The sequence below is a fragment of the Rhinoraja longicauda genome, chromosome 5 (assembly GCF_053455715.1).
Source record: "Rhinoraja longicauda isolate Sanriku21f chromosome 5, sRhiLon1.1, whole genome shotgun sequence".
Classification (NCBI taxonomy): domain Eukaryota; kingdom Metazoa; phylum Chordata; class Chondrichthyes; order Rajiformes; family Arhynchobatidae; genus Rhinoraja; species Rhinoraja longicauda.
This window is the reverse complement of record NC_135957.1, coordinates 82,136,534-82,280,712: the sequence shown is the minus strand read 5'-3', so window position 1 is coordinate 82,280,712 and position 144,179 is coordinate 82,136,534. Positions and strand designations below refer to the sequence as shown.

General features: G+C 46.6%; 1 protein-coding gene across 1 annotated transcript; it reads left to right on the top strand.

The window, feature by feature from the left end:
• Positions 1-44,034: 44,034 nt before the first annotated feature.
• LOC144593777 (prolyl endopeptidase-like) lies at positions 44,035-137,945 on the top strand. The gene is made up of 15 exons (XM_078399853.1): positions 44,035-44,191; positions 50,171-50,245; positions 54,544-54,677; positions 68,246-68,376; positions 72,532-72,741; positions 73,653-73,774; positions 81,080-81,185; positions 83,158-83,349; positions 86,711-86,908; positions 90,448-90,551; positions 100,505-100,641; positions 110,816-110,910; positions 129,232-129,363; positions 130,992-131,148; positions 135,196-137,945. Exons 1-15 carry the CDS (start codon positions 44,153-44,155, stop codon positions 135,488-135,490), a joined length of 2,127 nt encoding a protein of 708 aa, XP_078255979.1. The 5' UTR covers positions 44,035-44,152; the 3' UTR covers positions 135,491-137,945.
• The last annotated feature ends 6,234 nt before the right edge of the window (positions 137,946-144,179 follow it).

The window sequence follows — 144,179 nt, the reverse complement described above, 5'->3', positions numbered from 1 at the left end:
GCTTTTCACTGTACCTCGGCGCGCGTGACAATAAACTGAACTGAAACTTCTTCAGACTCCCTCTGCTCAGGATAACGTGATGTTCGTGTGAATGGGTGCTGAATGGTCCTGAACCCAGCACGTTGGTGTCACATAAAGCCCCCATCGGAGCCTGAACTTCCACAGAAGGTTGAGGGTATTCAGTATGTCAACGAATCCTCCCTTGAACTTCCACAGGTGTAAAGTAGAGAGCATATCGACTGGTTGCATCACGGCCTGGTTCAGCAATTCGAACGACGAGGAACAAAAGTAGATTTGCAAAAATGGTGAACACTGCCCAGCCCAACATGGGTAATGACCTCCCCACCTTTGAAAGGATCTACAGGAGTCGCTGCCTCAAACAGGCAGCCAACATCATCAGAGACCCACACACCACCCTGGCCACACACTGCTTTCACCACTGCCATCGGGAAGAAGGCCTGAAAACTGTAACGCTTCTTCCAAACAGCCATCAGGCTATTAAACACTCCAAATAAGCATCGGACTACAAAGATTTGGCGACATTTAGTTTAGAGGTACAGCGCGGAAACAGGCCCTTTCGGCCCACCGGGTCCGCGCCGACCAGCGATCCCCGCACACTAACACTAACCTACACCCACCAGGGACAGTTTTTACATTTACCAAGCCAATTAACCTACAAACCTGTACGTCTTAGGAGTGTGGGAGGAAACCAAAGATCTCGGAGAAAACGCACGCAGGTCACGGGGAGAACGTACAAACTCCGTACAGACAGTATCCATTTTTTCCCGAGATGCTGCATGACCCGCTGAGTTACTCCAGCACTCTGTGAAACTTCACCTACCCATGTTCTCCAGAGATGCTGCCTGACCCGCTGAGTTACTCCAGCACTCTGTGAAACGTCACCTATCCATGTTCTCCAGAGATGCTGCCTGACCCGCTGAGTTACTCCAGCATTTTGTGGCTATCTTTGATTTAAACCAGCATCTGCAGATCCTTTTTACTACATTTCTGTCAAATGCCCGGCCTTTTAAATCACACACCAATTTTCCATTTATTAGTGTGAGCGGATGGTAAATAGTGAAAGGCCTGGATAGAGTGAATGTTGAGAGGACATTTCCACTAGTGGGAGAGTCTAGAACCAGAGGCCACAGCCTCAGAATAAAAGGACGTACCTTTAGAATAGAGACGAGGAGGGATTTCTTTGGTCAGAGGGTAGTGAATCTGTGGAATTCATTGCCACAGATGGCTGTGGAGGCCAGGTATATGGATATTTTTCAGGCGAAGATTTACAGATTCTTCTTTAGTACAGGTATCAGGGGATATGGGGAGAAGGCAGGAGAACGGGGTTGAGAGGGAAAGATAGATCAGCCATGATTGAATGGCGGAGTAGACTTGATGGGCCGAATGGCCTAATTCTCCTCCTCGAACTTGTTGACTTATTATGAACTTACACAGACTGCTGTACTATAGTGGACTTCCACCCATTCCATTCCTCTTATTTCAGCGGAAACCTGATAGAAGTTTATAATGTTAGGAGGCATGAGAGGGTAGATAGTGTGAATGTCAAAGGCAACAGAACATGGCTATTGTAGGGGATGGGAAGGTGGGCTAACATAGAACTGGTGTAAACGAGAGATCGATCGATGGTCGGTGTGGACTTAGTGGGACAAAGGGCCTCATTCCATGCTGTTACGTGAGCAGTGTTTAATAGTTCTGAATTAATTTTGGAAGTAAATAGATTTAAGGTGAGGGGGGAAAGATTGGATAGGAACCTGAGGGGTAACTTTTTTTCCACAAAGGGTGGTGGGTGCATGGAACGAGCTGCCAGAGGAGGTAGTTGAGGCAGGGACTATCATAACATTCGGACAAGTACAAGGATAGGACAGGTTTAGAGGGATATGAACCAAACGCAGGCAGATTGGACTAGTGTTGACGGGACATGTTGGTCGGTGTGGGCAAGTTGGGCCTAAGGGCCTGGTTCCACGCTGTGTGATTCTATGACTATGACTGTAAATGTGAGGAGTTGCACTTTGCGAGTCAATTGTAAGGGGAGCATATATAATTAATGGCTCAACAGCATGGAAGTACAGAGACATCTTGAGATGTTTATAACTCCCTGAAATTAGAAAGTTAACTCTATAACTCTGTGGCGATGCGGTGGCATAACGGTCGAGCTATTGCAGCGCCAGAGGCCCGGGTTTGATCCCGACTACGGGCGCCGTCTGTACGGAGTTTGTACGTTCTCCCCGTGACCTGCGTGGGTTTTCTCCGAGATCTTCGGTTTCCTCCCACACTCCAAAAAGGTACAGATTTGTAGGTAAATTGTCCCCATTGTGTGTAGGATAGTGCTATTGTGCGGGGATCGCTGGTCGGCGCGGACTCGGTGGGCCGAAGGGCCTGTTTCCCCGCTGTATCCCTAAACTAAACTAAAAATAGACTGTACTCCAACTGAACATAAAGATAATAAGCATAAGAACAAACGAGGCCGGAGCAAGATTATTCTTGCCATTTTTGACTCCTTGAGCCTATGCCAGCATTCATTAAGATCACAACTGATTTGATCTTGCCCGCTGTACCACTCACTCTCCATACACCTGAACTATCTAACCACCCCCACCATTAAAATACTTAATGCCTCAATCTCCACAGCTGTTAAGGGTAGAGCACTCCTTTAATTCATTACCCTCTGAGAGAAGAAGTATCTCCTCGTCCCTATCGGCAAATGGCGACCCCTTATTCTGAAAAGATTTCCCCAGTTCAGTACTACTGAGGAAACATCTTACATAGAAACATAGAAACATAGAAAATAGGTCCAGGAGTAGGCCATTCGGCCCTTCGAGCCAGCACCGCCATTCAATATGATCATGGCTGATCATCCAACTCAGTATCCTGTACCTGCGATTTATTCACAAAATGCTGGAGTAACTCAGCAGGTCAGGCAGCATCTCGGGAGAGAAGGAATGGGTGACGTTTCGGGTCGAGACCCTTCTTCTCCTGTACCTGCCTTCTCTCCATACCCCCTGATCCCTTTAGCCACAAGGGCCACATCTAACTCCCTCTTAAATATAGTCAATGAACTGGCCTCAACTACCTTCTGTGGCAGAGAAATCCACAGATTCACCACTCTCTGTGTGAAAAAAAACTTTCTCATCTCGGTCCTAAAAGACTTCCCCCTTATCCTTAAACTGTGACCCCTTGTTCTGGACTTCCCCAACATCGGGAACAATCTTCCTGCATCTAGCCTGTCCAACCCCTTAAGAATTTTGTAAGTTTCTATAAGATCCCCCCCTCAATCTTCTAAATTCCAAACTTCTCAGCATCCAACTTGCCAATCTCTTTCAGAATCTGAGATGTTTCAATAGATGTGGTAGGGCTCTGGGTAGTGTTGTCGAGCAGAGGGATCTAGGAGTACAGGTACATAATTCCTTGAAAGTGGCCTCACAGGTAGATAGGATAGTCAAGAAGACTTTTGGTACATCAGCTTTCATCAGCCAGAATATTGAGTACTCTCTGACTGAACCTTTTCAGTCAGGGAGTTGTGAATCTGTGGAATTCACTGCCTCAGAAGGCAGTGGAGGCCAATTCTCTGAATGCATTCAAGAGAGAGCTAGATAGAGCTCTTAAGGATAGCGGAGTCAGGGGGTATGGGGAGAAGACAGGAACGGGGTACTGATTGAGAATGATCAGCCATGATCACATTGAATGGTGGTGCTGGCTCGAAGGGCCGAATGGCCTACTCCTGCACCGATTGTCTATGGTCTATAGAAGTTGGGAGGTTATGTTACATAGGGTATGGTTTCAATGATGTCCCCCCCCCCCCTCATCTTTGTAAACTCCAGCGAGTACAGGCCCAGTACCGACCTGCTGGACCCCGGCCTGCAGGGGGAGCCGCCGTGCCGGTCCCCCACAGCTGCACCCGACCCGTTGGACCCCGGTCTGCAGGGGGAGCCACCGAGCCGGTCCCCCATGGCCGAACCCGACCCGGCTTTTCCGGACCCAGCGATCCAGAGGACGCTCATCATTTGTTAACCCACTCATTCCTGGGATCATTCTCGTAAACCTCCTCTGAACCCTCCCCAACGCCAGCACATCCTTCCTCAGATATGGGACCCAAAACTGCTCACAAAACTTCAAATGTGATCTGACCAGCGCCTGAAAAGAGCCTCAGCATTACATCCCTGTTTTAGTAATTGTGGCCTCTCGAAATAAATGCTAGCATTGCATTTGCCTTCCTGACTACCGATTCGACTTGCAAATTAACTTTTTGGGGAATCCTGCACCAGCACTCCCAAGTCACTTTGCACTTCCCATTTCTGAATTCTCCCTCCATTAAAAACATTTTCCCTCCATCAAAACATTTGCCGTGTTTAGGGCGGCACGGTGGCGCAGCGGTAGAGTTGCTGCCTTACAGCGAATGCAGCGCCGGAGACTCAGGTTCGATCCTGACTATGGGCGCCGTCTGTACGGAGTTTGTACGTTCTCCCTGTGACCTGTGTGGATCTTCGGTTTCCTCCCACACTCCAAAGACGTGCAGGTATGTAGGTTAATTGGCTGGGCAAATGTAAAAAATTGTCCCTAGTAGGTGTAGGATAGTGTTAGTGTGCGGGGATCGCTGGGCGGCGTGAACCCGGTGGGCCGAAGGGCCTGTTTCTGCGCTGTATCTCTAAATCTAAAAAAAATCTAAAAGATTGTCCACGTGAGGAATAGATTGGGTCATGTCATGACCGTAGATATGAGAGGAATAGATCAGGTAGATGAACAGAGTCTCTTTCCCAGAGTAGGTGAATCGAGGACCAGAGGACATAGGTTCAAGGTGAAGGGGAAAAGATTTAATAGGAATCTGAGGGGTAACGTTTTCACACAAAGGGTGGTGGGTGTATGGAACGAGCTGGCAGATGAGGCAGGGACTAACCCAACGTTTAAGAAGCAGTTCACATTGGACGGTCACGTTGGCCCAGCGGTAGAGTTGCTGCCTCACAGCGAATGCAGCGCCGGAGGCCCGGGTTCGATCCCGACTACGGGCGCCGTCTGTACGGAGTTTGTACGTTCTCCCCGTGACCTGCGTGGGTCTTCTCCGAGATCTTCGGTTTCCTCCCACACACCAAAGACGTACAGGTTTGCAGGTTAATTGGCTGGGCAAATGTAAAAAATTGTCCCTAGTGCGTGTAGGATAGTGTTAGTGTGCGGGGATCACTGCTCGGCGCGGACCCGGTGGGCCGAAAGGGCCTGTTTCCGCGCTGTATCGCCAAACTAAGTTGGGCAGGTACATGGATAGGACAGGCTTGGATTGATATGGGCCAAACACAGGCAAGTGGGACTAGTGTAGCTGGGACATTGTTGGCTGGTGTGAGCAAGTTGGGCCGAGGGGGCCTGTTTCCACGCTGTGTCACTCTTTGACTCTTCGAACCAGTGAACCATTGGCAAATGACACAAGACGTTGGAGGATGTGGAAAAACATCGCTGGACTGTAACAACAGCTGGTCATTAATCTGCAGGTGCTTCCCCGGTCGATGAGAAATTATCCCTCAATTGTTGCACCAGGATGCTGACCCGTTACATTTTACGGAGGAAGATGTTTAGTTGGCAGTGTTTTACCCAACGCATGGACCCCGTCTGGCTGCTGGACTTCTTCCTGCGGCGTTTCTTTGACGTACTCGGGTTTCTGCGTTCGCTTTCAACGCAGAAAAAGCTCAAGTCACGCAGGGAGCAGGGTTAACTTCGCAGGATGAGGCCAGTCATCGCCACACACACACACACACACACACACACACACACACACACACACACACACACACACACACACACACACACACACACACACACACACACACACACACACACACAGGAAAGCTGAGAGAGGCTGTTTGGCCATGGCGGAACTTGCAGAACAACACAACACAACACAACACAACACAACACAACACAATGGGGAGCAACGACTGCTCAGAGTCCCAGTGCAGTGACTTAGTGCACCCTGTTGTCGGAAAGGGCGCACTGCGATAGTTCAGTTTAGTTTAGTTTCTTTAGTTTCAATAGACAATAGGTGCAGGTGTAGGCCATTCGGCCCTTCGAGCCAGCACCGCCATTCAATGTGATCATGGCTGATCATTCTCAATCAGTACCCCGTTCCTGCCTCCCCCCCCCCCCCCCATATCCCTTGACTCCGCTATCTTTAAGAGCTCTATCTAACTCTCTCCTAAAACTCTGTGGAATTCTCTGCTTCAGAGGGCAGTGGAGGCCAAGTCTCTGAATGCATTCAAGAGAGAACTAGATCGAGCTCTTAAGGATAGCGGAGTCAGGGGGTATGGGGAGAAGGCAGGAACGGGGTACTGATTGAGAATGATCAGCCATGATCACATTGAATGGCGGTGCTGGCTCGAAGGGCTATTGTCTATAAAAGCATCCAGAGAACTGGCCTCCACTGCCTTCTGAGGCAGAGAATTCCACAGATTCACAACTCTCCGGGTGTTACAGGGAAGATGTTGTCAAGCTGGAAAGCGGACAGGGAAGATTTACGCTGATGTTGCCAGGACCAGAGGGTGTGAGCTACAGGGAGAGGTTGAGTAGGCTGGGTCTCTATTCCCTGGAGCGCAGGAGGATGAGGGGTGATCTTATAGAGGTGTACAAAATCATGAGAGGAATAGATCGGGTAAACACACAAAGTCTCTTGCCCAGAGTCGGGGAATCGAGAACTAAAGAAAATAGATTTAATGTGGTTGGGGAAGATTTAATAGGAATCTAAGGGGTAATTTTTTCACACGCAGAGGGTGGTGGGTGAATGGAACGAGTTGTCGGAGGAGGTCATTGAGGTAGGGACTATCACAACGTTTAAGAAACATTTAGACAGGTACATGGATAGGACAGGTTTGGAAGGATATAGACCAAACGCAGTCAGGTGGGACTAGTGTAGATGGGACATGTTGGCCAATACGGGGATGTTCGGCTGAAGGGCCTGTTTCCACGCTGTATGACTCTGTGACTCTTTGTGTTCTGCGCAGAATTCCAGCTTTCCAACAAAGACTAGGCTTGTATTCACTGGAGTTTAGAAGGATGAGAGGGGATCTTATAGAGCCGTATAAAATTATAAAAGGACTGGACAAGCTAGATGCAGGAAAAATGTTCCCAATGTTGGGGGAGTCCAGAACCAGGGGCCACACAGTCCAAGAATAAAGGGGAGGCCGTTTAAAACTGAGGTGAGAAGAAACTTTTTCATCCAGAGAGTTGTGAATTTGTGGAATTCTCTGCCACAGAGGGCAGTGGAGGCCAATTCACTGGATGAATTTAAAAGAGAGTTAGATAGAGCTCTAGGGGCTAGTGGAATCAAGGGATATGGGGAGAAGGCAGACACAGGGGTGGGATATATTAGGCAGCAAGTGACCAGTCAGTTCTTGAAGTTGATGTGTTGGATGCAGGAGAAATGGGCAGGAGTAAAGACCTGAGCGACTTTGACAATGCCAAACAGCTTATTCTGCCATCGACTCTTGTTCGGTGTTGTTTGGTGGATTGGATGATTGAAGTCTGAAGAAACAAGACATATTGGCAATTTAACAATTTATTCATTTAATAAACAGGAGCCACAGTAGCGTGTGGAAGAACCATACACAGCCATAACAGCCTGGCACCTCCTCCTCATGCTGGTCACCAGCCTGGTCACACACTGTTGTGGGATGGCATCCCATTCTTGTCAGCACCTGGGGGTACCAGAAGCTCAAAACAAGAGTCAATAGCAACAGCAGAATAAGCTGTTTGGCATTGGCAGAGAAGATTTGGCAAATTTTTCATGGGCGCAACCCATATACTCAGCTCTGCTGCTCATCCCACAAATGCATGTTCCTTACAAATGTGGCACCATTTAAAAGGGAAATAAACAGGCTTTCCAACGGTATAAGATTTATTGCCAAGAAGCATTGTTACAACAAAGAAATAATCTACCAAACACAAATTTCCTTACTTTTTGTGCTATGTTTATATATATTGTTTACAGAGTACTGTGTTGTGCTGCTGCAAGTAAGAATTTCATTGTTCTGTTTGGGACATATGACAATCAAACACACTTGACTCTTGACTGGAACATTGAAGATCGAACTCGGTGGCATTGTGAGCGGGGCGGAGTAGATTTGATGGGCCGAATGGCCTAATTCTGCTCCTAGAACTTGTGAACTAGAACTAGGTACTGATTGAGAATGATCAGCCATGATCACATTGAATGGTGGTGCTGGCTCGAAGGGCCGAATGGCCTACTCCTGCACCTATTGTCTATTGTCTATTGTCTATTGAACAGTACACGGGCCCTTCACCCACAATGCTTGTGCCGAACATGATGCCAAGTTAAACGGATCTCATCTGCCTGTATATGACCCGTATCCCTCTAAGCCTCTTCAATGCCAACATTGTATCTGCCCCCACCACCATCCCTGGCAATGCGTTCCAGGACACCCCCCCACTCTCTGCGTAAAAGGGTTGTCATGTTATGCAACATAACCTAGGGCGACACGGTGGTGCAGCGGTAGATTTGCTGCCTTACAATAGACAATAGGTGCAGGAGGAGGCCATTCGGCCCTTCGAGCCAGCACCGCCATTCAATGTGATCATGATTGATCATTCTCAATCAGTACCCCGTTCCTGCCTTCTCCCCATACCCGCTGACTCCGCTATCCTTAAGAGCTCTATCTATCTCCCTCTTGAATGCATTCAGAGAATTGTCCTCCACTGCCTTCTGAGGCAGAGAATTCCACAGATTCACAACTCTCTGACTGAAAAAGTTTTTCCGCGTCTCCGTTCTAAATGGCCTACCCCTTATTCTTAAACTGTGGCCCCTTGTTCTGGACTCCCCCAACATTGGGAACCTGTTTCCTGCATCTAACGTGTCCAACCCCTTAATAATCTTATACGTTTCGATAAGATCCCCTCTCATCCTTCTAAATTCCAGTGTATACAAGCCTAGTCGCTCCAGTCTTTCAACATATGACACTCCCGCCATTCCGGGAATTAACACTTACAAGACTAGAGACCCGGGTTCGATCCCGACTACAGGTGCCGTCTGTACGGAGTTTGTAAGTTCTCCCCGTGACCTGCGTGGGTTTTCTCCGAGATCTTCGGTTTCCCCCCACACTCCAAAGATGTGCAGGTTTTGTAGGTTAATTGGCTTGTAATAAATGTAAATTGTCCCGAGTGAGCCTAGGATGGTAGTGGTGTGCGGGGATCGCTGGTCGGTGCGGAATCGGTGGGCCGAAGGGCCTGTTTCCACGCTGTATCACTAATCTAAACTAAACTAAAAATATGTTGATCGCTAAACGATTTTGAAAACAAAATGAAAGTGACATACTTGCATATTCTCCAAGAACTATTTGCAATTACCTTGCCTCTGCAGTTCCTTGTATTAAAATTCAAAGCAAATAGTTCAGAGCTTAACATTCCTTTTAAGTTTATACATACTACAAATGTCCCTAAGTAGGAAAGCTAATTATAACATAGCTTTTAGCTCGAGACCCCCCCACTTACATAAAATCCATGTCATAACCTAACACCTCAAACCTTATTAGGATAATGGAGATAGGCACTTAGTGTTGGAGTAACTCAGCGGGACAGGCAGCATCTCTGGAGAGAAAGAATGGGTGACGTTTTGGGTCGAGACCCTCCTTCAGACCCGAAACGTCGCCCATTCCTTCTCTCCAGAGATGCCGCCTGTCCCACTGAATTACTCCAGCATTTTGTGTCTATCTACGGTATAAACCAGCATCTGCAGTTCCTTCCCACACATTAGGATAACGGAGCATTTAATTGATTCATTGATTGAAAGATGGGCGGCACGGTGGCGCAGCGGTAGTGTCGCTGCCTCACAGCGCCAGAGACCCGAGTTCGATCCTGACTACGGGTGTCGTCCATATGGAGGGTTCAGGCAAGACTTAAAGCAACATTGCATCCAATTCCTTCGACTTCGTCTTGCAGGCTCGAGTCAAACCGCTTCTTTGAAAGCTCCATGGATACACATGGGACGGCACGGTGGCGCAGCGGTAGCGTTGTTGCCTTACAGCGCTTACAGCGTCAGAGACCCGGGTTCAATCCCGACTACGGGTGCCGTCTGTACAGGGTTTGTACGTTCTCCCTGTGACCACGTGGGTTTTCTCCGAGATCTTCGGTTTCCTCCCACACTCCAAAGATGTGCGGGTTTGTAGGTAAATTGGCTTGATGTAAGTGTAAATTGTCCCTGGCGCGTGTAAATGTGCGGGGATCGCTGGTCGGTGCGGACCAATTAACCTACAAACCTGTACGTCTTTGAAGTGTGGGGAGGAAACCGAAGACCTCGGAGAAAACCCACGCAGGTCATGGGGAGAACGTACAAACTCCATACGGACAGAAACCGTAGTCAGGATCGAACCCGGGTCTCTGGCGCTGTGAGGCAGCAACTCTACCGCTGCGCCACCGTGCCGGCCTTTCCGCTGACTGGTTAGCATGTATCAAAAGTTTTTCACTGTACCTCAGTACACGTGACAATAAACTAAACTGAACTAAACTACTCAACCTTGTGCCGAAAAGTGGTTAAGTGGCTAGAAACATCGACGCCACACAAGTTCCTTGCTTCCCCAGTGAAACCTTGGTGACCTCGATTGGATTTTACTGGCTTTATCTTGCACTGAACATTATTCACGTCATTCCCCTTATCATGTATCTGTATACTGTGGATGGCTCGATTGTAATCACGTATTATCTTTCCGCTGAATGATTAACGTGCAACAAAAGCTTTTCATTGTTCCTCGCTACACGTGATAATAAACAAAAACTAAACTAAACTAAAGCACTGGGCACTTGACAGCCAGTGCCTCCAATCTCTGGGTCACTGGGCCTGTACTCGATGGAGTTTAGAAGGATGAGGGGGGACCTCATTGAAACTTCCCGAACAGTGAAAAGCCTGGAAAGAGTGGTTGTGAAGAGGATGACAATAGACAGTAATAGACAATAGGCAATAGGTGCAGGAGTAGGCCATTCGGCCCTTCGCGCCAGTACTGCCATTCACCGTGATCATGGCTGATCATCCACATCAGTACCCCGTTCCTGCCTTCTCCCCATACCCCCTGACTCCGCTATCATTAAGAGCTCTACCTAACTTTCTCTTGAAAGCATCCAGAGAATTGGCCTCCACTGTCTTCTGAGGCAGAGAGTTCCACAGATTTACAACTCTCTGAGTGAAAAAGTTTTTCCTCATCTCTGTTCTAAATGGCCTACCCCTTATTCTTAAACTGTGGCTCCTGGTTCTGGTCTCCCATTGGGAACATATTTCCTGCCTCTAGCGTGTCCAACCCCTTAATAATCTTATATGTTTCAATAAGCCCCCCTCTCATCCTTCTAAATTCCAGTGTATACAAGCCCAGTCGCTCTATTCTTTCAATGCCATCCTGCGAATTAACCTCGTGAACCTACGCTGCACGCCCTCAATGATGCTTCCACTAGTGGAAGAGTCTAGGACCAGAGTTCATAGCCTCAGAATTAAAGGACGTCCCTTTCGGAAGGAGATCACTGTCCAGTTGCACGTGTCACAATTAAAGCACTATTGGTGGACCATTGAGATGAGGAGGAATCTCTTTTGTCAGAGGGCGGTGAATCTGTGGAATTCATTGCCACAGAAGGCTGTGGAGGCCAAGTCAATGGATATTTTTAAGGCAGAGACAAATTGCTTATTGATTAGTACGGGTGTTCAGGGTCACGGGGAGAAGGCAGGAGAAAGGGGTTAGGAGGGAGAGATAGATCAGCCATGATTGAATGGCGGAGAAGACTTGATGGGATGAATGGCCTAATTCTGCTCCTATCACTTATGGACTTAAACAAAAACAGAAACGGTTTTTGCTTCAAGCAACAACAAAAAACCACGCAAGCCAACATCATCACTTGCTCGCGCCCGGCCGGTAATTAATGGGCACTTCCTGTCTGCTGTCCTGATGTTTTAAGCGCCCGTTAGCACGTGAGGTACAGATAGACATGGTCCCAATCATATATTGAGATGGCCATGGGCAGACCAAAAACCCTGAATGTTGCCCCGTGTGATCACATTGTGAAGGGCCCGCCCGCCTTTGCAAACTCCTCTTGGGCCATGAATTTAGTTTTTGAAGTGGTGAACCACATCCCTCCTTCGCCTTTCAGCAGTGGAAATGTTCTCTGGTGTCCTGATTGAAAGCAGCAGCAGGGGTGGGGGGGGTGGGGGGGGGAACGTAAATAAAGGGAACCACACACAGAGCCTCCAGGCATCTGTTTGTCTGATGGCTTTGTTTGGCAAGGAGCGGTTCATGTAAATCTCTGATGCTTCTCTAAAATTAACTTGACTAAAATAAAGCTTTCACTTTCAAGTCCTGCAACCATACCCGTGCTAATGACTGGACCACAGGGCCAGATCATGTTCAAAGTGCCTCGCAAGATAAAATACTTTTTTAAAAGCCAGCAGTAAACATAACAGTTATTCTATTTCGGCCTTAAATATATAGACTCATGGAGCCAAAGGGTGTTACAGTGTGTAAACAGGTCCTTCGGCCCAACTTGCCCGCACGTCCCGTCTACACTAGTCCCGCCTGCCTGCGTTTGGCCCATATCCCTCTCAACCGGTCCTATCTATGTACCTGTCTAAATGTTTCTTAAACATTGCGATAGAACCTGAAAATTAATTTCACACTGAAGTATAGTTAGAACTAGACCGAGTGGACCCGTTGGGCCCAAACCTCTCCTGCATTGGTGCAGCACCCTCCCCCCTCCCATCTGCCCCCCTCTCCCCCTCCCCCTCCCCCTCCCCCTCCCCTCCCCATTCCCCTCCCCCTTCCCCTCCCCCCCCACTCCATCCCCCTCAACCCCCCTTATATTCCCTCCTCACACTCCCTCCCCCTCCCCACCCCCCCTTCCCCTTCCCCTCCCCCCCCCCCCACTCCAACCCTCTCAACCCCCCTTATATTCCCTCCTCCCCCCTCCCCTCCCTCCCCCCTCCCTCCCTAGGAGATAAATTTAAACTTTGAAATGTGAATAACTTTAAAAATATAAAAATGAAACGTCTTCCATTAGCACCAAAAGGACGACGGTGAGTAAGGTGGGCCTAAAATTGTCGCGCTATCGTGTACCGTTTTGGCTGTAGTTCAGGAACAAACAAACAAACAAACAGGAGTTTTCGTATATAGACGGAGTGGCACGGTGGCATAGCAGTAGAGCAACTACCTTATAGCACTAGAGATCCCGGTTCAATCCTGACTACGGGTGCTGTCAGTACGGAGTTTGTACATTCTCCCCTTGACATGCGTGGGTTTCCTCCGGGATCTTCGGTTTCCTCCCTCACTCCATAGACGTGCAGGTTTGTAGGTTGATTGGCCTGGTGTACGTGTAAATCGTCCCGGGTGTGCATAGGGTAGTGTTAGTGTGCGGGGATCGCTGGTCAGTGCGGACTCGGTGGGCCGAAGGGCCTGTTTCCACGCTGTATCTCTAAACTAAAGTAAACTAGACTAGTACTTACGATTAAGGATGAGGGATTATAACCCAAATCATCTCCAAGCTCACAAATGCAATTCTCCAAGAAGTCACTTTGCTATGAAAATGAAGCTACCTATGCAAAATCAGGAGTTGCACATTGATAATGGTGTGAGTTTGTGTATAGCATGATGCCAAATGGGATGTTTATGACAATGTGGAACTATTATGGGCTAATGGTTTGCATCATTTTAGGTTAGTTCATAAGTTCATAAGTTCTAGGAGCAGAATTAGGCCATTCGGCCCATCAAGTCTACTCTGCCATTCAATCATGGCTGATCTACCTTTCCCTCCTAACTCCATTCTCCTGCCTTCACCCCATAACCCCTCACACCCGTACTACTCAAGAATAGATCTATCTCTGCCTTAAAAATATCCATTGACTTGGCCTCCACAGCCTTCTGTGGCAATGAATTCCACAGATTCACCGCCCTCTGACTAAAGAAATTCCTCCTCATCCCCTTCCTAAAGCAAAGTTCTTTTATTCTGAGGCTGTGGCCTCTGGTCCTAGACTTCCCCATTAGTGGAAACATCCTCTCCACATCCACTTTATCCAGTATAAGAAAATAACTGCAGATGCTGGTACAAATCGATTTATTCACAAAATGCTAGAGTAACTCAGCAGGTCAGGCAGCATCTCGGGAGAGAAGGAATGGGTGACATTTCGGGTCAAGACCCTTCTTCAGACTGATCCAGGCCATGTTACAGATTGGAACATGAGAGGAATAGATCGGGTAGATGCACAGAGTCTTTTACCCAGAGTAGGGGAATCGAGGACCAGAGGACGTAGGTTCAAGTTGAAGGGGAAAAGATTTAATCGGAATCCGAGGGGTAACTTTTTCACGCAGAGGGTGGTGGGTGTATGGAACAAGCTGCCAGAGGAGGTAGTTGAGGCTGGGACTATCCCATCGTTTAAGAAACAGTTGGACAGGTACATGGATAAGACAGGTTTGGAGGGTTATGGACCAAGCGCAGGCAGGTGGGACTAGGGTAGCTGGGACATTGTTGGCCGGTGTGGGCGAGTTGTGCAGAAGGGCCTGTTTCCACACTGTGTCACTCTATGACTCGATGTGTCTGGCGTTTAATTCCTTGACTGTGTCGCGTGTTCATTCCATTCTCCTGAATTGACGAGAACTTTGTTTTTCTCGGCTCTTTTACGTTCCTGTTTTTAACCGACCGAGTGTGGAGTGGGTGGCATTACAGCCTGCCGACCCCGATCAACACACACTTCACCCACACGAGCTGTCACTACCTGCGTGGGCGCATAGTACAAAATTACTAATAAACTGCGGCATCTTATCGTCCTGTGGAAAACATAGAAACATAGAAAATAGGTGCAGGAGTAGGCCATTCGGCCCTTCGAGCCTGCACCGCCATTCAATATGATCATGGCTGATCATCCAGCTCAGTATCCCGTACCTGCCTTCTCTCCATACCCCCTGACCCCTTTAGCCACAAGGGCCATATCTAACTCCCTCTTAAATATAGCCAATGAACTGGCCTCAACTACCTTCTGTGGCAGAGAATTCCACAGATTCACCACTCTCTGTGTGAAAAAATGTTTTCTTATCTCAGTCCAAGTCCTAAACCGAGTCCGGGCATTTATTTCCACTTCCGAACTTGACTTGACTTAGTAGCGAATGGACGGGGAGTCAAGACAGAAAGCTCTTGATGTTTGGGATTAGGGTGAGGTTTATTATTGTCACGGCTGAAGTACAGTAAGAAGCGATCAGATTTAGGGGCAGCTCTGTGGTGCAGCGGTAGAGTTACAGCGCCGGGTTCGATCCTGACCACGGGTGCTGTCTGTACGGAGTTTGTACGTTCTCCCCGTGACCCGCAGCGTTCCCTCCGGGTGCTCCGGACGAAAAGACGTACAGGTTTGCCGATTTGGCTTTGGTACAAATTGTCGAAACGTATAAGATTATTAAGGGGTTGGACACGTTAGAGGCAGGAAACATGTTCCCAATGTTGGGGGAGTCCAGAACCAGGGGCCACAGTTTAAGACTAAGGGGTAGGCCATTTAGAACTGAGATGAGGAAAAAAAAATTCAGTCAGAGAGTTGTGAATCTGTGGAATTCTCTGCCTCAAAAGGCAGTGGAGGCCAATTCTCTGAATGCATTCAAGAGAGAGCTGGATAGAGCTCTTAAGGATAGCGGAGTCAGGGGGTATGGGGAGAAGGCAGGAACGGGGTACTGATTGAGAATGATCAGCCATGATCACATTGAATGGCGGTGCTGGCTCGAAGGGCCGAATGGCCTCCTCCTGCACCTATTGTCTATTGTCTATTGTCTATTGTAAATCGTCCCTCGTGTGTAGAGGATAGTGCTGGTATTGTGAGTGATAAGCGCGGACTCGGTGGGCCAAAGAGCCTATTTGCACGCTGTATGTCTAAAGTCTAAAGTCTAAAGTGAAGATAATCCATAAAGCGGGTAGTCCATGGAGCTCAGAGGACCATCGGAACACAGCTACCAGCCTTGGAGGGCATCTACAACACACGATGCCTCAGAAAAGCCACCAGCATCCACAAAGACTCTTCACACCCCTGCAACAGTCTGTTCGAACTTCTACCATCGGGCAAACGAAGCAAGGCCTTCTACGCCCGCACCTCCAGACTCAGGAACAGCTTCATCCCCAGGGCCATAGCTGCTGTGAACCGGTCCTGCTGAGCCGGATGGTCACATCGCACAGTGAACCGGCACAGATCTACTTGCACTTTATTTTGTTTAAAACTGTTCTAATTTGTTTCATTGGGTTGTTTAAATTAATACTGACTAGCTAATTAATATATTGCATCGTATGGGAGGCGCATTCCCAATCTCGTTGTACCCCTGCACAATGACAATAAAGATGTATTGTATTGCATTGTACTATGCATAGATACAGTTACTTCAAACTCAAGTACAGTAGTTAGAGCAAAGGGGAAGATACAGAGTGCAGAATATAGATCAGAGCATTGCAGGGCATCAGTTGAGCCGAAGGGCCTGTTTCAAGTTCCTTATCAGTTCAGTTTCGAGATACAGCGCGGTAAACATCCCCTTCGTCCCACCGAGTCCGCGCCGACCAGCGATCCCCGCACACTAACACTATCCTGCACACACTAAGGAACAATTTACAATAACACCAAGCCAATTAACCGACAAACTTGCACGTCTTTGGAGTGTGGGAGGAAACCGGAGCACCCGGAGAAAACCCACGCAGGTCACGGGGAGAACGTACAAACTCCGTACGGACAGCACCCGCGGTCAGGATCAAACCCGGGTCTCTGGCGCTGTGAGGCGGCAACTCTACCGCTGCGCCACCGTGCCGCCCTGATTAACTGAGTGTTAACAGCCGTCTACCATCTACCTTCATTGGAGACCTTTGGAGCCGTCTTCGGAGGCTGCGGGAGCGGCTGCGACTCGCCTTAGGCTCGGGCCGCTGCGGACCGTCCGGCGCGGCCTCCAACCACAACAACCTGGCCGCGGGAGAAGACGGCAGGAGAAGGGAAAGGCATTGTGGCCTTCCATCACAGTGAGGAGAGGACTGGAGGAGACTCACTGTGATGGATGTTTCTTTGATGGACGTTTCTTTTTTTGTGTGTTTTTGGGGTTGTGTAATTTTAATGCCTATTTAATGCTTTTATTGTTGGACTGTGGGTGACTGAATTTCGTCCAATATTGGATGACAAATAAAGCTATCTTGAATCTTTGAACTGTTTGTGCTTGAGTTCAGTTTATTGTCACCTGTGTTGACATACAGTGAAAAGCTTTTGTTGCGTGCTAACTAGTCAGCGGAAAGACAACGCATGATTACAATCGAGCCGTCCGCAGTGAAAAGATACATGATAAAGGGAACTATTTTTGATCGGACTTTATCAGACTTCAATGCTACATCTATACACTAAAACTCTCGTTTGTTTGTTTGTTTGTTCCTGAACTACAGTCAAAACGGTACACGATAGCGCGACAATTTTAGGCCCGCCTTACTCACCGTCGTCCCTATGGTGCTAATGGAAGAAGTCTCATTGAAATCGGTGTTACATTTTTAAAGTTATTCACATTTTAAAGTTTAAATCTATCTCCTAGGGAGGGAGGAGGGGTGGAGGGGGGTGGAGGGGGGCGGAGGGGGGTGGAGGGGGGTGGAGGAGGGGTGGAGGAGGGGTGGAGGAGGGGTGGAGGAGGGGTGGAGGAGGGGTGGAGGGGGGTGGAGGGAGGATAAGGGGGGTTGAGGGGGATGGAGTGGGGGAAAGGGAAGGGGGAGGGGAAGGCGGGGAAAGGGGGGAAGGGTGGGGGGAGGGGGAGGGGGGGAGGGGGAGGGGAGTGGGGGGGGGGAGTGTGGAAGGGGAGAGGAGAGGGGGGAGGGGGAGGGGGAGGAGAGGGTGCTGCACCAATGCAGGAGAGGTTTCGGTCCAACAGGCTCACTTGGTCTAGTATAATAATATAACTCTTCTCCCCTCTCCCCATCAGGCAAGGGGTACAGATGTTAAACCTGTAATCAGTGTTAAATCTTGCAATGAATGTTGTGGCCTTTGTCCTTTATCCTTGCGCTGTGGAGTGCTTGATTGTCTTCACGAATAGCCTTTTTTTCCACTGTACCTCAGTTAGGGGTTGCCAACTTCCTCACTCCCAAATAAGGGACAAGGTGATGTCACCGCCCCGCGCCTCACGTGACCTCACCCAGCCAGAGGCCACATGCTCGTACTCCACCGATGGCGGCTGCCCGGGCCGGGAGGCGGGTTGCTATGCAACCTCCAGTAGGTGGCGCCTGGGCCTCCGGGCCTACACTGTCCACACCTACACCATCCGTGCCTACAGCGCCCCCCACAGGCCTAATACAGGACAAGGGCGGTCCCGTACAGGTAAAAACCAATTTAGCCCAAAATACAGGATGTCTCGCCTAATACGGGATAGTTGGCAACCCTAACCTTGGTACACATGACACTAATAAACTAAACCAAACTAAGCTATTAACACCATGGGGGAACCCTTGACTGGAAACTGAACTGGATCGGTCGCAGGAACACTGGCCGCAGGGACACATCAGGGTCGAGCATCCTAAGTTCTCAAGCAGATACTATCGCAACGTTTAAGAAACATTTAGACAGGTAAATGTATGGGATAGGTTTAGAGGGGTATGGGCCAACACAGGCAGGTGGGACCAGTGTAGATGGGACACGTTGGTCGGTATGGGCAAGTTGGGCCTAAGGGCCTGTTTCCATACTGTATGACTCTGACTCTATAAGTGATGGGAGCAGAATTAGGCCACTCGACCCATCGAGTCTACCCCACCATTCAATCACGGCTGATCTATCTTTCCCTCTCAACCCCATTCTCCTGCTTTCTCACCGTAACCTTTGAGACCCGCAGTAATCAAGAACCTGTCAACCTCTGCTGTGAAAATACCCACTGACTTGACCTCCACAGCCTTCTCCACGGGTCCCTGGGCAAAGTCCAATGTCCACAATGGGGTAGAGGTGAATCGGGCAGGACCCTGATTTATGGAAGTGCCGTTCAGAAACCTGATAACAGAGGACATACTGCTTTTCTTTAGACTCTTGAGGCGGCACGGTGGCGCAGCGGTAGAGTTGCCGCCTTACAGCGAATGCAGCGCCGGAGTCCCGGGTTCCATCCCGACCACGGTGCGCCGTCTGTACGGAGTTTGTACATTTTTCCCGTGACCTGCGTGTGTTTTTCTCCGAGATCTTCGGTTTCCTCCCACACTGCAGGTATGTAGGTTAATTTGATTGGTAAATGTAAAAATTGTGCTTGGTGGGTATAGGATAGTGTTAATGTGCGGGGATCACTGGTCGAGGCAGGCCCGGTGGGCTGAAAGGGCCTGGTTCCGCGCTGTATCTCTAAACTAAACGAAACTAAACTAAAGTGGAGGTGTTGGCATGGCTTCTTGGCTGCCACTTCAATGTGGTTGGTCCATGACAGGTCGTTGGTGATATTGAGGCCAAAGGAAGTTGAGGCTCTCTGAAGAAGGGTTCCGACCCGAAACGTCACCTATTCCTTTCCTCCAGAGATTGTTTAGTTTAGTTTACTTTAGAGTTACAGCACAGAAACAGGCCCATTCGGCCCACCGAGTCCTCGCTGACCCCGTACACTAACACTATCCTAAACACACGATAGACAATTTTACATTTACACCAAGACAATTAACCTCCAAACCTGTACGTCTTAGGAGTGTGGCAGGAAACCGGAGCACCCGGAGAAAACCCACGCAGGTCACGGGGAGAACGTACAAAGTCCGCACAGATTCCGTTAGGATCGAACCCGAGTCTTTGGTGCTGTAAGGCAGTAGCTCTACCGCTACGCCAACATGCTGCCTTATCCATTGAGTTACTCCAGCATTTTGTGTCTACTTTCTGTCAACCGTTGATGCTGATTGGGGCATTTACTCCACCACGCTACCTGAAGATAGGTTGAGGATGCAGGTAGAAATAAAGATTCAATAGTTGAGGCATTGATATGGCACGTGATGTTCAGACAAAAGGTCGGTAGCTAAAACATCAACTGACGTTTCTCTTTCCACAGACGCTGCCTGACCTTCTGAAAAAAAAATCCCCAGCACTTTATGTTTTTGTAACGCAGGAGGAGGTTATTCATTCCATGGTACATGTAATAAATCTGAGCTACTATTATGACGTATGAGTCCTGTAATGATGCATCACCAGAGGAAATATAAAGTAAAATGTGGTCATTTAATTAAAGGGCTCCCCTAGAAAGAAAGGGAAATGATGGGAATCAGGGGCTACATAATTAGTCTACTATATTCCTCATAGCCTTTGAAATTGTTCTGTCATGTTGATGTCCAAAATCTCTTTGAAGATCATTCTTGATTTTTCTTCTACACCCTTTGACGCAGTGGAATCCAAACCATAGGAACTCACTGAAGAATAGTATAAGAAAATAACTGCAGATGCTGGTACAAATCGAAGGTATTTATTCACAAAATGCTGGAGTAACTCAGCAGGTCAGGCAGCATCTCAGGAGAGAAGGAACTCAGCAGGTCAGGAGGGCGGGACAAAGGAAGGATATAGGTGGAGACAGAAAGATAGAAGGAGAACTAGGAAGGGGGAGGGGAAGAGAGGGACAGAGGACCTATCTAAATTTGGAGAAATCAATGTTCATACCGCTGGGCTGCAAGCTGCCCAAGCGAAATATGAGGTGCGGTTCCTCCAATTTGCGGTGGGCCTCACTATGGCACTGGAGGAGGCCCATGACAGAAAGGTCAGACTGGGAGTGGGAGGGGGAGTTGAAGTGCTCAGCCACCGGGAGATCAGGTTGGTTAAGGCGAACTGAGCGAAGGTGTTGAGCAAAACGATCGCCGAGCCTGCGTTTGGTCTCGCCGATGTAAAGAAGTTGACATCTAGAGCAGCGGATGCAATAGATGAGGTTGGAGGAGGGGCAGGTGAAGCTTTGTCTCACCTGGAAAGACTGTTTGGGTCATTGGATGGAGTTGAGGGGGGGAGGTAAAGGAACAGGTGTTGCATCTCCTGCGGTTGCAGGGGAAAGTGCCAACTGTAGAATAGTGTCTCTTCTTTTCCTTACATCTTCGCCAATTACAATACAATATCCTTTATTGTCATTGTACAAGTACAACGAGATTTTGAATCAGTTCAACAACATCCCACAGTGAAAACACTTTTTGTTCATGTCCACAAGTGCTAGGAGCAGAATTGAAGCCATTCAGCTCATCGAGTCTATCCCGCCATTCAATTATGGCTGATCTATCTTTCCTTTCTCAACCCCATTCTCCTGCCTTCATAATCCCTGGCACTCTTACTAATCCAAAATCCGTCAATCTCCACCTTAAAAATATCCACTGACTTGGCCTCCACAGTCGTCTGTGGCAAAGAATTTCACAGATTCAACACCCTCTGAGCAAAGAAATTCCTCCTCATCTCCTTTCTAAAGGAACGTCCTCTTATTCTGAGGCTGTGACCTCTGGTCCTAGACTCTCCCACTAATGGAAACATCCTCTCCACACCCACTCTATCCAGGCCTTTCACTATTCGGTAAATTTCAATAAGGTCCCTCCTCACCCTTCTAAACTCCAGCGAGTACAGGCCCAGTGCCGTCAAACGCTTGTCATATGTTAACCCAATCTTTCCTGGGATCATTCTCGTATTGTCTTTTACTTTTTCACAACTTAACATGATTTTGGACACATTTATTAAATCTGAAAATCTTTTCTGCTTCGAGGAGAAGCTGTCCTCACGGTAGCGCAGCGGTAGAGTTGCTGCTTTACAGCGAATGCAGCGCCGGAGACTCAGGTTCGATCCTGACTACGGGTGCTGCACTGTAAGGAGTTTGTACGTTCTCCCCGTGACCTGCGTGGGTTTTCTCCGAGATCTTCGGTTTCCTCCCACACTCCAAAGACGTACAGGTATGTAGGTTAATTGGCTGGGTAAAATGTAAAAATTGTCCCTAGTGGGTGTAGGATAGTGTTAATGTACGGGGATCGCTGGGCGGCACGGACTTGGTGGGCCGAAAAGGCCTGTTTCCGGCTGTATATATATGATGATATGATATGTCCAGTTGCTGCAGTGTCTTTGCTCTCGAGGAGTCTCGTTTTAGTGAATCTCTTCTGCACCAAATCTAGGTTCAAAACATCCTCCCTAATGCATGGTGTGCACGTGAAGGGTCTCGACCTGAAACGTCACCCATTCCTTCTCTCCAGAGATGCTGCCTGTCCCGCTGAGTTACTCCAGCATTTTGTGTCTATCTTGTGTGGTTTTGAAAGATTTGGCACAGCTTATTTGCTTTTAGGCAGAACCAAAATGTACACAAATAACATCAGAGCATTGCAGCGCATCCCCCTGCAGGGGGAGCCACTGAGCCGGTCCCCCTTGGCCGAACCCGACCTGTTGGACTCCGGTCTGCATGGGGAGCCGCCGAGCCGGTTCCCCATGGCCGAACCCGACCCGCTGGACCCCGGCCTGCAGGGGGAGCCGCCGTGCCGGTCCCCCTTGGCCGAACCCGACCCATTGGACCCCGGTCTGCAGGGGGAGCCGCCGAGCCGGTCCCCTGCGGCCGAACCCGACCTGTTGGACCCCGGCCTGCAGGGGGAGCCGCCGAGCCGGTCCCCCACGGCCGAACGCAAGACCCGTTGGACCCCGGCCTGTAGGGGGAGCCGCCGAGCCGGTCCCCCACGGCCGAACCCGACCTGCTGGACCCCGGCCTGCAGGGGGAGCCGCCGTGCCGGTCTCAAAACTGAATATCAAAACTGAATTCTAAGTCTCGACAAATAAATGTTCAAATTAATTCACTTATGTTATCCATTAGCTAAGTGTATGGAAACATAGACAGGAGGTGCAGGAGTAGGCCATACGGCCCTTCGAGCCAGCACTGCCATTCAACATGATCATGCCTGATTAAGTAAAGTACGATTAATAAACATTGATGTCACATTAAAGGTGGTAGTGTGCCATACTGGTGTATATCTGCCATAAAGAAACACTGGCGACTAAAGCTTGCAGTTTAGTTTAGTTTTTTTTTAGAGATACAGCGCGGAAACAGGCCCTTCGGCCCACCGGGTCCGCGCCAGCCAGCGACCCTCGCACATTAACACTATCCTACACACATTAGGGACAATATTTACATTTACCAAGCCAATTAACCTACATACCTGCACGTCTTTGGAATGTGGGGGGAAACCGAAGATCTCGCAGAAAACCCACGCAGGTCACGGGGAGAACGTACAAACTCCGTACAGGCAGCACCCGTAGTCGGGATCGAACCTGAGTCTCCGGCGCTGCATTCGCCGTAAGGCAGAAACCGTACCCCTGCGCCACCGTGACCGCCTTAGTTCAGAGATGGGAACAGGCCCTTCAGCCCAATGAGACCATGCTGCCCATTGATCACCCATTCACACTACCTCTGTGTTATCCCACTTCCTTATCCACTCCTTGCATACTGGAGGCAATCTACATGGTGCATTTAACCTCCAAACGCACACGTTTTGGGGATGTGGGAGAAAACCGGATGAAACCTACGTGGTCACAGGTAGAATGTGCAAACTCCACACAGACAACTCCTGAGGTCAGGATCAAACCGTGTTTTCTGGCAATGTAAGGCAGCAACTCTTTTAGCTGCACCAACGTTAATAACCGAGAGCCAAAAACTATGCGTTGGGAAAAAAACCGCAGATGCTGGTTTAAATCGAAGGTAGACACAAAATGCTGGAGTAACTCAGCGGGTCAGGCAGCATCTCGGGAGAGAAGGAATGGGTGACTGAAGAAGGGTCTCGACCCGAAACGTCACCCATTCCTTCTCTCCCGAGATGCTGTCTGACCCTCTGAGTTACTTCAGCATTTTGTGTCGACTTTCGACAAAAACTATGCAACGTATTGGCAACTTTCCTTCTTGTATGAAACATTGCAAGAAATTCTTATCGGAGGGGAGAAAGTTTTACCTTTACGTGGTGTCTTCCACAATCCATTAAATCCATTAATTCCATTCGAGTTGTTTTGAACTTGCCTTGTAGAAACATGTAACTGCAGATGCTGGTTTACAAAATTAAAGACACAAAGTCCTGGAGTAACTCAGCGGGTCAGACAGCATCCCGAGGACAGCATTTTAAAGCACCCAGTACTCATGTTAACATTTTTGTGAAAGTAGAACATCAATCAGTTTTTTACAATTTGCTTTAGACAATAGACAATAGACAATAGACAATAGATAATAGGTGCAGGAGTAGGCCATTCAGTACCCCGTTCCTGCCTTCTCCCCATACCCCCTGACTCCGCTATCCTTAAGAGCTCTATTTAGCTCTCTCTTGAATGCATTCAGAGAATTGGCCTCCACTGGCTTCTGAGGCAGAGAATTCCACAGATTCACAACTCTCTGACTGAAAAAGTTTTTCCTCATCTCAGTTCTAAATGGCCTACCCCTTATTCTTAAACTGTGGCCCCTTGTTCTGGACTCCCCCAACATTGGGAACATGTTTCCTGCCTCTAACGTGTCCAACCCCTTAATAATCTTATACGTTTCGATAAGATCCCCTCTCATCCTTCTAAATTCCAGTGTATACAAGCCTAGTCGCTCCAGTCTTTCAACATATGACAGTCCCGCCATTCCGGGAATTAACCTAGTAAACCGACATTGCAAGCTCTCAAAAGCAAGACTTATAAAAACTTATTTTAAAGCACACAGTATGCATGATATAATTTCTGTGTAAAGTAGAACATTCATATCTTTTTTAATTTTAATTTTCCTTTAAAAGTTTATTTTAAAGCACTCAGAATGCATGATAACAGTTATATAACACTTAAAATGGCGGCGCTGCCATAGCAGCTGCGGCCGCTCACCTGCGGTCCATTTGTCTTTGTGTTTTTGTTGTTTTTTTTGGTCTTAATTGTAGTTGTGATGTGGTGTTTTTGTATTTGTGTACTATGTGTGTATGTGGGGGGGAGGGGGAAACTGTAACACTGTAAATATGTGTCCCTTCAGAACGGAGACCCGACCTTTGTTTTCTGGGCCGTGTCTCCGTTCCTGCTGCGGCCTACCATCGGCCCAACTCCTGGAGCTGTCGGCATCCAGGGCTCTGGTTCGCAGAGCCCGCGGATCGGACTTACCACCACCGGAGCCGGCCGTCTTCGGAGGCTGCGGGAGCGGCTGCGACTCGCCTTAGGCTCGGGCCGCGTGGATGCCGACATCGGGAGCTCCGGCAGCGGCAGCGCGTTCGCCCGCCCCGGATCGCGGGGCTTGGGTCGCGGACACTTCACCGTCCGGCGCGGCCTAAGATGGCCGCGGGATATTTCTCTGCTGGGCGGGGGCTTCAATGTCGGGAGCCACGACCGCCCCGACGTGCAACAACAGCGGCAGCAGCGTGCTCGCCCGCCCCGGATCGGACTTATCATCGGCGGAGCCGGCCGTCTTCGGAGGCTGCGGGAGCGGCTGCGACGCGACGCGCCTTGGGCTTGGCCCGCTGTGGACCGTCCGGTGCGGCCTGCAACCACAACAACCTGACTGCGGGCGAGGACAGCGGGAGAAGGGAAAGACATTGTGGCCTTCCATCACAGTGAGGAGAGAGAGGACTGGAGGAGGAGACTCACTGTGATGGATGTTTCTTTTTTGTGTGTTTTGTGGGGTTGGGTGGTTTGAGTGCCTGTTTGATGCTTTTATTGTTGGACTGTGTTTTTGGGGGTTTTGGGGTGTGTGATTTGAATGCCTATTTAATGCTTTTATTGTTGGACTGTGTTTTTGGGGGGTTTTTGGGGTTGGGTAATTTGGGTGCCTGTTTAGTGCTTTTATTGTTGGACTGTAGGTGATTGAATTAACATTTTGTTCAAGATGGCCGCGCCGTTGTGTCTTGCTGCCTGCCACTGTATGTTTCTTTTTTTTTTTTCCTAGTCAGATGTGCAGCACTTTGGTCAACGTGGGTTGTTTTTAAATGTGCTATACAAATAAATTGACTTGACTTGACTTGACTTATATGTAAATAGATCATTACTGCCATCTTGTGGGGTGAATTATAAACTATTCTATTATACACCGATGAGCCAAAACATTATGACCACTGACAGGCGAAGTGAATAACATTGATTATCTCGTTACAACGGCACCTGTCAAGGGGTGGGATATATTAGGCAGCAAGTGAACAGTCAGTTCTTGAAGTTGATGTGTTGGATGCAGGAGAAATGGGCAGGATTAAAGACCTGAGCGACTTTGACAAGGGCCAAATTGTTATGGCCAGACGACTGGGTCAGAGCATCTCTGAAATGGCAAGGCTTGTGGGGTGCTCCCGGTCAGCAGTGGTGAGTACCGACCGACAGTGGTCCGAGGAGGGACAAACCACAAACCGGCGACAGACAGGGTGTTGGGCGCCCAAGGCTCATCGATGCTCGAGGGCAACGAAGGCTATCCCGTCTGGTCCGAACCGACAGAAGGTCGACTGTGGCACAAGTCACAGAAAATATTAATGGTGGTCACGGGAGGAATGTGTTGTGGCTTGTTGAAAAAGCTCGAAATAAAGGCGAGGAGCCGGGTATTTCGGGAGCGATGTGTTTAATGGGTTCTCTAGACCAGTCGAGTCTGCCAGAGAGCGATCGCGCATAAGACCCCGTCCTTTATACCCGTAGCTAAGGGCCGCCCCCCTGGAACGGTCCATTCCCGTGCCGAGGGGTCGGTAGTGGTATGGCCCGACCCTTGGGAGCCGCCACAGGACCCCCCCCCCCCAGAACCGGAGGCACGAAACGCTCTGGCGGTCGCACAGCCCGACCGAACCACGAACGAAAGTCGGCCGACAGAGGGGCCGGCGGAGGCACAGTTGGAGGGACAGGTGGTGGGACCCACAAAGGAGGCGACCTCGAGGCTGAGGCTGGGCAACCGATGTCCAGGTCAAGCGGTCAATTGACACGGCCTCCGGCCAGCCCCCCATGTCCAAGACAAAGGTTGTCTGTCCGTGCTCCAGCACCCGGTACGGGCCCTCATACGGCCTCTGGAGTGTCGTCCGGTGGGCGTCACGGCGCAGGAACACAAAGGCGCAGTCCCGGAGGGCCGATGGCACGTAAGGGCAAAATGTCCTATGGCGGGACATCGGCACCGGTGTAAGCTTGCCAACTCGCTCTCGAAGGCGCTGTAGGGTGGATGAGGGCAGTTCCTCTCGCCCCGGCAATGAGGGCACAAACTCCCCGGGCACCGTGAGCGGGGACCCGCAGACGAGCTCCGCTGATGATGAAGCCAGGTCCTCCTTGGGCGCAGTCCGGAAGCCCAGCAAGACCCATGGTAGCTCGTCCATCCAGTCGGGGTCGGAGAGTCGCACCTTCAGCGGTCTTCAGCTGCCGGTGGAACCTCTCCACCAGGCCGTTTGCCTGCGGGTGATAGGCCGTGGTGTGGTGCAGCCGCATACCCAACAGGTGAGCCATGGCTGACCACAGCTCAGAGGTGAACTGTGGCCCCCGGTCCGGCGAGATGACCACCGGCACCCCAAAGCGAGCAATCCAGTGCGCGGCTAATGCACGAGCGCATGTAGCTGTGGCTGTGTCGGCCAGCGGTATGGCCTCCGGCCACCGCGTGAAGCGGTCCACCACTGTGAGGAGGTGGGTGATGCCCCGGGATGGCGGGAGAGTGCCCACAATGTCCACGTGCAGGTGGTCGAAACGCCAGCGTGGTAGACCGATCTCCTGGAGTGGCGCCCGGACGTGGCGTTGGATCTTCGCCGTCTGACACGGAATGCAGGTGCGGGCCCAGTGGCCAACCTGCTTGCGCAGACCGTGCCAATAGACAATAGACAATAGGTGCAGGAGGAGGCCATTCAGCCCTTCGAGCCAGCACCGCCATTCAATGCGATCATGGCTGATCACTCTCAATCAGTACCCCGTTCCTGCCTTCTCCCCATACCCCTCACTCCGCTATCCTTAAGAGCTCTATCCAGCTCTCTCTTGAAAGCATCCAACGAACTGGCCTCCACTGCCTTCTGAGGCAGAGAATTCCACACCTTCACAACTCTCTGACTGAAAAAGTTCTTCCTCATCTCCGTTCTAAATTGCCTACCCCTTATTCTTAAACTGTGGCCCCTTGTTCTGGACTCCCCCAACATTGGGAACATGTTTCCTGCCTCTAATGTGTCCAATCCCCTAATTATCTTATATGTTTCAATAAGATCCCCCCTCATCCTTCTAAATTCCAGTGTATACAAGCCCAATCGCTCCAGCCTTTCAACATACGAAAGTCCCGCCATTCCGGGAATTAACCTAGTGAACCTACGCTGCACGCCCTCCATAGCAAGAATATCCTTCCTCAAATTTGGAGACCAAAACTGCACACAGTACTCCAGGTGCGGTCTCACCAGGGCCCGGTACAACTGTAGAAGGACCTCTTTGCTCCTATACTCAACTCCTCTTGTTTCGAAGGCCAACATTCCATTGGCTTTCTTCACTGCCTGCTGTACGTGCATGCTTCCTTTCATTGACTGATGCACTAGGACACCCAGATCTCGTTGAACTCCCCCTCCTCCTAACTTGACACCATTCAGATAATAATCTGCCTTTCTATTCTTACTTCCAAAGTGAATAACCTCACACTTATCTACATTAAACTGCATCTGCCATGTATCCGCCCACTCACACAACCTGTCCAAGTCACCCTGCAGCCTTATTGCATCTTCCTCACAATTCACACTACCCCCCAGCTTAGTATCATCTGCAAATTTGCTAATGGTACTTTTAATCCCTTCGTCTAAGTCATTAATATATATCGTAAATAGCTGGGGTCCCAGCACCGAACCTTGCGGTACCCCACTGGTCACTGCCTGCCATTCCGAAAGGGACCCATTTATCCCCACTCTTTGCTTTCTGTCTGTCAACCAATTTTCTATCCATGTCAGTACCCTACCCCCAATACCATGTGCCCTAATTTTGCCCACTAATCTCTTATGTGGGACTTTGTCGAAGGCTTTCTGAAAGTCGAGGTACACCACATCCACTGACTCTCCCCTGTCAATTTTCCTAGTTCCATCCTCAAAAACTTCCAGTAGATTTGTCAAGCATGATTTCCCCTTCGTAAATCCATGCTGACTCGGAATGATCCCGTTACTGCTATCCAAATGCTCAGCAATTTCGTCTTTTATAATTGACTCCAGCATCTTCCCCACCACTGATGTCAGACTAACTGGTCTATAATTACCCGTTTTCTCTCTCCCTCCTTTCTTAAAAAGTGGGATAACATTTGCTATCCTCCAATCCACAGGAACTGATCCTGAATCTATAGAACATTGAAAAATGATCTCCAATGCTTCCACTATTTCTAGAGCCACCTCCTTAAGTACCCTGGGATGCAGACCATCAGGCCCTGGGGATTTATCAGCCTTCAGTCCCACATGAACCGCGCAGCTACCAGTGCGGTCGTCACCCGGATGGATGGGTGAGCCAACCCGTGGACCACGTCGAACACCCTCCGGCGCCACGCGGCAGGGACGATGGGGCGCGGCTGACCTGCCGACACATAGCACAGTATCGTCGCTCCTCCGGGGCCGAGGGGGACATCCTCAAGGCGGAGGCCAGAGATGGCAGTCCGGTAGGCGGGCATCTCCCCGTCCGTTAGCTGGGCCTCCGCCAGGGCAGAATAATCAATGCCGGGCGCCACTTCGAAAGCGGCATTGACGGTGGGGCGAGACAGCGCGTCGGCCACCCGGTTCACCTTCCCCTCGATGAAGCGAATGGAGGTGGTGTATTCGGATATATACGCCAACTGGCGCTGCTGTCGGGCGGACCACAGGTCGGAGACCTTTGCCAGGGTGAACGTGAGCGGCTTGTGGTCCATGTACACGGTGAACGGGCGACCCTCCAGGAAATAGCGGAAGTGGTGCACCGCCAGGTACAGAGCAAGGAGCTCGCGGTCGAAGGCGCTGTATTTCCTCTGGGCGTTGTTGAGGTGCCGGCTGATGAAGGCCAGGGGGCGCCTACCCCCGTCCGTGAGTTGCTCCAGTACGGCACCAACCGCCGACTCTGAGGCGTCCACCGTAAGGGCTGTGGGGGCAACCTCCCGTGGGTGAACCAGCAGCACAGCCCGAGCTAGGGCCTCCTTCGCACTGTCGAAGGCTGTTACCACCTCGTCGGTCCACACGACGTTTTTACGCTTCCCCGCCAGCAGCTCGTATAGCGGCCGCATGATGTGGGCCGCGGATGACAGGAACCTGTGATTAAAAAGCCACCATGCCGACGAATTCCTGCAGGCCACGCACCGAGGACGGATGCGGAAACCGGCGGATGGCATCGACGTTGTCCGGCAGGGGAACCGCGCCCTGCGAAGTCACTCGGTGGCCGAGAAAGTCAATCGTGGCCACGCCAAAGCGGCACTTGGCGAGGTTGATAGCCAACCCGTGCTCGCTGAGCCGCTGAAAGAGCTGCCGGAGGTGGGCACAGTGCTCCTGCTGCGAGCGGCTGGCTACCAAGATGTCGTCGAGGTAGACGAACAGGAAATCATGCCCGCGACACACGCCGGCCATCAACCGTTGGAATACCTGCGCGGCGTTCTTAAGGCCGAACGGCATCCGTACGAACTCGTACAATCCAAACGGCGTGTGTTGCGGGCTTGATTTCCTGTTCGTCTACCTCGACGACATCTTGGTAGCCAGCCGCTCGTGGCAGGGGCACTGTGCCAACCTCCGGCAGCTCTTTCAGCGGCCTGTCGAAAAAGCTCGAAATAAAGGCGAGGAGCCGGGTATTTCGGGAGCGATGTGTTTAATGGGTTCTCTAGACCAGTCGAGTCTGCCAGAGAGCGATCGCGCCTAAAACCCTGTCCTTTATACCCGTAGCTAAGGGCCGCCCCCCTGGACCGGTCCATTCCCGTGCCGAGGTGGTGGAATGGCCCGACCCTTGGGAGCCGCCACAGTGTCACAATACAGAGTGCATCGCATTCTGCTGCGTATGGGGCTGCACATGGAGGACCAACAGCATATTAGGCAGGTGGTCATAATGTTTTGGCTCATCAGCTCATAATGTTTTGGCTTATCGGTGTATATACAGTTCCATCTATACGCAGACTAAAATCAGAGAACTTTACTTTTAGACTTTAGAGATACAGTGCAGAAATAGGCCTTTGGCCCACCGAATCCACGCTGACCAACGATCCCCGCACACTAACACTATCCTACACACTCGGGACAATTTTACCAAAGCCAATTAACCTACAAACCTGTACGTCTTTGGAGTGTGGATGGGAAACTGGAGCACCCTGGAGAAATCCCACGCAGGTCACGGGAAGAACGTACAAACTCCGTACAGACAGCACCCGTAGTCAGGATCGAACCCAGGTCTCTGGCGCTGTAAGGCAGCAACTCTACCGCGGCGCCACCGTGCCGAAAAAAGGTGGAAGTAAGGTCTTGGAAGATCTGTGAAGAGATGCAATGCCTGTACTTTACCCTCTTTTCAGTAAAACTGACTTAAAAACAGAAAATCTGGAAATATTTAACTGATTAGGCTTCTCTGGAAGACAGAAAAACAGGTCACTTTGAAAATGGCACCAAAACCTGGTGTCTCTTGCATGCGGTCTCAGTGGCCAAGGCAATGGATAGTTCGAGGCGCAGATTGAGATTCCTGATTAGTAAGGCTGTCAGGGGCTATGGGGCGAAGGTAAGAGAATGGGGTTGAGAGAGATAGATAGATCAGCCATGATTGTATGGTGGAATAGACTAGATGAGCCGAATGGCCTAATTCTGCTCCTAGAACTTATGACTATTTCGATTCTCTTTGTACTAATCGGGGATTGTGCTTAGTTTTGGCGAAAATTTCACTGAACTGAAAAGAATTTAATTGCACGTGTGTACATGTTACAATAAAGAACCATTGACCATTCCATCAATGACATTGTGCCGGAACTGGGAAAAGTTCGATCAGTCGAGAAGGTTGTTGGCTGCAACCCCATTGACGAACTGTACACTGCAAGGGCCAGGAAGCGAGTGGGCAAGATCATCTCTGACCCCTCTCACCCTGGCCACAAACTCTTTGAAGCACTTCCCTCTGGAAGGCAACTCCGGACTGTCAAAGCAGCCACAGCCGGACATAAAAACTGCTTTTTTCCGCGAATAATAATAATAATAATAATAATACATTTTATTTATATAGCGCTTTTCATATACTCAACGATGCTTTACAGAGATTTTGAGAACATAGGGAAATGAATAAATAGATAAATAAGTAAATAAATAAATGAACAGAGAAAGGAGACAGAAGGTGAGGTGACCTTCAGTGGTTGAAGGCAGTACTGAACAGGTGAGACTTCAGCGATGTTTTGAATGTGGTGAGTGTGGGGGGGTCTCTAACGGTTTGGGGTAGTGAGTTCCATCGGGTGGGAGCAGCGATGGAGAAAGCCCTGTCCCCACAGGATCTGAGTTTAGTCCGGATGTGGGGGGATAGGAGATTGGCAGCGGCAGAGCGGAGGGTGCAGGTGGGAGTGTGCCTGTGGAGGAGGTCGGTCAGGTAGGATGGGGCCAGGTTATGGAGGGCTTTGTAGGTTTATAGTAGCTCTATAAATAGTAGCTCTACTCAACAACCAAAAGTCTGTAGTCTCTTTTTATTTTTATTTTTTAATCTGTTTATTAGTTTTTACAATTATTTCAACAATTAACATACAATACGCGTAAAGATACACCCCACCCTCCGCCCCATCCCAGACGCAGAGATAAATATTGACATTAGTAAAACAAATACAAAGTTTAAAAAAATATATATTAAAAAAAAATCAAAATTTTGATTACAGACAAGGGAGGAAGAGTGTAGGCAGACATATAAGCAGTCAGCACTTTAGTTTATCCCCATTCTCTAAAACAATCATTAAAGTTTTTGCATAATTTAGAAACGGTAACCACTGTAGTCTCTTTTTGTTCTGGTTTATTTCACTCACATGTTTAAACCGTAATGTTGTATTCTTAATGTTTTTAATATTTTATGCTTTATTCTTAATTGTTTAAAGTATGTTTGTGTTGTTACTTGCGAGCGGAGCACAAAAGGCACATTCCTTGTATGTGCACATACTTGGCCAATAAACTGATTCATTCATTCATCATTCAGTAGTAGGTGACATCTCAATAACTACCAACAGGTCTGAAGAAGGGTCTCGACCCAAAACGTCACCCATTCCTTCTCTCCTGAGATGCTGCCTGACCTGCTGAGTGACTCCAGCATTTTGTGAATAAATACCACCAGGTGTCAGTAACATCCATTTCGATGAAGTGCTTTGAGAGATTGGTTGCAACGCATGTCAACTCCTGCGTTTAGTAAGGTTCTGGACCCACTACAATTCATCTACCGCCATTATAGATCCACAGGGGATACGATCTTGCTGGCTCTCCACTTTGTACAGGTTCATTTGGTTAATAACATTTGGTTAAGATGGCACAGTGGCGCAGCAGTAGACAATAGACAATTGACAATAGGTGCAGGAGGAGGCCATTCGGGCCTTCGAGCCAGCACCGCCATTCAATGTGATCATGGCTGATCATTCTCAATCAGTACCCCGTTCCTGCCTTCTCCCCCATACCCCCTGACTCCGCTATCCTTAAGAGCTCTATCTAGCTCTCTCTTGAATGCATTCAGAGAATTGGCTTCCACTGCTTTCTGAGGCAGAGAATTCCACAGATTCACAACTCTCTGACTGAAAAAGTTTTTCCTCATCTCCGTTCTAAATGGCCCTACCCCTTATTCTTAAACTGCAGGGCCAGCAGGGCCCTGATGGATGCGGAGACCAGATATGCACAGATAGAAAAAGAATTGCTGGCAGTTATGCTTGGTCTAGAGAGGTTCCATGTGTACACATATGGAAGGCCAGTGAATGTGCAGTCAGACCACAAGCCACTGGAGATAATCACCACAAAACCACTTCATCGTGTTCCAAAGAGATTGCAGAGGATGCTGGTGAGGATGCAGACCTACGACGTGACAATAAGATACAGACCAGGGAAGGAGATGCAGCTTGCAGACACGCTGAGCAGAGCATATATTCAGACTGGTAAGACCATGAGAGAACTAGAGACTGTAAACCTGGCAAGGCACATCCCAATAGCATAATGCTAAATGGCATAAGGGATGCAACAGAAACAGATGAGACTATGCAGAAACTGCGAGGTGATCGAACGAGGCTGGCCAGAGAACAAGAAGGAGGTTGACCCAGAACTTATCTCCTATTTCCAAGTGAGGGACGAGCTGAGTGTTGGAGATGGTCTCATATTTAGGAGAGAGAGAGTAATCATCCCTAAAGCCAGGAGACGCGACATGCTCACAAGAGTACATGATTCCCACATTGGGGTGAATGGCTGTCTAAGGGCAAGAGAATGTCTGCACTGGCCCGGAATGAGTGCAGAAATCAAGGACTTCGTACAGAAATGTGAGACATGTCAAGCTCAAGGGAAAGAGCAACCAAAAGAAACACTGCATTCCCATGAAATTCCAGAGACCAAGGGCGAAGGTGGGTGCAGATTTGTTCCACTTGGATGGAAGGAACTATTTGGTCACTGTGGACTATTTCTCAGGATATTGGGAAACAGACTATCTAGAGAACACACTGGCAGTGAATGTCATCCATAAAATCAAAGGCCAGTTGGCAAGATATGGAATACCAGATCAGCTCATCACAGATAATGGGCCACAGTTCACAGCTGAGGAGTTCAAGAGATTTATCAAGAAGTGGCAGTTTGAACATACGAGCACATCACCCTATTATCCACAGAGTAATGGAAAGGCGGAGAGCAGTGTGAAAGTTGCGAAGTCATTGCTGAGGAAGGCTAAGGCTGCCGGAGCTGACCCTTACCTGAGCCTACTAGCTTTTCGCAACACACCAACACCTGGCATGAGTAGCAGTCCAGTTCAAAGATTGATGAACAGACGTGCCAGGACCATTCTACCGACTACTCAGAGGCTGCTCAAACCTGAAATTCAGAAAAAAAGTAGGAGATGAGTTGAGAGCAGCTAGAGACAGACAAGGCAGACTACTACAACAGAGGATCTCAAGATCTGATTCCCCTGAAAGCTGGCGATCCAGTTCGAGTGAAGCCGACCGATAATCGACATCAGTCCTGGAGGAAGGCTGTGGTTGTAGGCCGTGTTGCGCAACCCAGATCTTATGAAGTCAGAACCGAGGACGGCGTCATCTATCGTCGGAATCGGCGCCATCTGAGGAAGCCCAACGAGCCATTTCATCGCGTTGATGTTGACCTAGATGACCTGATGACGTTGCCTGAACCGGAGCGAGAAAATCGACCTATGAGCCGACCACCGGTCCCCAGGGAGCATCAAACCCTGACAACAAGATCTGGTAGATGCGTTCGAAAACCACGCTATCTGCAGGATTATATGCCCACATAAGGATAGGGCCTGTACATGTAGTTAAATATAGATGTAAAGGCTATTAGGTTATGTTTAAAAAGTTAATGTTATATTTTCGGTTATAGTTTAATATGCATTGTTTTATGTAGAAATAGTGGTGATGGCCATTTTAAAACTAAATAAATAAACAAACAAACAAATTAATAAATAAAAAAGGGGAAAGGGAATGAGGAACCCAGACATGTGTTGTTCAATGTTTAGATAATTCCGAGCACTGAATAAGGGCTAGGCCATTTAGAACGGAGATGAGGAAGAACTTTTTCAGTCAGAGAGTGGTGAAGGTGTGGAATTCTCTGCCTCAGAAGGCAGTGGAGGCCAGTTCGTTGGATGCTTTCAAGAGAGAGCTGGATAGAGCTCTTAAGGATAGCGGAGTGAGGGGGTATGGGGAGAAGGCAGGAACGGGGTACTGATTGAGAGTGATCAGCCATGATCGCATTGAATGGCGGTGCTGGCTCGAAGGGCTGAATGGCCTACTCCTGCACCTATTGTCTATTGTCTATTGTCTATTGAACTGTCACAGATCCAAGGGAGGAGGATTTGGAAGCTGCCACGGAAATGGATTGTCAAAGGCATGTTGGAAAATGGACTGTTGGAGACATGTTGGACTCAGTGAAATAAGATGCCATGGAAGAATTTAATTTATGGCTATACACGTAAAGTTCCTGTACATATCTGTTTTGTAAATAATGGGGGATGTCATGGGAATAGCGCACCCGGTGGTGCAGTACCGGGGATATATTACCCGTTTCGATGTATACACTATATACACTGGAATTTAGAAGGATGAGAGGAGATCTTATCGAAACGTATAAGATTATTAAGGGGTTGGACACGTTAGAGGCAGGAAACATATTCCCAATGTTGGGGGAGTCCAGAACAAGGGGCCACAGTTTAAGAATAAGGGGTAGGCCATTTAGAACTGAGATGAAGAAAAACTTCAGCAGGGACGACCGTTGGCTGAGAGCAAAGTAAGTGGTAATTGCAGTGTGAAAAGGCAGTTTAAAAAGAGCGCCAAGAGGCCGTTAGTCGTCAGTCAGAAAAGTGCATAACTCCAAGCTCGTCAGGAAGGCAGGATAGAAGTGAGTACCTGGATTGGTTGATCAATTAATGTAGAAGTTTGGTAAATTGGCCAATTAAGTAATTTAGTGACTGATATAAGCAAGACTTGCACAAGGGGTGTAGCCCAGTCGAGGGGTGTGCCCTGTGTGTAAAGTGGGAGTCTTTGCTGCGAAGTGCCCTGTGAGTAAAGTGCGAGTCTTTGGCTGCCAGTCTTCGGCGAGGAGCCTGAGGTCAGGAGGTCACGCTAGTTTTTGAGCCTGAATTGTTTTTGACTTCACTACAGTAAAGGCGGACAAGTTGGTGCAGTGTGTTTCCTGCAGGATGTGGGAAGGTAGGGACACCGCTGGAGCTTCTGGGAGCTACACCTGCAAGAACTGTGTCCAGGTGCGGCTCCTGACTGGACGTGTGGTGGAGTTGTGAAAGCAACTGGAAGACATCAGGGCCATCCGGGAATACGAGAGTTTCCTGGACAGGACCTACTGTGAGGCTGTCACGCCAAGGGTCCAGGTCGAGCGAAGGTGGGAGACCGTTTCAAAGGGGAGTGCACGTGGACTACAGGAGTAGTCTTTATACACTTTATACTTTATACACTTCACCTCCAATTTCCATCCTGCCCTTAAATATACCTGGACTATCACTGACATCTCCCTCCCGTTTCTGGACCTCACCATCTCCATCACAGGAGAAAAACTAGTGACGGACATTTATTACAAGCCCACCGACTCGCACAGCTATCTGGACTACACTTCTTCCCACCCGGTCCCCTGCAAAAAGTCTATCCCCTACTCCCAATTCCTCCGTCTACGCCACATCTGCGCCCGGGGTGAGGTGTTTCAGACTAGGGCTTCCGATATGTCCTCGTTTTTCAGAAAACGGGGCTTCCCCTCCTCCATTATAGATGAGGCTCTCACTAGGGTCTCTTCTACATCCCGCAGCTCCGCTCTTGCTCCCCATCCCCCCACTCGCAACAAGGACAGGATCCCCCTCGTTCTCACCTTCCACCCCACCAGCCAGCGGATCCAACATATCATCCACCAACATTTCCGTCACCTACAACAGGACCCCACCACTGGCCATATTTTCCCATCCCCTCCCCTCTCTGCATTCTGCAGAGACCGTTCCCTCCGCAACTCCCTGGTCCACTCGTCCCTTCCTACCCAAACCACCCTAACCCCGGGCACTTTCCCCTGCAACCGCACGAGATGCAACACCTGTCCCTTTACCTCCCCCCTCAACTCCATCAAAGGACCCAAACATTCTTTCCAGGTGAGACAGAGGTTCACCTGCACCACCTCCAACCTCATCTATTGCATCCGCTGCTCTAGATGTCAACTTATCTATATCGGCGAAACCAAGCGCAGGCTCGGCGATTGCTTCGCTGAACACCTGCGCTCGGTCCGCATTAACGCAACTGATCTCCCGGTGGCCCAGCACTTTAACTCCCCCTCCCATTCCCAGTCTGACCTCTCTGTCATGGGCCTCCTCCAGTGCCATAGTGAGGCCCGCCGGAAATTGGAGGAGCAGCACCTCATATTTCGCCTGGGCAGTTTGCGGCCCGGTGGTATGAACGTCGACTTCTCCAACTTCAGATAGCTCCTCTGTCCCTCCCTTCCCCTCCTCCTTCCCAGATCTCCCTCTATCTTCCTGTCTCCACCTATATCCTTCCTTTGTCCCACCCCCGACATCAGTCTGAAGAAGGGTCTCGACCCGAAACGTCACCCATTCCTTCTCTCCCGAGATGCTGCCTGACCTGCTGAGTTACTCCAGCATTTTGTGAATAAATCAATTTGTACCAGCATCTGCAGTTATTTTCTTATACATATGGACTACAGGAGACCCCGGTGGCTGTGCCTATTGCAAACAGGTACACTCTCTTGGGAACTGTCGGGGCAGAAGACGCTTCCAGTCCGAGCGGCGGACAAGTTGGCGACTCTAATCCAGGCAAGGAAACTCGACCGGGGAGACCGAAGTCAGGAAGAGCCATAGTAGTGGGTGACTCCATTGTCCGAGGTACGGACAGTAGATTCTGTGGCGACTGGCGGGACTCGAGGATGGTCTGTTGCCTCCCTGGTGCCAGGGTTCAGGACATCACGGACCGGCTTCAGAACATCCTAGCGAGGGAAGGCGATCAACCGGAAGTAGTTGTGCACGTGGGCACGAACGACGTCGGGAGGAAGAGGAAGGAGATACTGCGACGTGAGTTTAGAGAGTTAGGAAGAAGACTGAGAAGTAGGACGTCGAAGGCGGTTGTCTCTGGACTGCTGCCTGTACCTCGTGCTGGTGAGGGCAGGAACAGAGAGATTGGGGATATGAATGTATGGCTGAGGGGCTGGTGCAGGGAGCAGGGATTTAGATTTCTAGACAACTGGGATCTCTTCTGGGGTAGGGGTGACCTGTACAAAAGGGATGGGTTACACCTTAACAGCAGGGGGACCAACATTCTGGCAGGCAGGTTTGCTAGTGCTACAAGTGTGGCTTTAAACTAAGTAGTGGGGGGGGGGAGGGGTTGACAAACTGGGAATATGAAGATGGAGTTAAACGGGAAGCGAATACAGGAGAAAGGACTCTCGAATGAATGGGGAGGGAAGTTCTAGAAGGGATAAGAGAGTAAGGTCAGGGACAATTGTGACCGGTGTGAGAGGGGAGGTGAATACCGAAATTAAAGTGTTGTATTTAAATGCGTGAAGTATATGAAATAAAGTGGATGAGCTTGAGGCTCAGTTAGACATTGGCAAGTATGATGTTGTGGGAATCACTGAGAAATGGCTACAAGAGGACCAGGGCTGGGAACTGAATATTCAGGGGTACACAACATCTAGAAAAGACAGACAGGTGGGCAGAGGGGGTGGAGTCACTCTGTTGGTGAGGAATGATATTCACTCCCTTGCAAGGGATGACATAGAATCAGGAGATGTAAATGTAAAATGTAAAAAACCTTTATTGTCACTACACAAAGTACAGCGAAATTAAAGCAGTCCAGATGATGCAATCGCACACAGCAGACAGTACAAAGGATAAATCTTTATCCATAACAAGCTAAACCTAATCTATTGAATTAAACAAACTGACCTCTAATACAATATAGACAAAGCAATCACACTATGGTCAAGGCAGTGTACAGTGCAATCAAGACAGCAAGTTATTGCACAGCTATGAGAGCTAACATATTGCAAATGTATCAGTAGTGCTGGTTTTTTTTGAATAAAAGAAATAATATAATTAAATATAGGGTGCGGTCAGGTGTAACATGTAATAAGTAGTATATTCAGAGAAGTGGCAGATGGTCTGTTGGACCATGTAACATGTAATAAGTTTAGCAAATGTTAAGCAATGTATGTGCAGTAGGATGTAAAGATGTATTAAATTGAGGCTTATGTTTTCTGACAAGTAACTGACAGTGTTCCGATCAGTTCCGTTCCTTCCATTCAGTTTTATGTGAGTGTCTGGCAGTGTTCAGCTCACGTATGACGCTGGGGTAGAAGCTGTTCTTGAGTCTATTAGTCCGTGATGTAATGGACCTGAACCGTCTACCAGAGGGCAGCAGTTGGAGCAGCTGATGACCAGGGTGGGAAGGATCCCTCAGGATGTTGGCTGCTCTGCTGTGGCAGCGGACGAAGTAAAGTTCCTCTAGAGAGGGCAGTGGGCAACCAATGATTTTCTTTGCAGAGTTGATGACCCTCTGAAGGGCTTTCTTGTCTGTCTCTGAGCTGCTGGTGTACCACATAGAAATACAGTACGTCAGCACACTCTCGATGGTGCAACGGTAGAAAGTCACCAGCAGCTGCTCTTGCAGGTTGTTCTTCCTGAGGATCCTCAGAAAGTAGAGCCGCTGCTGTGCCTTTTTGACTGCCGCTATGGTGTTTGTGGTCCAGGAGAGATCCTCACCAATATGCGTGCCCAGGAACTTGAAGGCAGGGACCCTTTCCACACAAACCCCGCTGATATGCAGTGGTGTGTAGCCCATATTGTGTCTTCGGAAGTCTATTATGAGTTCTTTTGTCTTGGTAGGATTCAGAGCCAGATTGTTTTCCGCACACCATCCTATCAGTTTTTGGACTTCATCTCTGTAGGCTGTCTCGTCATCTCCTGAGACGAGTCCAACCACAGTCGTGTCATCCGCAAACTTGATGATGGTGTTGGTAGGATGAATGGGGGTGCAGTCATGGGCGTAGAGAAGGGGGCTCAACACGCATCCTTGTGGGCAGCCGGTGCTGATTGTGATAGTGGAGGATGTGTGAGAGCCTAATCTGACCATCTGGGGCCGATTGGTCAGGAAGTCCTTAATCCAGTTACAGATAGATTGGGAGAGTCCTAAATCAGTTAGTTTAGAAACCAGTCTGTCCGTGATGACCGTGTTAAATGCTGAACTATAATCTATGAAGAGCATCCTCACGTAACTGCCCTGCCGCTCAAGATGGGTCAGTGCGGTGTGTAGAATCAGTATGGATGAAATGAGGAATTGTAAGGGTAAAAAGACCCTAATGGGAGTTATCTACAGGCCCACAAACAGTAGCCTCGACATAGGGTGCAAGTTGAATCAGGAGCTAAAATTGGCATGTCGCAAATGTAATGCTACGGTGGTTATGGGAGATTTCAACATGCAGGTAGACTGGGAAAATCAGGTTGGTAATGGACCCCAGGAAAGAGAGTTTGTGGAGTGTCACCGAGATGGATTCTTAGAACAGCTTGTACTGGAGCCTACTAGGGAGAAGGCAATTCTGGATTTAGTGTTGTTTAATGAACCTGATCTGATAAGGCGACTCGAGGTAAAAGAGCCATTAGGATGCAGTGATCACAATATGATAAGTTTTACTCTACAAATTGAGAGGGAGAAGAGAAAATCGGAAGTGTCAGTATTACAGTATAGCAAATGGGGATTACAGAGGCATGAGGCAGGAGCTGGCCAGAATTGACTGGAAGGAGGCCCTAGCAGGGAACTATTATGGGGAACAAGGAAATGGCAGACGAGTTGAACCGGTACTTTGGATCTGTCTTCACTAAGGAAGCTACAAGCAATCTCCCAGATGTTCTAGTGGCCAGAGATCCTAGGGTGACGGAGGATCTGAAGGAAATCCACATTAGGCAGGAAATGGTGTTGGGTAGACTGATGGGACTGAAGGCTGATAAATCCCCAGGGCCTGATGGTCTGCATCCCAGATTACTTAAGGAGGTGGCGCTAGAAATTGTGGATGCATTGGTGATCATTTTCCAATTTTCTATAGATTCAGGATCAGTTCCTGTGGATTGGAGGGTAGCTAATGTTGTCCCACTTTTTAAGAAAGGAGGGAGAGAGAAAATGGGAAATTATAGACCAGTCAGTCTGACATCAGTGGTGGGGAAGATGCTGGAGTCAATTATAAAAGACAAAATTGCGGAACATTTGGATAGTAGTAACAGAATCGTTCTGAGTCAGCATGGATTTACGAAGGGGAAATCATGCTTGACTAATCTTCTGGAATTCTTTGAGGATGTAACTAGGAAAATTGACAGGGGAGAGCCGGTGGATGTGGTGTACCTTGACTTTCAGAAAGCCTTTGATAAGGTTCCACATTGGAGATTAGTGGGCAAACGTAGAGCACATGGTATTGGAGGTAGGGTACTGACATGGATAGAAAATTGGTTGACAGACAGAAAGCAAAGAGTGGGGATAAATGGATCCCTTTCAGAATGGCAGGCATTAACTAGTGGGGTACCGCAAGGCTCGGTGCTGGGACCACAGCTATTTACAATATACATTAATGACTTGGATAAAGGGATTAAAAGTACCATTAGCAAATTTGCAGATGATACAAAGCTGGGTGGTAGTGTGAACGGTGAAAAAGATGCTATGAGGTTGCAGAGTGACTTGGACAGGTTGTGTGAGTGGGCGGATGCATGGCAGATGCAGTTTAATGTGGATAAGTGTGAGGTTATCCACTTTGTTGGTAAGAATAGGAAGGCTGAGTATTATCTGAATGGTGTCAAGTTAGGAAAAGGGGAAGTACAACGAGATCTGGGCGTCCTAGTGCATCAGTCGCTGAAAGGAAGCATGCAGGTACAGCAGGCAGTGAAGAAAGCCAATGGAATGTTGGCCTTCATAACGAGAGGAGCTGAGTATAGGAGCAAAGAGGTCCTTCTGCAGTTGTACAGGGCCCTAGTGAGACCGCACCTGGAGTACTGTGTGCAGTTTTGGTCTCCAAATTTGAGCAAGGATATTCTTGCTATTGAGGGCGTGCAGCGTGGGTTTACTAGGTTAATTCCCGGAATGGCGGGACTGTCGTATGTTGAAAGACTGGAGCGCATAGGCTTGTATACACTGGAATTTAGAAGGATAAGAGATCTTATCGAAACGTATAAGATTATTAAGGGGTTGGACACGTTAGAGGCAGGAAACATGCTCCCAATGTTGGGGGAGTCCAGAACAAGGGGCCACAGTTTAAGAATGAGGGGTAGGCCATTTAGAACGGAGATGAGGAAAAACGTTTTCAGTCAGAGAGTTGTGAATCTGTGGAATTTTCTGCCTCAGAAGGCAGTGGAGGCCAATTCTCTGAATGCATTCAAGAGAGAGCTAGATAGAGCTCTTAATGATAGCAGAGTCAGGGGTTATGGGGAGAAGGCAGGAACGGGGTACTGATTGAGAATGATCAGCCATGATCACATTGAATGGCGGTGCTGGCTCGAAGGGCCGAATGGCCTCCTCCTGCACCTATTGTCTATTGTCTATTAACATATATAACATATAACAACTACAGCATGGAAACAGGCCTGTCCGGCCCTACCAGTCCACGCCGACCATTCTCCCTGACCTAGTCTCATCTACCTGCACTCAGACCATAACCCTCTAATCCCCTCCTATCCATATACCTATCCAATTTACTCTTAAATAATAAAATCGAGCCACCCTCCGCCACTTCCACCGGAAGCCCATTCCATACAGCCACAACCCTCTGAGTAAAGAAGTTCCCCCTCATGTTACCCCTAAACCTTTGTCCCTCAATTCTGAAGCTATGTCCCCTTGTTGGAATCTTCCCCACTCTCAAAGGGAAAAGCCTACCCACGTCAACTCTGTCCGTCCCTCTCAAAATTTTAAAAACCTCTATCAAGTCCCCCCTCAACCTTCTACGCTCCAAAGAATAAAGACCCAACCTGTTCAACCTCTCTCTGTAGCCTAAGTGCTGAAACCCAGGCAACATTCTAGTAAATCTCCTCTGTACCCTCTCCATTTTGTCGACATCCTTCCTATAATTTGGCGACCAGAACTGCACACCATACTCCAGATTCGGCCTCACCAATGCCCTGTACAATTTCAACATTACATCCCAACTTCTATACTCGATGCTCTGATTTATAAAGGCAAGCATACCAAACGCCTTCTTCACCACCCTATCCACATGAGATTCCACCTTCAGGGAACATTGTCTATTGTCTATTGTCTATTGTCTATTGGACATCTAGTCCTAGACTCTCCCACCAGTGCAAACATCCTCCCCAACATCACTCTATCCAAGAATTCAAGGATGTTCACGCCTGGCGTGCGCGCTCACCTCCACTGACGCAAATACGTGCGCGCCCACGCCCGTCGACGCTGCCCGGGCCGTGCGCGGCCACTACGGGTGACGCGAGTCCGTGCGCGCGGCCACGCCGGGTGACGTGCGCGGTCAGGCCGGGTGACGCGAGCCGTGCGCGGTTACGCCGGGTGACGTGCGCGGCCACGCCGGGTGACGCGGGTCCGTGCGCGCTCACTCCTGGCGGAGCGGCGGTTGGGTTCAGTTAGCAGACGGCGTGTTGGCAGACGACGACGACGACGACGACGAGATGGCGATCCCCTATCCAGAGGCCCAGCGGCACGACAGCGTGAGTGGGACCCCGGGACCGGGGGGAGAGACGGAGGGGTCGGGGGGTGGGGGTCGGGTGTGGGGGTCGGGTGTGGGGGCGGGGGTCTCCCTCCACCCGCCCGCCCGCGGCTTTGTTCCAGCAACGCCGGTGCTTTTTCTTTCTTTCTTTTCCTTTTCTTGCAAATGGCATCGCCCCAACTCCCCCCCCCCCCCACTGCACCCCCCTCCCAAACTGCACCACCCCCCCTCCCCCACTGCACCCCCCTCCCAAACTGCACCACCCCCCCCTCCCCCACTGCACCCCCCTCCCCCACTGCACCCCCCTCCCCCACTGCACCCCCCTCCCCCACTGCACCCCCCCTCCCCCACTGCACCCCCCCTCCCCCACTGCACCCCCCTCCCCCACTGCACCCCCCCCCCGCTGCACACCCCCCCCCCGCTGCACACCCCCCCCCCGCTGCACACCCCCCCCCCCCGCTGCACATCCCCCCCCCCCGCTGCACGCACACCCCCCGCTGCACCCCCCTCCCCCGCTGCACGCACACCCCCCACTGCACCCCCCTCCCCCGCTGCACCCCCCCTCCCCCGCTGCACCCCCCCCCGCTGCACGCACACCCCCCACTGCACACCCCCCTCCGCTGCACGCACACCCCCCCGCTGCATCCCCCTCCCCCGCTGCACGCACACCCCCCGCTGCACCCCCCTCCCCCGCTGCACGCACACCCCCCCACTGCACCCCCCTCCCCCGCTGCAACCCCCCCTCCCCCGCTGCACCCCCCCCCCCCGCTGCACGCACACCCCCCACTGCACACCCCCCCCCGCTGCACGCACCCCCCCCGCTGCACCCCCCTCCCCCGCTGCACGCACACCCCCCACTGCACACCCCCCCCCCGCTGCACGCACACCCCCCGCTGCACCCCCCTCCCCCGCTGCACGCACACCCCCCCACTGCACACCCCCCCCCCCCCCCCCCCCCCCCCCCCGCTGCACGCACACCCCCCGCTGCACCCCCCCTCCCCCGCTGCACGCACACCCCCCACTGCACACCCCGAATGGCCTCCTGCACCTATTGTCTATTGCCCCCCTCACCCAGATCACCCTTGTCCCGACCCCTTTACTCTTGCCCCATCCCCACATTTCCCTGACTTGTGTTCCCCGGGGTTGATGCGGGGAGTGTGGTGGGGTGGCACTGGACAAGTAACAGTTTGGGGGCTGTGGAACCTTTGTGGGGGAAGAATCTTGTATTTAGACGGGTGGGGGTGTTTTCTCCAGAGCGTTGAAATCTTTGTGAGGGAGAGGTGAGAACCATGAGGGGAGGTAGGATTGCATGCTGACAGGGAGAGGACTCAGAAACCTGACCCTGGAGGTACTGGGATGTTAATAAGGTTACGGGGACCTTGGTGCAATGTCCCATGGTGTTAGACAATAGACAATAGACAATAGACAATAGGTGCAGGAGTAGGCCATTCAGCCCTTCGAGCCAGCACCGCCATTCAATGCGATCATGGCTGATCACTATCAATCAGTACCCCGTTCCTGCCTTCTCCCCATACCCCCTCACTCCGCTATCCTTAAGAGCTCTATCCAGCTCTCTCTTGAAAGCATCCAACGAACTGGCCTCCACTGCCTTCTGAGGCAGAGAATTCCACACCTTCACCACCCTCTGACTGAAAAAGTTCTTCCTCATCTCCGTTCTAAATGGCCTACCCCTTATTCTCAAACTGTGGCCCCTTGTTCTGGACTCCCCCAACATTGGGAACATGTTATCTGCCTCTAATGTGTCCAATCCCCTAATTATCTTATATGTTTCAATAAGATCCCCCCTCATCCTTCTAAATTCCAGTGTATACAAGCCCAATCGCTCCAGCCTTTCAACATACGACAGTCCCGCCATTCCGGGAATTAATCTAGTGAACCTACGCTGCACGCCCTCCATAGCAAGAATATCCTTCCTCAAATTTGGAGACCAAAACTGCACACAGTACTCCAGGTGCGGTCTCACCAGGGCCCGGTACAACTGTAGAAGGACCTCTTTGCTCCTATACTCAACTCCTCTTGTTACGAAGGCCAACATTCCATTGGCTTTCTTCACTGCCTGCTGAACCTGCATGCTTCCTTTCATTGACTGATGCACTAGGACACCCAGATCTCGTTGAACTCCCCCTCCTCCTAACTTGTGGGAGGGTAAGATGATTTCTGATGTTTGGGATGTTTTACTTTTAATTACAGTAAGAAATAAGATTCTCAATGTCATAAACTGGGAATCAGGAAGAACCAGAGAGACACAAAGTGAAAATAAATCAGCAGAAGCTAGTGCACAGGTGCAAGTAACAATCAGAACAGCTAATTTGGTAGCAGACTTTATCTCAAGGGGCTTGGAATTCAAGGGGGAAAATATTGCAGAGACAAGGAACTGCAGAAGCTGGTTGTGTAGGAAAATAACTGCAGATGCTGGTACAAATCGAAGATATCACAAAATGCTGGAGTAACTCAGCAGGTCAGGCAGCATCTTCGAGTGAAGGAATGGGTGACGTTTCAGATCGAGACCCTCCTTCGGCCTGAAGAAGGGTCTCGACCTGAAACGTCACCCATTCCTTCCCTCCAAGATGCTGCCTGACCTGCTGAGTTACTCCAGCATTTTGTGATACCTGCAGAAGCTGGTTAACACACAAAAGGACACAAAGTGTTGGAGTAACTCAGCAGGGCAGGCAGCATCTCTGGAGAACATGGATAGGTGATGTTTCATTCAGAGAATATTGTATTTCACTTCTGCCCCTATTTGAAGTACTGTACTGCATTCAGTTCCTTCTCCCTTCAGGCAAGAGGTACAGAAGTGTGAAAACACACACCTCCAGATTCTGGGACAGTTTCAGGCAATTGAGACATCCTCTCACCGGCTAGTGAGTGGGCCTGACCTTCACTCTACCTAGGGTAGACACACAATGCTAGAGTAACTCAGCGGGTTAGGCAGCATCCCGGGAGAGTAGGAATGGGTGACGTTTTGGGTTGAGACCCTTCTTGAGACATCTCGACCCCGAAACGTCACCCATTCCTTCTCTCCCGAGATGCTGCCTGACCCGCCGAGTTACTTGAGCATTTTGTGTCTACCTTCGATTTAAACCAGCATCTGCAGGTTTTTTTTCCCTACACATCCCTCCCATCTACCTCATTGGAGACCTTCAAACTATCTTTGATCGGACTGGACTTTATCTTGCATTAAACATGGCACCCTTTATCCTGTGTCTACACTGTGGATAGCTTCATTGTAATTCTGTCGGTCTTTTCGCTGACTGGATAGCTCATAACAAAAAGCTTTTCACTGTACCTTGGTACACACGACAATAATAAACTAAACTAAAATAGTTCTGGGTACTTCATGGGCTCTTTCGAATGACAAAAGGATTTGATAAAGAACGGGAAAATGTAATTTAATCAGTAGATCCAGGCCAAATTAGAGCTTGATCATTCTGGAGTGAAATCTGGGAGCATCTCTTTCTTTTGTTGGACTAAGGAAGCTGGTGACTAGAAATGGATAAGACATGGTTGATTTTTGTTTTAGTTTCGTTTATTGTCACGTGTACCGGGGTACAGTGAAAAGCTTTTGTTGCGTGCTAACCAGTCAACAGAAAGACAATACATGATTACAATTGAGCCATCCATCGTGTACAGATGCAGGATAAAGGGAATAACGTGAATAGGGTTTCGTGCAAGATAAAGTCCGGTAAAGTACAATAAAAGATAGTCCGAGGGTCTCCAATGAGGTAGGTTGCTCAGGTAGGTAGCGCCAATGAGGTAAGTAGCTCAGGACTGCTCTCTAATTGTTGGCAGGATGTTGTAAACTGAAAGTAACCATAATACATGGAAAACAACATTTCTTTAATTTGCAAACTCATATATGCTAACTAATATTTGCAATCAATAGGTACTATCACAACATTTAAGAGACATTTAGACAGCTACATGGATAGAGATGGGAGGAACTGCAGAGTCTGAAGAAGGGTCTCGACCCAAAATGCCACCTATTCCTTTTCTGCAGAAATGCTGTTTGACCTGCTGAGTTACTCCAGCTTTTTGTGTCTATCTTAGCTACATGGATAGGATAGGTTTGGAGGGACATGGGCAGGAGGCAGGCGGGGACATCGCCAAAGAAGTCCAGGTTTGTAGGATAATTAATTTATTTACAAAATGCTGGAGTAACTCAGCAAGTCAGGCAGCATCTCGGGAGAGAAGGAATGGGCGACGTTTCGGGTCGAGACCCTTCAGACTGATCAAGGATAATTGTAGGATAATTGGCTTGATGTAGATGTAAATTGTCCCTAGAATGTGTAGAATAGTGTTAGTGTGTGGAGATCGCTGGTCGGTGCGGACTCGGGCCGAAGGGCCTGATTCCGTGCTGTATCTAAACTAATTTTATTTGTATAGCACATTTAAAAACAACCCACGTTGACCAAAGTGCTGTATAAAATTATAAAAGGACTGGACAAGCTAGATGCAGGAAAAATATTCCCAATGTTGAGGAAGTCCAGAACCAGGGGCCAATAGTCTAAGAATAAAGGGGAGGCCATTTAAAACTGAGGTGAGAAAAAACCTTTTCACCCAGAGAGTTGTGAATTTGTGGAATTCTCTGCCACAGAGGGCAGTGGAGGCCAATTCACTGGATGAATTTAAAAGAGAGTTAGATAGAGCTCTAGGGGCTAGTGGAATCAAGGGATATGGGGAGAAGGTAGGCACGGGTTACTGATTGTGGATGATCAGCCGTGATCACAATGAATGGCGATGCTGGCTTGAAGGGCCAAATGGCCTCCTCCTGCACCTATTTTCCATGTTTCTCTAAACTAGTGTAGTTGGGGCATGTTTGTCGGTGTGAGCAAGCTGGCCTGTTTCAATGCTGTATAACACTGACTAATTTACGGTTCATATTTAAATTATATCTAATCCATTAAATTTCTGGACCATGTCTCCAAGATGGAGAAATGGCATCTCTTGACGTGGATTGGTCCCTGACAAGGAGGGGGTAGTGGTGGCGGAAGTAGAGAGGAGAAAAGAAAGGGGTGAATAAATGGAGCAAACTTTACTCTGACCACAGGCATTGGTGTGAAATCCAGGAGGTCTTTTATGTAAATTGCTAGGTTGATGCTTACTATATTTAATGTCGTCCACACTGAAAATACTTTTACAATAATGTGAATTTAGATAAGTGTACCTGAATATTACAGATTGAGTAAACGCTTTAATTGCAAAATTAAGTGTTTGTGTAGAAAGATTAGATCAGAAAAAATCATGTTAAAGATACAAAATCGTGAGAGGAATAGATCATGGGCTAGACTCCAGCCCAGAGTAGGGGAATCGAGAACCAGAGGACATAGGTTTATGGTGAGGTGGGGGGGAGAGATTTAATTGGAACCTGAGGGGTTGCTTCCAAGATGGCACTCAACCCAGGCGACTATTTGCCAACCACAGATGTAGATCTACAATCATATTACAATTGCCCCACACTTTTAAATCTCTACTCCTACAGCAACATTTCTCACGTAAAGTGATTAGCTTATCATGCATCTACACTGCGAATGGCTCAATTGTAATCATGTATTGTCTTTCTGCTGGCTGGTTAGCACGCAACAAAAGCTTTTCACTGTACCTCGGTACACGTAAACAATAAACAAAACTGAAACTGAACTTAATTTTTTTACACAAAGGGTGGTTGGTATATGGAACGAGCTGCTGGAGGAGGAAGTTAAGGCAGGTAGTATTGCAACATTTAAGATACATTTATACAGGTACATGGATAGGACAGGTTTGGAGGGATATGGGCCAAATGCAGGCATGTGTATCTAGTGTAGATGGGACATGTTGGTCGGAGTGGGCTAGTTGGGCCGAAAGGCATGGTTCTAAGTTGTACAAATGCATGGTTCCACGCTGCATGACTCTATAAGTATGCCAAATTAAAGTGCCATAATGAGGATTTATTTCATTCATTATTGTTATTATCTGTTGACAGATTGATGACTACCATGGCTGTAAAATTTCTGACCCCTATAGATGGCTGGAAAATCCTGACAGTGAAGAGACTAAGGTAAATTGAATAATCATTTTTAATACATTTCCGAAAGGATTTATAAATAATGAAACCCAGGCCTGTACAAGACCTGCGTAGAGACGGACATTGGTTTGCAGGACCATCAAAATGGAGGCGATGGCTGCAACAGGCATTTGGCCAGCTGCAGCTGGGACTGTAAAATGGCCCCTCTTGCATCTGGAGCTGTTATGTCCATCTGTATGAACCGGGGGATTTTGCTTATGCATAGGGATAGTCGTGCTGAGCTGTATGGTACACGTGACAATGTAGACACCATTAAAGCATTTAAACACAATTATTGAATACAATAATTTGTAAGTTTGCATTTTAGATTTATGTTTTTTGTTGAGGAAAGAAAAAAAACAAAATTCAGATTCATATTGAAAATTAAGGTTTACAGTTCCTGGAAAAGTGTTCAAAGCCGTTTTAGAGATGCTTAAAATAGAATTGAATGATATTTGAAGGTTTATCAAAACAGGATTCCAGGTGAAGATTGTTGAGGGACTAAAACTAATTGGATAATTCTACCAATGTACCAGCACAAACACGTTGGGTTAAATGAATTGTTTTTGTGTAGTTTAGAGATACAGCACGGAAACAGGCCCTTCAGCCCACCGAGTCCACACCGACCGGCGATCCCCACACACTAACACTATCCTACACACACGAGGGACAATTTACATCTATTCCAAGACAATTAGCCTACAAACCTGTTTATCATTGGAGTGTGGGGCGAAGCTTCCCAGAGAAAACCCACGTGGGTCATGGGGAGAACATACGAACTTCATAACTTCATACAGACAGCATCCGTACAGGAAACGTGGAGTAAGGATTAACGGGTCCCTTTCAGAATGGCAGGCAGTGACTAGTGGGGTACAGCAAGGCTCGGTGCTGAAACCTCAGCTATTTACAATATACATTAATGAGTTAGATGAAAGGATTAACAGTACATTTACAAGCTCCACTGGCTCCCCATCCCCCAGAGAATCCAGTACAAACTCCTCCTCATGACCTACAAAGCCCTCCATAACCTGGCCCCATCCTACCTGACTGACCTCCTCCACAGACACACTCCCACCCACACCCTCCGCTCTGCTGCTGCTAACCTCCTGCCCCCCCCCATCCGGACCAAACTCAGATCCTGGGGGGACAGGGCTTTCTCCATCGCTGCTCCCACCCTCTGGAACTCACTACCCCAAACCGTCAGAGACTCCTCACTCACCACATTCAAAACATCACTGAAGTCTCACCTGTTCAGCAATGCCTTCGACCACTGACCGTCACCTCACCTTCTTTTTCCTTTTCTGTTCGTTTACTTATTTATTTATTTTCTTCTCTATGTTTTAGTAAACCCCGTAAAGTGTCTTTGAGTGTTTAGAAAAGCGCTATATAAATGTAATGCATTATTATTACATTCTTGCTAATGAGGGAGTGCAGTGTAGGTTCACGAGGTTAATTCCCGGGGTGGCGGGATTGTTGTATGTTGAAAGAATGGAGCGACTGAGCTTGTACACATTGGAATTTAAGGTATCACAAAATGCTGGAGTGACTCAGCAGGTCAGGCAGCATCTAGGAGAGAGGGAATAGGTGACGTTTCGGGTTGAGACCCTTCAGACTGATGTCAGGGGGGCGGGACAAAGAAAGGATATGTGGAGACAGGAAGACAGTGGGAGAACTGGGAAGGGGGAGGGGAAGAGAGGGACAGAGGAACTATCTAAAGTTGGAGGTCAATGTTCATACCGCTGGACTGTAGGCTGCCCAAGCGAAATTCTCGACCCGAAACGCAACCCGTTCCCTCTCTCCTAGATGCTGCCTGACCTGTAGCATCCGGAGAGAGGGAATTTTGTCATACTCCAGCACTTTGTGATACCTTCGAATTTTCCCAGCATCTGCAGTTATTTTCCTACACAACTTGGAATTTAGAAGGATAAGAGGGGATCTTATTGAAACATATAAGATTATTAATGGATTGAACCTGGTAGAGGCAGGAGACAATAGACAATAGGTGCAGGAGGAGGCCATTCGGCCCTTCGAGCCAGCACTGCCATTCAATGTGATCATGGCTGATCATTCTCAATCAGTACCCCGTTCCTGCCCTCTCCCCATACCCCCTGACTCCGCTATCCTTAAGAGCTCTATCTAGCTCTCTCTTGAATGCATTCAGAGAATTGGCCTCCACTGCCTTCTGAGGCAGAGAATTCCACAGATTCACAACTCTGACTGAAAAAGTTTTTCCTCATCTCAGTTCTAAATTGCCTACCCCTTAGTCTTAAACTGTGGCCCCTTGTTCTGGACTCTCCCAACATTGGGAACATGTTTCCTGCCTCTAACGTGTCCAACCCCTTAATAATCTTATATGTTTCGATAAGATCCCCTCTCATCCTTCTAAATTCCAGTGTATACAAGCCTAGTCGCTCCAGTCTTTGAACATATGACAGTCCCGCCATTCCGGGAATTAACCTAGTAAAACTACGCTGCACGCCCTCAATAGCAAGAATATCCTTCCTCAAATTTCCTCAAAACGTTCCTGATGTTGTGGGAGTCCAGAACCAAGGGCCATAGTTTAAGAAAAAGGGGTAGGCCATTTAGAATGGAGACGAGGAAAAACTTTTACACTCAGTTGTGAATCTGTGGAATTCTCTGCCTCAGAAGGCAGTGGAGGCCAATTCTGCATGCTTTCAAGAGTTAGATAGAGCTCTTAAAGATAGCGGAGTCAAGGGATATGGGGAGAAGGCAGGAACCGGGTACTAATTGTGGATGATCAGCCATGATCACAGTGAATGGCAGTGGTGGCTCAAAGTGCCAAATGGCCTACACTTGCACCTATTGTTTATTGCCTGTTTATTATAGTCAGGATCAACCCCAGGTCTCTGGCGCTGTAAGGCAGCAATTCTACCGCTGCGCCAATATTTTTTGTTCTATCATTTCACATTCTGTGTATATTGGACTCCATCCATTTCACTTTATGGATCACGCATCAGCTATAATAACCCACACACTGCTATCTTGTCAGTTAGACATATTGAACTGATGTAATAGCAAGTTTGCTTTTCACTTTGTAATTATATATCTGGGGTTTATATAAGGTCATACATATTGCAGAACAAATTACAAGCTGTTTCAATCAAATGGATCAAAGCATTCTCCAAAGTAGGAGCAAAGCATTTCAGACGAACATTTTAAGAATTAATATGTGTAGAAGGGAACTGCAGATGCTGGTTTACACCAAAGTTAGATACAAAATGCTGGAGTAACTGAGTGGGACCGGCAGCATCTCTGGAGAAAAGGAATGGGTGACATTTTGGGTCGAGACCTTTCTTCAGACCACCCTCTTAAGAATTCATATGCTAATTTCCTCTGCTGGCACTTTTTGTACTTTAAAAAAAAATCGCAGTTAAGATCAGAGACGCGATATTTTGGGGGTGAGCCAAGAAGGAATGAGTGACGTTTCGGGTCGAGACCTTTCTTCAGATTCTTCAGGGGAAAGCGAAACGGGAGATAAAGGCAGTGATGTAGAAAGATATAGAGCAAATGAATGAAAGATATGCAAAAAAGTAACGATGATAAAGGAAACAGGCTATTGTTGGCTGTTTGCTAGGGGAGAACGGGAAGCTGGTGCAACTTGGGTGGGGGAGCGATGGAGAGAGAGGGAGTGCAGAGGTAACTTGAAGTTAGAGAAAACCATATTGATTTCTCTAAGTGCACTCCTCTCCATCCCTCCTGGGTGTATGGAACAAGCTGCCAGAGGAGGTAGTTGAGGCAGGGACTATCACAACATTTAAGAAACAAGTTAGACAGGCACATGGATAGGACAGATTTGGAGGGATATAGACCAGGTGCAGGCATGTGGGACATGTTGGCCGGTGTGGGCAAGTTGGGCTGAAGGGCCTGTTTCCGCACTGTATCACTCAATGTCTCTATCTATGACTATGAAATATAGATCATGTTTGTGTGGAGCCTGTGCATTTGTCATGTTTACTAGTCATGGACTAAATACAACTCTAATAAGGATTTGTTTTGCTGAAATGTTAAATATTTTATGCTGAATATTGAGCATGCATTGTTATCATTATTGCAATAACATGACGTTCTTTTGAATGTTGAATTGACTACAGCATAATTTATAATTCTATTTAAAATGTTTAACGTACATTAATTAGGCCATTTGATTGTTCAATAGCTATGATTGTTTGTAGAGAATTAAATTGAAATGTGGTCAATAATGCAAGTTGTACTTTGCTCACTCCTTTGACTAACACATCTTATTTCACTTTCTCTTGATCTTTTTGTTCTAGTGTTATGTGGAAGCTCAGAATAAACTGACAAAGCCATTTTTGGAGAAGTGCCCAGTTAGAGAGAAGTTTAAAGCAAGAATGACAGAACTCTATGATTATCCAAAGTACAGCTGCCATTTTCGTAAAGGAACAAGGTACAGTTGGAAAATGCTAAAGTGCTTGTGTTTTCTGTGCTGGATTTTATAATTACGTTGCAGAGCAAGTTGAGGTGATATTGCTAATTCATATTTTCAAAGCAACTTCTATTTCTCGGCAATAGGAAAAAATGGAACAAAGTATGGCCAAGTATCAGGCCAGTTCACTTTCTGCAACAAATAAAACAAGACATCGAAACATAGAAAATAGGTGCAGGAGGAGGCCATTTGGCCCTTCGAGCTAGCACTGCCATTCATTGTGATCACGGCTGATCATCCACAATCAGTAACCTGTGCCTGCCTTCTCCCCTATCCCTTGATTCCACTAGCCCCCAGAGCTCTATCTAACTCTCTTTTAAATTCATTTAAGAATTACTCTTTAAAAACAAATGGTTGGAGATCAATGGTTGGAGACTCAGCAGATCAACAGCATCAGTCCAGACAGAGGGATAGTTGACTTTAAACTTTCGGGTTACAGAGGGGGAAACAGGCCCTTTGGCCCACTAATTCCGTGCTGTCCAGTCATCACTGTACACTTAATACTATCCCACACATTATGGGGCAATTTCACCAAAGTCAATTAACCTACAATTAACCTCTCGAGTGTGGCTGGGAACCGGAGCACCCAGAGAAAATCCATGCAGTCTCGGGGAGAACACACAAATCTGTACAGACAGCACCCATAGTCAGGAAGTCTGAAGAAGGGTCTCGACCCGAAAAGTCACCCATTCCTTCTCTCCAGAGATGCTGCGTGTCCCGCTGAGTTACTCCAGCACTTTGTGTGTATCTTCGGTTTCAACCAGCATCTGCAGTTCCTTCCTACCCGTAGTCAGGATCGAATCCGGGTCTCTGGCTCTGTGAGGCAGCAACTCTGCGCCATTGTGCCTCCCTCAATTTCGGGTGAAGATTTTGCATTAGTCTTGATGCAGGGTCTCCCCAAAATGTTCACTATCTTTTTGCCTCCTCTGAAGCTTAGCCCGCTGAATTCCTCCAGCAGTCTGTTTTCTATTGCCCCAGATTCCACGATCAGTCTCTTGTGTCTCCAATCAAATTGGCCCAGAGGAGGTTTACGAGAATGATCCCAGGAATGAGTGTGTTAACATATGACGGCGTTTGTCTTCGCTGGGCCTCTACTCGCTGGAATTTTGAAGGTTGAGAGGGGGGGGCCTCATTGAAACTTACGGAATAGTGAAAGGCTTGGATAGAGTGGATGTGTAGAGGTTCTTTCCACTAGTGCGAGAGTGTAGAACCAGAGGTCACAGCTTCAGAATAAAAGGATGTTCCTTTTAAGAAGGAGATCGGGTGGAATTTCTGTAGTTAAAGGGTGGTGAATCTGTGGGATTCATTGTCACAGACGGCTGTGGTGGCCAAGTCAGTGGATATTTTTAAGGCAGAGATTGACAAATTCTTGATTAGTACGGGTGTCGGGTTTTATGGGGAGAAGGCAGGGGATTGGGGTTGGGAGGGAAAGATAGATCATCCATGTTTGAATTGCGGAGTAGACTTGATGGGCCGAATGGCTTAATCCTGCTCGTAGAACTTATGAACTTAAGGATACTATGCATTTATCTGCACATTAAACTCCATTAGCCCACTTGCCCTGCTGATCAAGAGCTTGATGCACTTGGACTTGACAAAGGTTTTTATAGTGGGCTGCATAACAGGCTTATTGGCAAAATTGAAGCACATGGCGTAAAAGTAAGGCTTCAGCAAACCTGTGTAGCAGGCTGTTTTTTGTCTGGAAGAAGTTTGAGAGTTCATGGTATTGAGGCCATCTTCGATATACTAAAACTCATTTGTTTGTTCCTGAACTACAGCCAAAACAGTACAGGATAGCGCGACAATTTTAGGCCCACCTTATTCACTGTAGTCCCTTTGATGCTAATGGAAGACGTTTAATTGAAATCGGAGTTACATTTTTTAAGTTATTCACATTTTAAAGTTTAAATCTATCTCCTAGGGAGGGAGGGGGGAGGGAGGATAAGGGGGGGGTGGGGGAGAGGGGAGGGGGTGGGGGAGGGAGGCTGGAGGGGGGAGGGGAAGGAGAGGGTGCTACACCAATGCAGGAGAGGTTTGGGCCCAACGGGTCCACTTGGTATAGTTTATTCTATTAGTGTCATCGTCAGGCCATGGAAACAGGTCCTTCGGCCCAATTTGCCCACACCGGCCAACATGTCCCAGGTACCCTAGTCCCACCACCTGTTCTTTATTAATTCCTGATGATGATGATGATGATACTTGTCACTTGTACCTCTCTAGGTACAGTGATATTGTTTGTTTTTGCATACAAAATTTACTAAAGAGTCGCCACCAAGGCGCCAATAATGTTACAAAAAGTACTCGTTCCCTTTAAAACAGAGAAGTCGTGCTGAGCTTTTAAAATGTGTAGGAATGAACTGCAGATGCTAGTTTACACCAAAGATAGACACAAAATAGACATAAATTGTCAAGACACAGAATCGGAAGGGTCTCAACTCGAAACGTCACCCATTCCTTCGCTCCAGAGATGCCGCCTGTCCCGCTGAGTTATTCCATCATTTAGTTTCTACAGAGTTTTTATAGTTTTCAGCTTGAGTATTGTGTTTAATTCTGGTCACAACATGTTTGGAAGTCTGCAAAGGTATTTGAGAAGGTCCAGAAAAGGTTTACAAGAAAAGATCATAAGGCAAAAGATTATACTTGGAAGGATAGATTAGAGAAGCTGGGATTGTCGTCGTCAGAGAAGAGAAGGCAGAGGTGAGATTTATTGGACTATAACTTGGTTGAGAGGTCTGGACAGGGTGGGTAATTGGAGGATGTTCCCCTCGGTTGAAGATTCAAGTTCACAAGTATAAAGTCAAATGGGAGGAGAATTACGAGTGACTGAAGGAGCATCTCCATAACACGGTGTTTCATTGGAATCTTGAATGTATTGTTTGCAGATACGAGGGAGATTAGTGTGGGTCAATAGTCAATAGTCGTTTATTTGTCACATACACATAAATGTGTAGTGAAATGAAACATTACCCGCAGTTCAACAATAAGACCAATAAGAATAATCAATAAAAATGCAATGACACATACAATCACAAACTAACACCAAACAAAAGAAACATCCATCACAGTGAGTCTCCTCCAGTCCCTCCTCACTGTGATGGAAGGCCAGAATGTCTTTTTCTCTTCCCTGCCGTCTTCTCCCGCGGTCAGGCTGTTGAAGTAGCCACATCGGGGCGGTCGGGGCTCCCAACATTGAAGTACCGCGCCGGACGGTGAAAGGTCCGTGTCGGGGGTTATGGAGAGAAGGCAGGAGAATGGGGTTGAGAGGGAAAGATAGAGTCTGAAGAAGGGTCCCAACCCGAAACGTCGCCCACTCCTTCTCTCCAGAGATGCTGCCTGTCCCGCTGAGTTACTCCAGCATTTTGTATCTACTTTTGATTTAAACCAGCAGCTGCCGTTTTCTCTCCCACACGATAGATCAACCATGATTAAATGAGCAGGATGGCCTAATTCTGCTCCTATATAACTTATAAACATGAGATAGATTCTATTGTGGCATCATTTCCCCATGTATACATGTATATAGAGAAGAATTTGCAAGGCAACAAAGAAAGCACTGGTGAGTGGATTGGAGGGATCATGTGAAAGCAGCAGAATTAGGCCATTCAGTCCATCAAGTCTACTCCGCCATTGAATCATGGCTCATCTATCTCTCCCTTCAAACCCCATTCTCCTGCCTTCTCCCCATAACCCTTGACGCCCATACTAGTGAAGAATCTATCTCCGCCTTAAAAATATCCATTGATGGCCTCCACAGCCTTCTGTGGCAATGAATTCTACAGATTCACCACCCTCTGACTAAATAAATTCCTCCTAATCTCCTTCCTAAAGGAACGTCCTTTAATTCTGAGGCTATGACCTCTACTCCTAGACTCTCCCACAAGTGGAAACATCCTCTCTACCTCCACTCCATCCAAGCCTTTCACTATCCAGTAAGTTTCAATGAGATCCCCCCCCTTATCCTTCTAAACTCCAGTGAATACAAGCCCAGTGCTGTCAAACACTCGTGTTGTTCTGATAAAGGCTGTCGTGGTGTGCTGGCTGCCCTTCTGTTGCTCTGGTACTAGCCTTGCATGATAGATCGAATGGCCTTTTGTGCTATAACCAATCTCTGATTCTCTGATATGATTTTTGTTTGCTCTGTCTTCTCGTCTTAAAAATTATTATTCTTGAGCAAACTTTGAACACTCCTAGTTGAGAGGCCTGAAACTAACGTTCTCGGACATAAGGACCCTTGGTACGCTTCCCTTGGTTGTATGCTTCTGAAAGAGTTCCAGTGTATTGTGCCATTGCCTCCTCTGCATATCATCTGGTCGTCTTTACATAAATGTCATGGAGTAAATACAGATTGACCACAATCCCATATAGATCTTGAGTGCTCTTCCCCTAATAGCGGGAGTAACAATAGCAAAAGGAACATTATTTTACATTGTTAAGCATTATATAGTTTGAGATTTCAGACTGGATGTCAAAGTCCTATCGAGACCTTCGGCTTCAATCCATCGGCTAAACACATCAACAATAACTGAGCAATACTTAAAACTATGTACACGTGGCAATTCAATAAAATCAATTTGCAAATCCCAATTTATTTTGAGGTGATGCCATGTAGCATTTATTACATCCAACATTCCCCTCTTACCAGCATGGGTAAGAGAGTGCACATAATGCAACAAAACAGGTAAAAGGGCGTTAGGGACACAAACTTTGCCAGAGGCAGTCACCCAAAGCGAGTCACATTCGCGAGGGGAACACCCATCCTGGCTCCACTGGTGTCTCTCAGCCTCGGGGGCGTCCCCCTGAAGCTGGCAGAGTTCCGAAACACTGGGCATAGCGGTAGTTGCAGAAAACTGCTGTTGTTCACCTGAAGAAACTAAAATGGTAGGGGTCAGGGCCTCTGTGCGTGCCAATGTGTCAGCCAATGCATTCCCGAAAGAAATGGGATCCTTGGCAGATGTATGCGAATTACATTTAATGTCAGCCAAAGTTTTCGGGAGAGTCAAAGCCGCCAGTAGATTTCGGACAAACAGGGCATTTTTAATAGGAGTGCCTGCTGCAGTCAAAAAGCCCCTGTGCTGCCACAGGTTACCAAAATCATGTGCAACCCCAAAGGCATATCCTGAGTCGGTGTAAATATGAGCACGTTGTCCAGCACAAAGATGGCAGGCCCAAGTGAGGGCAAATAATTCGGCCTGCTGGGCAATGATGACCAGGTCGGACGATTTCCACGGGGTTTAAACAGGAATTCCGTCGGGTTGGTTATCCTGTCCAGCCCGTGGGTTGGGGACTATTCGAATAGGGTGGGCAGTATCCACAATCTCTAGCGCCGATCGTGCGGATTCTTGTTCGTGGCGTAACTTAACCCTCTCACCAACAGTTGTCTGGTACCTATCCATGTTCCCTGTTGCTGCCTCATAATCGGGGGGTAGTCCCGTATCCTGGCGGGGAGGGTAAGACAGGGACTGGCACCACCGCAGCCGGTGGCTCTACCTGTGGGGCTGTGGGGATCGGACACATCCAGGGTTCCTCGTCACCCTCGGACTCCCGATTACCTAATAAAACCGCTATGGATTCTAGTGGTTCGGACTCTGACTTTTGTTTTTACGGGTAATCGTGTTAGGCGGGGTATATCCCTTTGGCACCGGTTTTAAATTCTCTTCGAGCTCGGGTAGCACGATCAAGTCTTAGATCATACACCTTACATTCCGCTTGCAAAATATCCCATGTTTTTGGTATTCCCAACCTATCACACACTGATATCCCTCTACTACTTGCATTTTCCCTCCAACTTCGCTCCCTCAACTCCTGATGGCACTTCTGCGCCCCCTCTTTCCATTCTTTAATCCTCTTTTTCCATTTCTTCACCGCTTCTCGCTCCCACATTAATTGTTCCACCGCCTTATATCCATAGCCTGTCCCATTCCTGGCCTGATAACCAATCACTATATCATGTTATGAAATTACTCTTAAATTTACCCAGACCACAGACTCGTGCGATAAAGACTCTAACCTCAATATCCCAAAAACACATGTGTTGTACCGGGGCACCGCCATCACTCTTATCCAAAGTCCGTCTCACATGTCTGACGTCCAATTATCCGTAATCACGTTACCAATAAATTTTACCAAACGATCAATTTACTCAGACCAAAACAATGTCAACAAGAGTGACCGCCCCTTACCTTCCTAATCCTTATCCTTATCAGTTCGTCTGTGAATCTCAGTTGGACACAAAATCAACCCCAAACGAGGGACTTCAGTGTCTGAAAGACGTCAACGTCCGGGGTCTCGAACAACGGTCGAGAAGTGCACTCTGTCCCCTTCGGACGTGTTTCAGTCACCGCTGCCGCTTAGTCGTTTGTGGTTGACGGTGCCAAAGAGATCCTGCCGACTACGCCAAATGTTGTAGCTTGTGACCTATTAACAAAATAGTCAGACAACTGAATTTGTTTAACCTCTTTATTCTACTCACCCAGGTGGGAGTGAGCCTAGATACCGTAGCGTTCAAAAACACTCAGGAAGCTAGTGTAGCCTCTCTTTCCGAAAGCTATCAATTACACACATTTTATACCCGTAATACATGTGCCAGTACATTTCTATTGCTGCCTTATACGGCAAGTTTGCAATGCCCTATAAATCTTCATGTCTCCTTCGGGACCTCCGTGTCCATGGTGACCTCTTCTTTCTTGGGAACAAAGAGCAGTCCATATGGCCAAATGTTCCCCTTAACACATCAAAGCCTTAAAGCCAGTTGCTGATAGCCACAAAGCAGCTTCCATACTGACAACAAGATGCCCCAGCAATTATAATGAGCTGGAGCTTTTACACTCCTGCAATAAAACCCACATAGCTGCATTCCTAGTGTTAACCCCTTACACGGCCCGTCAAGTCTACTCCACCATTCAATCACGGCTGAACTATCTTTCCCTTTCAAACCCATTCCCCTGCCTTCTCCCCATAACACCTGACAAATAGTAAAGAATCAATATGATCTCTTATAATATTATACATCTCTTGCATTTCCTTTTCTGACAAAGGAACATTATACCGTAGTTTCTCTTTCTATCAATACCATCTGATCTAAATGTTTTCATTTTCGGTGACAGGTCAGCATGACAGCATAGAACAGAATATGCTGAGCATGAAGCCAAAAGAAGCTACTTTCCTCTGTCTGCACGTGATCCATATCTCTCTGTTCCCTGCATATAAAGTATTGGGTTCCATTCAATCCATGTGCCTATCTAAAATACTCGTAAACGCCACTATTGAATCTGCCTCCACCACCACAGCACATACCCACCACCCTCATAGTAAAAAAAAGAACTTGCCCCAAATATCTTCTATAAACTTTGCCACTCGTATCTTAAAGCTATGCCCTTTAGTGCTTGACATTTCCACTCTAGGAAAAGGGTTTTGATTGTCTACCTTATCTACGCCTCTCGTAACTTCATGTGCTTCTACCGGGTCTTCATTCAACCTCCAGCGTTCCAGAGAAAACAATCCAAATCTGTCCAACCTGTACCTGTAGCAAATCCCCCATAGGCGGCATGGCGATGCAGCGGTAGAGTTCCTGCATTGCAGCGCCAGAGACCCGGGTTCAATCCTGACTACAGGTGCTTGCCTGTACGGACTTTGTACGTTCTCCCCGTGACCTGCGTGCGTTTTCTCCAGGTAATCAGGTTGCCTCCCACACTCCAAAGACGTACAGGTTTTGAGGTTAATTGGCTTCAGTAAAGTTATAAATCGTTCCTAGTTGTGTGTAGGATAGTGTTTATATGCGGGGTTCGCTGGTTGGCGGGGACTCGGTGGGCTGAAGAGCCTGTTTCCTCGTTAAAGCAAAACTAAAAGAAACAACTGCTTAGGGCGGCACGGTGGCATAGAGGTACTGCCTTACAGTGCCAGAGACCCGTATTCTATCTTGACTACAGGTGCTTGTCTGTACGGAGTTTGTATGTTCTCCCAGTGACTCGCGTGTGTTTTCTCGTAGATTTTCATAGCGAGGGGATTTGAGTTTAGGAGCAAGGAGGACCTACTGCAGTTGTGGAATTCTCTGCCTCAGAAGGCAGTGGAGGCCAATTCTCTGAATGCATTCAAGAGAGAGCTAGATAGAGCTCTTAAGGATAGCGGAGTCAGGGGGTATGGGGAGAAGGCAGGAACGGGGTACAGATTGAGAATGATCACATTGAATGCGGTGCTGGCTCGAAGGGCCGAATGGCCTCCTCCTGCACCTATTGTCTATTGTACAGGGCCCTGGTGAGACTGCACCTGGAATATTGTGTGCAGTTTTGGTCTCCTAATTTGAGGAAGTACACTCTTCCTATTGAGGGAGTGCAGCGTAGGTTCACCAAGTTAATTCCCAGGATGGCGGGACTGACATATGATGAAAGAATGGATCGACTGGGCTTATATTAACTGGAATTTAGAAGGATGAGAGGGGATCTTGTAGAAACATAAAATTCTTAAGGGATTGGACAAACTAGATGCAGGAAAAAATGTTCCCCATGTTGGGGGAGTCCAGAACCAGGGGGTCACAGTTTAAGAATATGGGGTTGGCCATTTAGGACTGAGATACTATACAATGCAATACAATACAATATATCTTTATTGTCATTGTACATGGGTACAACAAGATTGGAAATGCGCCTTCCATACGATGCAATAAATTAATTAGCTAGTCAGTATTAATTTAAACAACCCAATGAAACAAATTAGAACAGTTTTAAAACAGAATAAAGTGCAAGTAGGTCTGTGCCGGTTCACTGTGCGATGTGACCATCCGGCTCAGCAGGACCGGTTCATAGCAGCTATGGCCCTGGGGGTGAAGCTGTTCCTGAGTCTGGAGGTGCGGGCGTAGAAGATGCTGCCTGACCTGCTGAGTTACTCCAGCATTTTGTGAATAAATCGATTTGTACCAGCATCTGCAGTTATTTTCTTATACCCTGAGTCTGGAGGTGCGGGCGTAGAAGGCCTTGTATCGTCTGCCCGATGGTAGAAGTTCGAACAGACTGTTGCAGGGGTATGAAGAGTCTTTGTGGGTGCTGGTGGCTTTTCTGAGGCATTGTGTGTTGTAGATGCCCTCCAAGGCTGGTAGCTGTGTTCCGATGGTCCTCTGAGCTCTATGGACTACCCGCTGAAGAGCTTTCCTCTCTGCCTCCATGCAGCTGAGATACCACACAGGGATGCCATGTGTTAGGATGCTCTCGATGTTGGGATGAGGAAAAACATTTTCAGCCTGAGAGTTGTGAATCTGGAATGCTCTGCAACAGAAGGCAGTGGAGGCCAATTCACTGGATGTATTCAAGAGAGAGTTAGATATATCTCTTACGGCTAGCGGAATCAAGGGATGTGGGGAGAAAGCAGGAGTACGGTACTGATTTTGGATGATCAATCATGATTATATTGAATGACAATGCTGGCTGAAAAAGGTGAATGGCCTACTCCTGCACCTATTTTCTATGTTTCTATCTTCGGTTTCCTCCCACACTCCAAAGGCATACAGGTTTGTAAATTGGTCATTTTCAGGGACCTATGGACTTGAACCCCAGGATCCCTCTGCACATCAATGCTATTAAGGGTCTTGTCATTAACTATATTTTCCCCATACATTTGACCTCAAAGTGTAATATTGCACACTTTGCGCACATTAAAATGCACTCCTATCGATTGTGCTTTTGTCAGAATTTGCTTCTCTTGGTATCTAATTGAACAATAGTATATTATAGTTTTGTTTGCAATGTGATAAAATCAATTTGCAGCCCATGGCATGAAAATGTTTTTTGCAGTTAGGTGTGCCTGTTTTTTTTTATTTTTGGAACATTTTACAACTATTGTCATGTAGAATCTTTTATTTAATTTGCAGTAACTCATTGTTCTGGAGACTGTCTCCTCTTGTTTGGTTGCTTGCAGTCACAAAGGTGCAATTACTGAACAAATTGTTGCCATTACAGCAAGTGGGCATTTCTCTTTCGATCCTATTATCTAAATACATTCTGCACAAATACCAAAAGGGAACATATAGTGCATTCAGAAAGTATTCAGACCCCTTCACTTTTTCCACATTTTGCTACGTTACAGCCTTATTTTAAAATGGATTAAATTCATTTTTTAAATCGTGAATAAAAAAGCGAAAACAGGTGTTTAGAAATTTTTGCAAAGTAATTAAAAAGAAAGAACTGAAATGTCACATTTACATAAGTATTCAGACCCTTTACTCAGTCCTTTGTTGAGGCACCTTTGGCCTGGAGTACTGTGTGCAGTTTTGGTCTCCAAATTTGAGGAAGGAAATTCTCTGCCTCAGAAGGCAGTGGAGGCCAATTCTCTGAATGTATTCAAGAGAGAGCTGGATAGAGCTCTTAAGGATAGCATAGTCAGGGGGTATGGGGAGAAGGCAGGAACAGGGTACTGATTGAGAATGATCAGCCATGATCACATTGAATGGCGGTGCTGGCCGAATGGCCTACTCCTGCACCTATTGTCTATTGTCTATTACAAATCATTCTGACTGTATGCCAATTTCGAGCTGTTGGAATAGATCGGGTAAATGTATTTTTGCCCAGCGTGGAGGGAATCACGAACCAGGGGACACTGGTCTAAGGCGAGGGGGAGGAAATTTAACCAGAACCTAAGGAGCTACTTTTTTACCCAAAGGTGGTTGGTGTATGGACCGAGCTGCCAGAGGAGGTAGTTGAGGCAGGGACTATCACAAAGTTGAACAAGTATTTAGACACGTATGTGGAAAGGAACGGTTTAGATGGAGATGGGCCAAACGCAGGCAGCGGGGACTAGTGTAGATGGGGCATGTTGGTGGGCGTGGGCAAGTTGGGCTGAAGGGCCAGTTTCCACGCTGTTTAACTCTTGATTCTATGTACTGAAAAGCAGAGATGTGATTGAGGCATAGTGTAGAATGAACTGCCCAGCCAACAAAAAATGGTCCGTTTAAACGGTCAATGTGGCAGGCGGGTGTTTCTTGAAACAAAATGCTTTTGCTGTTGTTCAAAAGTGTTGCGGTAATATAATTTAATCTTGAAAAAAACAAATAATCGTCCTATAATCTCGTTCCATATACCCATCCCCTTCTGAGTAAACCTTGCCCTGCAGGTTTGTATTAAATCTTGCCCCTCTCACTTTGAATATATGTCCTCTTGTTTTTGATTCCCCTGCCCTGGGTAAAAGATAGGTGGCAGCAGCAGAGTTGTTGTCTTACAGCGCTTACAGCGCCAGAGAACCAGGTCAGATCCTGGCTATGGGTGCTTGTCTGTACGGAGTTTATATGTTCTCCCCTGACCGCGTGGGTTCTAACCAAGAACTTTGGTTTCTTCCCTCACTCCGAAAACGAAGAGGTTTGTCGGTTAATTGGCTCGGTATATATGTAAAAATTGTCCCTAGTGCAGGATAGTGTTAATGTGCAGGGATCACTGGTCGGTGCAGACTTGACGGGCCGAGGGGCCTGTTTCGGCGCTGTATCACAAAACTAAACTGAACAGGCAGGTAGGTCTAGTGCAGATGTGGCATATTGGTAGACATAAACAGGTTGGCCGACAGACCTGTTTGACTGTTTTCGAGTCTTAAGTTTTTAAGTTATATCGCAGATGCAGATGCTGGTCGACACACAGCGTTGGAATAACTCAGCGCATCAGGCAGCATCTCGGTTCAGACCCGAAACGTCACCCATCCTTTTTCTCCAGAGATGCTGCCTGACCCACTGAGTTACTCCAGCACTAAGGGTCAGGAGAGAGTGTGCCCATTGTCAAATGTCCCCAAACAACAATAAACAATGCATGTGTAGGAAGGAACTGCAGCTGCTGGAGGGAGGGGGTGTGGGGAGAGGGTGCTGCACCAATGCAGGAGAGGTTTGGGCCCAACGGGTCCACTTGGTCTAGTATTGTATACAATCCCTCGGCATTATGCGGTGTGTGGTGTATCTGACCCCTCAGCTCAGTGCGCTAAATTTCGGGATTCAAAATGTATTCGTAGTGTGAAATTTAAAATTTTAAAAACATTAAAATTTGCATATCCCCGAACACTGAAATACCGATCATAAGTCCTTGAAAGTAGTCTCTGATGACCCACCACCTAACACCCAGTCACTGCTCATAAAAGTGTAGAAAGGAACTGCAGATGCTGGCAAATACGGGAGATAGATGCAAATTGCTGGAGTAATTCAGCCGGCCAGAGTCTGAAGAAGAGTCCCATTCCAAAACGTCACCCATCCTTTTTCTCCAGAGATGTAAGAAAATAACTGCAGATGCTGGTGCAAATCAAAGGTATTTATACCATCTGAAGAAGGGTCTTGACCCGAAACGTCGCCCATTCCTTCTCTCCTGAGATGCTGCCTGACCCACTGAGTTACTCCAGCATTTTGTAAATAATTTTCTCCAGAGATGTTCAGTTTAGTTTAGTTTATCGCCACGTGTACCGAGTTACAGTGAAAAGCTTTTGTTGCTTATGTTGCCTGTACCTGCTGAGTTACTCCAGCACGTTGTGTCCATCGCTGCTCTTGAAAACACCACTTCCTTGGATGGCCACAGCGACAAGGCCTCCAGTGCGATCAGATGGTGGGTCAGACAGTGTATGATCTGCCAAATCAATTGATAGTCCCTTTCTCTTCCTGACAGAAAGATTACCGTGACAATCTTAGTGGCCGCGGGGTATGCTTTCACACATTCCCCAATCTGACCCAAATCCACTGATTGCATGTAGACACAAGTAATTGCTGGTGCTGTTTTTCAAAAAATGTCCCTCCCTGCTGGAGTAACTCAGCGGGTCAGGCAGCATAACTGGAGAACATGGATAGGTGATGTTCTGGGTCAGGACCCTTCTTTGGACTGATTGTACTAGGGGGGAGAAAGCTGGAATAGAGATGGGAGCGAGACAAGGCTTGGCAAGCGATCGGTGGATACAGGTGAGGGGGGTGGGTTGATTGGCAGATGGGTGGACCGAGGCTAGAGATGGGAGGATGTTGATAAGTGATAGCAGAATTAGGTCAATCGACCCGTCTACTCCGCCATTCAATCATGGCTGATCTATCCCTCTCTCTCTCTCCTGCCTTCTCCCCATAACCCCACCACCTGTATTAATCAAGAATCTATCTAAAAATATCCCTTGACTTGGACTGAGGGCCTCCATGGCCCTCTGTGGCAATGAATCCCACACATTCACCACTCATGGCATGAAGACATGAGGTAAGGAGATAAAATACAGAAGAGGTGTAAAATGTGAAGTCAGAGGAAGGGATATAGGGTGAAGGGTAAGGGGAAAGGGCTATAGTTGGTTAACCTAAAATTGGAGGATTCAAATGTTCGTACCGTTGGTTTGCAACCCAAACAGAATGAGGTGCTGTGTCTCCAGTTTGTGCGTGGCATTACTTTGGCAATGGAGGAGGCCCAGGAGACAAGGCTTTTGGTACAGCAATGGGAAAGGGAGTTAAAGTGGTCGGCAACCGGGAGATCCAACAGGCCTTGGTGGAACAGCGCAAGTGTTCAGCAGAACTGTTTTCTCCAGCTGAATTTATCTTCCTAAATTTTCTTTTGCAGGTATTTTTACTTCTTCAACACTGGTTTGCAGAATCAGAGTGTGATGTATGTTCAGAAGTCACTAGACGATGACCCTCAAGTTTTTCTTGATCCCAATAAATTCTCCGAGGACGGAACTGTGGCTTTAAGAGGTTAGCATTGAAGGCTTTCTGAAATTTGCTAAATGTTTTGCTTCATATCTTTTTGTAAAAAATCACAAGGTGAATATTTAATGTTTTGTTGAAATCAAGCTTTGCTATTGTTTTCAGGCTGTTTTATATTGAAATGTCTTTGTTTTTCATTTATCAAATTTTTAACTATGAGAAACCAAACAATTGGGTTTATTATCTGTGTAAGAAAGAACCGCCAATGCTGGTTTATACCGAAGACAGACCCAAAATGTCGGAATAACTCAGCAGGTCAGACAGCATCTCTGGAGAAAAGGAATAGGTGACCTTTCCTTAGTCTGAAGCAAGGTTCTGACTCAAAAGGTCACCTGGAAGACACAAAATGCTGGAGTAACTCAGCAGGTCAGGCAGCATCTCGGGAGAGAAGGAATGGGTGACTTTTCGGGTCGAGACCCTTCAGACTGAAGGTCACCTATTCCTTTTCCATAGATATCCATAGATGTTGAGCCCTTATTATTTTAGTGACCTCAGGTAGATTACCCTTTGACCTTCTAAACCGGTAAGAATACAAAACAAATTTAATGTGTTTTCTAAATTTTTCAACTCCCTTGAGGTAATAAAATGAATAGAAAGTTGACATTTGAGTGGTTTTTGACCCTGTACTGATGTTTAGAGATCTGTGTGTTGACACCTAAATATTAGGGGTTCTCACACAGTTGTTATAACCACTTAGATAGACACAAAATGCTGGAGTAACTCAGCGGGTTAAGCAGCGCCTCTGGAGAAAAAGGACGCGTGACGTTTCGGATCGGAACCTCTTGTTCCGACCGACAGTTCTTAACCTACAGTACAGTGCCTTAATGTTTAGTTGAGTTCAGGGATACAGCGAGGAAACAGGCCCTTCGGCCCACCGTGCCCGCACCGACCAGTGATTCCCCACACACTAACACTATCCTACACACACTAGGGACAATTTACATTTACACCAAGCCAATTAACCTACAAACCTGTACGTCTTTGGAGTGTGGGAGGAAACCAAAGATCTCGGAGAAACCCCACGCAGGTTATGGGGAGAACGTACAAACTCCGTACAGACGGCGCCCGTAGTCGGGATGGAACCCGGGTCTCTGGCGCAGTAAGGCAGTAGCTCTGCCGCTGCACCACCCGTGCCACCCTGATGTAATTTACAGTACAGTTCTTGATGTCCTCCCTCACTAAGCCGTCTTCAAATGAATTTCTAACTTATTCCTTCTTCAGAGTTATTAATATACATGGTGCGAAGCAGATGCCAAATGTGGTGATGAGAGTTCAGAAGTGCAGCAAACAGCTGTACACTGTCTTGAGAATTAACCTCAATGGCATTTGACTGCACTCTACCTTAAATTCTGCTACTCTTCATCGTGTCAAGTGATTGCCAAATCTGAACTAATTTGATGCAGCATTTGAAAGGTTTAATTTTTGTCGGCAGAGTTGCTTCAGCTCTTTAATTCATCCTCTGAAGAATGAAAGTATTCATCTTAATGGTTTATAATATTAGGTGCAATTATAAAATTGCATGTTTCCAATGAAATGAAACTGCTTTATTTAGGTCGTTAAAAATACTTGGCTCCAGATTTCCTTGTAAATCTATCTATCGTCAATTGGTCTTTTGCATTCTGTAATTTACTTGGAGAATTTTGTGCAGTGAGGATAGAAATACTTGTCTCCAGATTTCCTCGTAAATATATGGTAGATTGGTCATTTGCCTTATGTAATTTTATCAAGTTTTGTCTACTGGAGGTAATATTAAAGGGTTGCTAATTTCATCCGTTTTATTGTGGCGGGTTAATTTGTAATTGTACACTGCCCGTTGAGTTCGAATCAACTTGAAATTAATGTCTACTGTGAGTTCTGTGCAGCCTATTCTGACTACTTTGCTGTCTAGACTTCAGGAACATGTTGGTGGGAATGAGCTGCCAGAACAGGTAGTTGAGGCAGGTGCTATAACAACATTTAAATGTCGCTTGGACAGCTGCATGGATAGGAAAGGTTGAGAGGGATATGGGCCAAACGCGGGCAGGTGGAACTAGTGTAGATGGGGCATCTTGGTCAGCACGGGCACGGTGGGCCGAAGGGCCTGTTTCCTTGCTGTATGACTCAATGAAAATCAAACTTAATAGACTAGGTTGTGTACTGAGAGATGTAGTTGAAGAACAAAAAAAGGGAGTTTCGAGTTTTTAAGTTTTGTTGGAAGAGGAATTTATGTTCATAAGTGATAGGAGCAGAATTAGGCCATTTGGCCCATCACGTCTACTCCACCATTCAATCATAGCTTTTATTCACAAAATGCTGGAGTAACTCAGCAGGTCAGGCAGCATCTCAGGAGAGAGGGAATGGGCGACGTTTCGGGTCGAGACCCTTCTTCAGACTGAAGAAGGGTCTCGACCCGAAACATCGCCCATTCCTTCTCTCCTGAGATGCTGCCTGACCTGCTGAGTTACTCCAGCATTTTGTGAATAAATACCTTCGATTTGTACCAGCATCTGCAGTTATTTTCTTATTCAATCATGGCTGATCTATCTCTCCCTCCTAACCCCATTCCCCTGCTTTCTCCCCATAGCCCCTGGCACCTGTACTAATTATGGTGTATCCTAAGGATCTTTATACTGTCTTCACTGGTTTTAAATTTTATGTTTGTAGGATTGATCTCAGTTTTTTGAAATTGGATTTTATTGCAAAAGGAAAATATTGGGAATAACACAAATGTAATTTTGTTCATTATTTTTGTAAGATCTTTTGAAGACCAAATTAAAAATTGAGATTTTTGTTGAAAGGTGGGTAAATGAGTTTATTCGGTTGGGTATAACAAGAATCAGCTTTGGTTCTCTGTCTATTCATGAATGTTTCTTAAACGTTGTGGTAGAACCTGCTTCAACCACCTCTTCCGGCAGCTCGTTCCATACACCCACCACCTTTGTGTAAAAAAAAAAGGTGCCTCTCGGCTTCCAATTAAACATTTCCCCCCTCATTTTAACCCTATGTCCGCTGGTTCTCAGTTCCCCTACTCTGGGCAAATGACTTGGTGCATTTACCCAATCTATTCCTCTTGTGATTTTGTACACCTCTGTAAGATCCCCCCTCATCCTCCTGCGGTTCTAGGAATAAAGTCCTTGCCTGCTCAACCTCTTCCTATAGCTCAGGCACTCGAGCCCTGGCAATATCAACATAAATCTTCTCTCTACCCGTTCCAGCTTGACAACATCTTTCCCATAATATGGTAACCAAAACTGAACAAAATACTCTAAATGTGGCCTCCCCAATGTCTTATACAACTGTAACCTGACCTCCCTGCTTCAATACTGAATACTCTGACCGATGAAGGCCAATGTGCTGAAAGCCTTTTTGACCACTCTTATATACCTGCGATGTCACTTCATGGGAAAAAATGTATTTGCAAATTTGGAACTGTCCAGGTGAAATGAAATCTTTCCAAAGATAAACTGACTTGCTTGCTCTTCTCTGACCATAGACAATAGACAATAGGTGCAGGAGGAGGCCATTCGACCCTTCGAGCCAGCACCACCATTCAATGTGATCATGGCTGATCATTCTCAATCAGTACCCGTTCCTGCCTTCTCCCCGTACCCCCTGACTCCGCTATCCTTAAGAGCTCTATCCAGCTCTCTCTCGAATGCATTCAGAGAATTGGCCTCCACTGCCTTCTGAGGCAGAGAATTCCACAGATTCGCAACTCTCTGACTGAAAAAGTTTTTCCTCATCTCCGTTCTAAATGGCCTACCCCTTATTCTTAAACTGTGGCCCCTTGTTCTGGACTCCCCCAACATTGGGAACATGTTTCCTGCCTCTAACGTGTCCGATGATCAGCCATGATCTTATTGAATGGCGGTGCGGGCTCGAAGGGCCGAATGGCCTACTCCTGCACCTATTTTCTATGTTTCTATGACCCTTTAATAATCTTATACGTTTCGATAAGATCCCCTCTCATCCTTCTAAATTCCAGTGTTTTAAATGTCTCCAGTCTTTATATGGTTCCTTTATTTACCAAGGTGGCAATGGCAGAGTTGCTGCCTCACAGCGCCAGAGTATACAAAACTCTGAGAGTATTTGTTGTGCACAATTGCTGAACATCTACTGACTGTTTCAGTCATTTGTTTCAATTTAACACACTTCTGATTGCAGGATACTCATTCTCCGAAGATGGCGAATACTTTGCATACGGGCTGAGTGAAAGTGGGTCGGATTGGGTAACGATCAAGTTCTTAAAGGTCGACGGTGCCTCAGAACTCCCAGACACCTTGGAGAGAGTAAAGTTCAGCTGCATGTCCTGGACCCATGATGCTAAAGGAATGTTTTATAACTGTTACTTAAAGCAGGAGGGAAAGGTTGATGGTAAGATGAGATCTATTAAAACCAATATTAAAAACCAGAAAACTTCATATGTTTTTTTAGACAAATACAAATTAAATCTGACAACATATTTTCAAATGGTAGCAAATTGATTGAAAAGGAAACAGTGGCAATATAGAAAAAATTTGGTTAAAATGCGTTGAGCGGTCATTTTCAATATCTATTTCAACTCGGCTCAATGTTCAACAATACAAATCGGCTTAATATGCGCAACTCCTTTACATTAAAATTTCAGATGTGACAAAGATAAAAGAATGATAAGTTAAGATGTTATTTTGACCACGTTCAGCTTTGTGTGGAAACTATTTGAAGGTGGAGAAAATAAAAGCCCCCTGCATATGACAATAAACTAATCTTATCTAATAATCTTTACCATATCGAAGGTATTTATTCACAAAATGCTGGAGTAACTCAGCAGGTCAGGCAGCATCTCAGGAGAGAAGGAATGGGTGACGTTTCGTTCGAGACCCTTCTTCAGACTGACCATATATGTTTAAAAACATAAAATGAATTTGTGCGGTTCATAAGTTCATAGTTCAAAGGAATAGAATGAGGCCACTTGGCCCATGAAGTCTACTTCACAATTCAATCATGGCTGATCTATCTTTCCCTCTTAACCCCATTCTCCTGCCTTCTCCCTGTAACCCGAGACACCTGCAATAATCAAGAATCTATCTATCTCTGCCTTAAAAATACCTATTGACCTGGCCTTCCCACCCTTTCTGCGGCAATGAACTCCACAGATTCACCAACTTCTGACTAAAGAATTTCCTCCTCATCTCCTTCCTAAAGGAACATTCTCTCCTTGGCAAATAATTGTATTGCATGCATGAAAACCTTGCATTGTAAGCTAAGAAAACGGCAACCTCATCTCTTCTCGTTCTTCTTATCAGGCACAGAAACCTCTGCGAACCTTCACCAGAAATTGTACTACCACAAGCTAGGATTTCCGCAATCTGAAGATATATTATGTGCTGAATTTCCGGACTTTCCAAAATGGATGGGCGCAACTGAGGTATTGATAAGCAATATAGTATAAGAAGATAACTGCAGATGCTGGTACAAATCAAAGGTTTTTATTCACAAAATGCTGGAGTAACTCAGCAGGTCAGGCAGCATCTCGGGAGAGAAGGAATGGGTGACGTTTCGGGTCGAGACCCTTCTTCAGACTGATGTCAGGGACAAAGGAAGGATATAGGTGGAGACAGGAAGATAGAGGGAGATCTGGGAAGGAGGAGGGGAAGGGAGGGACAGAGGAACTATCTAAAGTTGGAGAAGTCGACATTCATACCACTGGGCTGCAAACTGCCCAGGCGAAATATGAGGTGCTGTTCCTCCAATTTCCGGTGGGCCTCACTATGGCACTGGAGGAGGCTCATGACAGAAAGGTCAGACTGGGAATGGGAGGGGGAGTTGATAAGCAATGGTCTCTCCTAAAATGTTACTGTGATTTGCTCTACTTTGCTCATTGCGAACAGTTATGTCTTTTGACTTTATAAGAGTAAAGAATATCTGAAGTGAAGTATCAGCGCATGGCCCTACTTCTGAATTACATCACACTAGCTGAAGCTTTTAGGTGCAGCCTGGTTAGGTGCTGTAGTTCGAAATAAAAGCAACTGCATACTTTCCTGAAAGCAGAATTTTTAAAATAAATAGAATTTTTAAAATAAATGTAATGTAAAAATTCAAATCAGTATTGTGGCTGTTAAGATCACCCGAAAATGGTTGTTAGACAGAACATAGGACAGTACAGCACAAGAACAGGCCCTTCAGCCTACAATATCTGTGCCGAACATGATGCCAAGACCAAATTTCATCTGTCTGCACATTTTCCATATCCATGCCCTGCATATCCGACTGCCTATCTAAAAGGTAGACACAAAATGCTGGAGCAACTCAGCGGGTCAGGCAGCATCTCGGGAGAGAAGGAATGGGTGACGCTGAAGAAGGGTCTCGACCCGAAACGTCACCCATTCCTTCTCTCCCGAGATGCTGCCTGGCCCGCTGAGTTACTCCAGCATTTTGTGTCTACCTTCGATTTTAACCAGCATCTGCAGTTTTTTGTTTCCATTTGTTCAAATCATTTTTGATCAGGTGTAAAAATGATTTGAACCCTGTGAGAATAAAATTGAGAGAGCTGTGAGGGTAAACAGGTTAAGAAGAAAATGGGGAAGGTGAGGTAGAAAAGAGTGAAAGAAACAATGGGAACATGGGTCGTGAAGGAAATGATGGGTTGACTTTCGGGCATTAACAGGTACCTCTAAGGTAAAAGACTGATCCACCGATCTTGTAAAAGGCAACTCAGGAAGAGCTTGTCGGGCATCTGAAGTTATCAGGCAACTGAACCATTCTATCACCAACTGGAGAGTGGCCCTGACCTACCATCCAACTCATTGGAGGCCCTCGGGCTATCTTTATTCGGAGTTTACTGGACTTTATCTTGCACTAAACGTCATTCCCTTTATCCTTTATCTGTACATTCTGGACAGCTTGATTATAATCATGTATGGTCTTTCCACTGACTGGATAGCACGCAACAAAAAAACTCTTCAATGTACCTCGGTACACGTGATGATAAACTAAACTAGCTTTTCCCCCTCTGTTATCAGGCTTCTGACGGTTCTTCCATAAGCTAGGGCACTGTTCGATTCACCTCTATCCCATTGCCGACACTGGACTTTGTCTCCAGAACTGATGCTGAGAACTATACCCAGCACCCTGCATCTTCCCCTTTGCTCGACCTATGTACTTGAGTTTAGCTTGATTGCATTGATGTAGTGTTATCCAATTTGAATGGTCAGCATGTTCGTACACCTGACAATAATAGAAACATAGAAAATAGATGCAAGAGGAGGCCATTCGGCCCTTTGAGCCAGCACCGCCATTCATTGTGATCATGGCTGATCATCCACAATCAGTAACCCATGCCTGCCTTCTCACCATATCCCTTGATTCCACTAGCCCCTAGATCTCTATCTAACTCTCTCTTAAATCCATCCAGTGATTTGGCCTCCACTGCCCTCTGGCAGAGAATCCCACAAATTCACAACTCTCTGGGTGAAAAAATTCCTTCTCACCTCAGTTTTAAATGGCCTCCCCTTTATTCTAAGACTGTGTCCCCTGGTTCTGGACTCGCTCAACATTGGGAACATTTTTCCTGCATCTAGCTTGTCCAGTCCTTTTAAAATTTTATGACTCTATAAGATCCCCTCTCATCCTTCTAAACTCCAGTGAATACAAGCCTAAACCTAAACCACATTAATTAAAAGAACACTCTCTCTCTCTCCCTTTCTCTCTCTCTCTCTCTCTCTCCCTCGCCCTCTCCCTCTCCCTCGCCCTCGCCCTCTCCCCCTCCCTCTCCCCCTCCCTCTCCCCCCCTCCCTCTCCCCCCCTCCCTCTCTCCCCCCTCCCTCTCTCCCCCCTCCCTCCCTCCCTCTCTCCCCCCTCCCTCCCCTCCCTCTCTCCCCCCCTCCTCTCTCCCCCCCCTCCCTCTCTCCCTCTCTCCCCCCCTCCCTCTCTCCCCCCCTCCCTCTCTCCCCCCCTCCCTCTCTCCCCCCCTCCCTCTCTCCCCCCCTCCCTCTCTCCCCCCCTCCCTCTCTCCCCCTCCCTCTCTCCCCCCTCCCCTCTCTCCCCCCCTCCCTCTCTCCCCCCCTCCCTCTCTCCCCCCCTCCCTCTCTCCCCCCCTCCCTCTCTCCCCCCTCCCTCTCTCCCCCCTCCCTCTCTCCCCCCTCCCTCTCTCCCCCCTCCCTCTCTCCCCCCTCCCTCTCTCCCCCTCCCTCTCTCCCCCCTCCCTCTCTCCCCCCTCCCTCTCTCCCCCCCTCTCTCTCACCCCCTCCCTCTCTCCCCCTCCCTCTCTCCCCCCTCCCCCCGCTCTCTTTCCCTCTCCCCCTCCCTCTCTCCCTCTCTCCCCCCTCCCTCTCTCCCCCCTCCCTCTCTCCCCCCTCCCTCTCTCCCCCTCCCTCTCTCCCCCTCCCTCTCTCCCCCTCCCTCTCTCCCCCCTCCCTCTCTCCCCCCTCCCTCTCTCCCCCCTCCCTCTCTCCCCCCTCCCTCTCTCCCCCCTCCCTCTCTCCCCCCTCCCTCTCTCCCCCCTCCCTCTCTCCCCCCTCCCTCTCTCCCCCTCCCTCTCTCCCCCTCCCTCTCTCCCCCTCCCTCTCTCCCCCTCCCTCTCTCCCCCTCCCTCTCTCCCCCTCCCTCTCTCCCCCTCCTCTCTCCCCCTCCCTCTCCCCCTCCCTCTCTCCCCCTCCCTCTCTCCCCCTCCCTCTCTCCCCCCTCCCTCTCTCCCCCCCTCCCTCTCCCCCCCTCCCTCTCCCCCCCTCCCTCTCTCCCCCCTCCCTGTCTCCCCCCTCCCTCTCTCCCCCTCCCTCGCTCTCTCCCCCCTCCCTCTCTCCCCCCTCCCTCTCTCCCCCTCCCCCTCCCTCTCACCCCCTCCCTCCTCCCTCTCTCCCCCCTCCCCCCGCTCTCTTTCCCTCTCCCCCCTCCCTTGCTCTCTCCCCCTCCCTTGCTCTCTCCCCCTCCCTCGCTCTCTCTCCCCCTCCCTCTCTCCCCCTCCCTCTCTCCCCCTCCCACTCTCCCCCTCCCTCTCTCCCCCTCCCTCTCTCCCCCTCCCTCTCTCCCCCTCCCTCTCTCCCCCTCCCTCTCTCCCCCTCCCTCTCTCCCCCCTCCCTCTCTCCCCCTCCCTCTCTCCCCCTCCCTCTCTCCCCCTCCCTCTCTCCCCCTCTCCCCCTCCCTCTCTCCCCCTCCCTCTCTCCCCCTCCCTCTCTCCCCTCCCTCTCTCCCCTCCCTCTCTCCCCTCCCTCTCTCCCCCTCCCTCTCTCCCCCTCCCCTCTCTCCCCCTCCCTCTCTCCCCCTCCCTCTCTCCCCCTCCCTCTCTCCCCCTCCCTCTCTCCCCCTCCCTCTCTCCCCCTCCCTCTCTCCCCCTCCCTCTCTCCCCCTCCCTCTCTCCCCTCCCCCTCTCCCCTCCCCCTCCCTCTCTCCCCCTCCATCTCTCCCCTCCCTCTCTCCCCTCCCTCTCTCCCCCTCCCTCTCTCCCCCTCCCTCTCTCCCCCTCCCTCTCTCCCCCTCCCTCTCGCCCCCTCCCTCTCTCCCCCTCCCTCTCTCCCCCTCCCTCTCTCCCCCTCCCTCTCTCCCCCTCCCTCTCTCCCCCTCCCTCTCTCCCCCTCCCTCTCTCCCCCTCCCTCTCTCCCCCTCCCTCTCTCCCCCCCCTCTCTCTCCCCCTCCCTCTCTCTCCCCCTCCCTCTCTCTCCCCCTCCCTCTCTCTCCCCCTCCCTCTCTCTCCCCCTCCATCTCTCCCTCCTCCCTCTCTCCCCCTCCCCCCTCCCTCGCTCTCTCCCCCTCCCTCGCTCTCTCCCCCTCCCTCGCTCTCTCCCCCTCCCTCGCTCTCTCCCCCTCCCTCGCTCTCTCCCCCTCCCTCGCTCTCTCCCCCCTCCCTCGCTCTCTCCCCCCCCTCCCTCGCTCTCTCCCCCTCCCTCTCTCCCCCTCCCTCTCTCCCCCTCCCTCTCTCCCCCTCCCTCTCTCCCTCTCTCCCCCTCCCTCTCTCCCCCTCCCTCTCTCCCCCTCCCTCTCTCCCCCTCCCTCTCTCCCCCTCCCTCTCTCCCCCTCCCTCTCTCCCCCTCCCTCTCTCCCCCTCCCTCTCTCCCCCTCCCTCTCTCCCCTCCCTCTCTCCCCTCCCTCTCTCCCCTCCCTCTCTCCCCTCCCTCTCTCCCCCTCCCTCTCTCCCCCTCCCTCTCTCCCCCTCCCTCTCTCCCCTCCCCCTCCCTCTCTCCCCCTCCCCTCTCCCCCTCCCTCTCTCCCCCTCCCTCTCTCCCCCTCCCTCTCCCCCTCCCTCTCTCCCCCTCCCTCTCCCCCTCCCTCTCTCCCTCTCCTCCCTCCCTCTCTCCCCCTCCCCCTCTCCCCCTCCCTCTCTCCCCCTCCCTCTCTCCCCCTCCCTCTCTCCCCCCTCCCCTCTCTCCCCCTCCTCACTCCCCCTCCCTCTCTCCCCCTCCCTCTCTCCCCCTCCCTCTCTCCCCCTCCCTCTCTCCCCCTCCCTCTCTCCCCCTCCCCCTCCCCTCTCCCCCTCCCTCTCTCCCCCTCCCTCTCCCCCTCCCTCTCTCCCCCTCCCTCTCTCCCCCTCCCTCTCTCCCCTCCCTCTCTCCCCCTCCCTCTCTCCCCCTCCCTCTCTCCCCCTCCCTCTCTCCCCCTCCCTCTCTCCCCCTCCCTCTCTCCCCTCCCTCTCTCCCCTCCCTCTCTCCCCCTCCCTCTCTCCCCCTCCCTCTCTCCCCCTCCCTCTCTCCCCTCCCTCTCTCCCCCTCCCTCTCTCCCCCTCCCTCTCTCCCCCTCCCTCTCTCCCCCTCCCTCTCTCCCTCCCCCTCTCCCCTCCCCCTCCCTCTCTCCCCCTCCCTCTCTCCCCTCCCTCTCTCCCCCTCCCTCTCTCCCCCTCCCTCTCTCCCCCTCCCTCTCTCCCCCTCCCTCTCTCCCCCTCCCTCTCTCCCCCTCCCTCTCTCCCCCTCCCTCTCTCCCCCTCCCTCTCTCCCCCTCCCTCTCTCCCCCTCCCTCTCTCCCCCTCCCTCTCTCCCCCTCCCTCTCTCCCCCTCCCTCTCTCCCCCTCCCTCTCTCCCCCTCCCTCTCTCCCCCTCCCTCTCTCCCCCTCCCTCTCTCCCCCTCCCTCTCTCTCCCCCTCCCTCTCTCTCCCCCTCCCTCTCTCTCCCCCTCCCTCTCTCTCCCCCTCCCTCTCTCTCCCCCTCCCTCTCTCTCCCCCTCCCTCTCTCTCCCCCTCCCTCTCTCTCCCCCCCCTCCCTCTCTCCCCCTCCATCTCTCCCTCCTCCCTCTCTCCCCCCGCTCTCTTTCCCTCTCCCCCCTCCCTCGCTCTCTCCCCCTCCCTCGCTCTCTCCCCCTCCCTCGCTCTCTCCCCCTCCCTCGCTCTCTCCCCCTCCCTCGCTCTCTCCCCCCTCCCTCGCTCTCTCCCCCCTCCCTCGCTCTCTCCCCCCTCCCTCCCTCTCTCCCCCTCCCTCTCTCCCCCTCCCTCTCTCCCCCTCCCTCTCTCCCCCTCCCTCTCTCCCCCTCCCTCTCTCCCCCTCCCTCTCTCCCCCTCCCTCTCTCCCCCTCCCTCTCTCCCCCTCCCTCTCTCCCCTCCCTCTCTCCCCCCCTCCCTCTCTCTCCCCCTCCCTCTCTCTCCCCCTCCCTCTCTCTCCCCCTCCCTCTCTCTCCCCCCTCTCTCTCCCCCTCCCTCTCTCTCCCCCTCCCTCTCTCTCTCCCCTCCTTCTCTCTCCCCTCCTTCTCTCTCCCCTCCCTCTCTCTCCCCTCCCTCTCTCTCCCCTCCCTCTCTCTCCCCTCCCTCTCTCTCCCCTCCCTCTCTCTCCCCTCCCTCTCTCTCCCCTCCCTCTCTCTCCCCTCCCTCTCTCTCCCCTCCCTCTCTCTCCCCTCCCTCTCTCTCCCCTCCCTCTCTCTCTCTCTCCCCCTCCCTCTCTCTCCCCCTCCCTCTCTCTCTCTCCCTCTCTCTCCCCCTCCCTCTCTCTTTCCCCCCTCCCTCTCTCTCCCCCTCCCTCTCTCTCCCCTCCCTCTCTCTCCCCCTCCCTCTCTCTTCCCCCCCTCCCTCTCTTCCCCCCCTCCCTCTCTTCCCCCCCTCACTCTCTCTCCCCTCTCTCTCCCCCTCCCTCTCTCTCCCCTCCCTCTCTCTCCCCTTCCTCTCTCTCCCCCTTCCTCTCTCTCCCCCTTCCTCTCTCCCCCTCCCTCTCTCTCCCCCTCCCTCTCTCTCCCCCTCCCTCTCTCTCCCCCTCCCTCTCTCTCCCCCTCCCTCTCTCTCCCCCTCCCTCTCTCCCCCTCCCTCTCTCTCACCTCCCTCTCTCTCCCCCTCCCTCTCTCTCCCCCTCCCTCTCTCTCCCCCTCCCTCTCTCCCCCCCTCTCTCTCTCCCCCCCTCTCTCTCCCCCTCCCTCTCTCTCCCCCTCCCTCTCTCTCCCCCTCCCTCTCTCTCCCCCTCCCTCTCTCTCCCCCTCCCTCTCTCTCCCCCTCCCTCTCTCTCCCCCTCCCTCTCTCTCCCCCTCCCTCTCTCCTCCCCCTCCCTCTCTCCTCCCCCTCCCTCTCTCCTCCCCCTCCCTCTCTCCTCCCCCTCCCTCTCTCCTCCCCCTCCCTCTCTCCTCCCCCTCCCTCTCTCCTCCCCCTCCCTCTCACTCACCCCCTCCCCTCGCTCCCCCCCACCCCCTCTCTCTCTCTCTCTTCCCCCCCCCCCCCTCCTGTTAACTGAAGGATGGATAGTTTGGGGGAAATTTAGCCTTATTTAAAATTAGTTCACCTAATTACAACAGATCCTAATGTGACCTCATAATTTATTCTTTGTCTCTTATGCAGATATCAGATGATGGGCAATATGCTCTTTTGACTGTTCGAGAAGGCTGTGACCCAGTCAATCGACTTTGGTACTGTGATCTGAAAACGTTACCTGATGGCATCAAAGGTAAATAATTCCAAATATTTTAGTCTTTGCAACATGCAGGTCTCTCAGGAATTCTGTAATTCTCCTCTCAAATGTAACACGTCCTATGTTTCTTCCAACGTTGATTTTGTGCGTTATTTTCAACATAAATGCAGCTATTGTAACATGTCTGACAATGCAAATAATCTCCATAGGAAGCATAAAAAGATTGGAGTTGCTGGAAGTCTGAACTACAGATGGAAATGCAGGCATTACTCAGATCCAACAGCATCTGTGGAAAGAGAAACAGGATTAAAATTCAGTTTTTATTGAAAGCAGTTTTTATCTTCATCAAATTTTATACAGATCTCCACGTTTGCAGGGAGAGGGCTGGGGTGTGTTTCTAGAAAATGGGCTATGTCATCTGTGTTTGTGTCAAGAAACACGATTTGAGAAGAATAAATTTGGTGTTGATTTTTTTAAAACATTTTTTTCACACAAATTGTGAGATTGCGAATTTTATTCCAGCGTGAAATTTTAGGATAGTGATTTATGAATTCAGTAAGATTGAATGTTCATAACTCGGAAACTAGTTTTTCTGCAAAATAGTCGGCAATTGCAATTTGTCAATTCGGCCGCTAGAGGTCGCTAGAGGTTCCACGAGAAATCCCCCACGCCCTGGAAGTCTCCCTGAAAATGTGGCACCTAGGCTGGGCAAGGCACTCGATCTCATCGGGACTTCCATGGCCAATTTGTCAATTTGACCGCTAGAGGTTCCACGAGAAATCCCCCATGCCCTGGAAGTCTCCTCGAAAATGTGGCACCGAGACTGGGCATGGCACCCAATCTCGACCTCATCGGGACTTCCATGGCCGATCGGTGGGTTGAATTTGCAACCTGCGGCCGGGGCTCTGGAACTCCAGCCCAGCTGGAGGAGCCAGCACATCTATCCCCATGGCCGACTTCCTTGGCCGGCTGGGTAAACCAGCAAAGCTCTGGAACCAAGAGTGCCAGAAAATCAGTGGTGGAACTGTAATCATATCATATCATATCATATCATATCATATCATATATATACAGCCGGAAACAGGCCTTTTCGGCCCACCAAGTCCGTGCCGCCCAGAGATCCCCGTACATTAACACTATCCTACACCCACTAGGGACAATTTTTACATTTACCCAGCCAATTAATCTACATACTGAGTAAATGAGTAAATATTAAATTTAAGTGCAAGATCATATAACTATATGAATTAATTAAGACAGGGTTAAAATATAAAACTCAGCAGAAAAGCCAATTACCACCTTTTTGGGCTGATTATCAATTAATGTGCAAATTTACATCAACAAGTTCTTCTGTATGCTTGGTCGAGTCACATATATCGACTCTTTCTTCATAACTTAGTCATACATTTTATGACCATTATTTTACTCAATACCAAGAGAATTGGGATGTGTGAGGAAAAAGCAAAATAGAAAAAACAAAACAAAACAATGTTTTCTTTGTGTTGTAAAAAGGATTTGTGTTCAATAACCTTTCTATAAATAGCAGAATATACCCATGATAGGCCTGACATTGTACATGTAGTCCAAGAATTGCAGACTGTTGGAAACAATAGTCGTTTTTCACACATGAATGTAGCGCACCACCTATGCACATTTGGCGTGCATACTTTTTTTTTCTGAAAAGTTGCATTACGCGCCATATTATGAATTTTGCTGTAAAATTCTGAATTATGGACATCAAAATTATGAATTTGTAAAATCAAATGTTGGGAGGTCTGCTTTTGTTACGCCACAAAGGATCTTGACCCATAAACGTTAACTCTTTTGTTTCACACGCTTCCAAACTTGCTGAGTGTTCTCACTATTTTCTGTTTCTACTTCAGATCTGTAGCAAGCAAATTTTTTATTTTTTGTTTCCATTTACTGTGTCTCGTCTTTAATCTGAAAACACTGAATATGAGAAACGCCTTGTCCGAGACATGGAATTAATCAAGTTCTGTTCTAATAGGAGTCCTGCCTTGGGTCAAGCTTGTGGATAACTTTGATGCAGAATATGATTATATCACCAACGAAGGAACGGTATTCACATTCAAAACAAACCTCGACACTCCTTGTTATTGCTTGATTAATATTGACTTCAGTGACCCCGACCCTGCGAAATGGAAAACTTTAATTGCAGAGCAGATGAAGGATGTACTTGGTGAGTATAATTTTATTTTATTTTAGTCTTTTAATGCACTTTTCTGCGAGCATGGTGGGTGGGCTGTATGCATACATATAATGGAAATTGCACATTGCATATCTTTCCAGCTGATTGATGCATCGGGGCTCGGCTGGTAAACATTTACCGATTTTTCTTTCAGTTGTTTTGCACCCATCCAGGGATAGCACTCGCGTATCTCATTTCTTCTCTTTTAGTGAATAGAACCTCAAATAATATATCTATTAATTTACTGGAAAATAACTGCACTGAGTATAATATTTTTAGTGAAAAGTTAAGGCACGTTGGTGCAGCGGTAGAGTTGCAGCCTTACAGCGCCAGGGACCCGGGTTCCATCCCGATTAGGCAGAGTTTGTACCTTGTCTGTGCAGAGTTTGTACATTCTCCCCGTGACCTGCATGGGTTTTCTCAGAGATCTTCCGTTTCCTTCCACACTCCAAAGACGTACCGACCAGTTCAAGGTTTCAACGTCAGTTTATTGTCACTTGTACCAATTAAGGTACAGTGAAATAATTCGAGTTGCCATACAGTCATGCTAAAAAAAAAGCAACAAGACACACAACTACATAAAAGTTAACATAAACATCCACCACAGCAGATTCCCCATGTTCATATTCCTCAGGTCCATATCCCTCCAGACCTGTCCGATCCATGTACCTGTCCAACTGTTTCTTAAACGATGGGATAGTCCCAGCCTCAACTACCTCCTCTGGCAGCTTGTTCCATACACCCACCACCCTCTGTGTGAAAAAGTTACCCCTCGGATTCCTATTAAATCTTTTCCCCTTCACCTTGAACCTATGTCCTCTGGCCCTCGATTCCCCTACTCAGTGCATCTATCCGATCTATTCCTCTCATGATTTTGTACAACTCTTTCAGATATCCCCTCATCCTCCTGCGCTCCATGGAATAGAGACCCAGCCTACTCAACCTCTCCCTATAGCTCACACCCTCTAATCCTGGCAACATCCTCGTAAATCTTTTCTGAACCCATTCAAGCTTGACAATAACAGGGTGCCTATGTTCCTATAACATGGTGCCCAGAACTGAACACAATATTCTAAATGCGGTCTCACCAACGTCTTATACAAGTGCAACATGACCTCCCAACTTCAATACTCAATACTCTGACTGATGAAGCCCAGGTACCAAAAGCCTTTTTGACTACCTTCGTTCTACTAGTTATAATAATTACTGTTTAATGAGACAATAACAGTGTAATTTTTATATGATCAAATATTAGTTTTGTTTGGAGATACAACATGGAAACTGGCCCTTTGACCTATCAAGCCCACGCAGACCACCGATCCCCCATTCACACTAGTTCTCTGTTCTCATCCACTCCCTACACACTAGAGGCAATGTTACAGAGACCAATCATTGTTAAACAAAATTGGTCTGGATATTTCCTTTTTCACGTTCACGTAATTCAACCAAGCCATCTTTAAAATGCATTTACAATTAGAAATTAAATGAGAGCGAATGAAAGATGAATTGTATCATATTCCATAATCTCCAAGCTTTTAGCTGGTTGGCAAGGGAGATATTGAAAGTATTTTAGTTTAGAGATTCAGTGTGGAAACAGGCCCCTTGGCCCACTGAGGACATTTATTTTCCTCATCTCAGTCCTAGCCAAGGTTCCATCTCCCTTCCCATGACTATAAAAGATCTAAGAATGCAGTAAACTTCATTGTTACGGAGGAAAGAACTGCAGATGCTGGTTTAAATCGTCGGTAAACACAAAATGCTGGAGCAACTCAGCAGGTCGGGCAGCATCTTTGGAGAGAAGGAATGGGTGATGTTTCGGGTCGAGTCTGAAGAAGGGTCTTGACCCGAAAAGTCACCCATTCCTTCTCTCCAGAGATGCTGTCTGACCTGCTGAGTTATTCCAGCATGTTGTGTCTACCCTCATTGTTACGGTCCAATTTAGCATGGATTTCAGTTATAATGGATTGGCCTTCACTGCCAGGCTGGGCTGTCGATGCCACACTGGCCCGTACCACCACCCAGGCCACTCCTGCTTTCCACGCTGTATCTCAAGTCTAAATCTGATCTATGAACTGTTCTAACCTTTGACAACCTTCAGCGCCATCCACGACATTTCCAATATTCGGTTCATCTGCAAACTTCACAATCATTATTATTCCTCCTACTTTCACATCCAAGTTGTTAATATGCAACACAAACAACAGGAGTACGTACCAGCACTAATTGTTAAAGTCAAGAAATCAATGGTATGGCAATGCAGGAATCCCAACACCAGTCAGAATTCAGAATCCTCTAACTCTATGTGTGACTTGGGCGTGCAGCGCGCTATTTGGCTATTCTTTAGTTGGGGCGGCACGGTAGGGCAGTGGTAGAGTTGCTGCCTCACAGCGCTTACGGCACCGGACCCAGGTTGGATCCCGACTATGGGTGCTATCTGTACAAAGTTTCTGTGTTCTCCCCGTGACTGCGTGAGTTTTCTCCGAGGTCTTCTGTTTCCTCCCATGCTTCAAAGACGCACCGGTTTGTAGGTTAATTAACTTGGTATGAATGCAGAATTGTCCCCAGTGTGCGTAGGATAGTGTTAATGTGTGGGGATTGTTGGCCAGTGCAGACTCGGTGGGCCGCAAGGACTGTTTCCGCTTTGTATCTCTAAACTAAACTAAACTCTAATGTGATATGTTATAGACAAAAAGAACCATGTACAGAATATAAAAAGCAAATCACCTTGCAATTATTTTTGGGGTTGTTTAATCATCTTCCAAGTGAACATGCCTCAGACGATTGTGGAGGCCAATTCATTGGGTATTTTTAAAGCGGAGGTTCTTGATTAGTAAGGATGCCAAAGGTTATGGGGAGAAGGCAGGAGAATAGGGTTGAGAGGAAAAGATAGATTAACCATGATGGAATGCAGAGTAGACTTGATAGGCCAAAATGCCTAATTCTGTTCCTAAGACATACAAATTTATGAATTTGTTCTGTGGTTTAACCTGACATTGAAGCCTATACGTCTTAAAATTAGTGAGGCTTTTAGCATTCTTAATTACTGAAGATGGACACAGTGTTGTAGTAACTCAGCAAGTCAGGCAGCAACTCTTGAGAAATCTTTGTCTACCTTTGGTACAAACCAGCATCTGCAGTTCCTTGCTTCTACTAATCTTCATTACTGATTCCTGTTTACTTGTGTTATAGGTTCTAACTGTATGTCAGATTTCCAGAGCCAATGATGTATCCCTAGACATCAGTCGTCAAAAGTATAAAATGCATTTTTAGATTGTTGCCGCACGAGCTTACTTTTGATAATTGTGTAACATTTTCTTTCTGCGTTGCATTTACTGTTCATCTATGTTTCCAGAATGGGCCAGATGTGTCAGGGGAAACCTTCTGGTTTTATGCTACCTCCACCATGTGAAGAATGTCCTACAGCTACACGATTTGGCCACGGGAGCTCATGTGAAGACCTTTCCCTTGCAAGTGGGCAGCATTGTGGAGTACAGCGGGAAAAAGAAGGACTCCGAAATCTTCTATCAGTTTACAAGTTTCCTGACACCAGGTTAGTGAAGAAGCAAATTCACATGCGGCAGGTGGTATCGCAACGTTTAAGAAACATTTGGACGGGTACACATAGATAGAGCAGGTTTAGAGAGACATGGACCAACCGCAGGCAGCTGGAATGGGGGAAGATGAAACATGTTGGTCGGCGTGGGCAAGTTGGACCGAAGGGCCTGTTTCCACACTGTATGACTCTTTGATTCTCTCTGTGACACTGAAGTAAAACAGAAAATGCTAGAGGAACTCAGCGGGCAGGTAGCTTTTGTGGAGGGAATGGATGGATGATATTTCGAGTTGGGACCCTTCAGAATGATCTCGACTTGAAGAGACCTGACACACCTGCCGACCGGACCTTGGAAAAGACGGCAAAAGATGGCGGCATGTGTCAATATGCAAAACGAGTTACTCTGTGCAGTTGCACACCTGACAAATAAAGCTCCATTGAATCATTCTCTGCTCGACAATAATGAAAACCATTACTGGTTACGCACACGTATGATACAACACGCATGCGACAGCTGTGCCAAGTCACAGGCTGGGTTTCCTACTGTGAGTGATTCCTCACAGACTGTCCACCCACTGCATGTCAGCAATGTGATGGAATACTTGCCACATGACCCGATGAATGCAGCTCCAGCAACACTTAAGAAACTGGAATGCTGGAGTAACTCAGCGGGTCATGCAGCATCTCGGGAGAGAAGGAATGGGCGACGTTTCGGGTCAAGAACTCTCAGTCTCGACCCGAAACGTCACCCATTCCTTCTCTCCCGAGATGCTGCATGACCCGCTGAGTTACTCCAGAATTTTGTGTCTCCCTTCGATTTTAACCAGCATCTGCAGTTTTTTTCCTACTCAAGAAACTAGGATAGATTGATCTGCTTCATTAGTTATACAGTCATACAGCATGGAAACAGGCCTTTTGGCCCAACTTGCCCACACCGACCAACATGTCCCATCTTCTACACTAGTTCCTCCTGCCTGTCCTATCCATGTCCCTGTCTAGTTGCTTCTTAAACTTTACAATAGTCCCTTCCTCTGCTGGCAGTTCGGTCCATGAAAAAGTTACCCCTCAGTTTTTGATAAAATCTTTTCCCCTTACCTTAAACCTATAACCTCTGATTCTCTATATTCCAGCCTAACTGTTCACTCCCTACACCAGTAGCCAGTTGTGTATACCATCTGTATAATGCATTGCAATTACTCAACAAAACTCCTTTGGCAGCACTTCCTATACCCTGGTCTCCACAACCTTGAGAAACGTGGTTCATCCGCCCATTGGAATTCGACTACCAGACTTGGAAATAAAAGGATTCTTGATTTGTAAGGGTGTCAGGGGTTATTGGGAAAAGGCAGGAGAATGGGATTGAAAGAGAAAGAGATCGGCTGTGATTGAATGGCGGAGTAGAGTTGGTGGTCTAATTCTACTCCTATATGTTATGAACATGAACTTACACCGGGTGGCGCTATCAGCAAAGGCAGCCTCGCCAACAGTCTGTGTCTTTTCGTCTTTTTTGTTACTTTTAGTGTGTTTTAAGAGTATGTGTTAATGTTCTCTGGTTTGTTTAATGTTGGGGGTGGGAGAGGTGGTTGGGGGAAACTTTTTTCAATCTCTTACCTTGCCAGAGATGCGATTGTTTTCTGGATCGTATCTCCGGTCACTCTGCGGCCTAACATCGTGGAGCTGGCGGCCTTGCTTCGGACTGACTGAGTTCCACCGCGGGGCCGTGGACTTACCATTGGAGCCTGCGTTCCCTTGCCTGGGATCGACGCTTCAACCGCGGCCTGCAGATTTCAACATCGAGGAGCTCGCAGTCTCGGGTAGAAACTGATGTTGGGAAGCTCTAGCCGCAGAAGGTTCGACCAGCCCCAACTCGGGGTCCGATCGCCCGGAGCGGGGAGCTGGGATCCCCCTGGTGCGGGAGCCTGATCGCCCCGATGCTATAGACAATAGGTGCAGTAGTAGGCCATTCGGCCCTTCGAGCCAGCACCGCCATTCAATGTGATCATGGCTGATCATTCTCAATCAGTACCCCGTTCCTGCCTTCTCCCCATACCCCTTGACTCCGCTATCCTTAAGAGCTCTATCTAGCTCTCTCTTTAATGCATTCAGAGAATTGGCCTCCACTGCCTTCTGAGGCAGGTACTTAACTGGAGATTGTCTTACTGATCTGTATGCAAAAAAAAAGAATTTCATTGTTCCTTGGTACACGTGATAATAAAGGAACCATTGAGGAATATTAAACTAATTTATTTCCAAATATCTTTTGTTTCACAACGAGCATTTTGTACACTTTTCACTAAAATGTTTCACAGTTGTATTTATCTTTCTGGAAGATACATTGCTGCTTCCTGCAGAGTGTAGTCTTTTCCTTAATTGCGACATTCTCTTCAGTGATGATAAAATTTTACAATTCTGAAAAAGAGTAAATGAATCGTTTGAATACTATAATAGAGCTCGTGACGTATAAATTGTAGTGGTATACTGTGGCATTTAGCTTTGTTACATTGATTAGCTACATTCCAAAGTGCTTCTTTAAACTACGGGTTGCAGAGTCACAGCTGTTTGGGGGAAAAAATAAACGTGTGCTTGGAAATCAGCTATTTACCATGAATATTCATTAACTTTATTGAAAGGATGAAGTTGCTGATGTGAAAGCTAAATGGGAAATTCGACTGCAAGGAAAATGTATGCATTTTACAATCGGATGTGGGCAGGGCAAGAGAGCAGATGGATCTTACTGCTGTCAACTTAGTTACTTTAGTGTATTATCTCGCGTACCAAGGTAGAGTGAAAAGCTAGACACAAAATGCTGGAGTAACTCAGCGGGTCAGGCAGAGATCTAGCATCTTTGGAGAAAAGGAAAAGGTGACTTTTCGAGTCGAGACTGTTCTTCAGACTCAATCCGAATTGTCACCTATTATTTTTCTCCAGAGACGCTGCCTGATTTATTCCAGCATTTTGTGTCTACGGTGTAAACTAAGCATTTATTTCAAGAGGGCTTGTATACAAAAACGGATTTTTTGTAAAATAATGTTTTGATAACATGTTGCATTATCTTCTGTAAACATTGCAATTGTGGGTTGTGTTAAAAAAAAGTCAGAGCTGAGAGTCGAGTGTTTTATTTTCATACGTCCCGAAACGGAACAATGACATTCTCACATGCAGTGGCACAACAGATATGTAAACATGGTACTCTGTAAAACCCATAGTGAACAACAGAGGTTCAGTATATATATATATATATATATATATATATATATATAAAAAAGAACAAATAATAATTAGACAATAATAGTACAATAGTAAAAATAATGTCCCCCTCTGTTGTTTGGAACCTATATTAATTAGTATGCTTTAAAATAGTTCTGTTTTTTTACAAGCTACAAAGTCAATTTTAAAATCAATGCCGGGAAAGTTTTCAGCATTAACGAAAATTGCTGGCAGTTAATTTTTGTAAGAATCTAAAATACTCAAGTTTACCTTGTATGTTAAATTCGTCCTATGGCATCTGAAGCTGATTTTGGTAAAATCTGTTCTAGGTATCATTTATCACTGTGATCTGACCAAAGACAGTTTAGAGCCAAGGATTTTCAAAGAAGTAACAGTGAAAGGGTTTGATCCATCTGATTACCAGACTGTTCAGGTGAGTAGAACTTAAAATTTTCACTAATTATTGGAATGTGTTTAAGTCCATGCCCTCATGGAATCAACTAGCCTTGCTCAAAATGAGTATATTTAGCAAAAATATCGATAGATATTAAGACAATCAGGAAATCCAAAGAAATAGGGGTGAATGCAGGAAATTAACAATTGTGGGTTGTGTTAAAAAAAGTAAGAGCTCCATCGGGCAGACGATTCAAGGCCTTCTACGCCCGCACCTCCAGACTCAGGAACAGCTTCATCCCCAGGGCCATAGCTGCTATGCACCGGTCCTGCTGAGCCGGATGGTCACATCGCACAGTGAACCGGCACATATCTACTTGCACTTTATTCTGTCTTAAAAATGTTACAATATGTTTTGTTGGGTTGTTTAAATTAATACTGACTAGCTAATTAATTTATTGCATGGGAGGCGCATTTCCAATCTCGTTGTACCCATGTATAATGACAATAAAGATGTATTGGATTGTAATTATGGGCCATGTTCTTACTCAATGGCTGAGAATTCAAAGATGACAAATTGCTGCCTCCTCTGCCCGATGTTATTCAGATGCTTTAGGTTCATTTATTATTACGTGCACGTTTACCAAGGTACAGTGAAAGTATTTATTCACAAAATGCTGGAGTAACTCAGCAGGTCAGGCAGCATCTCAGGAGAGAAGGAATGGGTGACGTTTCGGGTCGAGACCCTTCTTCAGTGAAATGCTTTTTTGTTGCATGCTATTCAGTCAGCGAAAAGACTGCTCATGATTACAATCAAGCTGCTGTCCGCAGTGTACAGATACAGGATTAAGAGTACAACATTCAGTATAAAATAAAGACCAGTAAAGTCCGATTAAAGATAATCTGACGGTCTCCAATGAGGTAGATATGCCTTCAGGACCGCTCTCCAGTTAGTGAGAGAACGATTCAGTTGCCTGATAACAGCTGGGATGAAACTCCCTGAGTCTGGAGATACACGTTTTCAAACTTCTGTACCTCTTGCCTGATGGGAGAGGAGAGAATGGCCGGGGTGAGACTAGTCCTTGATTATGCTGGTGGCCTTGCCGAGGCAGCGTGAAGTGTAGATGGAGTCAATGGAAGGGAGGTTGGTTTGTGTGACGGACTAGACTGTGAATTTCCACAACTTTCTGCAAATTCCTGCGGTCTTGGATGGAGCTGTCCCAAACCATGACTGTCAATCCAAAAATGGCCCATATTTGGTTTTGTTTGGCTTTGTCAATCAACCAATTCTCAACCGCGCCAACATATAATCTCAGTGCCATGTGAAGTGATTTTACTTAATAACCATTTGTGGTACCCTATAGAAGGCCATTAGATAGACAAAATGCACCACATTCTTTGCTTCTCAACTATTTTGCCAGTTAAAACATCAGAAAACATAATTTTCAATTTACTAATCCATTTAAACACCACCCACTTCCCTTATTTTCCTTGTTCCCCAATTTTGGCGGATGACTACCACTGTATCACCTATGTTCTAAGCCACCACTTTCTAAATTTTGGGGTGAAGATAATCATCTTGGAATATATTGGCTTTCAGTCCTTAATTTTGTCCATGTTTTTTCTCTATATGTTAATTAGGCACCATATCTGAGGAAGGATGTGCTGGCTCTGGAGAGGGTCCAGAGGAGGTTTACAAAAATGATCCTAGGAATGAGTGGGTTATTCTATGATGAGCGTTTGTCGCCACTGGGCCTGTCCTCACTGGAGTTTAGAAGAATGAGGGGGGGGACCTCGTTGAAATATACAGAACAGTGAAAGGCTTGGATAGAGTAGATGTGGAGAGGATGTTCCCACTAGTGGGAGAGTCTAGGACTAGAGGTAATAGCCTCAGAATTAAAGGACGCTCTTTTAGGGAGGAGATGAGGGGAAATTTTGTTAGACAGAGGGTGCTGAATCTGTGGAATTCATTGCCAAGGAAGGCTGTGGAAGCCAAGTCAGTGAATATTTGTGAGGCAGAGATAGATAGATTCTTGATTAGTATGGGTGTCAGAGGTTATGGGGAGAAGGCAGGAGAATGGGGTTAGAGATAGATCAGCCATGATTGAAAATGGCAGAGTAGACTTGATGGGCCAATGGCCTTATTCTACTCTTATCCCTTATGACCTTAACGCTAATTTTGATTAACTAATTCACTGCGGACCTGTTATCTGCACTATTTCTAGGTGATTTACTATGTCATTAATAATGCCGGATGCAAAATATTTTCTTAGTTTCTGTTCATCTGTATATTCCCCAGTGCAATTACTCCTCCCAATCTGTAATAACGTTTGCTAACCCTTCTCTAATTACATATCCATAAAAGCTTTTGCAGTTCACTCGTATGCTTCTTGCCAGATCATTCTTTATCCTACTTAACCCTTCCCTATCAATGTTCTGCTGTCCAGTGACTTCCCCGCTGTTATCAGGCAACTGAATTGGCTTCTCACCAACTAGAGAGAGGGGTCCTGGCCTCCCCTCCACCTAATTGAAGACCATTGGTCTATCTTTAATCGGACTTTATCTTGCAATAAACTTTTATCCTGTATCTGCACACTTCGAACGGCTTGATTGTAATCATGTACAATCCTTTCACTGGCTGGATGGGACGCCACAGAAAAGCTTTTCACTTTACCTCGGTACACGTGACAATAATAAACAAAACTTCTGAAATTTCCCCAATTCCATGCCTTATAGATTTTTCTAAAAATGTTTTTCTTTTAATCTGATACTATTTATAACGAGTCTGAAGAAGGGTCTTGACCGGAAACTTCACCCATTCCTTCTCTCCAGAGATGCTGTCTGTCCCACTGAGTTACTCCAGCTTTTTGTGTCAATTTACTATTTATAACTTTCTCTTGTTAACCACAACGGAAACCACTTTTGCTATTGGGTTTTGTACCTTGGAGAAGTATACTTATTATAGAGCATTAACCAATGAATATTTATGGTCTTGCTGTTGAATCTAGTTTTCCAACCTCGTGGATTAGCTTGGTCTGTTGCACTCTTGAGATTTAAGACCGTTGTTTTGAGTTGAATTGAATCATTTGTAATATTTTTATATAATTTTGTCATATTATGATTCTTAAAGGCTTGGTAACAGCAAGACTGTTAATTAACAGTCCGCTCTGTATAGTGGTAAATCTTAAAGCAGCCTGTTGTGGAAGCTCCAGTATGACAAGGTTAAGATAGCTGTATAGCACAAGGATCTTTGGACTTCTATGGACGTGTGGCACAAGAGTGGGCGGCCCGGTGGCGCAGCGGTAGAGTTGCTGCCTTACAGCGTTTGCAGCGCCGGAGACCCGGGTTCCATCCCGATTACGGCTGCTGTCTGTACGGAGTTTGTACGTTCTCCCCGTGACCTGCGTGGGTTTTCTCCGAGATCTTCGGTTTCCTCCCACACTCCAAAGACGTACAGGTACGTAGGTTAATTGGCTTGGTAAATGGTTTAAAAAAATGTCCCAAGCGGGTATAGTATAGTGTTAATGTGCGGGGATCGCTGGTCGGCGCGGACCCGGATGGCCGAAAGGGCCTGTTTCTGCACTGTATCTCTAAACTAAAACTAAGACTCTTGATAGACGTAGTTTGATGTACAGCACAAGGTTTCTTGATAGTCATCCTTTGACGTACAGCTGGATATAAACCATACAGTGCAAGGGTCTTGAGAGTGCACGGGTCTTGAAAAGGTCAGTATGGGAGGGGAAGTTCAAGTTTTAGCAACCGGGAGATCGGGTAGGCCGAGGCGGACTGATCGGAGGTGTTCAGCGAAACGATCGCCAACCAATGGCCCAGTCTCGCCAATATACAGGAGTCCACACCTGGGACAGCGGATACAGTAGATGAGGTTGGAGGAGGTGCAAGTGAACCTCTGCCTCACCTGAAAGGGTTGTCGGGGTCCTTGGACGGAGTCGAGGGGAGAGGTATAGGGACAGGTGTTGCATCTCCTGCAGTTGCTGGGGAAAGTACCCGGGGAGGGGATAGTTTGGGTGGGAAGGGGTGAGTTATCCCATCAGTCTGATCACTGTGTATTCAATCTACCCTCAATTGCGAGCAAAGTGACAGAAGCTGTCATCGACAGTGCTGACTGCAGCACTCGCTCACAATAGCATCGCAAGATCAGAACTGGGGATATCACTGACAATTGCAGTGTTCAATTCCATTTGCAGCTCGGTGAAGCAGCTTTTTACTTCCACGCAGCAAGACCTAAACAACAGATAGACGGGGGCTCATAATTGGCAAATAACATTCATGCGGCAATAATCATCTCCAGCAAGTCAAGTTGAGTTTAACGTCATATGCACACATGCAGGTCAGGCACGAGTACAATGAAAACATTGCCGACAGCAACATCAGAGGCTGACCAACTATCCTTGACATTTAGTGACTTAATTCAATGATTACATAGAAACATAGAAAATAGGTGCAGGAGTAGGCCATTCGGCCCTTCGAGCCTGCACCGCCATTCAATATGATCGTGGCTGATCATCCAACTCAGTATCCTGTACCTGCCTTCTCTCCGTACCCCCTGATCCCTTTAGCCACAAGGGCCACATCTAACTCCCTCTTAAATATAGCCAATGAACTGGCCTCAACTACTTTCTGTGGCAGAGAATTCCACAGATTCACCACTATCTGTGTGCAAAAAAACGTTCTCATCTCGGTCCTAAAAGACTTCCCCCTTATCCTTAAACTGTGACCCCTTGTTCTAGAAGGTTCAATGATACTTTATTGTCTTTATTGTCACATGTACCTAAGCATAGTGAATTTGTGGAATTCTTTGCCACAGAAGGCAGTGGAGGCCAATTCACTAGATGAATTTAAAAGAGAGCTAGATAGAGCTCTAGGGGCTAGCGGAATCAAAGGATACGGGGAGAAGGCAGGCACTGGTTACTGATTGTGGATGATCAACCGTGATCACAGTGAATGGCGGTGCTGGCTCGAAGGGCCGAACGGCCTCCTCCTGCACCTATTTTCTCTGTTTATATACTTTGTTTTACATACACAGCAGACCTCACCTAGGCAGTGCACGTGTCGCCACGTTTTGGCGCCGGCAAAGTTACAAAATCTCGCCGAACATTTCTGCCTACTGCCTGCACCTGCACAGTGATCGGCAGGGCTGTCCAAATCTTTGCCGAGACGTCTTTCTACCTGATGCTCGTGCCAGTCTGAGCCATCATTCCCGCTGCTGCCTGACCTCTCTCTATCCGAGCACAAAATCTTGCCACATTCCCACTGGTGCATTGGAAGACTGTAACGAAGGGTGGTGTTTCTATTTCCATTTGAGGGGGCACATGTAAGGAAGTGTGTGAATGAGTGTGCTTAAAAAAAGGAAACGATAATTTATTATGTGCAGCGTGTGAGGAAAACTCTGAATAGGAAATGAGGAAAGAGACACCTCCAGGGACCTGGCAGCTGTGGCCTCTCAGCACGAGTTAATGCTCTGAGCTCTTGCCCTGAAATTCAAGTAGATGCCATGCTCTCCACTCACGCACCTGCGCCACCTTGTGAACAAGACATTCACCAAGTAGCAAATGATTAAGGTATTTATTCACAAAATGCTGGAGTAACTCAGCAGGTCAGGCAGCATCTCAGGAGAGAAGGAATGGGCGACGTTTCGGGTCGAGACCCTTCTTCAGACTGAAGAAGTCTAACATGGGCAGGACCTGCACTGAACGGTAGGGCACTGGGGAGTGCTATCTAGCAGAGAGATCTAGGAGCGCAGCTATATAGTTTCTTGAAGGTGGCGTCACAGGTGGATGGGGTGGTCAAAAAAGACTTGGCACTTTGGCCTTCATCCATCACAGTGTTCAGTATGGAGGTTGGGAGTTCATGTTGCAGGTATTTAAGACGTTGGTGAGGCCGCATTTTGAGTATTGTGTTCAGTTTTGGGCACCATGTTATAGGAAAGATGTTGCTAAGCTGGAAAGGGTGCAGAGAAGATTTGCGAGGATCTTGCCAGGACTCGAGGGCCTGAGCTGGGACTTTATTCCTTGGAGTGCAGGAGGATGAGGGGTGATCTTATAGAGGTGCATAAAATCATGAGAGGACGAGATCAGGTAGGCTCACAGAGTCTCCATCCCAGAATAGGGGAATCGAGAACCAGAGGACATATGTTTAAGGTAAAGGGGGAAAGATTTAATTGGCACCTGAGGGATAACTTTTTCATACAAAGGGTGGATGGAACGAGCTGCCAGAGGAGGTAGTCGATGCGGGGTCTATCACAATGTTAGGAAACATTTAGACAAGTACATGGATCGGACAGATTCAGAGGGATATGGGCCAAACAGGCAGGTGGGACGAGTTTCAATAATGTTGGTCGGTGTGTGCAAGTTGGGCTGAAGGGGCTGTTTTCATGCTGTATAACTATGCCTTTCAAAGTGTTGTTCTTTTTTTGCTGTGCTCTAGATAAGCTTAGTTACTGAATCCCATGAAAATGCATTCCTCCCCTCTTCATGAAAATGGTGATAATGCAATAGGAGTGGCACATTTAAACCTGCTCCCCCTCACCTAAACGTCTTATTTTCCTCACTGACACTTGCCCAACCAGTACCGAAAGTGGTCCAAAAATACAGCTGTGTAACGCTGCTCCAGTCACAACCAAAGGGCAGCACGGTGGCGCAGCGGCAGAGTTGCTTTCTCACAGCGCCAGAGACCCGGGTTCAATCCTGACTATGGGTGCTGTCCGTACGGAGTTTGTACGTTCTCCTCATGACCTTGGGAGGGTTTCCCCCAGGATCTCCGGTTTCCTCCCACGCTCTAAGTACGTACATAAGGTTTGTAGGCTAATTGGCTTTGGTAAATATTATAAATTGTCCCTAGAGTGTAGGGTAGTGCTAATGTACAGGGATCGCAGCTCGGCGAAGGGCCTGTTCGCTGACCGATCGGTTGGGCTGAAGGGCCTATTTCTGCGCTGCGTCTCTAAACGAAAACAAAGCCCTGCATTCCATGACTCAGCGCTCAGATGTGAAAGCTTTGAGAAGGCCCCGGTCAGAAGCATTTCAAGATTGCCTATCAGCAACGCCAGTCTTCTTCAGCCCTGTTTACGTCAATGAGGATGGGGAAAGGACAAGAAGTACCTTATGAGAAAATCTTTATCAAAAGAAAACTGAGTTCATTACTTAGATGGCAAGCAACATTGTGATTTAGTTGCTATTCTCATATTCAGAATCTAATACTCTAGACTTTCGAACCCTTACATGGGCTCAAATTCAATTAATGGCAGCTGCTGAATTTAACCTCAAGCAATTAAATAAACATGGAATTAAAAGTTATAATTTGCAAAAGTGACCTTGGGTTTCTGCGCTGTATCTCTAAAACTAGAGATGAAAGATGAAACGCAGAAACAGGCCCTTCATCCCACCAAGTCTGCGCCGACCAGCGATCCCCGCACATTAACGCAATCCTACATGCACTCAGGACAATTTACATTTATACAAGGCCAATTAACATACAAACGTGTACGTCTTTGGAGTGCGGAAGGAAACCAAAGATCTCGGAGAAAACCCACGCGGTCATGGGGAGAACATACAAACTCCATACAGATCGAACCTGGGTCTCTGGCGCTGAGAGCGCTGTAAGGCAGCAACTCTACCACTTCGCCACCGTGCCGCCCTAAGGTCATTTAAACAAGCACATCAGGTTGCAGCCAGGGAAGGAAACATGCCATCCTTACCTGGTGAATGCTTGATGTACTTTCATATCCACAGCCATGTGTCTTCTCTGAACTGACCTGGAAAATGACTCGCAAGCTAATCAATTCAGGAGGCATTGACCATTCTTGTCATAATTTAAATTAATACCATTATTGCATTTGCAACTGTGGTCTGGTTTCTCGGAAAAGCCTCAAAGTAATTAAAATGGAGATGGGCCAAAGGTTTTCAATCTTTCAATGCAAATGTGCAGGATTAATAAGATGTTTCATTTGTGGATAAGGAATTAAGAAGATCATACAAAGTGCTGTTCTATCAGTTGTTTCTTGGACAGGTTGTGTGAGTGGGCGGATACATGGCAGATGCAGTTTAATGTAGATAAGTGTGAGGTTATTCACTTTGGAAGTAAGAATAGAAAGGCAGATTATTATCTGAATGGTGTCAAGTTAGGAAGAGGGGATGTTCAACGAGATCTGGGTGTCCGAGTGCATCAGTCACTGAAAGGAAGCATGCAGGTAGAGCAGGCAGTGAAGAAAGCCAATGGAATGTTGGCCTTCGTAACAAGAGGAGTTGAGTATAGGAGCAAAGAGGTCCTTCTACAGTTGTACCGGGCCCTGGTGAGACCGCACCTGGAGTACTGTGTGCAGTTTTGGTCTCCAAATTTGAGGAAGGATATTCTTGCTATTGAGGGCGTGCAGCGTAGGTTCACTAGGTTGATTCCCGGAATGGCGGGACTGTCGTATGTTGAAAGGCTGGAGCGATTAGGCTTGTATACACTGGAATTTAGAAGGATGAGGGGGGATCTTATTGAAACATACAAGATAATTAGGGGATTGGACACATTAGAGGCAGGAAACATGTTCCCAATGTTGGGGGAGTCCAGAACAAGGGGCCACAGTTTAAGAATAAGGGGTAGGCCATTTAGAACGGAGATGAGGAAGAACTTTTTCAGTCAGAGAGTGGTGAAGGTGTGGAATTCTCTGCCTCAGAAGGCAGGGGAAGCCAGTTCGTTGGATGCTTTCAAGAGAGAGCTGGATAGAGCTCTTAAGGATAGCGGAGTGAGGGGGTATGGGGAGAAGGCAGGAACGGGGTACTGATTGAGAGTGATCAGCCATGATCGCATTGAATGGCTCGAAGGGCTGAAGGGCCTACTCCTGCACCTATTGTCTATTGTCCTGGCCTGCCCATCTTAGGCCATTGTCCTTGTGGATTTCCACCATCATCCATTGCTTCTTTGGCACGCCTCTTGTTGGCATGTCTCTTTCAACTGTGTTGGCTTTTACTTGAATATCCAGAGGCCCCTCCAAAGCAATTAAGCCATCTTAATCTTCAAAATGCCAATGGTGTACTCCATGATGATGCAGTTAACAATTTTAGTGCGGGCCTTGAATCACACGATGGCAGAACATGGTAAGGATGGAAGATTTTCTATCCATTAGTGAATCATTCCATTGGACAGAATGGTGGTGCAGGGGTAGAGTTACTGCTTCACAGCGCCAGAGACCCAGGTTCGATCCTGAGTGTTTGTGCGGATTTTTAAACATTTTTTCAACTTTAAACATCACTGGGAGATATTGATGACAGGCATGCTTTATAAAATATCTTTCTGATGGTTCCCATGTCCCTCCACGGGATAGACACAAAAAGCTGGAGTAACTCAGCGGGACAGACAGCATCTCTGGAGAGAAGGAATGTGTGACGTTTTGGGTCAAGGTCTCATCCATGGGATATCCTATAGTCATCTGGCTCCATTCGCAGATACTAACGTATTTCCATATGACTGGGTTTGATTTGGTTTTGAGGAACTAACGGCTTGGAGTGACCTGCTTTCAAGGTTAGACACAAAATGTTCGAGTAACTCAGCGGGTCAGGCGGCATCTCTGGAAAGAAGGAATGGGTGACGTTTCAGGTCAAGACCCTTCTTCGGGTCTCGGCCCGATACGTCACCCATTCCTTCTCTCCAGAGATGCTGCCTGTCCCGCTGAGTTACTCCAGCATTTTGTGTCTACCTTCGATTTAAACCAGTATCTGCTGTTTTTTTTCCTGCTTTCAAGGCTAAATCTCAGCGGCGTTTTATTCCTCAATAAGAATTTGTAAGATGGATTCGGCTCAGCAACGTGAAGTGTAAACAAAGTTAATATGTACGTGGCTATAATAACAACTTTCATGATCTGCAGAGAAATAAAACAGTTCATCAAGCAATGGAGAAACATAAAAATAAGTTGGCTACTTTTGAGATTGACCTTATTGTACATTTTAATTCTAATCAAAATGTTTTCTATTATATCATTTTGATTCTACGCAGATCTTCTACCCAAGCCAGGATGGGTCGCAAATACCCATGTTCATTGTCCACAAAAAAGGAATAAAACTTGACAAATCTCACCCTGCATTTCTTTATGGATACGGAGGCTTCAGTATATCCCTTACACCGAGCTACAGGTTGGTAATGAATCTGTATCTAGATACAAGCATGGCTCCTATGTGTTAATCATTGAGTCAAGGAAGTGCTTCCATATGGTTTGATGGCGATTGGGGGAGAGGGGGGAGCATGGGTATTCTCCGGGTGCTCCAGTTTCCTCCAACATTCCAAAGACGTCCAGGTGTGTAGGTAAAAAAAACTTGGCTAACCTGTCCTTCATGTGTAGGATAGTTCTAGTGTAAGGGTGACTGACCGCTGGACGTCGCAGACTCGGTGGGCCGGAGGACCTGTTTCCTTTAGAGACTGTATCTCTAAAGTCTAAAAGCTGCTCCTTCTCATGTGCTGCTATTATAGTGGATCCACATAAGGTTTAGCAGGACTGTGGAGAGAGAAAAAAATCACTGATTCGTGTCCTACAAGTTAAAAAAAACGGAATAAAGCCCTTAAAGGATGAATGACTTGTTAGGTTTCATCGCAATGTTATGAATTTGATTTCCATTTTTATATTTCGTTTAGTTTATTATTGTCACGTGTACAGAGCAACTGTGAAAAGTTTTTGTTTGCCTACTATCAAGTCGAAGAAAAGATTATGTAGGTTAATTGGCTGGGCAAATGTAAAAATTGTCCCTAGTGTGTGTAGCATAGTGTTAATGTGCGGGGATCGCTGGGCGGCGCGGACCCGACGGGCCGAAGGGCCTGTTTCCGCGCTGTATTTCTAAATCTAAATCTAAATTATACATGAATACAATCAAACGGTTCCACAGTGCACAGATACAGGGTACAACATGTGAGAGGCTCAATATAATATCGAATTTTTCTTTTTCTTTTTTTTTCTTTTTTCTTTCTTGATGGATGTTTCTTTTGTGTGTTTTGGGGGTTGTGTAATTTTAATGCCTATTTTGATGCTTTTGTTGTTGGACTGTGGGTGACTGAATTTCGTCCAATTTGGATGACAATAAAGCTATCTTGAATCTTGAAATCCAATAAAGTTTGATTACGGTCATCCAACGGTCTTCAATGAAGTAGATGGGAAGCCTGGACCTCACTCTAGCATATAAGAGGATGGTTCAGTTGCCTGATAACAGCTGGGAAGAAACTGTCCCTGAATCTGAAGGTGTGCATTTTCTCACTTCTGTACCTCTTGCCTGATGGTAGAGGGGAGAGAGGGAGTGACCGGGGGTGAGACTTGTCCTTGATTACATTTCTACATCACAGGACCATCTCAGCTTTTGAATTACGATTATAGAGGTAAAGATAATTGGTGGACAAATTTTTATTTTCAGGGAGTGTTATATGCTTATTACAAACTAAATCCATGTTGATGATGATTAGCACTTTGTTTTTAATGGTCTTTTGTTGGCACGTAATGCAAAGTTGCATGACGCGCCATATGAATTTTGATGTAAAATTCTGAATTTTGGACATCAAAATTGTGAATTTGTAAAATCAAATGTTGGGAGGCCTGTCAATGGTCAGCGTGGACCCGGTGGGCCGAGCGACCTGTTTCCATGCTGTATTTTTGAATCAATTCAGTCAATCAAAAAATCTGGAGCATTTTCTCAGAAAACATTGAAGCTAGAGCAATCTCAAAATTTCAAAATTGAGCTTTGATTTTTGTTAGCAATGGTTGAAGGAGCCAGAGCATGTAAATAAAATTGCAGTGTGGGTTCGCCATTTTTTTTAATTGATTGCTCATTTGAGGGGGTGAATAGTATGAGGATTTGAGTTTTGGAGCAAGGAGGTCCAACTGCAGTGGCACAGAGCCCTGGTGAGACCTCACCCTGGAGTATTATGTGCAATTTTGGTCTCCTAATCTGAGGAAGGCATTATTGCTATTGAGGGAGTACCTCAAGTTGACAAATGATGAAAGAATGGGTCGACTGGGCTTGTATTCACTGGAATTTAGAACGATGAGAGGGAATCTTATAGAAACATATACAATCCTTAAAGGATTGGACAGTCTAGATGCAGGAAAAATGTTCCCGATGTTGGGGGTGTCCAGAACCAGGGGTCACAGTTTAAGAATAAGGGGGAGGCCATTTAGGACTGAGATGAGGAAAAACTTTTTCACCCAGAGAGTTGTGAATCTGTAGGATTCTCTTCCACACAAGGCAGTGGAGGCCAATTCACTGGATGTTTTCAAGAGAGATTTAGAATTAGCTCTTCGGGCTCAAGGAATCAAGGGATGTGGGGAAAGGCAGGAACAGGGTACTGATTTTAGATGATCAGCCATGATCGTATTGAATGTTGGTGCTGGCTCGAAGGGCCGAACGGCCTACTCCACCTATTTTTCTGTGTTTCTATTTTTGCTTCTTTATGCCATTAGTCATTGACCCAATCGTAAGCCTAATGTGAATATTATAAAAGTGAATTTCTACAGAGTAGAAGCAGTCTGTCCAACCCATCATGTCAGTGGAGTCCCTTATAAAATCTATTCCTCTAGTGACTTTAAAAATGTTTTCAGTTTTTCATTTTCTCCTAGATGATTTCATTGCAGCCTTTCCGTTCTATATTTTTCTCTCTTGTATGTTGATCGTGGTGGTATTGATGGCCTGAAGTGTGTTTATTTCAGTGTACAGGTTTCAGAATTACAGGTAAAGCCTGGACCAAAGCGTGGAACTATGTTATGGCGGCTATTACTCAGACTGGGTTGCGAGACGAGGCAAAGAGTATCCTAATTAGGATCAGTCAGCATGGCTTTCTTACCTTCAAGTTATTTGATTGATGACGACAGGGAGTGTGGAAACAGGCCCTTCACCCCAACTTGCCAACATGTCCCGTCTACACTAGTCCCACCTGCCTGCGTTTGGCCCACATACCTCCAATGTTGATGTTGACTTTAGTAAAGCATTTGAAAAGGTCCCTCATGGTGCCTGATCCAGAAGATTAGGATGAATGGGATCCACCTTGCCTTGGTAGTTTGGATTCAGAATTAACTTACCAGAGAGAGAGAGAGAGAGAGAGAGAGAGAGAGAGAGAGAGGGTAGAATTGGAAGGTTGTTATTTTTGTTGGAGCTCTGTGTTCCATTTGGATCTATGCTGGGTCCTCCATTACAGCACAGTGGCGCAGCGGTTGAGTTGCTGATTTACAGCGCTAAAGAACCAGGTTTGATATAACTCCAGGTGCTGACAGTATGGAGTTTGTACGTACCCCCTGTGACTGCGTTGGGTTTTCTCCCGGAGCTCTGGTTTCCTCCCACACTCCAAAGACGTATAGCTTTGTAAGTTAATTGGCATTGGTGAAATTGTAAGTTGTCCCTCGTGTGTCGGATAGTGTTAGTGTACGGGGATCGCTGGTCGGAGCAGACTCGGTGGGCAGGAGGGTCTGTTTCCACGCTGTATCTCTAAAGTCTAAATGTCTAACGTTTGTGATATAGATCCATGACTTTGACCAAAATGTAGATGGATTGGTCGGTGAGTTTGTGGACAGCAAAACATTTTTAAGAGTTGTGGAAAGTAAAGAAGGCTGTCAAAAAACACAGCAGAATGTATATCAGTTAGAGATATTGGGGGAGAACTAGCAGATGGAATTTCATCCGGGCAAGGGTACGGTATTGCTCGTTCTGAGGTCAAATGTAAAGTGAAAGTATACAGTTAATGGCAGGACCTAACAGCATTAGTATACAGAGAGATCAAGGGGTTACGGTCTGTATCCCCCTTAAGGTAACAGCACAAGTAGACAGAGTGGTAAAGAAACCATATGTCATGGTTATGTTCTAAGTTTGGGTGCACTGGTTAGGAAGTCTTTTTGCAGCTTTATAAAACTTTGGTTAGGTCAATAGACAATAGGTGCAGAGGGAGGCCATTCGGCCCTTCGAGCCAGCACCGCCATTCAATGTGATCATGGCTGATCATTCTCAATCAGTACCCTGTTCCTACCTTCTCCCCATTCCTCCTGACTCCTCTATCCTTAAGAGCTCTATCTAGCTCTCTCTTGAATGCATTCAGAGAATTGGCCTCCACTGCCTTCTGAGGCAGAGAATTCCACCGATTCACAACTCTCTGACTGAAAAAGTTTTTCCTCATCTCAGTTCTAAATGGCCTACCCCTTATTCTTAAACTGTGGCCCCTTGTTCTAGACTCCCCCAACATTGGGAACATGTTTCCTGCCTCTAACGTGTCCAACCCCTTAATAATCTTATACGTTTCGATAAGATCTCCTCTCATCCTTCTAATGCATTTGGACTATTGCATTTGGACTATTGCATGCAGTTCTGGTCACCCCATTGCAGGCTTTGGGATGAGTGCAAAATAAATTTGCCAGAATGCTGCCTGGATTAGAGGGTAGTAGCTATAAGGGAAGGTTGGACCAACAGAGGTTGGCCTTGTATAAATGTTAATGGCCTCCAATGTAAACGTCACTGGATATTTTTAGAAATAACCTGAAGGGTCTTTAGACTTTTTTAATTGGTATGTGTTAAAAATCCCTTTCTTGGATTCATCGTTGAAAGAAAAATGTATCGTGGGAAGGCAAATGAGAAAAGTCAAAATTTAGATCGAGTCCCACAGAGACTGAATGAACATGATTGCTAAAATATGACGTATGATAAATTGGCGTGGCAAAAAGAGGAAGCACGAGGTCGTATTTTGTCCTTGAGCTTTTTGTTTGGTTGACTTGCAAAGAGTATAGTTTGCTATGAGAACCAAGGTCACTGTTAACTTAGTTTCTGAAAAGAAAGGAATTCTCTTGGGTCACTCTCTTTTATAACTCGGCATGTGACCAAGTGCACTATCCAAGAAAATAACACACAGTTCTAAATAAAGTAATAACTGCAGGACAAGCATAATTAATTATATTTAAATTTGTGAAATCTGTTTTTGTTCCAGTATTTGAGGCGCATAATTGGTCATGCTTAAATGTAAAACTCTATGCCAAGGAAGGTGAAGTTGACCTTGAATATTAATAAAGCATATCTGAAAAAAAACTGCTGCAAAACCTTCTCGCGTTTGACGGCACTGGGCCTCTACTCACTGGAGTTAAGAAGGGAGGACCTCTTAAAAACTCACCGAAAGACCTGGGTGGAATGGAAGTGAGAGTCTAAGGCCAGAGGTCATAGCTGCAGAATTAAAGGACGTTCCTTCCAAGAAAGAGATGAGGAGGAATTTATTTTGTCAGGGTGGTGAATTCATTGCCACAGAAGGCTGTGGAGGCCAAGTAAATGGATATTTTTATGGCATAGATATATAGATTCTTGATTAGTACGGGGGTTCCCTCAGGGGTTATGGAGAGAAGGCAGGAGAATGGGATTTCGGAGGGAGAGATAGATGAACCATGATTGAATGGGGGAGTAGACTTGATGGGCCAAATGGCCTAATTCTGCTCCTATCACTTATGAACTTTTTGAGACTAGGTATACAATATTCTCATGTAGAACTATAATACTCAATGTGTTGAGGTAAATGTCAATGTAGGCCTAGTATTTTTTTTTAAACTCTGTTTCATCTTATATTCTCAAAATAATTGGCTGGATTACGTGTTCAGGTAAAGGCTTATTTGATGTCAATACAAATGAATAGTCAAGTCAAATTTATTGTCATATGCTGAAGTACAGTAGGATTTAGGTACAATTTTTAAAAACTTGCTTACACCGGCACCACAGACACATAGACTCAGTCAACACACAAAATATAAATTTTACATAAATTACAAATAAAATCCTTCACGATAGTGAAGAGAAGAAGATCGTGGTTGGATGGGTTGGACAAAGACCAGAAATTGGGCAAAATGGTTGGACAAAGGCAGAAAAGAGAGATGAACCATTATTTCAGTAACCACCATTGGAAAGTGACGAGTATTCTCGATAGCTTTCAAAGTCAAAAAATTTGCCAGCATTCTGTATCAGTTCACATATAGAGAGTCATAGAGTCGTAAAGCGTGGAAATAGGCCCTTCAGCCCGACTTCCCCACATCGGCCAACATGTCTCATGTACACTAGTTCCACCTGCCTGCGTTTGGCATATATCCCTCTAAACCTATCCTAATCCATTTACCTGCCTAAATGTTACTTAAACGTTGCGATAGTACCTCTACTGAACTATCTCCTCCGGCAGATCATTCCATCGTTTGTGTAAAAAAAAGTTACCCCTCAGGTTCCCCTTAAATATTTTCCCCCTCACCTTAAACCTATGTCCTCTGGTTCCCATTCCCCCTACTCTGGGCAAGAGACTCTGCGTTTACCCGAACTATTCCTCTCATAATTTTGTACACCTCTATAAGATCGCCCTTCATCCTCCTGCGCTCCAAGGAGTCCCTAGCCTGCTCAACCTCTCCCTGTAGCTCAGACCCTTGAGTCCTGGCAACGTCCTCGTAAATATTTTTTGCACCTTTTCCAGCTTGACAACATCCTTCCTATAACATGATGCCCAGAACTGAACACAATACTCTAAACGAGGCCTCACCAATGGATTATACAAACTGCAACATGACCTCCCAACCTTTATACTCAATATTCTGATGAATGCCAAAGCAGCACACATAACCATGTACTCTGACTCAAATTTGGAATTAATTTATGAAAAGAGACTGGGGAATTTAAGATATTTTGACGGTGAAAGGCAGCAGCTGAAAAGAGACCTTACAACCAAATAGAAAACATTTGACGTGTGGAGAAATAATGGAAATTTAGACCAGTACTTCCAGGTATATTCATATACTACAAAATTGGCATGGAGGCAGATGTGCACAAATCATGAAATTATAATTTAAATCAAATTCCCCAGAGGGCTAATTTACATAGAATAAGATTCACTTTGAATGATCTTTGAAGCCAAATAGAAAAATCACTGAGGATGCAAAAGGAAATGAAATGGGGAATTAGCTTCCTCATTACTATATCTTTGTTTTAATGTACAAAGCATCGTGCTGCTGTCAGCTAATAGAATAATAGAATCGGGTGCCAGGGATAGATACAAAATGCTGGAGTAACTCAGAACAGGTAGCATCTCTGGAGAGAAGGAATGGGTGACGTTTCGGGTCGAGACTGTCACCCATTCCTTCCTTCCAGAGATGCTGCCTGTCCCGCTGAGTTACAATAGACAATAGGTGCAGGAGGAGGCCATTCGGCCCTTTGAGCCAGCACCGCCATTCAATGTGATCATGGCTGATCATTCTCAATCAGTACCCCGTTCCTGCCTTCTCCCCATACCCCCTGACTCCGCTATCCTTAAGAGCTCTATCTAGCTCTCTCTTGAATGCATTCAGATAATTGGCCTCCACTGCCTTCTGAGGCAGAGAATTCCACAGATTCACAACTCTCTGACTGAAAAAGTTTTTCCTCATCTCAGTTCTAAATGGCCTACCCCTTATTGTTAAACTGTGGCCCCTTGTTCTGGACTCCCCCAACATTGGGAACATGTTTCCTGCCTCTAACGTGTCCAACCCCTTAATAATCTTATATGTTTCGATAAGATCTCCTCTCATCCTTCTAAATTCCAGTGTATACAAGCCTAGTCCCTCCAGTCTTTCAACATATGACAGTCCCGCCATTCCGGGACTCCGGCATTTTGTGTCTGCTTTAGATTTATAAACCAGCATCTGCAGTTCTATCCTGCACAGGGTGTCAGGGGTTGTGGGGAGAAGGCAGGAAAATGGGGTTAAGAGGGAAAGATAGATCAGCCATGATTGAATGGCGGAGGAGACGTGATAATTCTGCTCCTATCACTTATGACTAATCCTCCAAAACGTTGACTTTTATTTATGTGAAGAAATTCATAAAAATAATGCTGACCTTTAAATGGAATATTAAGCAAATATTAAATTGTATTTCTGCCAGAACAAAGTATGCATTTTAATTATTCCATTAAATAACCCGTACCGCAGTTATTTAGTTCATAGCAAATGAATTATGTGTATCCAAATGAAATGGCATTTCACTGGCATCAACTGATAAGATCTGTGAAAGACCTGCACAAAGGAATGGTGTGGAGTCTTTTGGCGATGTTCCTCAGAGATATAATTGACAGTTGGAACATATTACCAATGGAAATGTCACATGAAACTTTTAATACTTTGCTCAAAAGGTCATGCAATCTTCAAACAATTCGCATCTTTCGATATTATTGCCAGTGTTTATCTTGACTAAATGTATGAAGACCGTCTGCGAAAATATTCCTGACCAATCTTCATGTCGTTTTAATAGCTCATAAAAGAGAATTAATATTGACTTTGAATCTGACAGTAAGTGTGCCCATAATAATATGAAATCCAACCTGTCCAGTACCGTGAAACAATGACCCTATTAATAAATAATGAAAAATACTTAAAGAAAAAATAATACACTTTAAAATGTCACGACTATTACCCATTTAAATTAGCCTAGAAATCTTGCTTTTTAGCTTATGAACTATTGATTCCAGCCTCTTTCAATAAACAAAACTACCTAAGATCAATAGAGAACTGTACGGCACAGGAACAGGTCTTCGGCCTATGATGTCCGTGCCAAACATGATGCTAAATGGAACTAATTAATCATTTCTGCCTGCATATCAACATATCGCTCCATTTCTGTGCATACATGTGCCTGTCTTTTAGCATCTTAAACAACACTATCGGATCTTGATTCGTCAGGTGATAGGAGTAGAATTAGGCCATTTGGCCCACCGAGTCTACCAGCTATCACCGCTTACACTATTTATATCCTACACACTTTACAGATGCCAATTACATAGAAACATAGAAAAATAGGTGCAGGAGCAGGTCATTCGGACCTTCGAGCCAGCACTGCCATTCAATATGATCATGGCTGATCATCGAAAATCAGTACCCCGTTCCTGCTTTTTCTCCGTATCCATTAATTCCCCTAGCCCTAAGAGCTATATCAAAGTCTCTCTTGAAAACATCCAGTGAATTGGCCCCCACTGCCTTCTGTGGCAGAGAATTCCACTGATTCACAAAAAAGATTCCACAGATTCATAAAAAAGTTTTTCCTCATCTCAGTCCTAAATGGCTTACCCTTTATTCTTAAATTGTGATCCCTGGTTCTGGACTCCCTCAACATCAGGAACATTTTTCCTACATCTAGCCTGTCCAATCCTTTAAGAATTTTATATGTTTCTAGAAGATCCCCTCTCTTCCTTCTAAATTCCAGCAAATACAAGCCCAGTCGACCCATTCTTTCATCATATGTCAGTCCTGCCATCCCGGGAGTTAGCTACAAACCTGTACATTTTTGAGATGTAGAGGAAACCGGAGCACCCGGAGAAAACCCATGGAGAAAACCACAGGGAGAAAGTACAAACTCCACACACACACGGGTGATGTAACCCGTGGTCAGGATCGAACTCGGGTGTCTGCCGCTATCAGGCAGTAACTACCGCTGCGCCACTGTGCCGCCTAAATGCATAATGTTGCAATATGCCCTCCCTCAACTTTGTACTTTCCCCACAAAGTCCAGAGTGATCCTTACAACTATCTTAAAATTTAAGATTTATGATTTACTGTTTCCTAAATGCTCCACTAAAGCCTTGGTCCATTTTACTTGTTGGTAAGGCTGTTGGGATTGAAACTAACGTCTTTACCTGCACAAGAACTTTTAAACTTACTAAAATCAATTTTCCCATCGTCAAGACAGTTTTCTCTTTTCCATGCAATTGCCTTTATTTACATTTGCCACCCCAGTTTTATATCCAGTTTCTTGTAAACCAAATATTACATTTTATCATATTGTGATTACTCTTCCCCAAAAGAGCCTTCACTGTGACATCTCCTTATTAATCCCAGTGCAGTATCTAAGATAGCCATCTTTTGCTTGGCCCCGCATTGTGCCTTGAAAACTGTCTCACATAAATTCCATAGGCTTGTACTCTTAAGACTATATTTTTCTATTTGATTAGCCAAACTATAAGACACAAGATGCTGGAGTAACTCAGCGGGTCAGGCAGCATCTCTGGAGAAAAGGAGCAGGTGACGTTTCGGGTTGGAAACGTCGAGACCCGAAACGTCACCTATTTCTATTTCTCCAAGAGATGCTGCCTGACCCGCTGAGCTACTCTAGCCTGTTGTGTCTGTCTTCGGTATAAACCAGCATCTGCTGTTCTTTCCGACACATATACGAGGATTAGAGTTGCCCATGCTTAAGGCTTGCCAGCATCTATTTTATATTAAACATCTAGAAAGGAAACTGATGCTAATCTTTTTTTAAAAAAATATTGCAGAAATAATTCTAGAAATTAAGATATCCTTCTTAACTTTTGCAGTGTTTCGAGGCTTATTTTTGTGAGGCATCTTGGTGGTGTGTTGGCTATTGCTAATATCAGAGGAGGTGGAGAATATGGAGAGTCCTGGCACAAAGGTAAGGCAGTTGATATAAATTACACATTATTTACTGCCTAATAAATAACATGCCTGATTCATATTCCTGCGGAGGTTGTGTTGCTTCGTTATTCTCTGATTTCTTTGCTGAGCCATTTGATTCTAAACCATGTTTTCCGCCAACCTAGAAGATGGAGTGGACACAAAATGCTGGAGTAACTCAGTGGGACAGGCAGCATCTCTGGAGAGAAGGAATAGGTGACGTTTCGGGTCGAGATCCTTCTTCAGTCTACCCATTCCTTCTCTCCAGAGATGCTGCATGTCCCACTGAGTTACTCCAGCATTTTGTGTCTACCTTCAATTTAAACCAGCATCTGCCGTTCTTCCCTAGAAGATGGAATGGTTATCAGAAAATGCTGTGCAATGATTTTACAGTTTCTTTTGTTCCTTATGCTTGATATAAAACTGCATTGCCTTTCAATGGTAGTCCTTTCACTTCCCTGTGTACTTAATTTGATAATCCATTCTTAATTCGTGTCAGCAATTAATTGTGTAATTCATAAGGCTTAATTTCAGCCACATCAAGAGCTTTGGTGAACACCCCTGCAAGCAATTAAATTGCTTTTTATTCTCATGCTTAGCTACCTGCTCCAAGAACTCAGGGTTTGAAAGTTATTACTTCCAAGCCCATGATGACTTTTTCCCCCATGATAACTGTTCTCATTTTGTCCCGTTGTCACTGTTAGTCCAAACTTTGTCATTCCTGGAATTGTGCCTTAATTCTTTTTGCATGATAGAATTTATGCTGACTACTGCTTATCGAGCTCTTAAAATTATCAAATAATTGTGGTACGTTTCTGTGCTTTGTTTGTACTTATGTACTTCCCATGAGTTTGAATTCGTCATTTTTGCATTGATTTTCGCTACCTATCCTTGTTGCTGAATTATTAAAGAGTAAACATAAATTTTATCTTTATATATAATATCTGTTACATTATAGATGTAAGTATAAGTGGTTTGCATTATCAGTGGTCACCGTGCCTTTTGTGCAGCGTATTGTGCATTAGAAGGAAAGTCATTTGGGAGTATCGAAGTTGGGAGGTCATTTTGCAGTCATATAAGACGTTGTTGATGCGTCATTTAGAGTACAGTGATCAGTTCTGGGCACCATGTTGTAGGAAAGATGTCGTCAAGCTGGAACGAGTGCAGAGAAGATTTACGAGGATGTTGCGAGGACTGGAGGGCCTGAGCTTTAGGGAGAGGTTGAGCAGGCTACAACTCTTCCTTGGAGTGCAGGAGGATGAGGGGTGATCTAATAGAGGTGTATAAAATCACGAGAAAAATAAATCGAGGACATAGATTCAAGTCAAGTCAAGTCAATTTTATTTGTATAGCACATTTAAAAACAACCCACGTTGACCAAAGTGCTGCACATCTGATTAGGAAAAAAAAAGAAACATACAGTGGCAGGCAGCCAAACACAACGGCGCGGCCATCTTGAACAAAATGTTTAACTAAAGCAGAATGGTGTCCCGCAGCCGCGCCGCACCGGGCGATGGAAGGCCCCGCGGCCGAGCCGCACCGGGCGCTGTTCAGTCCCGCGGCCGAGCCGCGCCGGGCGATGGAAGGCCCCGCGGCCGCATCGGGCGCTGATCAGTCCCGTAGCCGAGCCGCACCGCCAAACAGGTTTACATAAAATTATTTAATAAAACAGAAGAGAAGTAAATTACTAGGTCCCACAATAAGGTGAGGGGGGAAAGATTTAACAGGACCCTGAATGGTAATTTCTTCGCGCAATGGGTGGTGGGTGTATTTAAACAAGCTGCCAGAGGAGGTAGTTGACATAGGTAATCTCACAAAGTTTAAGAAACATTTAGACAGATGTATGGATAGGACAGCCTCCCCTATCTACCTGTGAAACTATGTACCTGTACTCCTCGATCGCTCTGCTCAACAACGCTCCCCAGAGCCCTACCGTTCACTGTGTAGGTTCTGCCCATGTTAGGTTCTGCTCGAAGGGCCGAATGGCCTCCTCCTGCACCTATTGTCTATTAGTGCTCCCAAAATGCAACACCTCGCATTTCTCAGCATTAAATTCCATCAACAATTCATCAGCCCATCTGCCCAACTGATCAAGATCCTGATGCAATTTTTGACAACCACCTTCACTATCTACAAGACCACCCACTTTTGTGTCATCTGCAATAGTTTATGGAGCTTTCATCCCTCATTACATTTCCATACAGTGTACAGACCTTTAATGGAAAATCAATTTTGTGACCTTCTGATGTACTAAATTGCTCTGCAACGTTTCTCAGCACCACAACATTAAATAGTTTGGTTATGGACCTGTAAATGTAGGCAGGATTGATTGCTTGTTTGTTTACCTAAGTAAATAGTTCATAAATTGCCTGATTTCTAAATTAGTATATGTAGGGAAAAAACCGCAGATGCTGGTTTAAATCGAAGAAGACTGAAGAAGGGTCTCGACCCGAAACATCACCCATTTCTTCTCTCCCGAAATGCTGCCTGACCTGCGGTGTTACTCCAGCATTTGAGTCTACCTTCTAAATTACTACGGGGTTTTTTTCAAAATTGAATTGCTTAATACACAAAACTTTCCAGATCCTATCTGGAATAGGCTTAGGAGGTAGGAGCGTGGAACAGCTGTTTAGCTCAATATAAACAATAGACAATAGGTGCAGGAGGAGGCCATTCGGCCCTTCGAGCCAGCACCGCCATTCAATGTGATCATGGCTGATCATTCTCAATCAGTACCCCGTTCCTGCCTTCTCCCCATACCCCCTGACTCCACTATCCTTAAGAGCTCTATCTAGCTCTCTCTTGAATGCATTCAGAGAATTGGCCTCCACTGCCTTCTGAGGCAGAGAATTCCACAGATTCACAACTCTCTGACTGAAAAGGTTTTTCCTCATCTCCGTTCTAAATGGCCTACCCGTTATTCTTAAACTGTGGCCCCTTGTTCTGGACTCCCCCAACATTGGGAACATGTTTCCTGCCTCTAACGTGTCCAACCCCTTAATAATCTTATGTCCTTTCTCCTTTAATAGTCCTTCCTCTGTAATAGTCCTTTCTCTAAGGAGAGACACAAAATGCTGGAGTAACTCAGCGGGTCAGGCAGTATCTCTGGAAAAAAGGAATAGGCGACGTTTTGGGTCGGAAACTTTTTTCACACTGATAGAATTCCCCCTCGTTCCTCATTTCCTCTCTCCATAATTCCATGGCATTTTATTGAAATTAATTATTTCATCAGGCTTGATATCAATCTGAATACCTCATTCTGCAACTGCAAAGGGCTGCACGGTGGCGCAGCGGTAGAGTCGCTGCCTCACAGCGCCAGAGACCCGGCTTCAATCCTGGCTACGGGTGCTTGGCTGTGCGGAGTTTGTACGTTCTCCCCGTGCCCATGTGGGTTTTCTCCAAGATCTTCAGCTTCCTCCCACACTCCAAAGGTGTACAGGTTTGTAGGTCAATTGGCTTGGTATGTATAAATTGCCCCTGGTGTGTGTAGGATAGTGCAAGTGTGCAGGGATCGCTGGTCGGTGCGGACTGGTGGGTCATAGGGCCTATTTCTGCGCTGTATCTCTAAATTAAACTAAACTAATTTTCATTGATTGCAGACTACACTGTATGATTTCTATTTATTTTCTGAGTAAATCTTGTTCTTTATGCATTTCACCACGTTGAACAGCTTGGATCATGTGCAGGCAGAAGGGATCAGTGTAACCAGGCACCGTGTTCAGCACATACATTGTGGGCCGAAGGGCCTGTTTCTGTGCTAAACTGTTCCGTTCGTTTGGTCTTGCAATTTTGATATTTAAGTTTTCTGAGAAGCCCAACTTCCAGAAACAGCTTTGGTAAAATTGTAAATTGTCCCTAGGGTGTCGGGTAGTGTACGGGGATCGTTCGTCGGCATGGACTCGGTGGGCCGAAGGGCACACTATTTCTAAACTGAACCAGTGAAAATAGCCTCATTCCAAAAATCTGATCAGGTCTGACAGTGTCAGTGAGGGCATCTCTCCCAATTTACCAAACAACACAGTTCCAACACCATCATTCTCAACAGATCCAGTTTCAGTTTCCGTTCAGTTTATTGTCACGTGTACCGCGGTACAGTGAAAAGCTTTTGTTGCGTGCTGTCCAGTCAGCAGAAAGGCAATACATGATTACAATCAAGCCATCCACAGTGTATAGATACAGGATAAGGGAATAACGTTTAGTGCAAGGTGAAACCAGTAAAGTCCGATCAAGGATAGTCCGAGGGTCACCAATGTGGTGGACAGTAGTTCAGGACTACTCTCTGGTTGTGGTAGGATGGTTCAGTTGCCTGATTCAGCTGGGAAGAAACTGTCCCTGAATCTGGAGGTGCGCTGTAAAATCAACTGGTGCGCAATTTCTACGGTAAACCTGTGTGGAAGGAAATTTGCATGAATTGTATGCATGTTTAGTGCAGATTGTGAGGAAAAAATGCAGTTCTAATATATTTATTGTTTAGTGGAAGTCTGGAAAGTGACAGAACCCAAAGCAAATTCAGAGGGAAAATTCAACAGAACAACGTATTATACATCGTACTTTAGCACGAAGCACTTTATACATCCCACTTTACTTTATTTCAAGGGCAAGGAAACAACATAAAATCAATGAAGAAATCTAGACGCCCAGCCAAATAAATTTGTATTAGGAAGAATGAACAAAGCATGCAAAAAGTGGTAGAATTTAAGAAAGGGAGTGGTTTGGAGGTTGGGTGGGTGGGTGGGTGGAATTCAAAGTGTTGGTATTAAGTGATTGAAGATATGTTTGCCAAAAAATATTTTTTAAATTGCTTTCACGATCTCATGACATTCCAAAATGATTTATCGTCCTTTTAAAGTGTAGTTTCTGTTGTAATCTGGGAAATGCAGTAGCCAGTTGGCAGAGAGGTGCCATTAAATATTGCGATAATGACTTGATAACCAGCTTTTAGTGATTTTACTCAAAAGATAAATATTGGCCAGGAACTCATCTGTGAAGGCATAATGTTTATCAGCTCATTCAAAAGTGCAGCACTCCCCTAGTACTGTTATCTGAGCCTATATTTTCGATTAAAGTCTTTTACATTTGGGTTGATCGTACAATACAGAACAATTAAACTCAGCTCTTGACAAATTATGTTAAAAAGAACAAACATTAATTACAGCTAGTAATTTGAGAACAAATCCAATTTGAATAAAACAGACAAATATTGCATCATTTGGAATGTCCTCAAAAGATAAGGAACAGGCCCTTCGGCCCACAATATCTGTGCTAAACATGATGTCAAGATCAACTAATCTCATCTACCTATACCCGATCCACACCCTTCCATTCCTTGTACATCCATGTATCTATCCAAAAGTTTCTTAAACGCCACTGTCGTGTCTGCCTCCACTCCCACCAGTGGCAGCACATTCCAGGCACCCATTACCTTCATATGATGGGCACTGGGCCTGCACTCGCTGGAGTTTAGAAGGGTGAGGGGGGACCTCATTGAAACTTACAAAATAGTGAAAGGCTTGGATTGAGTGGAGGTGTATTGGATGTTTCCACTAGTGGGAGAGTCTAGGACCAGAGGTCATAGCCTCAGAATTAAAGGAGTTTCTTCAGGAAGGAGATGAGGAGGAATTTCTTTAGTTAGAGGGTGGTGAATCTGCGGAATTCTTTGCCACAGAAGGCTGTGGAGGCCAAGTCAATGGGTATTTTTATGGCAGAGATAGATAAATTCTTGATTAGTACGGGTGCCAGGGGTTATGGAGAGAAGGCAGGAGAATGGGGTTAGGAGGGAGAGATAGATCAGCCATGATTGAATGGTGGAGTTAACTTGATGGGCCGAATGGTCTAAATCTGCTCCTATCACTTATGACATCTGTGTAAAAAAAAATCACCACAGTAAAATCTCTTGTGTTACATGTGTACTTTTGAAAAATGGTGTGGTAACTATAAATATGCTTAATTGGAAAATGCAAGAAATTTATCTTTTGAGGACATTCCAAAATCAAATGATGCAATATTTGTCTGTTTTATTCAAATTGGATTTGTTCTCAATTTACTAGCTGTAATTAATGTTTGTTCTTTTTAATATAATTTGTCAAGAGCCGAGTTTAATTACAAAGCAGGCAGCTGCAATTAGAGCATTAGTTTGACTGCAATAACTTGGCAGTAAACATATGTCTTGTAATAATAGTCATAAGATAATCCAGCAGGCATCGTAATTTAGTTTTATGTTTATTTGTTCGCTGAAGCCTACAAAGGAAACCTCCAAACCACTGTACCAAGGACTCAGCACCCACCTCAACTGAATCTTCAAATTATAGATGGTTAGAGAGCGTGGAAACAGGCTCTTTGGCCCAACTTGCCCACACCAGCCAACATGTCCCAACTACACCAGTCCCGCCTCCCTACGTTTGGCCCATGTCCCTCTCAACCTGTCCTATCCATGTACCTGTCCAAATGTTTCTTAAACGTTGCGATACTACCTGCCTCAACTACCTCCTCCAGCAGCTCGTTCCATACGCCCACCACTCTTTGCGTGAAAAAGTTACCCCTCGGGTTCCTATTAAATCTTTCCCCCCTCAACTTAAACCTATGTCCTCTGGTTCTCGATTCCCCTACATTGGGCAAGAGACTCTGTGCGTCTACCCAGTCTATTCCTCTCATGATTTTGTATACCTCTATAAGATCACCCTTCAACTTCCCAGCCCAAAGACTATAGGAGAGTCAAGGGCGTTTAATCAAGAATTTTTTACTTGCAGCAGCTTAACAGGCCTGTAAACACACGCATATAGTGTATAATAAATAAAAGTTCAATAATTCGATCAGTGAGTACAGGCAACAACATATCCTCCACAATAAGCCTCAACACCATTCATTCAAATCTAGTGAGCTTCTTTGTTCCTTAGGAAGTCTTTAATTCACCAACTACAATGTATATTTAGAGTCATGCAGCGGGGAAACAGGCTCTTCGGCCCAACTCATCTATGCCAGCTAAGATAGCCCATCTAAACTAGCCCAACTCCCCACGTTTGGCCCATATTCCTCGTAAGTCTTTCCTACCCATGTACTTGTCCAAGTGTCTTTTTAAATCCTGTTATATTACATGCCTCAACTACCTACCACCCTCTGAGTGTTCTACAAACAGCAAAGAAAATAAATTAATGTGTTTTGGCAGTGTTGAAGTGTTGGCAAGAAGCAACAAATATCCTGAAGTGCATTCATAAAATCTTCTACGGCTTTTTTACATCATTTTTCAGAGCTGCAATAAAATATTTTCTCTGACTAACTGGATCCCCGATGCAGTCTAAAATGGTGCTTTTGATATCCATTCAGCGTACTTGATATGATTAGTGGCACAGTTATTGATCATTTTTACCCCTCAGATTCCTATTAAATCTTTTCCCTTTCACCTTAAACCTATGTCCTTTGGTCCTCAATTCACCTACTCTGGGCAAAAGACTATGTGCATCTACCGGATCTATTCCTCTCATGATTTTATACACCTCTAGAAGATCGCCCATTACCCTCCTGCGCTCCAAGGAGCTCAACCTCTCTAGTCCTGGCAACCCACATTTAATTACATTTATTTGGGGTTATTTCCTCTCCTGAAATGTATAGGAATGTATGACTTAGTTGCAGGTGCGGCCACTTAGCCATTGAGTCTGTCTGAATACAGCCCCGTCTGATCTGATTGTAACCTTTCCCCTGTAAACCTGCCTCCCCACAATATCCATTCATTCCTTTGCCTATTAGGAATCTAGTGCGGCACAGTGGTGCAGCTGGTAGAGCTGCTGCCTCATAGCGCCAAAGACCCAGTTTAATCCTGATCTCGGGTGCTGCCTGTGGAATTTGCACGTTCTCCCGGTAACGGCGTGGGTTTCTTCCAGGTGCTCCGATTTCCCGCCACATCCCAATCCAATTTATTCCCACGTCACAATTTTAATTTAAAAAATAGTCAAATTAACCCACAAACCAGCACATTTGTAGGGGATCTGTAAGAACTCTCTTACAACCCTCTGTAAGAAAGGTTGCCCCCAATATATAGGGAGTGGGTGAGAAAATGGGATGATGTCGAACAAGTGTGAATGGTCATTGTGGACTCGGCGGTCCAACGGCCTGTTTCCATGCTGTATCATTCCCCTGCCTTTCAGGAATCTGGAACCATACAGTGACGTAGCTGTAAAGTTTCTGCCTTACAGCGCCAGAACCCGTGTTCGATCCTGACTGCGGGTGCTGTCTGTACGGAGTTTGCATGTTCTCCCTGTGGTAGGTTAATTGGCTTCGGTATATTGTCCCATGTATGTAGGATAGGACTAGTGCGCAGGTGATCACTGGTCAGCACGGACTTGGTGGGCTGATGGGCCTGTTTCCATGTTATAACCATGAAATTAAACTAAATCTGAAAACGTAGTTTAGTTTATTATCACGTGTACCGAGTGCTAACCAGTCAGCGGAAAGAGAAAACATGATTACAATCAAGCCATTTACAATGTATAGATACATGATCTGTAGGAATAGGGATTGTAATATGTGACTGTAGATCTGCTTCTGTGGCTTGTACTCAAATAGTCGCCTGGGTTGGGCGCCATCTTGGAAACAACTAAATGATCTGCCTTTACCTTAACTTTCTTTCAAATACTTTTTTCACCATCCTCTGAGGAGGTGTGTTCCAATTGTTCCTCAGAAAATATTTCATCTCACGTGTCGTAAGTGGGTGCTCTCTTAAAACATTAAGCCATAGTTTTAGATTCCTTTTCATGTCCATCCTGCAATACCCCAAAAGGTCTTTTATGTTTCAATCAAGTCAAGTCCTCTCTCATTCTCCTAAACTCCAATAGATTGCTAAGCTTTTAAAACCTGTTAAGCTTTTACAGTGACCAGCAGCTCGGGCCATTTCCTGGTGTATCTGTTTCTAAAACTTTTAAAGCCATGCATTATTAAATCTTTCTGAAAGCTGTGCAGTCATTGTTAAAGTAGAACATCACCGGACCAGTTGAAGAAATTAGATATCCTGTTAGTAAATCTACATTCACAGCTGGACTGAGCAATCAAGTAATTCAATTAGTGTCATAGTCATGTAGTGTGGAAACATGCCCAACTTGCCCACACCGACCAACATGTCCCATCTACACGAGTCTGCGTTTGGCCCATATCCCTCTAATCCTATCCATATATCTGTTTAAATGTTTCTTAAATGTTGCATAGTACCTGCCTCAACTACCCCCTCTGGCAGCTTTTTCCATATACCCACCACCCTTTGGGTAAAAAAAAATTACCCCTCGGGTTCCTATTAAATCTTTTCCCCCTCACCTTAAATCTATGTCCTCTGGTTCTCGATTCCCCTACTGTGGGCAAGAGACTTTGTCCGTTTACCTGATCTATTCCTCTCACATCTTTGTACACCTCTCTAAGATCACTCCTCATCCTCCTCCGCTCCAATGAATAGAGTCCTAGCCTGCTCAACCTCTCCCTTTAGCTCAGGCCATACTACAATGCAAGAAGGGTCCCGACCCAAAACCTTGCCTCCACAGAAGCTGCCTGACTCTGTGCATTGCTCAAAATTATCACGGCTACATTGGCCTTGCTTCCAATAAGTTTCCTGGGGAAGTGGAATGAATATTTGACTTTTATCACTTTCACGGTCACTCCAATATCAGTCATCAAGGTGCAGTACAGGGATAGTGCTTGCATTTGCACACAGTTGATGCCACAGCTCCAGGGCATCTTGTTCACTGATGTTTATGAAGGAATGGGCCTTGAGGTAAGTATCTTCAATGCAAAGGTCCTCTGCCAGCCTGCTCCCACTGCACATCAATGCTCAGGGGAGAGGTCGTTGAGGTTACTAGAACTTGTGAATCAAGAGCATTTAATTGTCACATGCACTGAGAACAGAGCAATGCGATTCTTACTCGCTGCAGCTTTACAAGCACATTATTGCAGTTTTGGTCTCCAAATTTGAGGAAGGATATTCTTGCTATTGAGGGCGTGCAGCGTAGGTTTACTAGGTTAATTCCCGGAATGGCGGGACTGTCATATGTTGAAAGACTGGAGCGACTAGGCTTGTATACACTGGAATTTAGAAGGATAAGAGGAGATCTTATCAAAACGTATAAGATTATTAAGGGGTTGGACACGTTAGAGGCAGGAAACATGTTCCCAATGTTGGGGGAGTCCAGAACAAGGGGCCACAGTTTAAGAATAAGGGGTAGGCCATTTAGAACTGAGTTGTGGAAAAACTTTTTCAGTCAGAGAGTTGTGAATCTGTGGAATTCTCTGCCTCAGAAGGCAGTGGAGGCCAATTCTCTGAATGCATTCAAGAGAGAGCTAGATAGAGCTCTTAAGGATAGCGGAGTCAGGGGGTATGGGGAGAAGGCAGGAACGGGGCACTGATTGAGAATGATCAGCCATGATCACATTGAATGGCGGTGCTGGCTCGAAGGGCCGAATGGCCTCCTCCTGCACCTATTGTCTATTGTCTATTATCGCCACTCCACAATAAATACATCTACATTTGTACAATAAGTTACCAATAACACTAGATAAGTGCAAGCCGAAGTACAAAGTGCAACCTATGCAAAGTCAATAGTAGGAAGGAACTGCACACGCTGGTTGACACCGAAGATAGACTCAAAATGCAGGATTAACTCAGCGGGACAGGCCGCATCTCTGGAGAGACTGAAGAAGGGCGTCACCTATTCCTTCTCTCCAAAGAGAGAAAAAAAAAATCTTACCCGTCCGCATTCCTTCTCGCCCGTCCCCGGTGAGTTTCTCCAGCATTTTGTGCCAATCTTCAAAGTCAATTGTAGTGGTTGGTTGCTGCGGTAGGATTGTGATCAAGATTGTGCAGTGTGGTTCAAGATTGTGATGTTGATGGGAAGAAGCTGTTCTTGAAGCTGGAGGTCACGGGTTTTGGGCTCCCGCACCTTCCTAATGGTGGCGATGAGATGAGAGCATGGCCAGGTTTAGATTTAGATTTAGATTTAGATTTAGAGATACAGCGCGGAAAAAGGCCCTTCGGCCCACCGGGTCCGTGCCGCCCATCGATCCCCGCACATTAACACTATCCTACACACACCAGGGACAATTTTTTTAACATTTGCCCAGCCAATTAACCTACATACCTGTACGTCTTTGGAGTGTGGGAGGAAACCGAAGATCTCGGAGAAAACCCACGCAGGTCACGGGGAAAACGTACAAACTCCGTACAGACAGCACCCATAGTCAGGATTGAACCTGAGTCTCCGGCGCTGCATTCGCTGTAAGGCAGCAACTTTACCGCCGCGCCACCGTGCCGCACTATGTGTGGGTGTGAGTCTTTTACAATATTGGCTGCCTTCTTGAGACAGTGCTTCCTCAAATACCTTCAGTGGTGAGGAGGTCAGTACCTGTGATGGACTGGGCAATGTTCACCACTTTCTGCAGTCCCCATTTCATTCTTGAGCCATTGATTTATCCAACCCCTTCCCTAGTGCAGGACCTAGCTCCTGGCAAAAGCAGGCATTGACACTGGTATTTACCACTCCACTTTACCAATATAATCTTTTAAGGATAAGTCATAGAGTCTTGCAGCACGGAAACAGGCCTTTCATCCCAACTTGTCCATGCCAACCATGATGTGGGTTGGCATGATCTAAGCTAGTCCCATTTGCTTGCAATTGGTCCAAAATCTATCTTAAACCTTTCCTATCCACGACTTCAAGTGTGTAGGAAGGAACTACAGATGCTGGTTTACACCGAAGCTAGACACAAAATTCCGGAGTAACTCAGCGGGTCGAGCAGCATCTCTGGAGAGCCAGATTGTGGTGAATCTATCTATCTCTGCCTTGAATGCTCTTCAGGGTGGCACAGCGGTAGAGTTGCTGCCTTACAGCGCCAGAGACCCGGGTTCAGTCCAGACTACTTGGTTCCATTTCCGCGGTTTTCTTTTGCTGTGATGGAACTTGAAGTACGTGTTTCAGGAGTCTGGTGTGACCCTTGTATCCTTTATATTGACCTGTCTGTGACCGCGTGGGTTTGCTCCGGATACTTCGGTTTCCTCCCACACTCCAAACACGTGCAGGTTTGCGGGTGAAGGCAGGAGGTAGGGTGAAGGGGGTATGGGGAGAAGGCAGGAATGGGTTGCTGATTGAGAATGATCAGCCATGGTCACATTGAATGGTGGTGCTGGCTCGCAGGGCCGAATGGCCTACTCCTCACCTATTGTCTATTGTCTATTGAATTGGCTGTGGTAAAATTGTAAATTGGCCCTAGCGTGTCGAGCAGTGCTAGTGTAAGGGGTGATTGTTGGTCGGCATAGGCTTGAAGGACGAAGGGCCTGTTTTTGCACTGTATCTCTAAAGTACGGGTTTATTATCCCGTTCTCAATAGTGTATCATCACAAAAGTACTTTGATAACCCGAGAGTGCATTTGTATTTTTATTAGTTTCTGAGCCAGGCTGGAGAAGTGCAGATCCATTATTTATTTTATGGTTGCCCTGGTTTGTTTGGATCGATGACGGAGGCCATCTTACTGTGTGTAGCCTCAGTGCGAGACTTGGTGCGGAAATGCTGCTGTGCAGCAAAAGGAGCAGAGAGGTTCTGCTGCAGTTCTACAGGGCATTGGTGAGACTGCACCTGGAGTATTGCGTACAGTTTTGGTCTCCTAATCTGAGGAAAGACATTCTTGCCATAGAGGGAGTACAGAGAAGGTTCACCAGATTGATTCCTGGGATGGCAGGACTTTCATATGAAGAAAGACTGGATAGACTCGGCTTGTACTCGCTGGAATTTAGAAGATTGAGGGGGGATCTTATAGAAACTTACAAAATTCTTAAGGGGTTGGACAGGCTAGATGCAGGAAGATTGTTCCCGATGTTGGGAAAGTCCAGAACAAGGGGTCACAGTTTAAGGATAAGGGGGAAGTCTTTTAGGACCGAGATGAGAAAAAAAAATTCACACAGAGAGTGGTGAATCTGTGGAATTCTCTGCCACAGAAGGTAGTTGAGGCCAGTTCATTGGCTATATATAAGAGGGAGTTAGATGTGGCCCTTGTGGCTAAAGGGATCAGGGGGTATGGAGAGAAGGCAGGTACGGGATACTGAGTTGGATGATCAGCCATGATCATATTGAATGGCGGTGCTGGCTCGAAGGGCCGAATGACCTACTCCTGCACCTATTTTCTATGGTTCTATGTGTTGGGATGGGTGTGAAAACAATCCACTCTGAAAACCTTTGACGTTATTTGCCAATAGACAGATTCTTGATTAGTAAGATCCAACAGGTTACGTGACAGTTACCAGGAAAATTAAGTGGGGTTTTTTTTTGGCGATCAAATAAATAATAACAAAAGCATCAGGCGGTCTCAACTTTATTAAAATAATAAGATTATAATTAAAAATAATAATATAAAATAAGATAATAAAATTCAAATAAAGGGCGGCGCTGTGACGCAGCGGTAGAGTTGCTGCCTTACAGCGCTTGCAGCGCCAGAGACCCGGGTTCCATCCTGATTACGAGTGCTATCAATACGGAGTTTGTACGTTCTCCCCGTGACTGCGTGGGTTTTCTCCCGGTGCTCCGGTTTCCTCCCACACTCCAAAGGTGTACAGGTTTGAAGGTTAATTGCCTTCGGTAAGTTAATAAATTGTCCCTAGTGTGTAGGATAGTGTTAGTGCACGGGGTGATCGCCGGTCGGCGCGGACTCGGTGGGCCGAAGGGCATGTTTCCACGCTGTATCTCTAAACTAAACTAAACTAAAACTAATACCACCTTTGGGATAGACACAAAATGCTGGAGTAACTTAGCAGGTCGGGCAGCATCTCTAGAGAGAAGGAATGGGTGACGTTTGGGGTCGAGGCCCTTCTTCAGTTTCTTAAGTCTGAAGAAGGGTCTCGACCCGAAACGTCACCCATTCCTTCTCTCCTGAGATGCTGCCTGTCCTGCTGAGTTACTCCAACATTTTGTGCCTATCTTTGGTTTAAACCAGCATCTGCAGTTCCTTCGTACTTATACCACCTTTGAGATGTTTTGTATCAATAAGAGGAGGTGGATTTATTTCTGTGCTGATGGTTTTGACCACAAAACATTTTCTGAATTTGCATCAGGCTGTAAATTCAATGCACTGCTACAATACTACACTGGTCCACACTGTACAAGCTGTCATAACACTTCCTGATTAATTGTACTTTCCCTCGGTTTTTTCAATATTTTATCTCCAGTAGCTAATTGCATGTCTTTATTGCACAGTTAAGAAGTTAATTGCAGAATAAAATTAAACCAACATTAATTTTATCCATATTGTGAAATTTAAACTACTGTAAAAAGGTGACAATGCATTTTTTATAAATACCAAGCGCATTAATTTTATGCAACTGTGTCTTCAGTGATTTTTAAGGAGGTTTATTATTACGTGTATGGAAGTATAATGAGAAGCTTTGGTTTGCATGCTGTCCAAACAGGTCAAATGATACTATACATAAATACAATCAAGTTAAAATCAAGTACAATTGAGAGAGCAAAGGGAAGATACCGAGTGCAGAATATAGTTCTATTATAACACAGTAGTTCCATAGACAAAGTGCAATGTCCACATAAATGGACAGGTGAATTGGATGGTATCCTGGCTTATAGAAGGACCGTTCAGAAGCCTGATAGCAGAGGGGAAGAGGCTGTTCCCGAGTCTAGTGGTGCGCGCTTTCAAGCTTCTGCACCTTCTGCTGGACAGGAGCAGAGAGAAGGAATGACCGGGGCGGGACACATCTTTGATCAGGTTGGCTACTTTTCCGAGGTGTAGATGGAGTTAATGGTGGGAAGTCGGGTCTGCATGGTGGCCTGGGCTATATCTACTGCATTTTCTTGTGGTCTTGGGCGGAACTGTTCCCAACTGAAGCTGTAATGCAACCCAATAGACAATAGGTGCAGAAGTAGGCCATTCGGCCCTTCGAGCCAGCACCACCATTCAATGTGATCATGGCTGATCATTCTCAATCAGTACCCCGTTCCTGTCTTCTCCCCATACCCCCTGACTCCACTATCCTTAAGAACTCTATCTAGCTCTCTCTTGAATGCATTCAGAGAATTGGCCTCCACTGCCTTCTGAGGCAGAGAATTCCACAGATTTACAACTCTCTGACTGAATTCCACAGATTTACAACTCTCTGACTGAACCCAGTGGTATGCTCTCTATGGTGCATCTGTAGAAGTTTGTAAGAGTCACTGAAGACATGCTGAATTTCCTGTCTTCTCAGGAAGTAAAAGTACTGGTGTGACTTCCTAGTTGTCACTTCAATGTGGTTGACCCACGACAGATGGTTGGTGATATTAATGCCGAGGAATTTGAAGCCTGCAACCATTTCCACTTTGGTACCATTGATGCAGATTGGGGCATGTACTCCACCATGCTTCCTGAAGTCAATATCTAGCTCCTTTGCCTTGCTGACACTGAGAGAAGAGGTTATTGCCCTGACACCATGTTACTAAACTCTCTAATGTCCTTCCTGTACATGTTCTCGTCATTGTTTGTGATTTCACCCACCACATTGGTGTCATCTGCAAACTTGTAGATGGAGTTAGAGGTGAATTTGGCCGTACAGTAGTGAGTATATTGAGCGCAGTAGGGGGCTGAGAACTTGCCCTTTCGGGGCACTGGTGTTGCGGATTATTGTGCAGAAGGTGTTGTCACCTATCCTCACTGATTGTGAGATTTCTTTCAGAATTTGTATGTTTGGTACAGAGTCTTTCTTGTCTGCCACTCCAAACAGTAAGTTTGTGCTGTGGGATTTTAGTCCGAAATGGGTTTAATTTGGAAATCGTAGAATCATTGTGGCACGGAAAGATGGCCATTTGGCCCACCGATTCTGTGTCGGTTCCAAGCAGAGCAATTCCATCTACCCACTTAATTGGCCCAAGACTGTGTAGGGAGTGGATGAGAGAGTGGGATAACATAGAGCTGGTGTGAATCGATGGTCTTGGTGGGCCAAAGGGCCTGTTTCCATGCTGCATCTCTAAGTTAAACCTCTATAAGATCACCACTCGGCTTCCTGCGCTCCAAGGGTCCTGGGGCGTTTCAGAAGTACACTTTTAAGTAGTTTTACTATTGGAGAACAAAGAGGGACCCAGCGGGGTGGGGCCGCCTAAATCAAATAGGGAGCATCAGGACGCTAATGAGTACTTTTGTGACTTGGTCTGCGCCAGATCCATGGTGATTCGAAACATATAAGATTATTAATGGGTTGGACACGTTAGAGGCAGGAAACATGTTCCCAATGGTGGAGGAGTCCAGAACCAGGGGCCACAGTTTAAGAATAAGGGTCGGCCATTTAGAACGGAGATGAGGAAAAACTTTTTCAGTCAGAGAGTTGTGAATCTGTGGAATTCTCTGCCTCAGAAGGCAGTGGAGGCCAATTTTCTGAATGCATTCAAGAGAGAGCTAGATAGAGCTCTTAAGGATAGCGGAGTCAGGGGGTATGGGGAGAAGGCAGGAACGGGGTACTGATTGAGAATGATCAGCCATGATCATATTGAATGGCAGTGCTGGCTCGAAGCGCCGAATGGCCTACTCCTGCACCTATTGTCTATTGACTCTTTGCGTACTTTGTGTATCGTATGCAAAAAAGAAGAATTTCACTGTACCTCGGGACGCGTGACAATAAAGCATCATTGAATTGGTCTGTGGGTCAGAAAGTCGAGGATCCAGTGGCAGAGGTGTTTACTGATACCGAGGGCCAGGAGATTGTGGATGAGTTTGGATGAGTTAATGGTGTTGAATCTGCAGCTGTAGACAATGTCAGAGTCTATTGTTGGTCTAGGTGTTCCATAAATGAATTTAGGGCCAGGAAGATGGCGTCTGCCGTGGATCTGTTGCGACTGTAAAGAAACAGTAGTGGATCAAGTTTGGCTGGGAGGCCAATGGGCTCCATCACCAGCCTCTGAAAGCACTCCACGATGGTCAATGTCAGAGCCATTGAACGAGTTTGTAAGTTGTAGGGGTGGAATTAGGCCTATCATGTGCACTCCCCATTCAATCATGGATGATCTATCTTTCCTTCTCAACCCCATTCTCTTGCCTTCTCCCCATTACCCTTGACACTACTAATCAAGAATCTGTCAATCTCCACCTTAAAAATATCAATTGAGAGCTTCCAAAATGAATTCCGCAGATTCACCACCCTCTGACTAAAGAAATTCCTCCTCATCTCCTTTCTAAAGGAACATCATTTTATTCTGAGGCTATGACCTCTGATACTAGACTCTCCCATTAGTGGATACATCCATTCCACATCCACTCTATCCAGGCCTTTCACCATTCAATAAGTTTCAACAAGGTCCCTCATCCTTCTAAACTAAAATGGTAGTCATGAATGCACACGGTGTTGGCTCATAGGGCCAAATGGCCTCCTCCAGCACCTATTCTCTATCATTTTCTATGCTACATTACTTTTCTTGGGCATCAAGGTAATAGTGCTCTTCTTGAAGCAGGTGGGGATCTCAGAATGGAGTGGTGAGAGGTTGAAGATGTTTGCGAACACCTCCGCTAGTTGAACTAGGTCAGGTCCTGAGGATGCTGCCAGGGACCACCAATTGCTATCCACGGTTTCACTCTCGGGGGGGCCACAGTAACCATTGGTACAGGCACACCCAAGACTGGAGGGGTGGGTGGCCTTCACTGATCTGCTGTTCAAACCGGACATAGGATGCGTTAAGTTCATCGGGGAGCACCCATTGTCGCCAGTGATATTGCCCACCTTTGCTTCCTGGCGCGTTATGGAATGCAATCCTTGCCTCAGTCTATGGTTATCCATTTAGTTTAGTTTACAATACATCGCGGAAACGGGCCCGTCGGCCCACCGGGTCCGCGCCGACCAGCAATTCCCGCACATTAACACGATCCCACACCCACCAGGGACAGTTTTTACATTTACCAAGCCGGTTAACCTACAAACCTGTCCGTCTTTGGAGTGTGGGAGGAAACCGAAGATCTCAGAGAAAAACCCACGGGGGGAACGTACAAACTCCGTACAGGCAGCACCCGTAGTCGGGATGGAACCCGGGTCTCCAGCGCTGTAAGGCAGCAACTCTACCGCTGCGCCACCATGGCCACCCAGTTTCATTGCCTCGCGGGCTCCAGCTTGGTTCAGCATTTCCTCGTGGCCTCCTTAATGCTCTGTGAAGGGTGCAGATAGATTTCTCGCACTGCTCCCGGATCATTTGACGTGAACGCTGCAGACTTGGACTTCACCTGGGAGCGGACGAGAAACATATTTGGATGCATTTTGTCATTCCTCAACTGGTTACAGAAATAATATTGGCAGGAGAAAGGTCGCCGTTACTAAACGTTGCTGTGCTTGAATTGCAGGTGGCATGCTGGCAAAGAAGCAAAATTGTTTAACTGATTTTCAATGTGCGGCTGAAGTTCTTATCAAGGAGGGGTACACCACGTCAAAGAAGTTGACCATTAACGGAGGTTCCAATGGTGGTCTCTTAGTGGGTATGTTCATTTATTTGTGTGTCCGTCTTAGTTCACTGAAAGTTTGTGGGTCTCAACTTCTTACCTGCCTCTTTTCTAGTATTTTTGATTCTTCACAGAGGGCAGTGGAGGCCAAATCACTGGATGAATTTAAGAGAGAGTTAGATAGAGCTCTGGGGGCTAGTGGAATCAAGGGATTTGGGGAGAAGTTGGGCACAGGTTACTGATTGTGGACGATCAGCCATAATCAAAATGCTGGCTCGAAGGGCCGAATGGCCTCCTCCTGCACCTATTTTCTGTGTTTCCCAAATGCCCATATCTATGTGAAATATATTCCACTGGAGTAAAGAGGCTGTGATACCTGATATTCTTCCTGATTTCCATGTTAATGGCCAGTTCCTTTTCTGAAACGATGCGTAATAGTTCTAGCAAGGGAAACATTGTCTCAGCATCTACCTTGTCAATAGACAATAGACAAGCCCTCTCAGAATTTTACATTGAAATAAATGATCTTGCTCTTCTAATTCCAATGTCCCTGGGGCAAGCTGCTCAATCATTCCTCATCAGATAAGCCTGACATCCAAATGTGTGTCGACAATTCTTTGTCCACATCCTGAAGGGCCTTTTTCTGCTCTGTATCTCTGAACTAAACTAAACCAAACAACAGTCATGTTCATAAGTGATAGGTGCAGAATTAGGCCATTCGGCCCATCAAGACTACTTTGCCATTCAATCATTGCTGATCTATCTCTCCCTCCTAGGTCCTTTGGTCTACCTTTAAGTGGCGGTATGAATATTGACTTCTCTAACTTTAAGGAACCCTTGCTTTCTCTCTCTTTCCTTCCCTCCCCCATCCTAGTTCTCCGATTAGTTCCCCTGTCCTGATTAAATAGTACTCATTGTCTGCCTCGCTGTCATCTTCTCGCCAGCTAACGGTGTACCATTCTACATTTCCTTGATCACACTTTACCCTTCCATATCTCTGTCTCCCTCTCCCCTGACTCTCAGTCTGAAGAAGGGTCTCAACCCGAAACGTTACCCATTCTTCAGAGAAGCTGCCTTAGCATTACTCCAACATTTTTTTTGGTCTACCTTCAGTGTAAACCAGCATCTGCAGTTCCTTCCCACGCATTAACGGTCCTTTACAATTCTGCTGTCGATCCTGAATTGCATTCAATTGCCATTTATTTATTTTCCTTATCTATATACTAAAACTCTCGTTTGTTTGTTCCTGAACAACAGCCAAAACGGTTCACGATGGCGTGACAATTGTAGGCCCACCTTATTCACCGTCGTCCCTTTGGTGCTAAAGGAAGACGTTTCATTGAAATCGGTTTTATGTTTTTAAAGTTATTCACATTTTAAAGTTTAAATCTATCTCCTAGGGAGGGGAGGGGGGAGTGGAGGGAGGTGGGGAGGGAGGAAGGGAAAGGAGGGAGGATAAGGGGAGTTGAGGGGGAGGGAGGGGGGGGGGGGAGAGGGGGAGGAGAGGGTGCTGCACCAATGCAGGAGAGGTTTGGTCCAGTCAAGAATTATGTCCATACATGTGTTGAGATCAAATTCTCCAGGTTAAGTTTTCCATTCCAGTGCTTTTTAACCTTGGTTAATTTTTACCACTCTCGCGCTTCTCTGTCCTTCCATTAATACAGCGGCCTGCGTGAATCAACGCCCTGATCTCTATGGTTGTGCCGTGGCACAGGTGGGAGTCATGGATATGCTCAAGTTTCACAAGTTCACCATTGGACACGCCTGGACCACTGACTATGGCTGCTCAGATATAAAGGAGCAGTTTAACTACCTAATCAAGTAAGTTGTAGGTGGGATTAGAAACATAGAAACATTGAAAATAGGTGCAGGAGTAGGCCATTCGGCCCTTAAAGCCTGCACCGCCATTCAATGTGATCATGGCTGATCATCCAGCTCAGTAACCTGTACCTGCCTTCTCTCCATACCCCCTGATCCCTTTAGCCACAAGGGCCACATCTAACTCCCTCTTAAATATACCCAATGAACTGGCCTCAACTACCTTCTGTGGCAGAGAATTCCACAGACTCACCACTCTCTGTGTGAAGAAATGTTTTCTCATCTCGGTCCTAAAAGACTTCCCCCTTATCCTTAAGCTGTGACCCCTAGTTCTGGACTTCCCCAACATCGGGAACAATCTTCCCGCATCTAGCCTCTCCAACCCCTTAAGAATTTTATATGTTTCTATAAGATCCCCCCTCAGTCTTCTAAATTCCAGCGAGTATAAGCCTAGTCTATCCAGTCTTTCTTCATATGAAAGTCCTGCCATGCCAGGGATCAATCTGGTGAACCTTCTCTGTACTCCCTCTAAGGCTAGAATACTCCCTCTAAGGCTAGAAACGCACTCGGAAGGCTCGGGAAACATGTTCTGCGGGCCAGGAATCTCTCAAATCCACTCACTGGCCAGGGCAGATGAAATGTGTAAACAAGGAAATGCGGGTGCTGGCTTACTGAAGAAGGGTCCTGACCCCAAGCGTCGCCTGTGCATGTTCTCCAGAGATGCCTCCCTGTCCTCCTGGGTAACTCCAGTACTTTGTGGGCACTCACTCACTGGCCAGGGTAGTTTGATGATCACCTCATCAACAGGAACTCAACTGTTGGATCTTGGGTTTAAAGGATTTGTAAGGGAAGTAGTTAGACTTTAGTGACACAGCGTGGAAACAAGCCCTTCAGCCCACCGAGTCTGCGCTGACCAGCGATCACAGATAGGTAGATGATGCAGATTGAGACACAGTGCAGAAACAGGCAATTCGGCCCATCGAGCCCAAGCTGACCAGCAACTACTACACTGTACTACTACTACACTAGCACTATCCTGCACACAGGGACAATTTACAATCTTTACCGAAGCCAATTAACCAAAACTGCATGTCTTTGGAGTGTGGGAGGAAACTGGAGCACCTGGAGAAAACCCATACGGTCACAGAGAGAATGTACAAACTCCATACAGACAGCACCCATAGTCAGGATCTAACCCAGGTATCTGGGGCTGTGAGGAAGCAACTCTACCGCTGCGCCACTGTGCCGCCCTGCTGTTGATTTCCACCTCTTCCTATTAATCTCTTCCTGCATTGCAAAATGTGCGGACGTTCCAAACAAGATTGTTTCTCTTTCCACCGACTGTCTGGAGATCACTAGAGGAGGAAGCTATGTATTATTCCATAACGCATTGAGGAACAAGAGTAGAGACAGGTCCGGGGAACGAGGGCTGAGCTAGGAGAGGGACAATGGTTCGAGGGACGACTGAAATGCAGGCGACGGCTGCAAATGGGACAATAAATGGTGCCTCTTGCATACGGACTCTGTACATTCTGTACTGACTGGGGTGATTGTGCTTGTGTACGATAATAGCCTTGCTGGGCTATACGCCAAACATTTATTTCACTGTACCTGGTACACGTGACAACAAAGTTACCATTGCCACCATTAGTGTAAGAAAATAACTGCAGATGCTGGTACAAATCGAAGGTATTTATTCACAAAACGCTGGAGTAACTCAGCAGGTCAGGCAGCATCTCAGGAGAGAAGGAATGGGTGACGTTTCGGGTCGAGACCCTTCTTCAGACTGATGTCGGGGGGCGGGACAAAGGAAGGATATAGGTGGAGACAGGAAGTTAGAGGGGGAACTGGGAAGGGGGAGGGGAAGAGAGGGACAGAGGAACTATCTAAAGTTGGAGAAGTCAATGTTCTGCCTGGGCAGCAAGCGAAATATGAGGTGCTGTTCCTCCAATTTCCGGTGGGCCTCACTATGGCACTGGAGGAGGCCCATGACAGAAAGGTCAGACTGGGAGTGGGGGTTTAGACAGTTTAGAAAGTAAAAATGTTACTGTTAGTGAAGGGCTTCGTAACTTGAATGGGTACAACATGTGCCGTGGAGGTTAAAACCAATTTGAAGACCCAATATACATTTTGAAAGAACCCACAAAGGGAATGGTATTTAAGGTCATGCAGCACGGGAACAGGCCCTTTGGCCTAACTTGCCCATGGGGGTAAGCATTTTGCCCACGTCCTTTTAAATTTTTCCTATTCATGTATCTCTCCAAATGCTGTTGTAATACCTGCCTTAACTACCTCCTCTGGCAGCATGTTCCATATACCCACCACCCTCTACACTGACCTTCTTATCAAAACATGCAAAACACAGAACCTTTGCACTAGGCTTTTGGACATATTGATAAGAACCGTCTTACTAATGCAGAATCTCAAGCTTTCTGGGTCTTTCTTGCTTCATTGGACGAGATGAGGTGTATTCCTCCAAGTGAGTTCTGCCCGTCTAGTTATATATGCGAATGCCCTATGTCTGCAGTAGTATCTTCATGCATATGTTAATTTACAATCATTACTACAGCTAAATCAAAATGATAAGTTATTGCATCAGTTGGGAAAAAAAGTTGACGCAGCGATTTGCTGAATATTTGTTCCACATATCCACCACACTCGAGGCCCTGTCCCACTTAGGCGATTTTTCAGGCGACTGCCGGCGACTGTCATAGTCCTAGCAGGTTGCCGAAAAACAGGCGACTGGAACCCCCCCCTACGACAATGTCTACGACAAGCTACAACAACCTACCACCCAGTCGACGGCAAGCTACCGACAACCGGCTACCCAATCTTAGGACGTCCACCTACGACCGCCCCTACGATCACACAGGCGACAGCCTACGACAACAGAAGTCCACCTACGTCCGCCCGCGACAAGCTACGACCCTGTCGGCGACAACTGAAGACAATTCACGTCATTTTGGCCTCCGGTTTTCACTTTGACGCCGGTACCTGTTGCCGGTTGGCGTAGGTAGTCGCCAATGGAATTCACCAAAGTCAGCACCGGCGACAATCTACGTCACCTGGCGACAACCCACGACAGCGCCCACGTCAGGAGACGTCAAGCTACGCTCACTGGCGTCAAACCCACTGTCGCCGAAATGTTTTCAACATACTGAAAATCCAGCGGCGACCAGAAAGACGCTACGGCTCTTTGGAGACGACTCACGATCGCACAGGCGACACCCCGTCGACCGTGTGGTGACAGCCTAGTCGCCTGTAGTCGCCTAAACAAATCGCCGAAGGTGGGACAGGGGTTTAAGATGGTGTGGTCAAAAGGCTTTTGGCACACTGGCCTTCATCAGTCAGAGTATTGAGTGTAGAAGTTGGGAGGTCATGTGGCAGTTGTGTAAGACGTTGGTGAGACCCCATTTAGAGTATTGTATTCGGTTTTGGGCACCATTTTAGATCATGTAAATGCACTTGCCCAGAGAAGGGAAATTGAGGACTGGAGGACACAGGTTTAAGGTGAGGGGAGGGAAGATTTATTAGAAACCTGAGGGGCAACTTTTTCACACAAAGGCTTGGGGGAGTATGGAACGAGCTGCCGGAGGAGGTAGTTGAGGCTGGTAGTATCGCAACATTTAAGAAACATTTAGACAGATAGGTGGATAGGACAGGTTTAGAGGGATGTGGGCCAAACGCAGGCAGGTGGGACTAGTGTAGATGGGACATGTTGGGCAATGTGGGTAAGTTGGGTGCCTGGGCCTGTTTCTACTCTGTATGACTCTATGACACACAGAAGGTGGTAGGTATATGGAATGTGCTTCCAGAGGAGGTAGTTAAGGCAGGTACTATACCTCAGCCTCCCAAAATCCAGAGAAAACAATCTTAAGATTGTCCAATCACTCCTTATAGCTTATTCCCTCTACTCCAGGCAAACCCCTTCTGCACCTTTTTCCCCACAAGCCTCCACACTCTTCCTGTAAGGGGGTGACCAGACGATGCTCCAAAGAGCCTGTTTCCGCGCTCTGCGACTCAGATCATTTTTATTTTGTACTTTTTTAGATACTCTCCACTTCACAACGTTAAGGTGCCAGCCGGGGAAGGGATTCAGTACCCAGCGATGCTGCTGATGACTGCAGACCACGACGACCGAGTGGTCCCCCTCCACTCCATGAAGTTGATCGCCACCCTGCAGCACGTCGTGGGACGGAGCCCAAACCAGGTCAACCCCCTGTTCATCCACGTGGACATCAAAGCTGGGCACGGCGCGGGCAAACCGACGGCTAAAGTCATTCAGGAGGTGTCCGACATGTTCGCGTTCATTGCACAAACTTTGAAGCTGCAGTGGATCGAGTGAGAAGGGGCGTTGTTGCCTTTGCATTTAATCGTCTGTTTGCGAAAGTGATCGAAAGTAGACAAAATTTAGAATAGAGTACATTGAATAGTGGAACCATTCGAAACAAAACAGGGTGTGCCTGCCGCTGGGGTGAATGGGATTTTCGGGACTCCTTAGTTGAAATTAGTAATATGGGGTAAGTGATATGTTGCAAGAATAAAGTTGACACTTGGCAAACAAGTCCTAATCTCACTCTCGAGGAAGTAAGAGACGATCTTTCCAGAAATGCCAGGATCTCATACAGGAATAAGAACATGTGACAAATTGGAGATGTGTTGATATTCCAGTGGTTCTTTATCCCCATTCACAGAGAGCGTCATGATAAGTTCTAGGAGCAGATGTAGCCCATTCGGCCCATCAAGTCTACTCTGCCATTCAATCATGGCTGATCTATCTCTCCCTCCTAACCCCATTCTCCTGCCTTCTCCCCATAACCCCTGACACCGGTGCTAATCAAGAATCTGTCACTCTCCGCCTTAAAACTGTCCATTGACTTGGCCTCCACAGCCGTCTGTGGCAATGTATTCCACAGATTCACCGCCCTCTGGCTAAAGAAGCTCCTCCTCATCTCTTTTCTAAAGGTACATCCTTTTATTCTGAGGCTATGGCCTCTGGTCCTAGTCTCTCCCACTAGTGGAAACATCCTCTCCACATCCACTCTATCCAGGCCATTCACTATTCGGTAAGTTTCGATGAAGTGTGTGTGTCCCCTCCCTATCGTTACGGCTTGATGCATCTTTGGTTTGTGTTTGTTTCATATAGATTCGTCTTGTCATTGACGATCCCCTGAGATTTTAAAATCATTGGACTTGCAAAAATGCAGAAAACGGGACTCAACATAAATGCATAAATAAAACTAAAAATGAATGATTTCACTGATTGTCCCTGCATAATTTTCTGGAAGGCATTGAAACTTGGTAGTTGCCAATACTGCATTTAGGGTGGGATTTAGTTTGGATTAAATATAATTCTAACAGTTACACTCAATACAGTGTGGAAACAGGCCCTTCGGCCCAACTTGCCCACACCGACCAACCCATCCCATCTACACTTGACCCTGCGTTTGTGTGAAAATGTTACCCCTTGTATTCCTATAAAATCTTTTCCCCTTCATCTTAAACCTGTTTTCTGGTCCTCGATTCCCCTTCTCTGGGCAAGAGACTTGTCCAAACCGACCAACATGTCCCAACTACACTAGTCTCACTTGCCTGCGTTTGTGTAGAAAAAGTCACCCCTCGTATTCCCATAAAATCTTTCCCCCTTCACCTTAAACCTATGTCCACTGGTCCTCGATTCCCCTACTCTGTGCATCTACCCGATCTATTCCTCTCGTGATTTTATACACCAAAATAAGATCACCCTACATCTCTATAAGATCACCAGTTGGAATTGTTAAGTCTCTCTCATGGTTATTTAGAAATACTGAATAAAACAAGCCATTTGATGTTTAAAGTTCTCTCCACAAATATCTGACATCACTTCATTACCAGCTGGAGTTTGCTTTGTGGTTTACAGAAGTCGATCTGTTTGGATGCATTGCAATGTTCGGCCCCATTCAAAAGCATGAAAGTCATCACAATAAACAGAATCTTGAGTCTAATGTTGGAAATTTAATGTGTTCTGCATCATTGGGTTTTTGTGTGCGTTATATTAGGGGAAGCCCGATACAGTTCACCTTGCATCTCCCAGAACTCTATAGTTTCTGTCAAGGACTATACGGTGGTGCAGCCGTAGAGTTGCTGCCTTACAGCACCAGAGACCCGGGTTCCATCCTGACTACGGGTGGTGTCTGTGCGGAGTTTGTACCCTCTCCCGGTGACCACGTGGGCTTTCTCTGGGTGCTCCGGTTTGCTCCCACACGCCAAAGACGTTCTGGCTTGTAGGTTAGTTTGCTTCTGTTAATTGTAAGTTGTACCTAGTGTGTGTAGGATAGTGCTAGTGTACGGGGGTGATCGCTGGTCGGCGTGGGCACGGTGGGCCGAAGGGCCTGTTTCTGCGTTGTATCTCTGAAGTCCAAAGACTGTGCGAGTTCACAATGTGGCAGGAGGGAGAGTAGTCAGAGATTTTGTCTCACAATTCCAGCGCATTTGGTGAATCACATGCTGTATCTTGGTAGAATTAAGTTTTGCTAACACAACTTTGTTTTTTTAAAGTGAATAGTGCAAAGAAATAGCGCATGAATTATGACTTATTTTTCTTATCTATCCTTTAAGGTATGCCTCAGTAAGTCTCATACCATTCAAACTACAAACTTCCATTGTAGGTCAGTTCATTCAGCTGGATGTTTACTATGTGGTTTCGATGTATTTTAATTTGATTTCACGATTACACTACAAAATATTTTCACCTTGTACCTTAATTGAGAACATGTCACATATAGGTCCTATCAAACAATGTCACTTTATCTACATGAAAAATAAAACTCAATTTACTCTACATGTCTGCTTTTTCTGAATATATTTCCCATGCCGCCAAGAATTTTGTTTATTTCCTAAGATAGACGCACAAAGCACCTCTGGAGGTGACGTTTCGGGTCGAGAGCCTTCTTCAGACTGAGAGTCGGGGGAAAGAGAAACGAGAGATACAGATGGTGATGGAGAGAGATATAGAACAAATGAATGAAAGGCATTGCAAAAAAGTAACGATGGCAAAGGAAGCAGACCATTGTTCGCTGTGGCTAGGTGAAAATGAGTTACAGACAATGAGACTCAACAAGACGACTTTGAATCAGTCTGAGGAAGGGTCTTGACCCGAAATGTCACCCATTCCTTCTCTCCTGAGATGCTGCCTGACTCGCTGAGTTACTCCAGCATTTTGTGTCTACCCATGACGACTTTGAAGCTGGTACGACTTGGGTGGGGGAGGGAAAGAGAGAGGGAGGATGCAAGGTTTATTTGAAGCTAGAGAAATTAATATTCATACCACTGTGCTGTAAGCTGCCCAAGCGAAATATGAGATGCTGTTCCGCCTCACTCTGACAATGGGGGAGACTGAGGACAGAAAGGTCAGTGGGAATGGGAAGGGGAATTAAAATGTTTGGCAACCTGGAGATCAGGCGGGCTGAGCGAAGGTGTTCCGCGAGACGATCACCCAGTCTGCGTTTGGTCTCGCCGATGTATAAGAGTCCACATCTTGAACAATGGATACAGTAGATGAGGTTGGAGGAGGTGCAAGCGAACCTCTGCCTCCTCACCTGAAAGGGCTGTCGGGCGGGATCCCTGGACAGAGTCGAGGGAGGAGATTGCATTTTAGGTTTTAATTCTGCACCAGTTTGGCAATGCAGAGAACTGCAATAACAGAAATCAAGAACCAGAGGATATAGGTTTAAGGTGAAAGGGGAAAGATTTAAGACACACCTGAGGGGTAACTTTTTCACACAAAGGGTGTAGGGAATGAGCTGACGGAAGTGGTAGTTGAGGCAGGGGCTGTCGCAACGTTTAAGAAACATTTAGGCAGGTACATGGATAGGACAGGTTTAGAGGGATATGGGCCAAACGCAGGCAGGTGGGACTGGTGTAGATGGAACAGTATACAAAATCATGAGAGGAATAGATCAGGTAGATGCACAGAGTCTTTTACCCAGAGTAGGGGAATCGAGGACCAGAGGACATAGGTTCAAGGTGAAGGGGAAAATATTTAATAGGAATCCGAGGGGTAACCTTTTCACACAGATGGTGGTGGATGTATGGAACAAGCTGCCAGAGGAGGTAGTTGAGGCCGTGACAATCCCATCGTTTAGGAAACAGTTGGACAGGTACATGGATAGGGCAGGTTTGGAGGGATATGGACCAAGCGCAGGCAAGTGGGACTAAGGTAGCTGGGACATTGTTGGCCGGTGTGGGCGATTTGGGCCGAAGGGCCTGTTTCCACACTGTGTCACTCTATGACTATGTTGTGCCGAAGGGCTTGTTTCCATGTTATGTGACTCCGATCCTGTTAAAAAAAAGTGCTCGAGAGGGGAGTTCAGACCCGGTGATAATCAATAGTATTCGCGCACGCTGTAGGCAACTGGGAAAGCGGTAATCCGAGATACTTATTTGTGACTATTTTTAATATTGCGGCAGCATGCTTCATGAATCTGGCTATATATAAAGTGATTGATGCAGCTGCTAAATTTGGCTGGCATGATATTAACCCCTAGAATCCCACTGGAAATGCATTTTATCGGGCAAATATACTCTGTGCTGAAAATAATATAACGGGAGAAGATGCATCCATAGAAACATAGAAAATAGGTGCAGGAGTAGGCCATTCGGCCCTTCGATCCTGCACCGCCATTCAATATGATCATGGCTGATCATCCAGCTCAGTAGCCTGTACCTGCCTTCTCTCCATACCCCCTGATCCCTTTAGCCACAAGGGCCACATCTAACTCCCTCTTAAATATAGCCAATGAACTGGCCTCAACTACCTTCTGTGGCAGAGAATTCCACAGATTCACCACTCTCATCCAAAAGCGTGGACGACAGCAACCGTGACTCTGAAACTGATTTATACAAATCATTTAGTTTAGAGAAGGAAACGGGCCCTTCGGCCCACCGAGTCCACACCGACCAGAGATCCCTGTACACTAACACTATCCTACACACTTGGGGCGATTTGCAATTTTATACCAAGCCAATTTAACCGACAAGCCCGGGCGTCTTTGGAGTGTGGGAGGATACCGAAAATAGACAATAGGTGCAGGAGTAGGCCATTCGGCCCTTCGAGCCAGCACCGCCATTCAATGTGATCATGGCTGATCATTCTCAATCATTACCCCGTTCCTGCCTTCTCCCCATACCCCCTGACTCCACTATCCTTAAGAGCTCTATCTAGCTCTCTCTTGAATGCATTCAGAGAATTGGCCTCCACTGCCTTCTGAGGCAGAGAATTCCACAGATTTACAACTCTCTGACTGAAAAAGTTTTTCCTCGTCTCCGTTCTAAATGGCCTACCCCTTATTCTTAAACTGTGGCCCCTGGTTCTGGACTCCCCCAACATTGGGAACATGTTTCCTGCCAATAATGTGTCCAACCCGTTAATAATCTTATATGTTTCGATAAGATCCCCTCTCATCCTTCTAAATTCCAGAGTATACAAGCCTGGGATCTCGGAGAAAACCCAGGCGGTCATGGGGAATCGGGTTATGGGGATAAGGCAGGCGCGGGTTATTGATTGTGGACGATCAGCCATGATCACAATGAATGGTGGTGCTGGCTCGAAGGGCCGAATGGCCTCCTGCTGCACCTATTGTCTATGTTTCTGAGGCAGGAGAATGGGGTTAGGAGGGAGAGAGATAGATCAGCCATGATTGAATGTCGGAGTAGACTTGATGGACCGAATGGCCTAATTCTGCTCCTATCACTTATGAACTTATGAGAACGTACAAACTCCGTACAGACAGCACCCATAGTCAAGATCGAACCCGCATCGCCGGCGCTGTAAGGCAGCAACTCTACCGCTGCACCCATACAAAATAAACGAGGTGATTTTTCTTTTGCGATATAGCAAATATGATACATGTAGAAGACTAGTTTCATGGCCTCTGCGTTTGTTTTTTTGCATTGTTACCAGGGAGGCCCTGGTCTATTTAAGATGAGAGGGCAAGTTTAAGGTGTGGGGGGGGGGGGGGGGGGGGGGAGATTTAATAGGAGCCCGAGGGGCAACTTTTTCCCTCAGCGGGTGGTGAGACGAGCAGCCGGAGGAGGTGGTTGGGGCATGTAGTATACCAGCATTCAACGACATTTAGTAGGAAAGAAAAATGCAGATGCTGGTTAAAATCGAAGGTAGACCCAAAATGCTGGAGTAACTCAGCGGGACAGGCAGCATCTCCGGAGAGAAGGAATGGGTGACGCTTCGGGTCGAGACCCTTCCCCAGATCTTTAGACAGGTACATGGATAGGAAAGGTTTAGAAGGATATGGGCCAAAACGTGGGCAGGTGGGACTACGAGAGTTTGAGAGGGAAAGGTAGATAATAGACAATAGACAATAGGTGCAGGAGGAGGCCATTCGGCCCTTCGAGCCAGCACCGCCATTCAATGTGATCATGGTTGATCATTCTCAATCAGTACCCTGTTCCTGCCTTCTCCCCATACCCCCTGACTCCGCTATCCTTAAGAGCTCTATCTAGCTCTCTCTTGAATGTATTCAGAGAATTGGCCTCCACTGCCTTCTGAGGCAGAGAATTCCACAGATTCACAACTCTCTGACTGAAAAAGATTTTTCTCATCTCTGTTCTAAATGGCCTACCCCTTATTCTTAAACTGTGGCCCCTGGTTCTGGACTACCCCTTGGTCCCCCTAGATCAGCCATGATTGAATGGCGGAGTAGACTTGATGGGCTGAATGGCCTAATTCGGCTCCTATCACGCATGATCATGACTAGTGTGGATGGGACATCTTGGTCGGCATAGACGAGTTGGGCCAAAGGGCCTATTTCCATGCTGTATGACTCTATTGGAGGGAAAGTACTTTGCTCACCCTGTTGGCTGACAAGTGTGGAGGAGAATGAGGACATACGGGAATAATATAAGAGAGGGAAAACCAATAGAACATGAAGGCACTAAAATAATCTTTTACCCAGACATCAGTAATGCCTTGTTGAGCAGAAAAAAAGAATTTAATAAGGCAAAAAATATTCTATGGAAGAAAGGCTATAGGTTTATTTTACTGCATCCGGCTACTTTGAAGATTATGATCAACACTGGAGAAAATAAATTTTTTAAAGACTTTGTCAAAGCAGAAGAGTATGCGGAAGAATTGCCATCGAGAAATGCTTAAGAAGATTCATGAATGATTGATTATTAATAATAATAATAATAATAATAATCCATTTATCTGTATACTATAGAGGGGATTAACTGTATTAAGGATTGTTAACTTTTAGAAGTACTTGATATATCGGGGAGGTTGGAGAATGTGGATGCTCCACCATAATCATGGGCACAAGTGTGGTGCGGACCACACCTCGTATAATAGAGGGGGGTAATGTTGCTAATCTATTTATTAACAACATTAGAGGGAGGGTCTATTTCTCTATCTTTCTTATTTCTTTTCTGTTTTTATACCTGGACTATGGAGGGGAGCACACTGAAATACGGCACAATGTAAATACCGGAAGAGGTATCAAGGTAAGGAAAAAGGAAAAAAAAAAGAAAAAGGGGAAAAAAAAAAAAAAAGGAATGAATGAATGAATGAATGGATAACACATTAAATTTTTTAAGCTATAATGTGAATGGGTTAAATGGACCGATAAAAAGGAAGAGAATTTTAACACAGATGAAAAAATTGGAAGTAGATATAGCTTTCTTGCAAGAAACACATCTAACGGAAAAAGAGCATCAAAAGTTAAAGAGAGATTGGGTAGGAAGTATGGTCGCATCTTCTTTTAACTCAAAAGCAAGAGGGGTTGCTATCCTATTTAAGAAAACGCTACCAATTAAGATACAAAATATTGTAAGTGACCCAGTAGGTAGATTTGTAATGGTACATTGTCAAATTTTCTCAGAATTGTGGACCTTAATGAATATACATGCACCTAATATAGATGATGAGAAGTTTGTGCAGGGTACCTTTTTAAATCTGGCGGAAGCACATGAAAATATATTGATAGGGGGAGATTTCAATTTTTGTTTAGATCCAGTAATGGATAGATCATCAAGGACAACGACAAGGACAAGAGCAGCGAAGACAACCTTGAATTTAATGGAAAATTTAAATTTAATAGATGTTTGGAGGAAAAGCCATCCCAGGGAAAGAGACTACTCCTTTTATTCCAATAGACACGATACATATTCTAGAATAGATCTATTTTTGATTTCAGCTCAATTAAGGGGTAGAATAATACAAATAGATTACAAGGCTAGATTGTTATCGGATCACTCACCATTATTAATGAAAATTACGATGCCAGATAAAGAACAGTCAGTCTATAGATGGAGACTCAACTCTTTACTATTGAAAAGGCAAGACTTTTGTGATTTTATTCGAGGACAAATTGAATTATTTTTGGAAACAAATTTAAATTCAGTTGATGATAAATTTATTGTATGGGATGCAATGAAGGCTTATTTGAGAGGCCAAATTATAAGCTACTCGTCTAAGATAAAGAAAGACTATAGGAAGGAATCTGAAAGATTAGAAAAAGAAATCACCGTATTAGAAAAAGATTTACAGAAAACTTCTTCAGATACGAAAAAAACACAACTTGCAAATAAAAAATTTCAATACAATACTTTACATACTTACAGAACAGAAAATTAATATTACGAACTAACCAAAGATATTATGAATTAGGAGAAAGAGCGCACAAGGTATTGGCATGGCAACTGAAAGAAGAACAAATATCAAGAACAATAAATTCAATTAGAACAGATCAAAACATTATTACTTATAAACCTAGAGAAATCAATGAGGTATTTAAGCAATTCTACACTAATCTGTACCATTCTGAATCTGAAAAGGATAAAATTAAGATAAATAATTTTTTATCCAAGATACAATTACCAACAATCTCTAATGAGGAGCAGATGGGACTAAATGCCTCCTTTACTTTGAGAGAGGTGGAGGAAGTATTATATTCTTTACCAAGTAATAAATCTCCAGGGGAAGATGGTTTCCCGCCTGAGTTCTATAAAAAATTTAAAGATTTGTTGTTACCACTATTTAT

Excerpts from the sequence above, each read along its gene's own strand:
- LOC144593777 (XM_078399853.1), top strand. The coding sequence starts at position 44,153 with ATGGCGATCCCCTATCCAGAGGCCCAGCGGCACGACAGC. Across the intron at positions 68,377-72,531 it reads CGGAACTGTGGCTTTAAGAG|GATACTCATTCTCCGAAGAT; the intron begins GTTAGCATTGAA and ends TTCTGATTGCAG. Across the intron at positions 72,742-73,652 it reads GCAGGAGGGAAAGGTTGATG|GCACAGAAACCTCTGCGAAC; the intron begins GTAAGATGAGAT and ends TCTTCTTATCAG.